Raw genomic sequence first — 144,179 nt, 5'->3', positions numbered from 1 at the left:
AAAAACAGAGATAACTCTGATTTTTTTTGCAAATTGCTTAGAACTTGAATAAGTTCTTGAAAAAGGCAATGCATAAAGCAAAGTAGAAATTTATTTCATCCATTTTCTGTACAATATAATGGTACAATATTAGTTATAAAAGAAGGGCATCCTAAAATCCTGGAATCCTAAAATCCAGGCTTCCCATTAGGGTTTTGTTAAGTTCAGAGTTGTTTTTGTGTTTCAAAGTCATTTGAATTGCAATTCTCAGTGCTTGGGAGCTACATGCATGCATTGGCTTTATGGATGTAATTCTATAAATCACTGCACAGTACCAATAAGGACACTTATGAAAGCATTGTGCTTTAATACTCTTTCACCGATAGATACTCCAATTAACATCCTGGTTGCATTGTTCATATCGTAGTCATACATTTCGCTAGAAATGACAAAAATTGCTAAAATGGTTATAGGTAAAAATTAAAATAAAGAGTACACATTTTTGCTTTTTCTGTGGTGATACGAGGATCTCCTTTCTCATTTGCAAAATTTTTGTTCAATGTAGGAAATTGCACTTGGAATAGTCAAATTTGCATGAAATTTACCACTCTAACCACTAAGGTGTTCTCTAGACCCATAAAAATCTGCACCTAAAGATATGCTGAGGAACAAACCTTGGAAAATTCAGCACAAGTAGCAGACATTAGTGCAATTGGTAACCTGCTCAAAATTTAAGGTTGAAGTTGTGCTTGTGTTCCAAAGTGAAGCTGTGGTTCAAGTTTCTGCTCAAAATCATTTGTAACTATGCAAAGAATTTTCCCCCCATCGGGGGTGGGGGGAAGTGCAGGAGCGGGCGTGTGCAGATGCGCCTCTGATCGGTGCCCATGACTGGGGGTACGCCACCGTTTTACAATTGCGGACCAATTAAGGCGCGGCCAACTTGACATCTGCTGGGAAGCACTATGAGCTCCCTGTGCAGGCAGGGGGGGATTCCCTCAGCCGAGAGTGCACGCTTTCGCGCATGCACGTAAAAGAGTGCACTCATCTCCCTGAGGCTAAGTGAGGCCTCAGGGAGATCGGCGCCAAATTTAAAAATGGTATATGTACAAAAACAATATTTCCCTGACATGTCCCCTCGTGTGACAGTATCACATGAGTTGGGACATGTCCATCAATTTAAATCAAACATTTATTACATTTTTAGAAACCCTCATGAAACCTTATCCTGCCCGTGGATGAGGTTTCATGCTTTTTCTGAAGCCCGCCAGGGCTCCCGGCCTGCCCGCCAACATTAAGGTTGGACGGGCAGGTCCATTAATGATGTTAATGAATTTGTCAATGGATTCAGTCGGCCGTTGACAAGTCGGCGGGTGCACAGCTGATTCAGCTGCGCCCCCACTGACATGAAAATTGAAATGAGGTGGGCTGATGTCGGGAGTTCTGCCTGACCTCATCCTGCGTCATTTTATGCCCCGCCCCCGCTCACCGACCTAAAGATCCTGGCCTATATCGGCGTTCCTTTACTGTCACTGGGTCAAAAATCTGGAACTCCCTCCCTAACAGTACTGTGGGCAGACTGACACCACATGGGCTTCAACAGTTCAAGAAGGCAGTTTAGCTCCACCTTCTCAGTGGCAATTATGGATGGACAACAAATGCTGGACTTGCCAATGATGCCCACATTGCATGAAAGAATAAAACGGAAGCATCACAAATGTAAAGTCTTCCACAAGCCCATGAAATCATGCCAAACAATATAGCATAATTGTTTATTTTGTTCTCCTTGCATTAAAAAATATTAACTGACATATTTAAAAGTGGCAACTTGTTGCAGCTTTATTAAAACAACTGAAATGGGGTTACCTTTTAAAATGTGCCTAGTAGTACCTTTGTGCCTAAGGACACAAACACCTCAATTTGAAGAGCCTCTCAAACAGTTGCAAATGAACACAATCAGCGGAAGTTCGCCATGCTTGTTACTTTGGTCTGGGGGTGTGACCAATTTTGTGGGCAGGGTCAGCTTCCAAAGTGCTGTTTCTTAAACCAGAGTTAAAGATCGTAGAAACTTGAGTCACAATTGACAAAACACGAGCTTACAATTCCTCAATTTTACACTGTGGTTTGGTCAATTTCAGGTGAATTGCATTGATAAAGCCAATGCAAAGCAGCAGGAAATCTAACTTACGGTTGAAACTGGCTAAAACCAGCCAATTGCATTTAAACTACTTGGTCCAACTATTGGAAAGCCTGGGCTTAAGCTTTTAGGATCTGGTAAATCTGAGTATCTTGTAAGGTTCGTTTTTCTATGTTTTTGCTGCTACAGAAAATCACATGAACTTCTATAAACTTTAGTCTTCCTCTCTCAAAGGGAAAACATTTCTCAGATAATATTTCATACTAAATGTTGGGTTTTTTTTAAAGAAAGTAATTTAAATGCTAATTGTAATGCATCTTGGCCTTAATTATTGATTTATGTTCATTAACAATTCATGAAAAGAACAGTTTTAAATCAAAGAATGTCCAGCATTTCAAGTAAACTCTTTTAAGATTAAAGCACCTCACTATACAGTGATAATAGATTATTGACCAGAATAGAGATCCAGCTGTGAGCAATGAGCTAGTGTTCAGTAAAATTCTCTGTAGTATGCATGAGTCACTAAGGGAGTTTGAAATCAATTGGTCAGGAGATGTATGTATTAAATGGTTTCCAAATCAATCCCGTTTTTTTGATTTCCGTCACCTTCCGACTCTGTTTCCATGGCTTACAGCATTCGAGGCTAGTTTTGTACTAATACGCCACACGTATAAAAACTTTAGTCCACAGTTTTAAAGAACAGCAATTTTTTCATTTGTTGCATTGCAAATATCAGGGCCTGAATTTTTCAGTCGGCAGGTAGGCTCAGCAGGAGCGGGCGGGGGATCGGCTCCACACTGCCATTTAACGCAGGTGGGCCAATTAAGGCCCCCCCAGCGTAAGGCACGAATCATAGTGCTCAGCGCTACCTATGCAGGCGGGAGGAGGGGGTAGAGTCGAGGCCAGGGCACTTTTGCACATGAATGCAAAAGAGCGCTTCAATCTCCCTGAGGCAGCTTGTGCCTCAGGGAGATTGAATTGCTATTGAAATAATTAAATAAATGGAAAAAAATATTTAATTAAACATGTCCCCTCTCATGTGACTGTGTCACATGGGATGGGACATGTTTTTATATTTCACAAAGCTTTCTTATTTGATTCATAAAAGCTTTAGGAAACCTCATCCTGCTCGTGGATGAGACTTCCTAAAAAACCTAAAAGCCGCTTGGCCTTTTCGCCTGCCCGCCAACCTTAAGGTTGGATGGGCAACGGCAACAATGACAGTAATTAATTTGTTAATGGACTTAATAGGCCTATCAGTTTTCGGCAGGCGCGCAGCCAACTCCAGCATGCACCCACTGAACAAAACAGCGCAACTGAAAACTTCAGGCCGAGGATTTAGAAATCATGGCCAGAATTCTTCCCGTGTCAGGCGGGCTCAATGGGAGCAGGCGGGAGCGGTCACAGTGCCAACCACCGCCCGTGATCGGCTCCGTGCCCCCATTTTACGTGACATTCTCTGGGTCAATGCCTTAACCAATCAGAGTCAACCTGTCCAGTTTGAATTTAAACAAAGATTGGCAGTTAACCGTCATTCATCAGTTAACTGGTGCATTCTCCATGGCAATGTCTCTACCAATCAGAGTTCACTTGCCAACCAATCAGCACTCTCTTTTCATGGAGTATAAATTGTTAATAAAAATGGAAAATGAGTTCTGAAGAAGAGTTATACAGACTCGAAATGTTAACTCTGTTTCTCTCTCCACAGATGCTGCCAGACCTGCTGAGCTTTTCCAGTGTTTTCTGTTTTTGTTTCAGATTTCCAGCATCTGCAGTATTTTGTTTTAATTTTAAGTATAAATTGTTGTTCCCTTTACATTTGTATTCTTGCGAATGTCCTGATGAGTGCAAAATGAAAAGCTTTGACGTGTCTTGTTTAAGTGATTAATAATGTATCATTAAAGTAAAACTGAAGTAACAGGAGACTAAGGAATTTGACATATTTTCTGAGATAATTTAAAAATGTTAACAATCAGAGTATGTGTCACAGACTTTAAGGGGAGAATTTTCTCCCTGTCGAGGGAATTGGGTGAGAGTGGGCGCCGCCATTTTATGTGGGCGGGCCTTAACAGCACGACGTGCACCCAGAAGTGCTAAGCGCTCCCTGTGCGGGCAAAGGGAGTAGGTTGAGTCGGGGCCTGCTCTCTTACGCACACGCGCACAAAAGAACATGGAGATCTCCCTGAGGCACAGCGCTGCCTCAGGGAGATTAGTTTGAGTTTCAAAAATTTTAATAATCAGAAAAAAAAATTCAGGACATGTCCCATCATGTGAATGAGTCACATGAACGATGAATTTTGATGAAAATCTTTACTTCACTTATAAGTCATTCATGAAACCTCACCCTGCCTGTGGATGAGGTTTCATGAAAAATACGAAGGCCGCCTGGGTTCTTCGCCTGCCTGCCAACCTTAAGGTTGGACAGGCAGCTATGTTACATTGTTTAATTCATTTTTAAATGGCCTTAATAGGCCTTTGACAGTTCGGCGGGCATGCAGCCGACTCTGGTACGCACCCGCCGAACTGAAAATCGAAATAAAACACGGTGATGTCGGATCGCACATCTGACATCACAGTGCGTCATTTTACGTGTGGGTAAATGGGCCCCGCCCCCGCTTGCCGGGCTGAAGATTCTAGCCTAAGGATAGAGGCAAAGCTGCTACAAGACATTACTGATACACCCTGGACCGCTATTAAAAACAGGGCATTGCCTTGAGAGCAGAAATTGAGATTTTTTATTTGTTCATGTGATGTGGGCGTCACTGGGTAGGCCAGCATTTACTGCCCATCCCTAATTGCCCTTGAGAAGGTGGTGGTGAGCCACCTTCTTGTACTGCTACAGTCCATATGGTGCAGGTACACACCCACAGTGCTGTTAGGGAGGGAGTTCCAGAATTTTGACCCAGTGACTATGGGCGGAATTTTCCATCCCCATGGGCGTTGGACGTCATGGCGGGCGTGAGGGAACAATATGACAGGAAGACTAAAAATAGTTTCACGATGTAGTGAAACCAGTTTGCGATCATACACTTTCCCCTTCAGTGGCTGCCTTTCCCGCCGCTGCACGTCAGGAATGTAATTTGAATACATCTGCATCTAATTATAAGCCCTGCTCGCCATAATCACTCCCCCACATTGGATCATCTGGACACGCTGACGTGTTTCACAACTGTACATAGGTGAAGCTGCACTTCACTCAGGACTTTGAGGTTTGTTTGCCTAGCTTGCTTCGGGCAGCACTCATGGTCATCAGCGCCAGGCTTCGCAGGCTGCACAACACCACTTTCAGGTCTCTATCTACCAGACCAGCCATAAGGCGAGGATGGCTTGTCAATGGCTGCAGGGCTAGGTCTTGCCTGGGCAAGCGGGAGAAGTGACGTCAGGCAAGGGAAGAGGCTACAGGGTGAGGGCTGTACTGGGGAAGGGGGGGGGGGGTATCCCAGGGCGTGTGGAGGCACATGTTGATCTGTGCAAGTGGCCTCAAGATGGTGAGGGCTGAGGAGGCAGTCTCCAGAGGAGATGAGGCCAGATGGAGATGTGAGGGTGTGTGTGAGAGAGTAAGTGGTGATGTCCCTTGAGCTGGCAGTGAGCGAGATGCCAGTGAATGTGAGTGTTGGAGTTTAGAGTGATAAGATGGTTGCCTTACCCTGGCAGCATGGATGAGATCATTCATCTGTTTTCTGTCCTGGATGGCCAACCTCTTGTGTGCAGCATTGGCACTGACCACCTCTGCCACTGCCCCTCAATCCAGAGTGGTGAGACTGATCAGCCTCCTGTGGCCACAACAGGGGTAGAGGACCTTGGGGTGGACCTCCACAACGTCCAGAAGATGTCCTAGGGATGTGTCACTGAATCGGGGGGTTGCACTCTTCTTGGCTTTAGAGGCCATGTCTTCACCAGTGTCCTCCTGGGCGACAAGCACTGAGAAGTATGCACACAGCTGCAGTTTAAATATGGTGCAATGCATGAGGAAGTAGTGAGGTAACAGCATGGCGGGCAAATCGGAGGCTGCCCACCAGCAAGATACTATGTTTCCTCTGGCTACATAATTAATGAGGCGGGAATGAGGCATTGTGGTGTGAAAACTCTCCATGGCAGCTGGCATAAAATGACATTTTTCCTGCACACCACCACATTTTATGCAAATCTGGTGCATTTCTGCCCAGTGAAAGAATCGCGATGTAGTTCCACATCAGAATGGTGTGTGACTTGGAGGGAAACTTGCAGGTGATGGTGTCCCCATCCATCTGCTGCCCTTGCCCTTCTAGATGGTACAGGTTTGGAAGATGCTGTCTAAGGAGTCATGGTGAATTGCTGCAGTGAATCTTGTAGATGGTACACACTGCCACCACTATGCATCGATGGTGAATGTTTATTGTGTTCGAAGGGGTGTCAATCAACTTTGTCCTGTATAGTGTAGAGGTTCTTGAGTGTTGGAGCTGCATTCATCCAGACAAGTGGAGCTTTGTGCCTTGTAGATGGTGGACAGGCTTTTGGGAGTCAGGAGGTGAGTTAGGCTCCACAGAATTCCCAACCTCTAACCTGCTTTTGTAGGCACAGTATTTATAAGGCCGGTCCAGATCATTTTCTGGTCAATGGTCACCCTCAGGATGTTGATAGTTAATTTTCATCCTCCCTCCCTGGCAACACATATCCAAAATAAACACAGAAAATGCTTGAAAAACTCAGCACTTCTGAAAGCATCTGCAGAGAGAGAAGCAGAGTTAACATTTCGAGTCCGTATGACACTTCTTCAGAGCTTCTTTTGTTTTTAACACATATCTAATACCCAGTTATACACAGATTTTCTGATCATTTTGTTAGGAACTAGAGTTAGTTTTAAGTAAGTTATACCTGTATTGGTGGGTGTTAGGAATAAGCTGTAGCTTTAAGTTTATTTTTTTTATTTGTGGCTGGTAAGGAAGGGGAAACCTGGATTTTTGTTTCTCTTTAGAATGATGCTTGCAAGTCTGTGGGGTTTTTGGTATACCTGCATTTTAATGAGGTTTTACGACCCTTGAAGTGGTTTAGGGAAGTTAAAATGAAGTAGGAAAAGCTGTGCCGTTGCCTAGAAACAAGGGTGCCTGCGGAGACAGAGAAAGTGGTTTGAGTTCAGTTGGTGATTATGCTCTAAGGTGAAGGGAGCAGTTTAAGTTTCTCTCTAGCTGGACATACTTGCAGATTGCTGAGGAAAATAAATCTAAGTATCTTAGGTGAATTGATCTAAAGTTAAAGTAACAGTGAATGTCGAGTGAGTTCTGGATCTCAAGGGATTTACCAAATTGTCAGCAGTTTACTAAGAGAGGGAACCGCAGGGAGCAGGTCTTGAAGGAAAAAGAGAATGGTCCCAAGAAAACTTTTAAGTTAAGGCAAAGGAAAAGGACAGGGATCTGGAACAAGGTGCTGTTCAGCGATACTGTAAGAAGCAGAGGAAAAGGCTCCGAATTAAAAAGAGAAAGGTGCAGGGAGTAGAATTAAGGTATAGTGGGCTTGAAAGAAGCCAAAAAGTCTGAGGGGATAACCAAACATTGGTGACTCCTTTCTACAGGCATGTGAAGCAGTGATGTTCTGTTGGCATGGCTGGTTATCTGAGCAAGAGTGCATATAAGACAAAGCTTGAATGCACATGGTGGTCCAGGGGAAAGGAACATCAAAAGGACAGGTTAAAACCCTGGAGGTGGATCCATGTGGAAGATGACCAAGTGGAAGCGTTGTTTGGGAGCAGATTCCAAAGCAAGTTGTTCAAACATTGGAAACCCTCTTGTGAAAGATGGAGTTCAGTGAGACTGGTTGGCTCACAGTGTGACAAGTGTCTGGGGGCAGTTGATGAAAGATCCATAGCATCTGCTTTGGGTGGCATCTGTCATTTGGTTTCAGAGTGTGATGTGTCTGACCACAGGTCACCTTTTGGTTTGCATAGACTGTATACTTAATGTGAATATTAGAGTATAAGATAGATTTTTTGTAACTTATGTTATTCTTACGAATTTGTATATATCTATAAAGGCATGGTTGTGGGTGAAGGAGTAGTGTAATATAGTTCATCTTTCTTGTTTAATAAATGTTTTGTTAAAAGTACATCAGCAGACTCTGTGACTCTGTTCAGTAGCTTTCTTCCATGTTTCTAAACAAAAAAATAAAAGTTAGGATCTGTCAAGCCAGGTTCCACCCTGGGACCTGACTTGTTCAGTAGTATCATCAGCTGGGCTCATAACATGTTTAAATGGCTGGAATACAATGTGCAGCATGGTTATTTTCAATGACCAGGATTTTGCAGTCACCGGTGAAGTATCAGTGCCTGCCCCTGACCTCAAGAAAAACTGTCCACAAAGATCTAGCAATCTCTGTAGCAGGGGCTTCATTTTTCCTGACATTAATTTGAATCTGCCACCAAGTCAAGGGCATCTCCAGTAACAGGGGCATCGCCAAGCAGGGTAAGCAGCCAATCACATTGGAGAATTCTCACAGGCCAGCAAACCAAGAAGTTAAACACATCGAGTATGCTCTTTTCTTTAATATGCTTTTACAGGTAACAAAATAAAGATTGGGACATACACGTGGGATTAAGCTAGAACCTGAAATATAATAAACAAACTTCTAAAACAAATGTTTGAATAAGTGGAATTTTTATCACAATGGATTTGAGGCCATGATCTTATTAAATGGTGGAACAGGGCCAAGGGGTCAGATGATCCACTCCTGCTCTTATTTCCTATGTTCTTATATAAAATCAACTTTGTACCACTTTCATGACTGGGCTGACTTGTTGAATGCAAAGACAATTACTGAATATAATTTAAATATACTATTCTCTTTCATCAGTGTTCATCAGTTAAATTTTACAACTGTATAGCATTCAATGATGCTGTACCAAATGTTGAATAATACATCAATTTCTTATTAACAAAGTATGAGCCTGCCTTAGTGGCTCTGATCAGAAGACTGTGGGTTCAATTATGTATCTATGCCTTGAGTGCGTAACTTGAACTGGTATCTCAGTGCAACACTGGTAGAACTGTCTGACAGACTTTCAAATGAGACCAAAATTCATTGCTTCATCTACTTGTTACAATGGTTCAGATGTAAGTTAAGGATCCTCTTTCACTAAATGAAAAAGAGTAAGCAGTTCTCATGATCTCTGGCAATGGTGTCCTTTGGTGTCTAAAAATAGTTCAATCTTCATGTATAATCGGATTGTGCTGATATCCATTAAGATAGAAAATAACACCAAAGAATGGTGCCCCTTTAAGAAACATGGTCCTTTGCTCTATCATTTTGGACAGGTGATTTTTTTTCATCCTTTCTATTATTTGTCAGAACCCATTATGAATTAAGCACGATTCAGAGTAGGCAGCTGATTCCTTGATTGACAAGGTGAGTAATATAATGCGTTTGACCTAATAGCATCAGATTAGAAACAGAATGAAACAGTGGATCGGGGACTTGGAAAAAAGATTGAACTTTTAGCAGGTAATTTGGCATTCTTTCTGATTCCAACAAACTCCATATACATTTAGGATTCTAGTGGTGCAAAAACAAAACATTTAAACTAATTTGGAACAAAACAATGCAAAGTATTCGGTGAAAGCATATATTTAGTGTTAAGATCACTCCTAATGATTGATCAGACCAAGAAAACAATGAGGTATTTCCCTGATATCCTGCCAATGAAGAGAGCGGTGCGACACATGGACAAGGCCTTGGTTCTGACTTTAAAGGGAGGGTTTTCCCCTCATCAGCTGGGCGGGCCCGGGAGCAGCCGCACAACAGTCCGTCGCCCGCAACTGGACCCCAACCGTGATTTCACACTGGCTGGCCAATTAATGGCCAGCCAGCATGAATCTCACGCTGAAACCCTCAGTGCTGCCTTTGGGGGGGTGAGGGGGGTTGGTGAAGAGTGCGGAGGTCAGCGCATGTGCACAGGTACGCTCAGAGAAAGCTCCCTGCAGGCACAGAGCTGCCTCAGGGAACTGAAGACTTTTCACATGAAAAGTAAAGCTTTTTTAAAAAAGAAAAACATATCCCCTGATCTGACTCTGACACATGAGCAGAGACATGTTGAAAATGAGTTCAAAAATTTTTTATTTTATTGTTAATTAACATAGGAAACCTCACCCGTCCATGGGCGACGGGTCCTCAATAACCCAAAGGTCAATTGGCCTATTCGCCCACCTCCAACGGGCTAGCAGGGAAAAATTCTATTTAAGTACTTGATTAATAGGCTTAACAGCCTTCTTAATTGTGGGCAGGCGCACTGCCAACTCCTGCGCATGCCTGCTGGCCGAAATCGCACACAAGTGTGCAATGACGTCAGGACGCTTGCCCGATATCATCATACATTATTTCACACTCATGCATGTTGGGTACGCACCTGCATGCTGAGCTGAAAGTCCAGCCCTAAGACTTTTGCTCAGACCACCTGCTCCCAGCCGTGGGTGCAATGGTTTCTATCCAACTTGGTCTGCATTATGTCAGGGAAAATGCGCAGGTGTTGTGAAAATCTGCATTGAGGTTGACTCTTAACTGCCTTCTGACATGACCTAGCAAACCATTCAGTTGTCAAGAATACAGCTCACCACATCTTCTCGAGGGCAATTAGGGATGGGATAGAAATGCTATCCTTGCCAGCAACATTCACATCTCATGAATGATTAAAAAACACAATTCTTTTCCATATTCTTTCGTGGGACATGAACATCGCTAGCAAGGCCAGCCATTGCTTGCTTATCTCTGATTGCATTTGGGAGCAAAAGTAGGCCCTCGAGTCTGCTCAGTATTCAAAAAGATCATGCCTGATCTTTGACTTCAACTCAATTTTCCCGTCATATCTCCAGAGCCCTTGATTGCAACAGTGTCCAAAAATCTATCGATCTCAGTCTTGAATATATTCAACAACTGAGCATCCACAGCTCCCTCTGCAGTAGAGAATTCCAAAAATATGGAGAACAGGATTAAGGTCCTAAGCTTGTGTTGAGGGTTCGATCCTCATTACAAGCAGCTCTTACTAATCTAAACACCACAAGATGTTTCTCACAGGTTTCCTGTTCACAGAAGAGATTGAAATGTAGTTCAATTTTAGACACTGATTAAGGATGTCAGATAAATCAAGCTTGTCAGGAAATCACAAATTAAGGAGTTCATGTATTATCTTAAAACCATAAAATTAATCTCTCCCAATTCTTTATTATTTTTCTTTATAGTGAAAAATGTGGCTAAATCTTTTACATACCAAACATTCCGAATAGTCTATTTAACTGAGGAAAGAAGTGCCAGGAGGCTTGCAGTGGGTATTGTACTAATAGAATATAATGGAGTGCTAATATGGTCTGTTGTTTTTGTTATTTCAAGTTCAGAGTAATAACTGTGCCATAAATGCAATACTTAGGGAGTTGCCAAAAGCCAAAATCAAATTTCTATTGTAAACAGAATTAAAGAAGCTCACTGGGAGTGACTATCCATATAAAGATATTGCAAGTCTGAACATTTTTTCCAAATGCTATTCTTTTCAAGCGCATTATGCTGCTTCTGGACTTTGAGCACAAAACTTGAAGACAGCACACAAAGGCAAAACTGTAAAATTGAGCTCTAAAACCTCAAGTTTTAAGATATTGATTTATATTGCGTAAGCTGGTGATTTCTCTGTCCAAGTGCAAGGGTTGCTGCCATTAAATCTAGAAATTTCTCTAGACTATAAATGAGTGATGTGCAATGATTGTAGATGCCAATGGTACAATAAACTCCTATTTGCTTTGGGAGTCAATTTTCTATGATGTGCAGAAAAGTGCTTTGTGCTAATGAAAATTAAAAACATTTTGCTGAAAAAAGGAACACCCCAAAACTTATATCCAATGATAGTTCTTAACACTTCAAGGTCACGCATGACAGCAGTGCTGAAGTCCCCTCACATAAAATGAACATTGCACCTCAGCCCTAGAGAAACTATGCCCCTCCTATGCAGGCTGAAGGACTAGATGCCAACTCAAGGCTGTTTTGATGTGAACTTGTACCTCACTAGGGATTATACTGCTGCAGCCGGAGGGGTAACTTGTTCTGGCTACACTTGTATCATACTAGAGTCACTATGCCCTTTAACAATACCTAAAGTAACCCATGACTTTCCAAGGTACTCGCAACACTGCAGCTTCACTTTTTTATCAGTACACCTTTGTTCTGATTATTATGCAAGGGGTTATTATAGAACTATCAAAAAATAAGATTTGTATCAGCCATTTGTCAATTCCTAATAACAATGTTTGCCATATTTTGCAGAGATACATTCTAATGTGCATCTGCCAGCACCCAGCCCTTCCTGATGCATCACTGCAAACACAGCTTTTAATGGTGATATTGCATGCTCTAATTTGTGATGCAAAAGTATCTTGCTCTACTTAATTATTTTTCATGTACTACAATATGAAAAATAAGTTTTAAAAATATTAGCTGCTATAGAAGTCCCTATCTTGTGAATTCTCTCAGAAGTTTGTATTGTCAGAGGCTCATAGGGTAAATAAAATCAAGGTTAAACTGTGTGTTTTTGAGTGTCTCTCAAAGGCTTGGAAACACTTTGTTTGTATCATTCAACAACAGAGGTGCCTCGGGCTAGGCAGACAAATATCACATCCTAGATTCTCCAGCCCTGTAAGCAGCACTTCTGATTGGGAGTCGAGATCTGTAAGTCAACTGTTTAGATCGGGTTTTAATTTATGGATAAATCTAGAATTTTTTTCAGCTAACCCTGAATAAATACTTGACAAGAGGGGTATGACTTTATCTGGAAATATTTCTTTAGTTTAAAAATATTTTCAGCTTAGACCACATATCAAACAAGTTAACGAACAACATCACCGACAAGACTATGCAATTTGCTAAAGCCCAAAAAGGCACTCCAGGATCCCAATGTGTGATTAACCAGCGCCTATTGCTTGCGAGGTCAGAAGCATGCAACCTTATTGCCTGCTCATTTATATGATTGCAGCTTGCAGCCAGAGCTAAGTGCCTGGATGCCTGAGCAGGGGGCCCAAAATTGTGTGAGATTAGTACCAATTAAAAACTAGCCTGCGCTTACGCCTGAAGAGGAGGTACATTTTGACTGCCACAGATGCTAGAAGTGGGTAGGGAAGAATGCCTCACCTACAAGACGATTGACTGTGTGCAGCAGGGAAGACAGCAGGCTCCAAGGTTCACCAACACAGCAGTGTAGGAGATGGACAAAAGGAGAGAGGTATCACTGGAAATGGACATTGCGAGGGCCTGGATACGGTGCTGCAAGAAGTTCACATGAGAAGTCAAGGTCATTGAAAGCATCTCCAAAATGCAAACTTCCACCAACAGCACCACTAGCCTCATTCTCCCATTACTCACCCACCAACTATTTCCATCAATCACAAATCATACCTCACAATCATAGTTTCACCTCACCCTCACACACTTAGCACTTCTGCAAGCCTTACGTCCTCATCTCACAGCTTGCACACACTGCCAACTATTCAATTATGACACCACATCGCCCAAACACATTGCACATTCACTGACACACTTGACCTCTCTTGCCAAACATGGTGGTGTATAACTGCAGGCAATGAGACCTTAACAGTGGGAGTCAGGCATGGCCACATGTCCTCACCCTGATGGAACAGACAGTGTTTGCTGGCATTAGTATGGCCACCATTGTGGCCAATGGCAAGGTTGAATCAAATATGATGGTATGCACTCACCTAATCCTCCTTCTCACATCCCACTACCCCTTCATTCTACAATCTCTGATATAAAATCTGTAGATAGTCTAAGAATGCACCACTTGGCTTCCCCTCTCTCCTCAACAAGACTCTACCCTTGTACCTTCCTCCTTTCAGATACGCAAGAACTGGAACCTGATCAGGCAAGGGTGGAAGATAAAGAAATGGAAGGGAGTGATGAAGATGTAATCCATCGCTCACTCTCACAGACACAAGCTAAGATACTGACACTGTGCATACTTTAGAGGGTAGCATAAAGGTGGGATCTACAGGTGCTGAGACACTGGCTGGCAACAAGTAGCCTTCAACCAGGGCAGTTCACCTGAGGATGAGGTTGCACACAAACTCTGCCACTGAAGGACTTTGATGAAGCAGCATACAGAAAAACTCTGATGGGTATGTCAACAGAAATGCTTGGTGCATTGACAAGACTGGACAAAAGCCTGCAGTCACACAGTCACTGTCAATGACCATAGAGGACTCCGGCAGCAACCTTGAACAAACAGGGCTTTGTATAGAACTTAGAACTCATCATATCCAGCATGAAAGTGGTGACCAACTCCATTAGCACATTTGTGGTCCCAACCATGACCAATGTCTTCTTCCATTGCAGAACAAGCTGAAGTCACACAACATTTGGGTGCTGCAGTTAAATCTCTGACTGAAATCATGCAATCTCAGCTTGTTGCCCTGAGTGTTCAGACTGCAGATACCTGTGCTTAAAAAGCCTAACAGTGGTCCAACAATCAGTCCTCCATCACATTGCTTGGAGTGCTGAGGCACACATTGGGAGAGTGTAAGTAGCACAATGGGGCACAAACCTGCTGTCCTCTGTCAAGATGACAGCATTCATGCTCCCGCCACTGCCAATTTGTCTGTGCTCCTGCTGTTGCCTATCAGCCAGCCAGCCCAGAATGTGCTGCCCATGCTGAGGTGATGCAGTTGAGAGCCAGACCTTCTAGGAGCAGACCGAGGAAGAACGTCCTGCAAGGCCACCTGCAGTTCTCTCCATTGAAAATCCATAGCCTGTACTATCTATACTGCAGCCACTGGGGTAACAGTTGGTATGAACACTAGCCGAGGCAAAAGCACATGGAAAACAGGCACCAAGAGAATGCACCAGGGTGATCAGTTGATTTTTGTACAGAATATTGGATGATTTGATTTATAAAGTTGTTCTGAAATATTTGTTTTGTGGTAGCTTCTACTTCAGCATTTTGGTCAGGAGAACAATTGAGTGGAAGTATCAGAGGGAAGGTCGGGTGAGGGACTGCTGGTGAGTAGGAAATTGAGTTTGTTTTCACAGGTACCACAGCAAGATGAGCTAATCATGGACAGCCCTGTGTAAGTTGTCTCCTCTCTCATCCTCCTCCTTTCCTCTTCCTTCTCTCTTTCTCCTCCTTTGGTCCTTTCCCCAGTCCTCCAGCTCCTTCTCTTCTTTTTCCTCCTATTTCTCCTCTTCCAGTTCCTTAGCTGCTCATAATTTCCCTGCTGACAGGGGCTGCTTTCTCACAATGACAAGATTGTGCAGGATGCAGCAAACCATGAAAAATGGTGACATGAACAATGGAGATCACTGCAGGATTCCTCCAGAGTAGTCCAATTTAAGTGCCCCTATAGCCTCCTCGATGAGATTTCTTGTGGCAGCATGGCTCTCATTGTATGCATGCTACTCACATGTGCATTGGTTGGGCACAAGAGTCTTGAGCCAGGTGGTGGGCAGATAGCCTTTGTTTTCCAATAACTACACATTGGTTTCAAATGCTACTGGTGCAGCAGGTTGGTGCTGAATTAAAGCACCTTGAAAACTGCCAGGATACCATTAGGCATTCACCTACATGATCTGCTAAAATGAACCCCTACCAGCTAGATCTTGAGGGACAGGAACCTTTTGAGGTTTGGATACATCACGGAATTTACATACAGTGTTTGCAAAGTGGCATGCATGCAGTGAATGGCATCCAGTACCTGCTTTCTTGATGAAGCCATGGGCTCGCTCTGCCTTCTTCTCTGTGGAAAGGGAGATTGAAATCTATTCCCCTCTTTTAGAATACAGTCTCAGTCACTTCCTTACATAACAATGAATGGCAAATCGTGACATATCGGAAATATTGACCACTGCAGTCTGAAAGGAGCCCAATAAAAGAAGTTCAAGGTCACAGTCGCTAATATATCAAATGGCAATGTTGTCCCTTCCTACTCTAAGGCTGCAGGTCTGCCTGTAACAAGTTACAAATTTCAGTAAGCACCATCTTACTGAAATCAAGATGTTACACACACTGTCACTGAGGATGAAATAGAAAAACTGCTCCTTGAAGACCGGGGTAGATACGACCTCCTTCTGAGAGCCCTTATCCCCACCTCTTCCTCCATAGAGCAGTTTGTCCTCCTCTGTGTTCCTGCTGCTCATTCACTCTGCCATGCTGCAGGCCAAGGGGCATATAGAAAGTACAACACTCATGGGGGAGGCGATGAAGTAGTGATATTGTTGCTGGATTAGTAATCGACAGACCCAGGGTAATGCTCTAGTGACCCGGGTTCGAATCCCGCCACACCAGATGGTGGAATTTGAATTCAATATAAATCTGGAATTAAAAGTCTGATGATGACCCATGGAACGATTGTTGTAAAAACCCATCTGGCTCACTGCTGCTTTTACCTACATGTGACTCCAACCCTCAGTTGTGACAAACCACTACAAAGCCATGAAAAAGGATGGACCACCTGACCATTGGAAATGGCATTGTCAGCGCTGCAACTTCCTCCTTACTAACATCTGGGGGGGTCAGTGCCAAAATTGGGAGAGCTGTCCCACAGACTAGTCAAGCAACAGCCTGACATAGTCATCCTCACAGAATCACACCGTACAGATAATGTCCCAGATACCACCACCACTATCACCATCCATGAGTATGTCCTGTCCCACCAGCAGAACAGGCCCAGTAGAGGTGGTGACACAGTGGGAAAGAGTCGGGAGGGAGTTGCCCTGGGAGTCCTCAACATCAACTCTGGACCCCATGAAGTCTCATGGCATCAGGTCACACATGGGCAAGAAAACCTTCTGCTGATTACTACGTACTGCCGATGAATCAGTGCTCCTCCATGTTGAACACCACTTGGAGGAAGCACTGAGGGTGGCAAGTGCACAGAATGTACTCTGGGTGGGGATCTTCAATGCTTCCTTAAAGCACCACTACTGACCGAGCTGGTCAAGTCCTAAATGACTAGCTGCTAGACTGGGTCTGCGGCAGGTGGTGAGGGAACCAACAAGAGGTAAAAGCATACCTGACCTCATCCTCACCAGCCTGCCTTCCACAGAATCATCTGTCCATGACAGTATCAGTAGGAGTGACCACTGTGCAGTCATTGTGGAGATAAAGTCCAGACTTCACATTGAGCATACCTTCTATTGTGTTGTGCCGCATTACCACCGTACTAAATGGGATAGATTTCGAATAGATCCATGAGGCACTGTGGGCCATCAGCAGCAGCAGAATTGTACTTAAACGCAATCTGTAACCTCACGGTCCAGCATATCTTGCACTTTACTATCACCAGGGATCAACCCTGTTTCAATGAAGAGTGCAGGAGAGCATGCCAGGAGCAGCACCAGACATACCTAAAAACAAGTGAGTGTCAACCTGGTGAAGCTATAATTTGTGTGCCAAAAAGCATAAGCAGCAAGTGATAGACAGAGCTAAGCGATCCCACAACCAACAGGTCAGATATAAGCTCTGCAGTCCTGCCACATCCAGCCATGAATAGTGGTGAACAATTAAACAACTCACTGGAGGAGGAGGCTCCACAAATATCCCCATCCTGGATGGAGGAGCCCAGCACATCAGTGCAAAAGATAAGACTGAAGCATTTGCTACAATCTTCAGCCAGAAGTGCCAAGTGGATGATCCATCTTGGCCTCCTCTGGAGGTCCCCAGCATCACAGTTGCCAGTCTTCAACCAATTTGATTCATTCCACGCGATATCGCAAAACAGCTGAAGGCACTGGATACTGCAAAGGCTATGAGTCCTGACAATATTCCAACAATATTGCTGAAGACTTTTGCTCCAGAACTTGCTGTGCCCCTAGCCAAGCTGTTCCAGCACAACTACAACACTGACATCTACTCAGCAATGTGGAAAATTGCTCAGGTATGCCCTGTACACAAAAAGCAGTCTTCAGCCACTTTGATTTGCTCCACATAATATCAAGAAACAGCTGAAGGTCTTAGATACTGCAAATGCTATGGGCCCTGACAATATTCCGGCTATATTACTGAAGACTTGTGCTCCAGAACTTGCCACACCCCTAGCCAAGCTGTTCCAGTACAGCTACAATACTGGCATCTACCAGGCAATGTGGAAAATTGTCCAGGTATGTCCTGCACACAAAAAACAGGACAAATCCAACCAAGCCAATTATCACCCCGTTAGTCTACTCGCCATCATCAGTAAAGTAATGGAAGGGGTCATTAATAGTGCTATCAAACGACACTTATTTAGCAATAACCTGGTCAATATAGCCTAGTTTAGGTTCTGCCAGGACCACTCAGCCCCTGACCTCATTAGAGCTTTAGTTCAAACATGGACAAAAGAGCTGAACTCCCAAGGTGAGGTGAGAGTGACTGCCCTTAACATCAAGACAGCATTTGACAGAGCATGGCATCATGAAGCCCTAGCAAAACTGGAATCAATGGGAATCAGGGGGGAAACTCTCCATTGTTTGGAGTCATACCTAGCATAAAGGAAGATTGTTGTGGTTATTGAAGGTCAGTCATCTCAGCTCCAAGTCATCACAGCAGGAGTTCCTCTGGGTAGTGTCCTCTGCCCAACCACCTTCAGTTTCTTTATCAATGACCTTCCTTCTATCATAAGGTCAGAAGTTGGGATGTTCGCTGATGATTGCACAATGTTCAGCACTATTCATGACTCCTCAGATGTTGAAGAGTCCATGTCCAAATGCAGCAAGAACTGAACAACACCCAGGCTTGGGCTGACAAGTGGCATGCAACATTCGCGCTACACAAGTGTCAGGCAATGACCATGTCCAAAAAGAGAGAATCCAACCATTGCCCCTTGATGTTCAATGGCATTACCATCACTGAATCCCCCACTATCAACATCTTGGGGGTTACCATTGACCATAAACTGAATTGGACTAGCCATATAAATACTGTGGCTACAAGAGCAGATTAGAGGCTAGAAATCGTGTGGCAAGTAACCCACCTGACTCCCCAAAGACTGTCTACCATCTACAAGGCACAAGCCAGGAGTGTGATGGAATGCTCCCCACTTGCCTGGATGAGTGCAGCTCCCACAATACTCGAGAAGCTTGACACTGTCCAGGACAAAGCAGCCCGCTTGATTGGCACTGCAACCACAAATATACACTCCCTTCACCACTGATGCACAGTGGCAGCAGTGTGTACCATCTACAAGATGCACTGCAGGGATTCACCCAGATTCCTTTGACAGCACTTTCCACACCCACAGCCACTACCATCTAGAAGGACAAGCACAGCAGACAGATGGGAACACCACCACCTGGAAGTCCCCCTCCAAGTCACTCACCACTCTGACTTGGAAATATTTCGCTGCTCCTTCACTGTTACTGGGTCAAAATCCTGGAACTCCCTTCCTAACAGCACTGTGGGTGTACCTACACCACATGGACTGCAGCAGTTCAAGAAGGCAGTTCACTACCACCTTGTCGAGGGCAATTAGGAATGGGCAACAAATGCTGGACCAGCCAGCAAAGCCCACATCCCATGAATGAATAAAAGAATGACTGGGAGCAAGTGGTATGATCAGGGTCCTTGAAGTCTGAACCAAGGCCGTCACCATGTGTCTCATCATTCCCTTCGCCAACTTTAAGTAGCAGTAGTACAACTGAAGTCTCCCATCCCGGGTATCATTTTCGTCCTTTGAACTGCTTCCAAGGCCTTGTCATTCTTTCAGAAACATCGTGCCCATATTTTTCCATGATACTCCAGCTGAGGCACCACCATTGACAAATTCAGCAAAATTCCTTGCCTTTTTACTCCATCTCTCTATTTATAAGGCTATTAAATGTATTGGCTTTTTAAAGTTTTATCAGCTTGGCCTGCTACTTTCAAAAATTTGTGCATGTGAACCCTTGGCTCTCTTAATTCTTGCACTCCCTTTAAGAATGTACCAGTAGTTTATATTGCCTCTCCTCATTTTCTCTCACCCATCAATAGATGGAAATACTATGCAGGAGTCTCTAAACCACTGGTCAGGTCACAAGGTAAAAAATAGGTCAAGTTAGGGAGTTCTGACCAGGAATGCTCTCAGCCCTTCTTTAAATTCCAGTATTCAAAATCCAGTACATATCTAAAAAGAAATGAGTAAATGTATGTCACATAGCAAGAGATGTAACCATCCAAATCCAGGTTGATGAGTCTGTGGATAACTTCTGGAGTGACTGAATGTCTTTTTAAGATATAAGGGGTTAAAGGGGTTAGTGTTCAAATGTCTAACCTCAGAAGACTCGGGCAGAAGATTCGATTGAATGGGAGTTCAAAAATCACCAGAAACAGAAGGCTAGATATCACATGCCCCCAATGGGCGTTTTTTCAGCGAGGCATTCGGGGGGGTGGGGGAGCACGTAAAATAGGGCGGGTGCTGAGCCCACCACCTTCTACCCACCCCCAAGCTGACCCTCATAACATGGTAGGTGGGCAAGCACCAAAAGTGGCAGCCCACCTGCCATGCTTAAAGAAATAATTAAGGGTCAATTGATCTTGTTAACAAGGGAATGGACCCTGATAATATGCTGCCCATGCCATAATACAGTTGGCATGGGCAGTTGGGCAGAAGTAGTCAAGCTGCTTTTGCAAAAACGTTTTTAAAAAGACAGGAAGGAAGGGGGGTACTATCTTCAGGAGTCCCCATTGCACATCAGGGGGACAGCTCCCCCCCATGATTGTCCCCCACTTTCTTCCTACCCGCCTGTTCTCCAAAAGCCACTACCCACTCCTTTCCCACCCCGCGACCCACCTCCCTAAGCTGGCCAAACACTCCCAGCCCAGTACCCCAGACTTACCTCACTCCAGGAGCCATTGGGCTTTTTCTTGTGACTGATTGAAGTCCCAGCAGTTCCCACTAACAAGCTCTTGGCTCTTTCAGGACACCTGGAGCTGCCAGCCAATCCAATTGGCTGGAAACTCCTGAGGGCAGTAATTCATCCCCAGTGAGGGACGGAAATCCCACTCTCCACCAATTTAGTCTACCTGCAGCATGTTACAAGTGCATGGTGACTGACATAGAAACATAGAAAATAGGACCAGGAGTAGGCAATTCGGCCCTTTGAGCCTGCTGCACCATCCATTATGATCATGGCTGATCATCCAACTCAATAGCCTGCTCCTGCTTTCTCCCCACATCCTTTGATCCCTTTCACCCCAAGAGCTATATCTAACTCCTTCTTGAAAACATACAATGTTTTGGACTCAACTAATTTCTGTGGTAGTGAATTCCACAGGCTCACCATTCTCTGGGTGAAGAAATTTCTCCTCATCTCAGTCCTAAATGGTCCACCCCATATCCTCAGACTGTGACCCCTGGTTCTGGACTCCCCCACCATCGGGAACATCCTTCCTGCATCCACTTTGTCTAATCCTGTTAGAATTTTATAGGTTTCTATGCGACCCCCAACCCCCCCCCCCCCACCACCCCTCATTCTTCTGAACTCCAGCAAATATAATCCTAATCGATTCAATCTCTCCTCATGTCAGTCCCGCCATCCCAGGAATCAGTCTGGTAAACCTTCGCTGCACTCCCTCTATAGCAAGAACATCCTTCCTCAGATAAGGAGATCAAAACTGCACACAATATTCCAGGTATGGTCTCACCAAGGACCTGTATAATTGCAGCAAGATATCCCTGCTCCTGTACTTGAATCCTTTCGCTATGAAGGCCAACATACCATATGCCTTCTTTACCCCCTGCTGCACCTGCATGCTTACCTTCAGCGACAAGTGTATGAGGACACCCAGGTCTCTTTGCACATTCCTCTCTCTCAATTTATAGCCATTTAGATAATAATCTGACTTCCTGTTTTTGCTACTAAAGTAGATAACGTCACATTTATCCACATTATACTACATCTGCCATGCATTTGCTCACTCACTCAACTTGTTCAAATCACACTGAAGCATCTCTGCATCCTCCTCACAGCTCACCCTCTCACCCAGCTTTGTGTCATCTGCAAACTTGGGGATATTACATTTGGTTCCCTCATCTAAATCATTAATGTATATTGTGAATAGCTGGGGTCCCAGCACCGATCTCTGTGGTACCCCAATAGTCACTGCCTGCCATTCAGAAAAAGACCCGTTTATTCCTACTCTTTGTTTCCTGTCTACCAACCTGTTTTCTATCCATCTCAATACACTACTCCCAATCCCATGCACTTTAATTTTACACGCCAATCTCTTATGCGGGACTTTGTCGAAAGCCTTCTGAAAGTCCAAATAAACCACATTCATTGGCTCCCCTTCGTCAACTCTACTAGTTACATTCTCACAAAATTCCAGTAGATTTGTTTCCACCGACTTTCCTTCTGGGGGGTGGGGGGGTGGGGTTTCTGGTGAGCTGTCCACCCACCCCACAAAATGCAGCTTTGGCTTCCAGTATTAGGAATCTTTTTGCTCCTTTTGTGCCTGTATGTTTTCCTTCCCTGCACCCACTGAGAGGGCTGAAGAGGAAGCAAATCAAGGTCTTCCACCTTTTTTGTCCAAGCTGAGACACCCATTTCCTTTGACCAGTGCTATTCTTTTGATTAAGACTTTTGTCTGGATCTGGGACTCCAGCTCACCCTGGAACACCAAAATGTTTGGAGGAACATTTGCCTTGGAGTGGCTTCTGGGGATACCTGGCTTAAACTTATCTTTTTAAAAAAGCAAGCTTTTGGACCCTTTGGGCTCAAAAGACAAATATGGCAATATTCTAGGAGATCCATCTTACTTTACTCCCACAACCACCCTCAAAGTAACCAATAGGTGTGTAACCGTAGTCTGTAGCCCTCAAGGAGGGAAACTGAGGTTATTGCAGTTCTATTTGGAAAGGGCTCCCCAGCTGGGACAGAGTACATTCATAATACACTTTATTCATCTACACAAAGTCATTATTCATTGTTAGACTTCTATTTAATATCCAAGACCCTGCTATCTCTTTTTGTTGCACTGGGACTTGATTTGATTAATGCTTCAAACTCTGCTGTTGAATGGCTAAATTTTTCTCTGGTGTTTTCACTAGAGGATGCAAAAGGAAACTAGGAAGTTTAACAAGTTACCACTAAAAATTCCACATATGTTTAAAAATTTAAAGTGCAACTTCACTCATCAATTTGAAATTCACAAAACCACAATAAGTTGAAGTGATTCATTTTAGTAGGAAGAAAATGGAGTGACAATATAAAATAAAAGGTACAATTCTAAAGGGGTTGCAGGAGCAGAGGGACCTAAGTGCATATATGCATAAGTCATTGAAGATGGCAGGACAGGTTGAGAGAGCAGTTAATAAAGCGTACAGTAGCCTCGGCTTTATTAATAAGGGCATTGAGTACAAGAGCAAGGAGATTATGTTGAACTTGTATAAGATACTAGTTCAGCCTCAGCTGGAGTATTGCATCCAGTTCTGGGTGCTGCACCTTAGGAAAAATGTGAAGACATTGGAGAAAGTGCAGAAAAGATTCACAAGAATGATTCCAGGGATGAGGAACTTCAGTTATGTAGATAGATTGGAGAAGTTGGGACTGTTTTCTTTGGAGAAGAGAAATCTGAAAGGAAATTTGATTAAGGTGTACAAAATCATGAGGGTAGATAGGGAAAAACTGCCCCCACTTGTGCAAGGATTGGGAATGAGAGGGCATGGATTTGAAATAATTGGTATAAGAAGCAAAAGACACATGAACTTCTTCATGCAGTGACTGGTTAAGGTCTGGAATGCACTACCTGAGATGTGGTGAAGGCAGGTTCAATCGAGGCCTTCAGAAGGAAATTAGACTGTTATAGGAAAAGGGGGAATGTGCAGGGTTATGAGGAGAAGACAGGGGTATGGAATTGGTTAGTTGCTCATTCAGCAAACTGATGCAGACATGATGGGCTGAATGGCCGTCTGCTGTGCTGTAACAATTCTGCGATTCTGTGAAGTGAACAGCATAATAAGTTGTTAAACAGCACATTATGCAAATCATAAAGATGAAATTCTAAGGATGGAATCATAGTTATGAATTTGGTTCTTGTGTTCAGTGGTGTCAGTTCTCCCTGTGTATGGCCTAATTGTCTTACTTTTATGGGAGTTGACTCATGCTGATTTGATTCTACTTGTATTATGGTGAGACCTAGAGTGTAACACAAAATCCCCTTTGGCCTCAACTGGTAAAATTTATGTACAAATAATGAACATTCAATACAGGTTACCTTTAGTCAGCCATCTTCCTGAATTTAAAGAAAATAACCTTTCCATATCCAGCTTGTGTGTTTGTAATCTTCACCTGAACTCACATTGCCCATTTTCTTTTGAATTCAGCACTTTCCTGCCCTCACTGAATCTCTACCTCCATGTCAACTCTCCAACCAAATTCATTGTCATCCTCTTGACCTTGCCATCCTATGTGGTTTCTCTACACCCATGCTCATGATAACTGACCACTGTCTCACGGCTTCCCTGTATCCCTCACCACCCAAGCCACCTACTTCCTTGCAACTCCCTCCCTATCACCTCCAGCCTCACAATCTCCCTCAGAACTCTTTCTCAGCTGTCTCTGACCTCTTCCGTATACCCTCATTACCCGCACCATTGGTGGCCATGTCTTCCTTAGCCTAGGCCCATGCTGTGACATTTCCTACCTAAACCTCTCCACTGTTCCTCCTTTAATACCTATCCTTCCTTAAAACCTATCACTTTGAAGAAACCTTGGGTCACCATCCTAATGGGTGGGATTTTTCAGCCCCGCCCACTGCCAAAAGTCTGAGCTGCTGAATCCCCTGCGGCGGGTCCTGCTTACGACGGGTCTGGAAAATCCTGGCTTATGTCTTCTTTTTTGGCTCAATTTCCATTTATTTTTCCTTATGCCTTTGTTGAATACCTTGAGAGGTTTTTCTGAACTTTATAATTACAAGTTATTGCTTTAATTCCTCAAGATTTTGTGACAAATAATCAACAAATCCTCAGATGTGACACGAATGTAAAGAAAGAAATAAAAACATGCAAAATAGCTTTGTGAGTTGCAATGAGTAAAAACAAAGAGATTTAAATTGCCTCATTACCAGTAACAGAAAATATGGAAAAGCTGAAGTGTCTATTATGATTGTGATGATAAGAGAATAATTAGCAGTAAGTTTAAGGAATGCAACTAGGCAGATAGCGACAGCCCCGGAAAACCTAATATGCAGTTCAAGGTGCTCTATAAATTCATGTGTCAATTTGTTAGGTCAACAAAAATGAACCTGAAAACTTTTCCAAGGGCAATAAACTGCAGAAAGTTTTGACTGAATACAAACAGTTAATAACAATAATCTACTCATAAGAAAAAGATCTTAACAGTCATCCAAATTCTGCATACCAAAATCACCAATGCACCCACCAATCCCACCAACAACCTCACCAATTCCAACTTAGGTCAACTGATTTAGTGGAAATTCTTGGATGACCTACTCAAAAAAGGCAAATGCAAGGTAGGAAAAATGAAAAAAAGTCACTTAAACCTTAGAAAATAGGAAACTGAATAAGACAGAAGAGCAAAGAAATCTAATAATCCAGTCTACAGGTGAACATATCATTAAAATCAGCATAACCGGTCGGCAAGACTATTAAAAGAACTAACAAAGCATTGGAATTTATTTCTAGAGGTATAAAATTCAAAAGCACTGAAGTGACATTAAACTTATGTAGGACCCTGTTCACCGTTCTAGTGGATGTGGAGAGGACGTTTCCGTTTGTGATAAAATCCAAGATGAGGAACCAGAAATATAAGAGTTACAATAAATCCAACAGGGAAATAAGGAGAAATTTCACTACTCAGAGAGTAGTTATAATGTGGAGCTCTCAACAGAAAATAGCTTGGATCAAGGAAACTAGATGAATACATAAGAGAACAGAGGATAGAAATATAATCTGAAAGGCTGAGATGAGATGAGGCAGATGAAATGGAAGGAAACTCGTGTGCAGTTTAAGCATCAATACAGATGAGTTGGACCAAATGGCCTGTTTCTGTGTTGAATATTTTATTTCATTCTACGTATTAACAAAGTACAATCAGATTGCCTGAGGTAGTCATATATCTAAAGACATGATAACTCATGCTGGCTCCAATTCTATCTCTCTCGCTTCATATTATTTACAAGTTTTAGCCAAAATTATTGTTTCATATAAACGTAGTTCCCCCTGCCTGATCCATCTTAAATCAGGTGGGTTACACCAGGGAGAGACAATGTATGCAGGTTTCTAAGTCCATATAGAAATAATATTCCAATAACTCTGGCATTATTAAACCAATTCTCTATCTGGTGTTCCTGGTAGAAAGGTCTGGCTGGTAAAAGTAGGGAAAATCCCAAGATATTCTATAAGTATATCAACGGGAAAAGGATAACCAGGGAAAGAGTAGGGCCCATTAGGGACCAAGGGGGAAACCTATGGATGGAGCCAGAGGACATCGCTAAAGGGTTGAATGAATACTTCACATCCGTCTTCACCCAAGAGAATGAGGATGAAGATATCGAACTCAGGGAGAGAGACTGCGAGGTTCTTGAGCAAATTGATATAAGGACTGACAAGTTATTGGAGGTTTTGGCAGGCTTAAAAGTGGACAAATCTCCTGGTCCGGATGATTTGGGTCCCAGACTGCTGAAGGGGGCAAGGGAAGAGATCGCAAGGCCTCTGACCCAAATTTTTAACTCCTCTCTGGCCACAGTGGAGGTGCCAGAGGACTGGAGAACAGCTAATGTGGTTCCACTATTTAAGAAGGGTTGTAGATATAAGCCAGGGAACTACAGGCCAGTGAATCTCAGGTCAGTGGTAGGGAAACTATTGGAGAAAACTCTGAAGGAGAGAATCTATCTCCACTTGGAGAGGCAAGGTTTGATCAGGGATAGTCAGCATGGCTTTATCAGAGGGCGGTCATGCCTAACAAATTTGATTGAATTTTTTGAGGAGGTGACCAGGTGTGTAGATGAGGGTAGTGCAGTTGATGTAGCTTATATGGATTTCAGCAAAGCCTTTGACAAGATCCCACATGGGAGACTTATAAAGAATGCAAATGCACATGGGATACAGGGTAATTTGATAAGGTGGAGTAGGAGACAGAGGGTGATGACAGAATGATGTTTTAGAGACTGGAAGCCAGTGTCCAGTGGCGTACCACAGGGATCTGTGCTGGTCCCCTATTATTTGTCATTTATATAAACGACATAGATGACTATGTGGGGGGTAGGATTAGTAAGTTTGCGGATGACACAAAGATTGGCTGGGTGGTTAACAATAAGGTTGAGTGTCTTGGGCAACAGGAAGACATAGACGGGATGGTCAAATGGGCAGATAAGCGGCAGATGGAATTTAACCCTGAAAAGTGGCAGGTGATACACTTTGGAAGGAGTAATTTGACAAGGAAGTATTCAATGGATGGCATGACACTAGGAAGTTCTGAGGAGCAAAGGGACCTTGGCATGTGTGTCCATAGATCTCTGAAGGTGGAGGGGCATGTTAGAGGGGTGGTGAAAAAGGCATATGGAACACTTGCCTTTATCAATCGAGGTATAGATTACTAAAGTAGGGAGGTCATGTTGGAGTTGTATAGAACCTCGATGACGCCACAGCTGGAGTACTGTGTGCAGTTCTGGTCGCCACATTATAGAAAGGATGTGATTGCACTGGAGGGGGTGCAGAGGAGATTCACCAGGATGTTGCCTGGGATCAAACATTTAAGTTATGAAGAGAGGTTGGATAGACTTGGGTTATTTTCATTGGAGCAGAGAAAACTGAGGGGTGACCTGATTGAGGTGTACAAGATTATGAGGGGCATGGACAGGGTGGATAGGGAGCAGCTGCTCCCCTTAGTTAAAGGATCAGTCACGAGGGGACACAAGTTCAAGGTGAAGAGCAGGAGGTTTGGGGGGGGATGTGAGGGAAAGCTTTTTTACCCAGAGGTGGTGACAGTGTGGAATGCGCTGCCTGGGAGGATGGTGGAGGTGGGTTGCCTCACATCCTTTAAAAAGTACCAGGATGAGCACTTGGCACATCAAGGCTATGGGCCAAGTGCTGGTAAATGGGATTAGATAGGTAGGTCAGGTGTCATGTGTCGGTGCAGACTCGATGAGCCGAAGGGCCTCTTCTGCACTGTGATTCTGTGATTCTGGTAAGGAGCAGTGCTTGATGGGTTGGAGATAGGGCTCAAACAATATACAGTCAATGAAGATTACAACAAACTCTCTGATAGTTTAGGCATATAAGTTATTGCTTAATTGGATTGTTACATTATAAAATGTCAATCCCTAAGGAAGCAATTAAAAATAGCACCAAAACATATAAATATTGCCAAGAAGGCCTAGAATTTGATAAAGCAATATATGTCGTAAAAATAGAAATGAACAATTTAGCCTATGCTGAAAAGAAAAGGAATATAGCAAAAGAGAAACTTAAATGAAAATGTAATTCTTCCTCATCCCCACCAGCAATGCCCCTGAACATCTGCTCGGCATCTACCCCGTGAAGCCTCCTCCAACTCCCAAATTTTTCAATGACTACCTTGAATTCTTCTAATGAGGGTTAGGGATTGCTCACTTCTGAGTCTAATGGATACAGATGGAAGCTGGTGGGTAGAGAGGGCAGATTACACGTTAATGTGTTGTTTTAGTGATTTCTAGAAGAATTGTCAGGAAATATCTTTGCTCTAGGAAGGCAGAAAGGAAGATTTCCCTCTGCAGCAGGGAAATCAGGCATCTGGTGTGAAACCACTTCCACTGGGATTCCACCCAGTTTACAGCAGCCCTTTAAACTCTGCTGGGGGCACTGTTGGCAGATCACTCATTCCTCCAGCCCCTAACAAAATCCAGTGCATCAAGCCCCAGAATACTGCTGCAGGAGTTCCTCGGTGTTGTGTCCAAGGCCCAGCCACCTTCAGCTGCTTCATCAATGACCTTCACTCCATCATAAGGTCAGCAGTGGATGTCAGTTAATCATTGCACTATGGTCAGCACCATTCACGACTTCTCAAGTAATAAAGTAGGTCATGCCTGCATGCAACAAGACCTGGATAATGTTCAGTATCATTAGTGCCACATAAGTGCCATGCAATGACCATTTTAAACAGTAGAAAATCTAAAGATCTTCTGTTGTCATTCAATAACGTTATCATCACTGAATTCCCCTATCATCAATACCCTGGTGGTTACCATTGAATAGAAACTTAACTGTATCAACGTATAAGTACTGTGGCTAAAAGAATAGGTCAGTTGCTGGGAATTCTGCAGTGAATACAAGCATATATATATTATACAAGCCACAAGTCAGGACCCCATGAAGTCTCATGGCATCAGGTCAAACACAGGCAAGGAAATGTCTTGCTGATTACCACATACTACCCTCCCTCAGCTGATGAATCAGTGTTCCTCCATGTTGAACACTACTTGGAGGAAACACTGAGGGTGGCAAAGGGCACAGAACCTACTCTGGGTGGGGGACGTCAATGTTCATATCAAGAGTGGTTCAGTAGCACCACTGCTAACCGAGCTGGCCGAGTCCTAAAGGACATAGCTGCTAGACTGTGTCTGCGGCAGGTGGTGAGGGAACCAACAAGAGGGAAAAACATACTTGACCTCACCCTCATCAAGCTGCCTGCTGCAGATGCATCTGTCCATGACAGTATCTTTAGGAGTGACCACTGCACAGTCATTGTGGAGACGAAGTCCCGCCTTCACATTGAGGATACCCTTCATTGTGTTATGGGGCACCACCACCGCGCTAAATGGGATAAATTTTAAACAGATCTAGCAACTCAAGACTGGGCATCCATGAGCGCTGTTGGCCCTCAGCAGCAGCAGGACTGTACTCAACCACAATCTGTAACCTCATAGCCCGGCATATCTCCCACTCTACCATTACCATCAAGCCAGGCGATCGACCCTGGTTCAAAGAACAATGCAGGACAGCATGCCAGGAGCAGCATCAGGCATACCTAAAACTGAGTTGTCATCCTGGTGAAGTTATAACACAGGACTATTTGTGTGCCAAACAGCATAAGTAGCAAGTGATAGACAGAGCTAAGCAATTCCACAACAAATGGATCAGATCGAAGCTCTGCAGTCCTGCCACATCCAGTCATAAATGATGGTGGACAACTGAACAACTCACTGGAGGAGGAGTCTCCACAAATATCCCCATTCTCAATGATGGAGGAGCCTAGCACATCAGTGCAGAAGGTAAGACTGAAGCATTTGCTACAATCTTCAGCCAGAAGTGCCAAGTGGACGATCCATCTTGGCCTCCTCTGGAGGTCCCCAGCATCACAGTTGCCAGTCTTCAACCAATTTGATTCATTCCACGCGATATCACAAAACAGCTGAAGGCACTGGATACTGCAAAGGCTATGAGCCCTGACAATATTCCAACAATAGTGTTGAAGACTTTTGCTCCAGAACTTGCTGTGCCCCTAGCCAAGCTGTTCCAGCATAACTACAACACTGACATCTACACAGCAATGTGGAAAATTGCTCAGGTATGCCCTGTACACAAAAAGCAGGACAAATCCAACCCGGCCAATTACTGCCCCATCAGTCTACTCTCGATCATCAGTAAAGAAATGGAAGGGGTCATCAACTGGACAAAGGGCACGACATTCATCACCTTCAACATTCACTCCCTCCAACACTGATGAACAGTGGCAGCAGTCTGTTCCTTCTACAGGATACACTGCAGCAACTTGTCAAGGCTCCTTCAACAGCACCTTCCAAACCTGCAATCTCTATCAGCTAGAAGAAAAATGCAACAAGTGCATGGGCACACCACTACCTGCAAATTCCCTTCCAAGCCACACAGCATAAATACATAAATAAATATATCATCATTTCCTTTCTGTTGCTAGATCAGAATCCTGGAACATTCTCTCTAAGAATATGGGTGGTGTACCTACACTACATGGATTGCAGCAGCTCAAAAGGTGGCTTAATATCACCTTTGCAAGGACACTAATGGATCTCACCATACCCACCCATATATCCTATGAACAAATTAGAAAAAAGTAAATGCATTGGGGGAAGTTCAATTGCTTCCCAGGAAATTTGTCTTGTATTTTTATTCTCTACTTGCTCCCACCCTGACCTTTCTATCCTTGGCCTATTATAGTGTTCCAACAAAGCTCAACGCAAGGTTGAGGAACAGCACTACATATTTTGACTGGGCATTTTACAACTTTCTGGACTCAACATTAAGTTCAACATTTATAGATGATAACCTCTGCCTGCAGTTTGTTTCATGCATTTTTGTTGGTTCAGTATTTCTTGCTTCTTTCTTAATTCCTATACTTTGCATTTGAACATCTGCTATCCTGCCACTCACACTTCATGTAGAAAGATCATTTGTTTCTTTCCTTGTCCTATTACCATTCCTTTTGGCCCTGTACCATGAAACTGTTTGTTTAATCCCTCCTGCCCTCTACCCTAACATAGGCCTTCCCTTTTGTTCTTCTTTTCACCCTCTCCCCTTTCACTTGCTCAAAATCTAAATTTTCCCAGTTCTGTTGCAAGATCACAGACCTAAATTATTAACTCTATTTCTCACTCCATAGGTGCTGCTTCACCTGCTGCGTATTTCCAACATTTTCAGTTTTTATTTCAGATTTTCTGCATCTGCAGTATTTTGTTTTCACATGCAGATGATAACCGGTTTGAGTCCTGTTGACATCTCTAAGCCTTTAGTAAGGAAGTAGAGACCCATTTGTTCCAATGAAAGAAAAAAATTCATAAACATTTTTACCTGCTGAGTCTTTGCCATGCTGCACTTCATTATCAGAGTGTGACATAGCATTGCTGAGGCATTCCTACTGACAGCTCAGGGAAGACATCACTGAATACTTGTTATAGGTTCATTGTGTGCACCCCAGCCATAGAAATAACTTTGCCCATTGGGCAATTTGGAATGGGATTTGGATCTTCAGGCATGGTTAGACGGGATACCCACTCCACTGCATTTGTGTCAGCAGATCAGACCCTTGGGAATTTTAGAGCCAAATTATTTACACAGAGGATAGGTAGAAAGTAGAAAGTTCTTCCACAAATTGTTGCTGAATCAGAGACCATAAATTATAAAATGTAATTATCTGAAAATGTTAAATTTAGTTGCAAAGCAAAACGGTATTGTTTGTAATAGCAGTTTTGATCTATTCACTAAAAATTTAACTACCCTCATCTGCTCGCAAACTACTAATATTTTACTCAAAGCAATTTAATAATTTGGCAGCTAACTAGCAAAAAATGTACAGTAACAAATACAGCAAAGTGTCCTTGTTTATTAAATTTTTTGGAACATTTGTCAATATGATTTGAGTACAGCTGTCTTGGGGAATACCAAATGATATTCTATTACTTTAGAATATTTCAAAAATAGTGTAATTTTAAAATAGCTTTGGATTTTCAAGTTGGATGCACAATGGGAATTTTTTGTACAGATAGCCACAAAATAATAGCTTCTAAAACAACAAGTCATGGTTATATTTTAATAATATTCAATATATTCAGTGAATTGTCTGTGTTGTGCTATCATGACATGTACCTTTAAGGTAGAGAAATAAGTTGTCAAGATGAGGTAGAGGGTCTGCAAAGTGACATGGACAGGTTAAATGAGTGCGCAAAAAATTGCCGGATGGAGTGTGTAATGGGAGAATGTGAACTTGCCCACTTTGGTAGGAAGAATAGAAAAGCAGCATACTATTTAAATGGAGGGATATTGCAGGAATTGATGGTACAGAAGGGTCTGGGTGTCCTGGTACATAATCACATAAAGTTGGTATGCAGGTACAGCAAGTGATTAGGAAGGTAAATGGTTGGTGTTTATTGCAAGGGGAATGGAATATAAAAGTAGGGAAGTTTCACTGCAGCTGTACAGGGCACTGGTGAAACCACATCTGGAGAACTGTAACAAAACAAAAACAGAATTACCTGGAAAAACTCAGCAGGTCTGGCAGCATCGGTGGAGAAGAAAAGAGTTGACGTTTCGAGTCCTCATGACCCTTCAACAGAACTGATTTTTCTTTACAAGGAGAGGGGTGAAATATAAGCTGGTTTAAGGTGGGGTGGGGGGGGAGAGAAGTGGAGGAGGTTTGGGTCATTCTTGTGGACAGACGGCAGGTGTTCTGCAAAGCAGTCGCCCAGTTTATGTTTGGTCTCTCCAATGTAGAGGAGACCGCATTGGGAGCAACGAATGCAGTAGACTAAGTTGGGAGAAATGCAAGTGAAATGCTGCTTCACTTGAAAGGAGTGTTTGGGCCCTTGGACGGTGAGGAGAGAGGAAGTGAAGGGTCAGGTGTTACATCTTTTGCGTGGGCATGGGGAGGTGCCATAGGTGGGGGTTGATGAGTAGAGGGTGATGGAGGAGTGGACGAGGGTGTCCCAGAGGGAACCAGGGATCCTCCCTGTCGCTTGCCGTTTTAACACTCCACCTTGCTCTCTTACCCACATGTCTGTCCTTGGCTTGCTGCATTGTTCCAGTGAAGCCCAACGCAAACTGGAGGAACAGCACCTCATCTTCCGACTAGGCAGTTTACAGCCTTCCGGATTGAATATTGAATTCAACAACTTTAGGTCTTGAGCTCCCTCCTCCATCCCCACCCCCTTTCTGTTTCTTCCCCCTTCCTTTTGTTTTTTCCAATAATTTATGTAGATTTTTCTTTTCCCACCTATTTCCATTATTTTTTAATCTTTTATGCCCCCCCCCACCCCCACTAGAGCTATACCCTGAGTGCCCTACCATCCATTCTTAATTAGCACATTCATTTAGATAATATCACCAACTTCAACACCTCTGTGTTCTTTTGTCTGTGACATCTTTTGATTATCTGCTCCTATCACTGCTTGCTTGTCCTTACAACCACACCCACCCCTCCACTTCTGCCCCCACCCCCCCCCCCCCACTGCCCCCCCCCACCCCACCATCCCACCTTAAACCAGCTTATATTTCACCCCTCTCCTTGTAAAGAAAAATCAGTTCTGTTGAAGGGTCATGAGGACTCGAAACGTCAACTCTTTTCTTCTCCACCAATGCTGCCAGACCTGCTGAGTTTTTCCAGGTAATTCTGTTTTTGTTTAGTTTTGGATTTTGAGCATCCGCAGTTTTTTGTTTTTATCTCTGTGTTTAGTTTGGTCTCCTTATTTGAAAAAAAGCTATAATTGCATTAGAAGCATTTCAGAAAAGGTTCACTCGACTCATTCCTGGGATGAAGTGCTCACCCTATGAAGAAACGTTGAACAGATGAGGTTTACACCCATTGAAATATAGATTAATGAGAGGTGATCTTATTGAAACATATAAGATCCTGAGAGGACTTGATAGGGTAGATAAAGGGAGGGTGTTTCCACTTGTGGGGGAGATTAGAACTAGATGACACAGTTTAAGAATAAGAGATCTCCCTTTAAGACAAAGATAAGGAGAATTTTTTTCTCTCAGAGGGTCATTAATCTGTGGAATTCTTTTCCTGAGCAAGCAGTGGAGGCTGGGTCATTGAATTTATTCAAGGTCAAGTTAGACAGATTTTTGAGAGGCAAGGAAGTCAAGGGTTATGGGAGGCAGACAGGCAAGTGGAATTGAGACCACCACCAGATCAGCCATGATCTTATTGAATGGCAGAGCAAACCTGAAGTGCCAAAAGGCTAACTCTTGCTCCTAAGTCCTATCTTCCTATACGGCATTTCTTAAACGACTGTCAATCATTACACACCTTGACAGAATGTAATGTATTAGCCCTATGACTCGTAGTTAATCTGCAAGCAGCAGTAGCCGAGATTAGATGTATGATACTTAGGGCAGAATTGCTTCAGATTTGCACACTGTGTGGTAGCAGCTGGGAAAAAAAGTTATTTTACCTGCCAGCCACAATGGCAGGTTCTCGCACCTTATCGTTCGATTCCTGACACACACCATCTGATTAATAATGCATTCACGGGAAACACTCTGGATTGCTGGTGGGCAGCCTTAGATTTGCCTGCCCCCCATCCCCCCACCATGACCCTCAGTGCTTCCTCATTCTGGGCACCATATTTAAAGTGCACCAGGGCGCAGTCTACTTCATGTCTACAGACCAGGACTGTGCCAGGTGACAGATGGTCCTGAAAGCAAAGGCAAAAAAAAGCAAAGCCCCCAAATTTAGTGATGCCTCCCTGGGGCACCTGCTGGACACAGTATAAGGCCACAATTACCTCTACCCACGCAACCCCCCTCCCCCCGCTTGGCTTCAGGACACCAATCTGGCCTAGGAAGCAGTGACAGCAGCGGTCAGCACCGCCAGAGCACAGAGCAGGCCAGCCATCCAGCACAGGAAGAGGATGGATGTTCTCATCCATTCCACCAGGGTAATTCAACCAGCTCATCACTCTCAAGTCAAACACTCAGAAATCCATCACATATCCACAGGGATCTCACACCTCAAGAGACAACACCACCAACTCTCACACACACCCTCACATCTCCATCAGGCTCATATCCTCTGAAGCTTGCATCATCATCCCACCTATGGTTCCGCTCACTACACAAACATTCCACGCAGTTCCATGCGTCCTTCTCACACTCTCTGCATCTGTTTTCATGCAGGAAAAGCTGGCTCACAACAGCAGGGAGAGGTCCCAGACTGGGGGAGGGATGGCCCACATTAAGCCCCTCACTCACTTTGAGGAACGTGCCATCATGCTGACTGGTGAGGACATGGCCCATGCCTGTAGCAACTGTGAGGTTGGCAATGAACTCCCTCATGCTGATCCTGCACCACATCATCCCTCTCTCAAAGCAACTGTGAGTGCTCTCCCTCCTGTTCTCGACTCTGCTACCATGCACTAATTATCTCTACTCTGGTTCACAGGGAGCTCAACCAAGTGACCACATCCTCAGCCAGCCAGTCCCTCAGCTCCATCCAGATCCAGCCAAGAGGACATCTCCTCCATTGAAGAGCTGGGAATAAGCAGCCTGGAAGACCCATCAAAGTGCTTACCCAAACCCTGCACCAGCGCAGAGGCACACGCTTCCTTCCCTCTGAACTCCTTCCCTACATCTTCCTCCTTTCTTACATCTACCTCCCCACTTGCTGCATTCTACCCTGTTACACCCTCCTTCCCCTGCACTCCCTCCTCCCCGTCCCAACCTCACCCCTCTCCGGCACCTTCATCCCACACCCCTCCCATTCTCACCCCTCAGTGCACCTTGCTCTTCCAGTCAAACCTAGACCTTGTCCTCCTGCCCCCTCCCCCACCCCCCACCCCCTCAACACCCTTGGTACACCTTCCTCTCCCACTCACCACTGGACCTACCTGCCCCCGCCCCCCCCACCCCCACCCCCGATCATCCATAGCAGTCCATGGCCAAAGTCATGATGTTCCGAAGCAGACCCAAGACATCAACAGTCAAGAAGATGAGAGCCCGTGGGAACAGGGGAATTTGGCAACTTGGATCCAAAATTGGCTTAGTGGCAGGAAGCAGAGGGCGATGGTTGAAGGTTGCTTTTGCGATTGGAAGCCTGAGGCGAGTGATGTACCACAGGCATCGGTGCTGGGACCCTTGCTGTTTGCAGTGTTCACTAATGATTTAGATGTGAAGATAGGAGGTATGATCAGTAAGTTCGCAGATGACACGAAAATTGGTCGTGTCGTAAATAGTTAGGAGGAAAGCCTTAGATTTCAGGGTGATATAGATGGGCAGGGCAATGGCAAATGGAATTTAATCCTGAGAAATGTGAGGTGATGCATTTTGGGAGGACTAACATGGCAAGGGAATACACAATGAATGGAAGTACAGAGGGACCTTGGTGTACATGTCCATAGATCCCTGAAGGAAGCAGCACAGGTAGATAAGGTGGTTAAGAAGGCATATGGGATACTTGCCCTTATTAGCCAAGGCATAGAATATAAGAGCAGGGAGATTATGTTGGAGCTGTATAAAATGCTAGTTAGTACACAACTGGAGGAGTGTTTGCAGTTCTGGTCACCACACTATAGGAGGGATGTGATTGCACTGGAGAGCGTGCAGAGGAGATTCACCAGGATGTTGCCTGGGCTGGAAAGTTTCAGCTATGAAGAGAGACTGGATGGTTTAGGGTTGTTTTCCTTAGAGCAGAGAAGGCTGAATGGAGACCTGATAGAGGTATACAAAATTATGAGAGGCATAGATAGGTTAGATAGGAAGAAACTTTTCCCCTTAGTGGAGGTGTCAATTACCAGTGGGCATAGATTTAAGATAAGCGGCAGGAGGTTTAGAGGAGATTTGAGGAAAGGTTTTTTCACCCAGAGGGTAGTTGGAATCTGGAACACACTGCCTTTGGGGGTAATAGAGGCAGGAACCCTCACAACATTTAAGAAGTAATTAGATGACCACTTGAAACGCCAAAGCTTAGAGGGCTACGGGCCAAGTGCTGGAAAATGGCATTAGAATAGATAGATGCTTGTTGGCCAGCACGGATACGATGGGCCGAAAGGCCTGTTTCTGTGCTATATAACTCTATGCCTTTGTGACTCTATGACCTTCCACCTTCTGAGGGCTGCTTCGTGGCAGAGTCATGTCCATGAGAATCCACCCAGCATGCCATGCACATGTTCCTCCAGGGTCCTTGATCTGAGCAAGGCCCTAATGGTAAGTCACAACTTTTGCATATCAGTTGTCCAGACGTGTTCTGGGCCAACATCTTTTCCCACTGGCATAACGGTAAATCTGGCATGGGGGGAATGATTCCATGAGTGGAATGCAAAGTGGGTTCACACCAGCCTATACAAACATACAAACATACAAACAAGAAGCATAAGTAGGCCATTCGGCCCTTCGAGCCTGCTCCACCATTCAATAAGATCATGGGTGATCTGATAGTAACATCAAATCCACATCCCGCCTACCCCAATAACCTATCACCCCTTTGCTTTCCAAGAATCTATCCACCTCTGCCTTAAATATATTCAAAGACTCTGTTTCCACTGTCTTTACAGGAAGAGAGTTCCAAAGACGCACAACCCTCTGAGAGAAAAAAATTCTCCTCATCTCCATTTAAAATGGGTAACCCCTTATTTTTAAACAGTGACCCCTAGTTCTAGATCCTCCCACAAGAGGAAACTTCATCTCCACACCCACCCTGTCATCTTATATGTTTCAATCAAGTCACCTCTTACTCTTCTAAACTCTAGCGGATTAAAGCCTAGACCAGGTTTTAGTCTGGTAAACCTTCTCTGAACTGCTTCCAACACATTTACATCCTTCCTTAAATAAGGTGACCAATACTATAAGCAGTACACCAGATGTGGTCTCACTAGTGCTCTGTATAACTGAAGCATGACCTCCCTACTTTAGTAGTGAATTCCCCTCACAATAAATGATAACATTCTATTAGCTTTCCTAATTACTTGCTGTACTTGCATACTAGCCTTTTGCGATTCATGCACCAAGACATCCAGATCCATGTGAATCTCAGAGCTCTGCAATCTCTCACCATTTAGATAATATGCTTTTCTTTTGTTCTTCTTGCTGAAATGGACAATTTCACATTTTCCCACATTATACTCCATCTGCCAGATCTTTTCCCACTCGCCTAATCTATCTTTACCTTTTTGTAGCCTCCTTATGTTCTCTTCACAGCTTACTTTCCTACCTATCTTTATGTCGTCAGCAAATTTGGCAACCATCCCAACCATCCCTTCATCCAAGTCATTTGTATAAATTGTAAATACTTTAGGTCCCAGCACTGATCCCTGTAGCACATCATTCGTTACATCTTGCCAACTTGAAAAAGACCCATTTATGCCTATTCTCTGCTTCCTGTTAGCCAGCCATTCTTCTATCCATTTCAATGTGTTATCCCCTATACCATGAGCTTTTATTTTCCACAATAACCTTTGATGTGGCACTTTATGAATTGCCTTCTGGAAATCAAAGTACAGTACATCCACCGCTTCCCCTTTATCCACAGCACATGTTACTTCCTCAAAGAACTCCAATAAGTTGATTAGACATGATTTCCCTTTCACAAAACCATGTTGACTCTGCCTGATTACCTTGAATTTATCCAAGTGCCCTGCTATAGCTTCTTTAACAATAGCTTCGAACGTTTTCCCTATGACCGATGTTAAGCTAACTGGCCTGTAGTTTACTTTCTGTCTCCCTCTTTTTTTGAATAATGGAATTACATTTGCTATCTTCCAACCTAATGGGACCTTCCCTGAATCTAGGAGGTTTCAGAAAATTAAAACCAATGTATCAACTATCTCACTGGCAACTTTTGTCAAGACCCTAGGATGAAGTCCATCAGGACCCGGGCACTTGTCAGCCTGCAGCCTGCAGCTCCAACAATTTACTCAGTACCTCTTCTCTGGTGATTGTAATTTTCCGGAGTTCCTCCCTCCCGTCCATTTCCTGATTTATAGTGGCTTCTGGGATGTTACTTGTATCCTCTGTAGTGAAGACTGATGCAAAATACCTGTTCAATTCATCTGCTATTTCCTTGGGCAGAATTTTGCTGTCGGTATGCAGGGGTGGGCCCGACACGCCCACGCATAAAATGAATCGCTATGTTGTCAGGCATGTGTCCCAATGTCAATGTGCACCATCTCAATATTTCAGACAGCAAGCGCACTATGACTTCTGAGACATGCCTGCCATTAATTAATGGGCCACTTAAGGCCCTTGAGGCAGTAATACACAGCGATTTTTCTCAGCCAGTGCAATTTGCAGTGTGTTGCACGGGCGCAACGGGCAGGCGGGTAGGCCACATTTTTAAAAACCTCATCCACAGGTGGGATAAGAGGGGTTAGTGTGCTCACGAAGGCGAGTTGTTAGTAATTTACTTTATAAACTTACTGCTACTTGCTTGTGTGAGCAAGAAAACTTCAAATCTCTCTCAGATCTGCTTTGCCAGGAATAACAGGCTTCAGGTCAGGACTCTGGAGGAAACATAATTCTTGGGGCCTTGCAGGTTTCAGGCAGCCTCCCCTTACCCTGGGAATGGGGATTGTGCTCTCCACTGGAGGCACCTCCTCAGAGGTGGAAGAGAGGGTCAGAAGGGGGAGGAGGCCAGGAGTCCATATTCAGCCTCCAGGGGAGCCACCTTTGGGAGGACAGGTGCAGGCACAAGGGGTGCAGGGCCAAAAGGAAGAACAAGGCAGAAGGTGCTGCAGAAGATGCCGCTATCCTGCTGCCAGGGTTTACAGGTGGCGAAGCAGCTAACTCAATATGTCTGAGGTTCAATGCCGAAGGAGGCTCCGTCTCTCAAGAGAGACAATGTCCTCCATCTGTCAGATGATAGGCCCTGAGATCAGCGCCAACTGTGTGGGTGGGCATCCCATGCCAGTGGCATTGAAGGTCATGGCTGCCCTCAACTTCTATGCCTTTGGCTCTTTCCAGGGTTCAGTGGGTGATCTTTGTGGAATCTCCCAATCAGCTGTCCACAATTGTGTCAAGTTAATGACAGATGCTCTGTTCAGGTGTGCATTGACCTTCATTCACTACACTCAGACGAGGACAACCAGGTAGAGTGATCCAAAGGCTTTGCAGTGACTGCTGGGGTACCCCACATCCAGGGTGCAATCGACTGCACACATGTGGCCATCAAAGTGCCAGCGGGTGAGCCGGGGGCCTTCATCAACACGAAGAGATTCCACTCCTTGAACGTGCAGTTAGTGTGTGACCATAGGATGCAGATTCTGCAAGTCTGTGCAAGGTACCCAGGCAGCTCCCATGACGCCTACATCCTCAGACACTCCCAGGTACTCCAGGTACACTACAGTGCTCCAGCCCTGCTGAATGGATGGCTGCTGGGTGACAAGGGCTATCTTTTCAGAAGGTGGCTCATGACGCCTCTCCATCATCCAAGGACAGAGGCCGAGCAGCGGTACAATAGGAGCCATGCCTCCACAAGGGCTGTGGTAGAGAGAACCATCGGTCTTCTCAAGATGCGCTTCCAATTCCTGGACCGTTCGGGGGCACACTCCAATGCCCCCCAGATCGTGTGTCACTGATGGTGGCTGCATGCTGCACATTCCAAAATCTGGCACTGTAAAGGGGGGACGCAGTGGAGGAAGAAGATTAGAAGCAGATGTTCTGGCTACAGATGATGAGTCCAGTAGTGAGTCTGAGGATGAGCACGCTCAGGAGAATGTTGAGGGGATAGACACTGACCTGGGCAACCTCCAGGGAGGCAGAGACACTCGGGAGGCTTTAATCCAAAGAACCTTCAGCTCGCCCACCACAGATGGACCTTCAACACACACCAGGACTTCAGGCCATACTCAATACCTGACAGCAACATCTGCCTGGTTAGGAACATTAACTATGTGCCTTGTCAATAAAGCTCAATGACAAACAAGACACTCATAACATCATGGGTTCCCCCACACCTGCAGAACTAATGAAGCACCCAGAGGCTTCTTGAGAATGAAAACATTTAATGATTACCTTGGAAACAGAAATGAAAGTGCATTAAAAGATGTTGAGCAGCACGCCAGATGAAAAACAACTGAAACAGGGGGCAAAAGAAAACCACCAGTGATAAGCCTGTGGTGTGCCTAAGGTGATTTATGTTTACATTTGCAGGTGCTATGTCTAAGTGCTCCCCCCTCATTGGCACTGGCATTGGAGACAGCCTGCTCACTCTGCTGTTCTGTTGGCCTTGATGACCTCAGCGGGCGTCCTCTGGCCCGTGGAGCCTGTGCTGGCCCCGACTGGGAGGGACCGGCCAGTGGTACAGCTGGCATTTCCCCAGTTGCCACAACCTCATCAGATGCCACAGTCACTGGCAGAGGACTGGAGGAGCTGCTGCCCTTATCTGGAGCGCCCTGATAGGAGCCCGCAGAGGTGACAGGCCGCTCGTGTGCCAACGTGAGGTCGCTTCGGACCTCCCTGCTCACCATTGATGGATGGGCACCTAGCTGGGATACTGGGTGGCCAATTCATCTCCCACACTGAGACTGACCACCTGAGAGGGTTTGTAGTCTGAGAGCATCCCCAGGAAGCCCTGATTGTTCTCCTGGAAGAGCCTCTCCATGAGAGTAACCACTCTCTCCATGGAGGAGGCATTGCGCTCGGCCATGAGGGTTATTGCATTGCTTGCGCTCTGCATGGACTCCTCCATCATGGAGATGATGGCATGCATTCCCTCATGTATCTCCGCCAAACCCTCCCGCACATCCTGCTGCACTTCTAGCATCTGCTGCCTCAGGGACTACTCCAAAGGCACATCATCAGCCACCGACTGAGCATGTTCCTGGTTCCCAGCAGTCCTCCGACTGCCTGCACCCTGGGCACTCTCTGCCTCTGCCTGCACCTCAAGCGAGTCTGAAGTGCCCTCACCGCTGTGCACTGAGACACGAGCCGATGATCTTATCCCCACTGAGGTGATGGTATCTGCACTGGTGCCTGCCTGGCTGAGAGGGTGTGACACTGGTGCGTTTATATCTTCTCGGCCCTCAGTGGTCAGTGGCGATCCCTCTGCCTCCTAAGTGTGAGCGTGCTCTGGAGAGGCTGAAAGGAAGAACAAGGACATTTCATTAGTTGAGCTCATTATACTGTTAGTGTGCATGCCTGGCACCTGGATCAGGATGCACTTCTCCTTCCATTATGAATGGGCAACCCATGTTGGAGGCTGAAATCAACATACAGTCAACAATGGAATGTTTGCATTGACAGACATTGTGACCTCAGTGCACTGCACTTTTACCTCCCAGTGGTACCCCAATCTCACTGCGGCCGGTTGACATGGGCGCATGGTGCCTCTCCAGCCCGAGAGCCTCCTACTCGTATCTGGTCAGTATGAGTAAATGGGCCTTCCTTCCGCCAGTCCACACCCATTCTGCATTATTGTGTGCGATCTTCGCCTGAAAAGGAGAGGAGCATCCGTTAGTCCACCCTGTACCTGCATTGCCATTGCATCCCTGCCTCTCCCACCTGAGTGAAACAATGCAGGGCTCATCCGATTCATGACACTGGAGCTGCCATACACTCACTCCAAGCAGCCAGAGCTGAGTCCCTTGCCCAGATGCTGCCTCCATCACATTTGCCACTCACACTCTAAGACCTTCCAAACCCACGAGCACTACCACCTAGAAGGACAAGGGCAGCAGATAGATGGCTACCCCACTACCTGGAAGTTCCCCCCCATGTCACTCATCATCCTGACTTTGAAATATTTCGGTGCTCCACCACCGTGCCTTAGTCCAGATCCTAGAGCTCGCCCCCACAACAGCACTGCGGATGTATCTGCACCACATGCAGCGGATACAAAAGGCAGCCCACCACTATCATCTCAGGGGCAATTAGGCATGGGCAATAAATGCTGGCCCACCCAGCGGAGATGTCATGCCGTGAATGAATGAATGCAAAAACAAAATTCCGAGTTGGGTGGGAGGGCCGGGGGTGGGGGGGGGGCAACCTAACTGCTGTGCTAAGTGATCCATGCCAACACGGTACTCACCCTTCCCAATCACAAGAGGTCATTGAACCACTTGTGGCACTGCACCCAGGTGCGCCTCACCACATCATGGGAACTGACCCTTTCTGCCACCTCCTCCCAGGCACGTTTCATCATGTGGGGGGGGGCTCCTCCTCCCGTCCCTTGGCACGATGATGTCGCGCCGTGCTGCCACCTCCTCGAGGAGGGCAGCAGGGCACTCAACCGAAAATCTTGGGGCACATTGCCCCACCAACCTGCCCTCCTGCCTGGCCTGCTCTCCAAGAGCGCTGTCGGACACCCTCCTGTGTGACATCGGTGGCAGCCTTTGGAAGGCTGCCTATGCCATTTTTAAATAGGCTGCCGGGTCACCATTGGACCCGGCGGTCATTGGACCTCTGCTGCTGCCTGCTCCTTCCTGCTGTGCTCGCAAGCCACGATTCACACAGGGTGGGCCTTAATTGGCCCACCCAGATGAGATGGCAGCAAGGAGCCGATCACGAGCGGCGATCGGCTCTGCGCCCGCCCACGCCTGCTCCCGAACAGCTGGCCTGCCATAGGAAAAATTCACCCCCTTGTTTTCCATTATCAATTCTCCAGACTCACTTTCTATAGGACCAACACTCAATTTGTTAAATTGTTTCTTTTTTAAATATTTATAGAAACTCTTACTATATGTTTTTATATTTCTGGCTAGCTTTCTCGCGTACTCTAATTTTTCCCTCCTTATTAATCTTTTGGTCATACTTTGCTGTTCCTTGTGGCACAATTAAATGCAATTTTTTAAAGTTTGATACGATCTTTAACTTTTCTAGTTAACCACAGACATTGTGTCCATCCCTTGGAATTTTTCTTACACCTTAGAATGTATCTATTTTGTGTATTTTGAAATGTCCCCTTAAATGTTTGCCACTGCATCTCCATTGACCTATCCCTTAACCTAATTGCCAATTCGCTTTAGCCAACTCTGCTTTCATGCCCTCATAATTGCCCTTATTTAAGTTTAAAAACATTGTCTTGGACCCCCTCCTCTCTCCCTCAGACTGAATGTAAAATTCAATTATAGTATGGTCGCTGCTGCTTAGAGGCTTTATTATGAGATCACTAAATACTCCCATCTCATTGCACAATACCAGATCTCATATAGCCTGCTCTCTGGTTGGCTCCAGAATGTGCTGTTCTAAGAAATTGTCCCGGAAATGTTCTGTGAACTTCTCAGCTAGGCTACCTTTGCCCATCTGATTTTTCCAGCCTACATGTGCATTAAAATCTCCCATGATTTTCATCAAGTCTTTCTGACAAGCTCCCATTATTTCTTCCTTTATGCTCCATCCTACAATATGGTTACTGTACATGACTCTCACAAGTGACTTCTTGCCTTTACCATTTCTCAGCTCTACCCATCTGGTTTCCTGAACTTAGGTCATCCCTCTCTGTTGTGCTAATACCATCATTAACTAACAGAATCACCCCAGCAGGATTGGCGTTCTGCCATGGCGGACACCACCAGATGATCTCACTGTGCTTTCACGCTGGTGTGAAATAGATTTTTGGCCTTCTCGCCATATTGGCCCCCCTCACCTGTCATGACGTCCGACACCAACAGAGCTGGAAAATTCTGCCTTATTTTCCCAGTTAACTTTATCTGTTCTTTACCAGTTCTGTCGAAGGGTCATGAGGACTCAAAACGTCAATTCTTTTCTTCTCCGCCAATGTTGCCAGACCTGCTGAGTTTTTCCAAGTAATTCTGTTTTTGTTTTGGATTTCCAGCATCCGCAGTTTTTTGTTTTTATAACTTTATCTGTATATAGTCTTATCTTCAAATAAAGAGCCTACATTATTGTTTCACCAATACTTGTGTATGATTGGTCTGTTTATGTCGAAAAGAAGAAGAATGTAATAGTCTTGTATTTGTGACAATTGTCCCAAGTATTGCTATATTCATTTCTGTGTAAAACAAAATTAGCTCAAGGTTACCTTAGTACTGACCACGTTATATTCTGAAAATTCCTGGATTCAGCAACTGTAGTTTTGAAGTATGTTTCATGTCAGGTAGTAGTAAAATGGTTACTATCAAAAATATGAAGATGGAAAATAAAGATGGGCAACCAAATGGAATTAAACTTTTTCTACCATATCAACCTAATATTAACTTTTTGAATGCAGCAAATATTCCACAAAGAAATGAGCAGGCTGCCATCCAATTTTTTCATGAGATTGGAACACCGCTGGCAAGGCCATTATTTGTTGCTCATCCCTAATTGCCATTGAGATAAATGAAATGGGAGAGATATGGTTCCGTTAAGACAGCTGTATCCGACCAGGGCCCTAGGTCTAAAACAGCCCCTTAACCCCAATAATTTGGTCCTTGAAGCCCAGGCGAATCAGTCCTAATTTATATTTCTTATTTTGTGGGCCTGAAGGGCTGGAAAATACTATGGCTGGAATTTTCCGCTCTAGTTGGTGGCGGGTCTTTTTGGTGGCATGAGCGGACAATATGGCAAGAAGGCCAAAAATCGGTTTTAAGCCGTTGTGAAACCAGTTTGCTGTCGTCGGCTCTGCGTGTCAATGGCAGGCTGTTGTTCCAATGACGGGAATTTAATATCAAAGCATTTACATCTCATCATTGTGCCTGCACACCTGAATCAACACCTCCCCACCCTGTCAAATTTAGTTCCCGCGTTGGAGTGATCTTGGAATGGCGTGATTTACAACTGCATTTAAAAGGCATGCACCTGGCAAACTGAACTGCAAGGGGCGTTCAGAGGTGTGTGCACACAAACTTGTGCAGCGCTCGTGAGTATCGCCTGTGGAACATCAAGGAAGAGGCACCACGCATTCAGGAGGGGGCACAGCTAAGTCATTTTTCCCTGGCTGGCTTTCAGTGCAGTGTGTAGTGCAGTGCAGTTCAGTCTCCAGTATGGGTGAGGCCAGTGGGGGAAGCCAAGGCAGTACAGACTGATAGAAGTAGACAAGCACATGCTGGGTAGGGGGAGGAGGGTGGTGAGAGGAGGGTTGGGGGGTGGTGATGGAAGCAGCCACAGACTTGGAAAAGCTTGTCAAAAGTGAGCATTCTTCTATATCTGAGACTGTTCAGCAGCAGCTCCATTGACAAGCTTGGAGTCGGGCCTCTGAAGCATTTCTGCCCACTTAAGCAACACAAAAGCATGAAAGTGCCACCAAATGCTCCAGAACTTTTCACCCCTCAGGCATAGACTGTAAATTAATGTGAGTTTTAGGGGGCTGTAGAACAATTGGATGCCTGGACAAGTTGTAGAATCCCCTTGCGAAAGGTGGCCATGGTGCAGTCATGGGTGGAGGAACCCCTTGCAATGTCTTTCTTAGGGTTTGGACCAGTATCTCTCATGGTTCAAGCAGCCTTGCAGCGCGGGTTAGGAGTTCCTGCAGCTGAGCTGAGAGCACACCACGCAGTACAGTGGCTGAAGCTGTCACCTATTGGTCAAATGGAGTGGGGCGGAGGTGGGTGGGGTTTCCTTCAGCCATGAAGCACATTACGCGCTGGACATCCAAGTGGTGGCCAGTACTTTCCTGCATGTATGAAGGGGCCTTGAGACTCAGCCGGAGCAGGAAACTTAACCAAGAGAGGTCCTTAGGACAAATATAAGCCTCCTGGCTTATAGAAAGCAGAAAAGAAGGAGATGAGTGCAACAGAGGCACCTGGCTTACCAATAGGAGGAGCATCACCTTCAAGATGAAGGTGCAGGAGGGCCTTTTGCGCACACAGCTGAAGATCCACAGCGAGCCATTGCTCGTAGGTGCCTAACTAGACCCAGTGTCTGTAGACAGCACTTGTCATACCTGCAGATAATTGAGGACCAATGTTACCGAAGACTGTGCATGTCTAGGGAACTGGTCGGTCACATGTGCCACCTTCTGTGGGAACTGGCGCCACGGGACATGGAGGGCATCCAATGCTGGTGGCCATATAAGTGACTGCAGCACTCAGTTTTAACACCAGTGGCTCCTTCCAGGGGCGGAATCATCCTAGATTTGCACTGTGTAGTAGCGGGCGGGTAAAAACGATGTTTTACCCTCCGACCACGATGGGGGTTTACAGCAATTTTGTCCCAAGCCCAGCACATTATTTATGCACTTCTGGGAAACATGCCGTTTCCATGGAGAGTGGGCTGTCATTCACCCCCCCCCACCATCACTCCCTGCTGCATCACACCCGGCACCATATTGAAAGTCCAGCCACAAACACACATCTCAGTGCTTCCAGACCGCCACTGCTATATGGAAGACATGGCCCTGAAACTGAAGAAGACTGCAGCCCTCAGCTTCAGCGACGCGTCCCTTGAGTGCCTTTTGGATGCCGTGGAGGGCCTGCCAGGATGTTCTCTACACCCATTCTGGCCACAGAATGGGCAGCAACAGCACCAACCCAGCTTGGGAGACGGTGGCAGTGGTGGTCAGTGCCAACGCCCTTCAAAAGAGGACAGCCAACCAGAGCAGCAAAGGGATGAATGATTTCCTCCATTCTGTTAGGGTAAGTCTCTTCATTCTCAAGTCTCACACTCACAAACCCATCACACATCCACAGGGCCCTCACTCACTGCCAGTTCAAGGGACATCACCATTCACTCTTTCACACACACCTTCATTATCCTCATCCTATCCATGGGACCACTAACACAGGCCAGGCATACTTGTAATCTAAATTACCTGGAAAAACTCAGCAGGTCTGGCAGCATCAGCGGAGAAGAAAAGAGTTGACGTTTCGAGTCCTCATGACCCTTCAGCAGAACTTGGTGAATCCAATGAGAGGCATGAACTATAAGCTGGTTTAAGGTGGGGAGGGGGAGATTAGGTGAGGGGAGAGAAGTGGAGGGGGTTTGGTGTGGTTGTAGGGACAGGCAAGCAGTGATAGGAGCAGATAATCAAAAGATGTCACAGACAAAAGAACAAAAGAACACAGAGGTATTGAAGTTGGTGATATCATCTAAACGGATGTGCTAATTAAGAATGGATGGTAGGGCACTCAAGGTATAGCTCTAGTGGGGGTGGAGGGAGCATAAAGATTTAAAAATAATGGGAATAGGTAGGAAAAGAAAAATCTATATAAATTATTGGAAAAAACAACAGGAAGGGGAAAGAAACAGAAAGGGGGTGGGGATGGAGGAGGGAGCTCAAGATCTAAAGTTGTTGAATTCAATATTCAGTCCGGAAGGCTGTAAAGTGCCTAGTCGGAAGATGAGGTGTTGTTCCTCCAGTTTGCGTTGGGCTTCACTGGAACAATGCAGCAAGCCAAGGACAGACATGTGGGCAAGAGAGCAGGGTGGAGTGTTGAAATGGCAAGCGACAGGGAGGTTTGGGTCATTCTTGCGGACAGAACGCAGGTGTTCTGCAAAGCGGTCGCCCAGTTTACGTTTGGTCTCGCCAATGTAGAGGAGACCGCATTGGGAGCAACGAATGCAGTAGAATAAGTTGGGGGAAATGCAAATGAAATGCTGCTTCACTTAAAAGGAGTGTTTGGGCCCTTGGACAGTGAGGAGAGAGGAAGTGAAGGGGCAGGTGTTGCATCTTTTGCGTGGGCATGGGGAAGTGCCATAGGTGGGGGTTGAGGAGTAGGGGGTGATGGAGGAGTGGACCAGGGTGTCCCGGAGGGAACAATCCCTATGGAATGCCGCCAGGGGTGGTAAAGGGAAGATGTGTTTGGTAGTGGCATCATGCTGGAGTTGGCGGAGGATGATCCTTTGAATGCGGAGGCTGGTGGGGTGATAAGTGAAGACAAGGGGGACTCTATCATGTTTCTGGGAGGGAGCAGAAGGCGTGAGGGCAGATGCGCGGGAGATGGGCCGGACATGGTTGAGGGCCCTGTCAATGACCGTGGGTGGAAAACCTCGGTTAAGGAAGAAGGAGGACATGTCAGAGGAACTGTTTTTGAAGGTAGCATCATCAGAACAGATGCTACGGAGGCGAAGGAACTGAGAGAATGGGATGGAATATCCATCACAAGCCTACTGATTCCCACAGCTACCTCAACTACACCTCCTCACACCCCACTTCCTGTAAGGACTCCAGCCCATTCTCTCAGTTCCTTCGCCTCTGTCGCATCTGTTCTGATGATGCTACCTTCAAAAACAGTTCCTCTGACATGTCCTCCTTCTTCCTTAACCAAGGTTTTCCACCCATGGTCGTTGACAAGGCCCTCAAACGTGTCCGGCCCATCTCCCGTGCATCCGCCCTCACGCCTTCTCCTCCCTCCCAGAAACATGATAGAGTCCCCCTTGTCCTCACTTCTCACCCCACCAGCCTCCGCATTCAAAGGATCATCCTCCGCCATTTCCGCCAACTCCAGCATGATGCCACTACCAAACACATCTTCCCTTTACCACCCCTGGCGGCATTCCATAGGGATTGTTCCCTCCAGGACACCCTGGTCCACTCCTCCATCACCCCCTACTCCTCAACCTCCACCTATGGCATCTCCCCATGCCCACGCAAAAGATGCAACACCTGCCCCTTCACTTCCTCCCACCTCACCATCCAAGGGCCCAAACACTCCTTTCAAGTGAAGCAGCATTTCACTTGCATTTCCCCTAACTTATTCTACTGCATTCTTTGCTCCCGATGCGGTCTCCTCTACATTGTAGAGAACAAACGTAAACTGGGCGACCGCTTTGCAGAACACCTGTGGTCTGTCTGCAAGAATAACCCAAACCTCCCTGTCGCTTGCCATTTCAACACTCCACCCTGCTCTCTTGCCCACATGTCTGTCCTCGGCTAGCTGCATTGTTCCAGTGAAGCCCAGCGCACACTGGAGGAACAACACCTCATCTTCCGACTAGGCATTTTACAGCCTTCCGGACTGAATATTGAATTCAACAACTTTAGGTCTTGAGCTCCCTCCTCCATCCCCACCCCCCTTCTGTTTCTTCCCCCTTCCTTTTGTTTATTCCAATAATTTATATAGATTTTTCTTTTCCCACCTATTTCCATTATTTTTAAATCTTTTATGCACCCCCCACCCCCACTAGAGCTACACCTTGAGTGCCCTACCATCCATTCTTAATTAGCACATTCGTTTAGATAATATCACCAACTTCAATACCTTTGTGTTCTTTTGTCTGTGACATCTTTTGATTAGCTGCTTCTATCACTGCTTGTTTGTCCCTACAACCACACCACCCCCCTCCACTTCTCTGCACCAACCCAACACCCCCCCCCACCAACCCCCACCACTTAAACCAGCTTATAGTTCATGCCTCTCCTTGGATTCACCCAGTTCTGCTGAAGGGTCATGAGGACTCGAAACATCAACTCTTTTCTTCTCCGCCGATGCTGCCAGACCTGCTGAGTTTTTCCAGATAATTCTGTTTTTGTTTTGGATTTCCAGCATCCGCAGTTTTTTGTTTTTATACTTATAATCTGGCCTGGCAGCCGTCCTGCTTACACTCTCTCCATCTCTATTCATGTAGAACAAGCTGGCACACAACAAGAGCAGTGGCGAATGACCGAAATCAAGGTCCTCATGGACTTTGAAAACAGAGTCATCCAGTTGGCCGGCGAGGATCTGGGCCCGTCCTGTGCTAACAATGAGAGTGCTCTACCAAGTGAGGATCCAGCAGTGCAACATCCATCAGACAACAATGCTATGAGAGATGTGTCCTGTTTCACAGGTCACTACCGTGCACTAATTATCTCTCCTTGCTTCCGCAGGCATATCTGCCAAACAGCCGATGGAGTCTATGACCTAGGACCTCCAAACAAGCACCAAAGAATCCTCTAAAGAGAAATCTGGAGGCAACCTCCCTGAAGATCCATCACAGTGCTCACCCACACCCTCCACCAGTGCAGAGACACACACCTCAGCAGGACCTAGCATTAGAATAACCACGGGGATCTCAATCTGGTGAGCATATCGCACCGTCCCATCCACAGCAGGCAGCAGCAGGGGCTTCCCGGGTGTCCGGCACTCGGAGGACTGCTGGAGGCTGAGTCTGAGTCAGATGATGAGCCTCTGGCTCTGGACTCAGTCATGTCACAGTTGCTGGAGCTGCAATGGCAAGCTAGGGAACAACAGGAAAGGATGTCCGCTGCACTCCTCAGCTTGCAAGGCACGATGGAGGTGTCCATCCACCTTCACTCTAAGATGATAGAGCCAGCATGCCAACACACTGAGGTCAACACTGGTAGGATGGCGGCCGCCATGGAGGCCTTGGTCCAGGACTTCACTCCTACAATGCTGTGCAGGCTCAACTCCATCGCTGATGCCATAGTTGGCCTCCAACAGTGTGTACGCAAGAGAAGTGCTGGTCAGCTGGATCTCATTCCAGCTACCCCTGCTCCTCAAGGAGTCAGCCTGGGTCCCCTGGCACCCATCGGGAGGAGGAACAGCAGCTGCACACTTCGGGCCCATCCATCCAGGTGACTCCAAGAGTGTCCAACCCATCCAACTCCCCTCTTCCTCAGCAGCTCCAGCTCCACAGGCAGAGGAGGATACCACTGCCACACAGCAGGACCCTAAAAGTAGGCCAAGGCCCTCCAAGCCTCGGCCCTCCAGAGGACGTCCACCAAGCTCATCACATACAGGGCAATTCAGTCAGCAGGCTGTCTCCACCTCTACAGTGGATATCCAAAGAGCAACAAGACGTAGTGACAGGGCTAGAAAAGTTAAGGAGAATTAGCTGCACAGCCCAGGCACTGGTGTTAATCACTTGTACACAGTGTTCACTATTGTCAATAAACTCCCAAGAATGTCTCTCTGCCTATGGCTCCTTGTTCTGATGAGCAGTGTTCATATCCATCAGTTGTGAAACCTTTCTGCACAAGATAAAAGCAGCTGTCTCAGTCCAGGGCCTCTTCCCTGTGCTCTGTGCAACCTTCAGAACAAAGTGATGGTCCGGCCTCACACTCCCTGGAAATATTACTGATGCCTGCTACTCAATGGGGCTTGTCATTGCTGCCAGAATGTAGTGTGTAGGTGTCACAGAGTTCCGTCATTCTCTCTGTGTGCTCTCAGCACCTTTAAGAATGGACTGGCCCCCATTTCACCAGCATCAGTAGCCACTGATGCTGTGCTCCTGAAGGGCTTAGGTGCTGAAACCAGACAAAGGATCAGATGCTTTTAAAGTTCTATGGCTGCATCCCTATGATATGATCCTGATCACAGAACACAAGCAATTTGCCCTCTGCCAGACAGGAGTCAGACATTCTCAGACTATGTGAAGATCTATGCCGTGTCCTCACTGCATGTCGACATCATTCCCCTGCTAACGAGTGACTATTAGGGCTTCCACTGCATCTCCATGGCAGGAACATTCTTCTCACAGAGGGCATTCACCCTGCCAAAAGCCAGACTGGAGTCAAACGTTCATGAAAGGGATGTGAGGATCTATGCTGTCTCCTCACTGCATGTTGTCATCATCCTCCACAAATCTAGCAGTTATGCAGGCCGCCCAAGCATGCCTGCCTCATCTAGCCAGTGCGAGGGCCTCATCCACATCATTGTCACCTCTGAGGACCTCGTCACCCTCATCCCATAGGTGTCCTCCTCATCGGAGGAGATGTGCAGATCCTCCATCTCCTCCTTAGCCAGTACATCTCCCCGTTGGAGCACCAGGTTGTAAAGGACGCAGCAGATGACCACGATGTGTGACACCCTTTGCGGACTGGATTGCAGGGCTCCACCAGACCGGTCCAGGCACTGGGACGTCATCTTCAGCATCCCGATGGTCTGCTCCTTCAAGTTGCGAGTTGCAACATGAGCCTCATTATACTGTCACTCTGCTGCAGTCTGAGGCCGCCGCACGGATTTCATCAGCCACGGCCTCTGCAGATAGCCCTTGTCCCCAAGGAGCTATCCTGCAGTTTCTGTGAACCCTCCAAGACCCCAGGGTTCTGTGACCGACTGAGGATTTAGGCATCGTGCGAACTCCCTGGAAACCCTGCACCTGTGGGAAACTTGAGATCTGGGCAAATCCAATTGCTTTTGCATCCAGGCTCTCCTGGACCCGGGCAAAATGTGCAAAGTTGTGTGCCCTCGCAAAGGTGGCATCCATGACCTCATGGATGCATTTGTGGGTGGAGGCTTGTGAGATCCCACAGACGTCACATGTGGAGCTCTGAAAGGAGCCACAAGTGTAGAAATTGAGCACTATGGTCACTTTCATGGCCACTGGCAGTGGATGCCCTCCATGTCCCCTCAGCGCCAAATCCTACAGTAACTGGCAGATGTGACCGACCAGTTCCCTCGACATGCGCAGTCTTCAGCGACACTGGTTCTCAGTCATCTGCAAGAGTGACAGGCGTTGTCTATAGACCATGGGTGTCGCTTGGGACCGGCCTGCAACAGTTCTCTGTGGCTCTTGGGCAGCATGTGCAAGAGCCTCAGCTGCCCCTTCTCCCTGAGGTTGCTTCTCCTGCCTCTGCGCAGCCAGGAGCCTCAGTTGCTCTCTCCTCCATCATCTTCATTCTCTGTAGACCATCAGCTAGGTCACCAGCCTCCATGATCCCGATGTACTCCTCCTGCAGGGTGAAAGAGAGAGACACGTGGTTAGCATGGGCGTACTAAGAACCTGTCCTGGTTAAGCCCCTTAATGCTTCCTGGAGAGTGCTGGCCCCCAATTGGATGGCCAGAAATTAGTGCACTGAATGGCTGTCCTGTTCGCTTGAACCATGGGGGAGACTGGTCCAAACCAGGATGCTGACATTGCAAGGGGCTGTGAGCACCTCCAGCAGTGACTGCTCCATGGCCAGCTTCAGCAAGGAGATTGTACAACAAGTGCAGTCATCCAACTGTTCTGTCATCCACTAAAATGCTCATGAATTTGCAGTCTGTTTCGGGGCTGGAGGGGAGGGGGATGGGGCAGGGCAGGGGAAAGCTCTGGCACACTTGGTGGCACTTTGATGCCTCTGCATTGCTTGAATGGGCAGGTAATCTAGGAGCCCAACCCCAATCATATCAATGTGGCTGTGTCTGAACTGTCTCAGTTACAGAGGAATGGTTACTTTATATAGGTTTCCCTAATGGGTGGCCACTTCTCTCGCCTGCCCTAGCCCCCACCCCAAATGCTTGTGCGCTATATTCAATGGAAGGGCTGCCCTTGCCAGCTCCCCCCCCCCGACCCAATCGCCTCAACGGCAGGGCTGCCCTTAACCCCAACCACCCAACACCCCTGAAGCTTGAAGTCCAACAGGCGACCCTGGTGAGTGCTGCACAAGGTTCCTGTGTACTCACCTCCAAGATCCCCTCAAAGTGCAGGCCGCCAAGTGCACACCTTTTATGTGTTATTATGAAACATGTCGGCGTGCATTCCCGCCGATGTGGACGGACAATCCAGTGCGAGGGAATGATTCCAGTGGGCTGGCCTGACGTGATATGCTGTTGTATTACAATGAGGTTCCTGATGTCCAATGGCGGGAAACACAGCCCGCCATCAGTGGGCTAACAAGACGATTGCAAACTGGTTTCCCGGCATCATAAAACCGATGGCGCCATATTGTCCACTCAAGCCACCGAATACGTCGGGCGCTGGTGGGCATGGAAAATTCTGCCCCAAGGCTCCACAGGTAACCTATGCTGGAGCTCACAAGCCTCCACCCACAAGTGCATTCAGGAGGTCATGGACGCCATCCCCGCAAAGGCAGAGAACTTTGTGCATTTTGACTGAGATGAAGCAAGCCAAGAAGCAAGTGCGCTGGGATTTGCAGCGGTATCTGGTTTTTCAGAGGTGCAGGGTGCCATCGACTACACTCAAATGGTACTTAGATCTCCGTGGCAACAGTCAAGTATGTCAACCGCAAGGACATCTACTCGCTGAATATTCAGCTGGTCTGAAACCACCACAAATGCATTCTACAGGTTTGCGCACAATGCCAGGGAGTGTCCATGACTCCCACATCCTCAGCAGATCTCAGATCCCTGACATCTCCCAGTGTCCACAGAGGCTGCAGGGTTTGCCCCTCAAGTACAAGGGCTACCCTTGAGGATGTGGCAAAGGGAGGAAGACCTGGCTGAGGAGATGATGGAAGAGCTGCACCTCTCCGCCGATGAGGAGGACATCAAAGGGGATGAAGGTGATGAGGTTCTCAAAAGCGAGGATGGTGGCGGTGAAGCCATTGCACCAGCCAGATGAGGCAGGCATACTTGTGAGGCCCTAATAGCTGCAAGATTCATGCAGGATGTTGACAAGCTGCAGTGAGGACAGTCCTGACATCCTCCCCTTGCATCTGTGAGCGTTTGACGCCTGTGTGGCCAGTGACATACTTTCAGTGCTCAGGCTCATTTCATGGAGACACAGTGGAGGCCCTAATAGTCGCAAGATTCCAGGAGGTGACCATTGCAGCCGGTGAGTAAAACAACTTTTTTCCTGCCCACTACCACACTTAGTGCAAATCTGGGACAATTCTGCCCTATGGGTTGAAATTTTGTTTTGGGGGCTGGAAACAGAAGCCGGATTGTTTCTGGGTCCTGAACTTGTCCCTGGGGGGAGAAACAGTCAATGACCTAAAGCACCCCTTAATTGACATGGAGACAGATTCCCTGTCCAATAAAAGGTGCCAGGCAGACTCTCAAAGCTGGAGGATAAATCAGAGGCCTTACAGCCTGAGAGGAACAACAGGCTGCAGTAAAGAGTAAGTCACTGAGCTGGTGCTTCAAAATGAAAATGCTCTTTCAGCAACTTTTCTTTAAAAATTAAATCATAGGCAGAAAAAGCAGCCATTTTCCACCACTGTAGTTGGGAGTAGGGGAGGGAACAGGATTCCTTTTTGCTGCACATTCACCTAGGTAAGCAAGGAAGGTGTACAGGCCTGACTGGAAAACAGGCATCCCAGGCTGTCTCTGGACTCCCGTTTCCAGGCAGTTGAACTGCATCTGTCATGTCAGGAAACTGCAGGTTGACTGAAAAATCCAAGTTGGCCTCTCGACAGTGTCCTTAAAAAGGTCCTTAATGAGCCTATTTGGTTGCCTGACTCATTGGGCCCCTTCCACCTCTGCTCCTGACTTCAGCATGGTCTGAAAATCTTCTGCTAAGTAGCAGGCATAGCAGCTAACATTAATCTTTCATTGACAGTTAAATTCATGACTATTTCTTCCAAAAGAATCCATCATTCATTAGTTAATTAAACTACTAAAACATCACTTTATAAGCTGAGAAATATATGCAACAAACTTGCATCAGCAACCCTTAAATGGACAATTAATTTTTATTTTTTTTGCAGAGTATAAAATCAATCTAATTTTCATCACAATTTTTTCTTAGTTACTAAAATTTTTAATGTTCAAAATACATTTTTTTAAAATTGAATTTTAGAAAAATACATATTTCAATATAACATGATTAGTTTTATCCATGAATTGTTCTTTAAAGCCTTTGTTATAGTTTTTGCTTGAAAGCAACAGTCTCTTTCCAAAATCTGGGTGTGGGCTTGAATTTTTGCCCAGAAGCTGTGGCATTGTGAACTGAAATTGGATTCTGCATGTGTAGGTTATAATTTCCCAGTCACCTGTACTATTTTTTCTTTGGGTGCTAATAGTTCCTGCTCAATTTGCTTTTCAGAATATCTGACCGAAAGCAAAATGAAAACAAATTTCAAAAGCTTTATTCAAGGAAGTTTATTTTGCTTTTTTATTAATTGTACATTTATGCTTGGAGTATGAGACAAGATAACAGCGTACAGATTATATGCCTGTTGTAGTTTTTATTTTGTCTGATAAACATCAGAAACTGCACTTTTTTGCATACTAATATTGATTCAATTTTCAAAAGAAAGAATTTTCAAAAGAAGACCTTTCTCTGATGACAATCCGAGGCCCAAGTCCTTCCGATCGAGGCTTTAAAAAAATACGTTATTCAAGAAGGGAGGAAGAGATAAAACAGGGAACTACAGGCCAGTCAGTCTAACCTCAGTGGTGGGGAAACTATTGGAAGCAATTCTGAGGGACATAATTAATCTACTCTTGGAGAGGCAGGGATTAATCAAGGACAGTCAGCATGGTTTTGTTAAGGGGAGGTCATGTCTGACCAATTTGATTGAATTTTTCAAAGAGCTGACCAAGTGTATAGATGAGGGCAATGCATTTGACGTACTCTACTTGGGCTTCAGCAAGGCTTTTGATAAGGTCCCGCATGGGAGACTAATAACAAAGGTAAGAGCCCATGGGATCCAAGGCAATTTGGCAAATTGGATCCAGAATTGGCTGAGTGGCAGGAAGCAGGGGGTGATGGTCGAGGGGTGTTTTTGTGACTGGATGCCTGTGTGCAGTGAGGTTCCACAGGGATCGGTGTTGGGTCCCTTGCTGTTTTTGGTATTTATAAACGATTTAGGCTCGAATGTAGATGGGTTGATCAGTAAGTTCGCGGATTCAGGAGAATTGGTGGGGTGGTAAATAGTGAGGAGGATAGCCCTAGATTACAGGAGGATATAGACGGGCTAGTCAGATGGGCTGATCAGTGGCAAATGGAATTTAATCTGGATAAGTGTGAGGTGATGCACTTGGGCAGGACAAACAAGGCATGGGAATACATGATGAATGGTAGGACCCTGGGAAGTACTGAGGATCAGAGGGACCTTGGTGTGCATGTCCACCGGTCACTTAAGTTAGCGGGACAGGTAGATAAGGTGGTTAAGAAGGCAAATGTGATACTTGCCTTTATTAGCCGGGGCATAGAATATAAGAGCAGGGAGGTTATGCTGGAACTATATAAAATGCTGGTTAGGCCATAGCTAGAGTATTGCATGCAGTTCTGGAATCTGCATTATAGGAAGGATGTGATTGCTCTAGAGAGAGTGCAGAGGAGATTTACCAGGGTGTTGCCTGGGCTGCAGAGTTTTATTTATGAGGAGAGATTAGATACACTGGGGTTATTTTCCCTGAAGCAGAGGAGATTGAGGGTGGACTTGATTGAGGTGATTAAAATTATGAGGGGCATAGATAGGGTAGACAGGAATGAACTTTTCCCCTTGGTGGAGAGATCAATAACCAGGGTTATAGATTTAAGGTAAGGGGCAGGAGATTTAGAGGGGATGTGAGGAAGAATTATTTCACCCAGAGGTGGGTGGGAATCTGGAACTCACTGCCTGAAAGATTGGTAGAGGCAGAAACCCTCATAACATTTAAGAAGTATTTGGATGTGCACTTGCGATGCCATGACACACAAGGCTATGGGCCTAGTGCTGGAAAATGAGATTAGAATAGTTAGGTACTTGTTTGACCGGCACAGGCTCAATGGGCCGAAAGGCCTTTTTCTGTGCTGTAGACCCCAATGACTCTATGACTATGACTCTAAAAAACCACTTGAATTTTGAAGCAAAGTTATTATCTCAACTATATTTTATTGAATTAGGAAAGATAAGTGTCCTAATGGTTTACATCTGTAAGGTAGAGGTTTCAATTTGCAACACATATGTGTGACAGAAAGAGACAAATGGGCAGAGTATCTTTCCTTATAATTGAATTTTGAAATCAAACAGCCTCTTTGAGGGAAAGGGATAGGAAAAGAGGGTTTGGAAGGACGAATGTGGAGAAGGGAAATGAGTTGAGAGTGAGATAGCTTCTGGCTTCTCACCATCTTACTCTTGGTGAAAACAAGCGGGAATGGGGAAGCCATGGATGGAGGGTTAAGAATAAGTTGTATCATGTCAGAATGAGAGGGAAGGGTTTTACCCTTCCAGTGCAAATACGTTATCACAGCTGTAATTTTATGAGGAGCCGGTTTCCTTCTCTCTTGATCCCTTCCCCAACTGAGTGCAATATTATTAAATAAGATGATAGGTTTGGAATATATTCCACTATCTCTTCAATAGCTGGAACTCATGTTGGGATGTCTGATATTACAACTTTTTCTGCTTGCAATATCAAACTTGTTGGGTTGGTGGCACAGAAACACAAAAAAATGATATAAAATAGCATGAGAATACCCACTGCAGAAGCTTGTTCCACAAATAGGACAAAGCCACCATGAGGTTCGACTGGAAATTCTGCAGTTAGTGGGCATAGAGAATTTGAAGAGCAATGACAATTGCACAAATAATTTATTAGCCGCTACAAGAATTAGTTTGAACAAACTATTCATGAAAATTGGAAAATAATTAAATATAGCTATGAATTAGAATCATAGAATTGTATACAATGGTCAGAGCACAGAAAGAGGCCATTAAACCTATCGTGTTCATGCCAGTTCTCTGCAAGAAAAAGACAGCTAGTCCTACTTCCCTGCCTTTTTCCTGTAGCCCTGGAAATATTTTCTCTCCAGTAAATTATCCACTTTCTTTTTGAAAGCCACAGCTGAATCCACGTCCACCACACTCGCAGATTGTGCATTCTAGATCCTAGCAGTAGGCTGCATAAAAATGTTTTTCCTCATATCTTCTTGTGTACTTTTGCCATTCACCTTAAATCGATCTACCTTGGGTTCTTGACCCTTCTGCCATTGGGAACGGTTTTTCCATTTCTACTTTTGTTGAGATCAATGAAAGCAGTGGTCCTAATACCGATCCCTAGTGAACCCTTTCCAGTCAATTGGATATATACCTTCCTCCAGTCCAATGAACAACTGTTCAGCACTACTCTCTGTTTCCTGTCAAGTGGCCATCTTAAGTTCCATGCTGCCGCTATCCCTTTTATTTCATGGCATTCAACTTTGTTGACAAGTTGATGAATGTAACTTTTTTTAATGAGAAGGATGTACTTTCATAATATCAAAAATGGTGGCATTGCTAAATTAAAGCATAGCTTTAATATGCTATGTAAACATGGTTCCTGGCCGTTTATAGAACCCTGACGTTTTTCAAGTACCAAAGGGTGGAGTGCGCACTAGACATAGATTGGCTTAATTCACATTACTCAAAGAAGGCAACAAAACAGCAGTGCCACCACTTTTTGTGGGACCAAGAGGAGTAAGAATGCTTTCCACTCACTGCCAGCTGCTCAATGATCTTATAACACCTCACCCTGCCCCTTAGAGGAATACTCTTGGAGCCATGAAAGAGCCATCAGAGTTCCCTCCCCCAAACCACTAGCACCCACCCCTAATGTAGATGTCTTGCTGAAATTATGCCGATGAGGCCCAAACTTGGGGCAGAAATTTGCACTGAGCTGGTGCGCATGCGCCTGACCTGCTCGAGCATAAAATGACACGTGATAAAGTTGGGCGAGGGTCCCAGTATCACCGTGCGCTCTCGCCGACAATTAAGAGGCCTATTGAAGCCCTTAAGTAATTAATTAAGTAGCATTTTTTGCTGCGCGCTCAACCATTTGGTTGGCAGGCCGGCAAATAGGCCAGGCGGCCTTCACGTTTTTAACAAAACCTCATGCATGGGCAGGATGAGGTTCCCAATGGTTACTAAAAAAGTGAATAAAAAATTTTTAACATCTTTTTTTACATGTATCTCTTCATGTGACTGAGTCACACATGGGGACATGTTTATGTAATACGTAAACTGTTTATTTTTCATTTTACAATCCTTCAGTTCCCTGAGGCAGCTTTGTGCCTTCAGGGATCTGTCAGTACAAAATCCCCCGCGCATGTGCAGACTTCAGTGCTCGCACTCCTCCTGCCCCCACCCCAGCAGCGCTGAGGCTCTTAGTGCACTTTTCACGCTGGTTGGCTGTTAACTGGCCAGCCAACATGAAATTGCGTTTGGAATCCGATTGCGGGCAGAGGTCGGTCTCGTGGCCATTCCTGGGCCCGCCCACCATGCCTGCCCAACGAGGGGAAAATCCTGCCCTTGGAAATGTTTCGGGCACCCTGCTCATGTCAGTGGTGGGTGGCACAACCTCTGGGCTGGTGTGCATCCAACCCAATAATCAGTCTCATGGACATTTAGAAATTGCACAATGTGGCACCAAGACAGAATATTATGTAAATTTCTTTGGATAAATATTTCAAAATTGCTAAGAAACAGGTTTATTTCTCTGGTTTGGTGCAATATGTGGATTTACATGGCTTGTTTTTGATTTTAGCATCTAGTTCTTTCATTCAAATTTTCTTTCAACAAAGGCGCTGATACTATCAGAAAATGAAACATACAGACAGGAATTTGCAACTTATATTAGTGTCTGTCAGGATCTGTCATAAATTAAGAGACTGACACTATTCAGTTTTAAGTATGGTGAATTGTATACATGTAGTAAGAAAGTAAAAGCATGTTTTGACTTTCGATGCTTCAACAGTGTTTACTTAGCATTTTTCTATATGGTGAGCCAAACATTTTTTTTTGTTTGAGAATAGTCTATGATTGTATTGTCAGAAACTTATTTTCCCCACCTGAAATAACTTCTGATTGACAATAAATGAATTTGGTGTGGTGTTTTATTATGTATATTTTATGTACCCATGTGTTTGAACATGTTTAGTCTTCCATTCGCACTCGTACTTTATTGCATTAATTTGGAACTACTTGAAATCTATTACAAATGTTAGCTTTTTTGGGGAAAAAATACTTTATGTGAATTAGTAAACAGAAATCAGTTCAGCTTGCTTGCTGCACAATGCAGTTTTCAACAAACACACTGAAATAAAAGTCATCTTTTCATCCTTACGAAGAATTTTCTAAACATCAGGTGGTTGGAAAAGATTTGTGTAAGTATTAACTGTACCAATGACTAAACAAAACTTGTTATAGCAAAAAAAATATGGCAGCTGCCATTCAACCTGCCTCTATCTCACCTCAAACCCTCTTGCTTCAAATCCGACTATGAGCAGTGCAGCTTTTGGATTATCTCCCAGTGCTATGGTTCTTAAGAACATAAGAATTAGGAGCAGAAGTAGGCAATTCAGCCCCTTGAGCCTGCCCCGCCATTCATTACGATCATGGCTGATCTCATTTCGGCCACAACTCCAATTTCCCGCCCTCTCCCTATAACCTTTCAACCCATTACAAATTAAAAATCTGTCTATCTCCTCCTTTAATTTATTCAGCATCCCGTCATCCACTGCACTCTGAGGTAGTGAATTCCACAAATTCACGACTCTTTGAGAAAAGTAATTCCTCCTCAACTCTGATTTAAATCTGTCACCCCTTAGCCTAAAACTATGTCCTCTCATTCTAGAATGACCCACAAGGGGAAACATCCGCTCCACGTCTACTTTGTCTATCCCCTTTAGCATCTTATATACCTCAATTAGATCTCCTCTCATCCTTCTAAACTGCTCAATTTCTCCTCATAAGACAAGCCCAGCATCTCCGGAATCAATCTAGTGAACCTCCTCTGAACCACCTCCAGTGCAACTACATTCTTCCTCAAGTAAGGTGACCAAAACTGTGCACAGTACTCCAGGTATCTCTTCTATATTTCTGTGCAAAACTGGCTATGTTTTAGCCAGCAGGCACTGTGCTAGGGCAACATTTGGCATGTTATAGTCTTCTAAGAACTTTAACAATGCATATTTTGCTTGGCCATCTTTTATCATATTCGAAAATCAACTGGAAATCTGCAGGAAAATCTGATCAGTATTTTAAACCAGATAGATTGTGCAAAAATAAAAGCAGAAAATCCTAGAAACACTCAGCAAGTCTGGCAGCATATACAGGGAGGGAAACAGAGTTAATTAATGTTTCAGTTCAATGACCTTTCATCAGAATTCATTGACTAGGAACTAACTCTGGGCTGAATTTTATGACCGAGGCTGAAGAGCCAATGGGGCTGAAAGCTGAAGCGAGCCTGCTTTGGCCACTGGTGAGTCTTGAGACTATATTTTACTGGTCACTAGATGGACTCCCCACTGTGCAGCGAACCCCTGCTGCTGGCAAAATGCCTGCAGAGGCAGGAAGAGGCCTTTATTTGAACACTTAAATGACTCAATTGGGCTCCGTGTGGACAGCACATCTGCCAGCTTTTCCACCGCTGCACCATTTTGCCAGCCACCCTCTCTCTCAGCCCGTCGCCAAGGGGCTGGTAAAATTCAGGCTGCTGTTACTCTCACCACAGATGCTAGCGCCTGATTTCTTGAGTATTTCCAGCATTTTCTGCTTTTATTCCAGATCTCCAGCATCATCAGTATTTTGATTTTGTGTCTGTAGAGTAATGTACACAGCCGGACAATTAAGAAGCTTGAATTATCAATTTTTTAAAAGAGTAAGTGTATCATAGCAAATGGTGACTAGTCCAACAACTGCCTGAGAATACAAATGATTTCATAGACAGCTCTTTGGAATGGAAAATAAGAAAGACATGTTCAAACTAGTTTCCAAAGCATTCTTTTTTAAGTTTGAATGACTTTGGAAAACAAACGTATTCAGTTGGAACACATCCTGACATTTCAAAAAAAATTGCATGTCATTGTTCCAGGATTTCCTATCACAAAAGGTCATTTATATTGGTTGGCTGAGTTCTGACTGTTCAAAACTGGCTGCTAATATTGTGTTATGAGGAGGGCAAGGGAGGAAAAGGCAATCTAGGGGGAAAACTGACTGACCTTATTAAGTACATCTAACTTATGCAGAACCACTGAAAAGAGGAATAAGAAAGTCAACAGCATAGTAAATTCTGCCTTCTTGCCAAAAGTGTCCAAAAAAGTGCCAATACCATCAAAAACTGAAATAACCAACAGAAATCGGGGGGAGTTAGTGGGAAACTGGTAACAATGGCAATTTGACCACAGAATTGGGAGTGGAGAAAAGACAAAGAAAGAACAGGAAAACTGACAGAAAGCAAACAACAGAAGAAGAGAAAATAACAGCAGAGTGAAAAACAACTATTAATAGCATCTACACACATCTCTTTGTAAGTCTGGTAGACTATTTTTGCAATAGCATTTTTGGGTGCTTTTACTTTTGTATCAACTTGGTCTCTTTCGCTGTATCAAAGAATCCCAAATGAGGTGCAATCTGCAGCCCAATTAGGGGAGGTCACATGGTGCACTTTGGCTGCAATGAAGATGAAGGCTTCTTAAAGTGGAGGTGCTCAAACTTTTGCCTATGTGGTCACGTGGTACATGGAGCTTCAAGGCCACATATGATTTGAATTCATGTTCCCATTAATTTGCATATATCTTGGCAGAGGCAGTGGCATAGTTGCATTGTCACTGGGTGAAGTGACAATACCACTATGCCACTGCTTCCCCATCAAGTTTGATGTCAATCTTCTTGAGTGTTTTGGAGCTGCACTCATCCAGGCAAGTTGAGAGTATTCCATCACACCCCTAACTTCTGCCTTGTAGATGGTGGACAGGCTTTGGGGAGGCAGGAGGTGAGTTACTTGCCACAGGATTCCTAGCCTCTGTCCTGCATAGTACTTTATGGCTAGTCCAGTTCAGTTTCTGGTCAATGGTGACCCTCAGGATGTTGATAGTGGGGGATTCAACGATGGTAGTGCCATGAAATGTGAAACAGTGATAGATTTGCTCTTGTTGGAGATAGTCATTGTCTGGCACTTCTTGGCACCAATGTTACTTGCCACAGTCAGCTCAAGTCTGGATATTGTCCAAGTTTTGCTGCATTTGGACATGGACTGCTTCAGTATCTGTGGAGTTGTGAATAGTGCTGAACATCAGAATCAGAAGTGAACATTCCTACCTCTGACTTTATGATGGAGAGAAGGTCATTGATGAAGCAGTTGAAGATGGTTGAGCCTAGGGCACTACCCTGAGGAACTCCTGCAGTGATGGCCTGGAACTGAGATGATTGACCTCCAACAACAGACACACAGTAGCAGCAGTGTGTATCATCTACAAAATGCACTGCAGGAGCTCACAAAGGGTCCTAAGACAGGACATTGCAAACCTGCAACCTCTACCATTGAGAAAGACAAGGGCAGCAGGTAGTTGGGAAAACCACCACCTGAAAGTTCCCCTCCAAGCCACTCGCCATGCTGACTTGGAAATATTTCGCCGTTCCTTCACTGTTGCTGGCTCAAAATCCTGGAACTCCCTAACAACACTGTGGGTGTACCTACACCACATGGACTGCAGTGGTTCAAGAAGGCAGCTGGCCACCACCATCTCAAGGGCGATTAGGAATGGGCAATAAATACTGGCCTAGCCAGCATTGCCCACATCCCATGAAGGAATAAAAAATCAAATTACCAACACCTAGTCCCCTGGCTCCATCCAGCCCTTGGGCCATTTTCCCAGAGGTGAGATGGTGGGGTCTGCAGCTGACCCTTGGAAGGAGCCAGAGGCGAAGACATTCAAGGCCGCAGGGACTTTGGTAGTTACTGGCAGGGCATAGTGAGCAGTTGCACTCTCCAGCAACACTAGTTCTCAGTTATTTCAAGGTAGTTTCATCTTCAGCAGTGGATCATATATTCTGAGGGTATGATCTCAAATTGCCTTTCTGCTCTTCATCCATATCTACTGCCCTCCTGATGAGGCACAGCCATTTCTGCTCATCTCCACTAGACTCAAAATCTGAGAGTTGGTATCCCATTGCCAGCTGCAGCCTTCCTTGTGTTCAGGTGGCCTCCCAATTGTGTTTGGAAGCTTTGCCTGTTCCACTAATATTACAGGAGGGTGACGGTCCCTGCACAGCCCAAATGCTTACTGACCACTCTCCCCGTAATCTCTGCTGATCCTATGGCACTTGTGTGCCAATGGCTCAGTCCCCTGTATGTATTCTCCCTTTCATGGGCCCTAACTTGTCCATGACTGGCTTCCCGTTGTGCGTACACCTCCATACACCTAGTCTGCCTTAGACAATGGGTACAGCCCATGCGCTGGCACCCAAATCTGATCATGACCCTCAATGAGCTGTCAATGAGCTCTTTAACTAGCTTAAATACCATTATTGCTGGATGGGCAGGTTCTTGGGTTATTCTGGCCCCTACCTCAGTGAAAGTTTCCAGCACCAGGAATGGTGATGGGAAAGTGGCATGCTAGCCAGCACTGCCATTTTCAACTCTAGCCCATCTGTGTTCCCACCTGCAACAGGGTCTCCAGAGTCTGCCCATTGTCTGTTTGCTGCTTCTCTTCCAGAGCAATTAAAAGTATCCCAATGCTACAGTCCCTCCCTATAGTTATTTATCTTCCTCTTCTATGTTAAAGTTGCTATATAAATGCAAGTAGCTGTTGTCAATGCTCAAAATACTTTTCCAATTTTCACTTAAAAGATGCAGTGGTCTCAGCATCCATTCTGGTGAAGCATTGACCTCTGGGTACACCACCTTGACTTTTTCCCCAACATTTAGTTCCTGTACTCTTTCATTTCCTGTCTGCCAACCACCTCTGTGTTGAAGCTGTTACATTTCATACGTTGCATTCAATATGCCTGATTTTTTCTAATGAGACTTTTTTTTAAAATTTGTTCTTGGGATGTGGGCAATGGTGGAAAAGGCAGCATTAATTTCCCACCCTTAATTGTCCTGAGAAGGTGGTGATGAGCACCACCTTGAAATGCCATAGTCCATTAAGTGTAGGTACGCTCACAATGCCCTTAGGGAGGGTGTTCCAGGATTTTGACCCAGCGACAGTAAAAGAATGACAATATATTTCCAAGTCAGGATGGTGCATGACTTGAAGGGCAAATTGGAGGTAGTGGTGTTCCCATGTATCTGCTACCGTTATCCTTCTAGGTAGTGGAGGTTTTGAGCTTGGAAGGTGCTGTTGAAGGAGTCTTGGTGAATTGCTGCCAAGCATCTGATAGATAATACACACTGCTGCCACTGTGTGCCAGTAAAAGAGGAAGTGAATGTTTACGCTGGCGTATGGGGTATCAATTAATCGGGCTGCCTTGTCCTGGATGGTGTTGAGTTTCTTGAGTTGTTGGAGGTGCTCTTGTCTAGGCAAGTGGAACATATTCCATCACACACCTGGCTTACACATTGTAGATGGTGCATAGGATTTGGGGAATCAGGAGGTGAATTACTCTTTGCAGGATTCCCAGTCTCTGATCTGCTTTTGTAGCCACAGTATTTATATATCTTTTTATCCATTCACGGGACGTGGACATCACTGTCTAGGTCAGCATTTTTATTGCCCATCCCTAATTGCCCCTGAGAAGAAGGTGGTGAGCTGCCATCTTGAAGTGCTGCAGTCCATGTGGTGTAGGTCCACCATTTATATGGCTAGTCCAGTTAAGTTTCTGATCAATGGTAACCCTAAAATTTTGATGGTGGGGGGTGTAGCAGTGATAATATTGTTGAATGTCAAGGGGAGATGGTTAGATTCTCTCTTGCTGGAGGTGGCCATTGCCTGGCACTTGTGTGGCGCGAATATTACTTGCCATTTATCGATGGATGTCCAGATGTTTTCCAGGTCTTGTTGCATGCTAGCTTGAACTTCTTCATTATCTGAGGAGTTATGATTGGAACTGAACAGTGTGCAATCTTCAGCTAACATCCCCACTTCTAACCTTACAATGGAGAGACTTAAAATTAACAATCAATTGCCGTTTGTGGAAAAGAGTTCTGACATTTTATTACTCTGTGTGTAGTAGGGTTTCTAAACTTCACTTCTGAAAGATCTGGCTTCAACCTTTAGACTCAACCAGCAGAAATAGGATAAAGAGAGAGAAAGTATCTATTCACCTTAGTATCTTGAAAATTTTGATCAAATCTTCTCTCAAACTTCTAAATTCAAGAGAATACTAACATAATTTGCAAAAGTTCTCCTTGTAAATTAACACAAAGTCAACATATCTTTCTACATTGCGCTCTAATCCAAGGCCAATGTATCCTTTCTAGGAAGTGGTGACTAGAACGCCTCACCCTCCTGCAGGTGTGGTGTAAACAGGGTTATGTACAGTTGTAGCATGACCTCTAATTCCTTGTCTTCTACTTCTCTAGATATAAAGGCCAACATTCTTTTAGCCTTTTTGATTATTTTCCATACCTGTCCATGATCTTTGTACCTGGACCTCCAAGTCTCTTTGGACCTGTTTCTAGCTGTTTATCATTTGGTAAATACTCTGCTCTGTCCTTTCTAGGTCCAAAGTGGATGACCTCACATTGCCTACATTGAAATCCATTTACCACAATTTAATTACTCTTTATTTTCTGCCTTCCCCTTTTATCTTTTGGTGATACAGGCCCACCTAAGTCCCCTTACTGATTCATCAACCAGCAGGAACAATATTTAATGTTTCATAACCAAATCTCTATCGGTTCCTCTGCTCATAGAATCATTGAATGGTTACAGCACAGAAGGAGGCTGCCCTGCTAATTATTTTCTTTTCAGAAAATTATACAATTCTCTTTTGAGGGCTTCTTTTCAATCCGCCTTCACCACACTCTCAGGCAGTGCATTCCAGATCCTAACCACTTTTGCTCTGTTAAAAAAAAAATTTTTCCTCATGTCTCCTCTGGTTCTTGATCTTTCAAACAATGAGAACAGCTTGTCCCTCTCTAATCTGTCCAGATCATTCATGACTTTGAACACCTCTATCAAATCTCCTCTTAATATTCTCGTCAAGGAAGAAAAACCCAGTTTCTCCTATCTATCTATGTAACCAAGATTTCTCATCCCTGCAACCATTCTTACATACCTTTTCTGCATTCACTAGTGCCTTCACATCCTTCCTAAAGTTCCAAAGAAAGAAATGCCTATTTTCCAATCTTTTTATTACCTTCCAATCTCATTTATTACTCCAGTGAACTTTCTCTGTAGTCTTTCCTTGGCTTTAATATCCTTTCTATAATGAGGTGTTAGAAACAGCACAAAACGTTTGGAATTTAATTGCCTCCTCCCCCCAGGAGGGGGCAAGGAGGTGGCTGAGGGCAACTGTGGGAAGGCACAGGCAGAGAGTCTGTCAACTTCCTAACTAACCCAATTAAGTCAGGTTCATTGTAGGAGCAATTTGCCATTCCAGGTGCCACTCCCTGACCTTCTCCCTGTAGCTCTGCACATTCTTCCCTTTCGGACATTAATCTAATTCTCTCTTAAATGCTTCAATTGAAACTGCATCCACCACAATCTCAGGCAGTACATTCCAGTTCCCAACTACTCACTGTGTGTAAAAAGTTCTTCCTCATATCTCCTTTGCTTCTTTTGCCAATTATCTTAAATCTGTACCCTCTGATTCTCGATCCTTCCCCTAAAGGGAACAGTCTTTCCTTATCTACTCTGTCCAGACCTCTCATGATTTTGTATACCTCTATCAAATCTCAACAACATCCCAGCTGTAGTGCTTATGATTTGTGTTCCAGAACTAGCCAGGTCCATAGCCAAGCTGTTCCAATGACATCTACTCAACAATGTGCAACATTGCCCAGGTATGTCCTGTCTACAAAAAGCAGGACAAATCCAATCAGGCCAATTACTGCCCCACCAGTCTAAACTTGATCATCAGCATAGTGATGGACAATGTTGTTGACAGTGCTATCAAATAGCACTTACTCACCAATAAGCTACTCACTGATGTTCAGCTTGGGTTCCACCAGCACAACTCAGCTCCAGACCTCATTACAACCTTGGTCCAAACATGGACAAGAGCTGAATTCAAGTGGTGAAGTGAAAGTTTGACATCAAGACAGTATTTGCCTGAGTATGACATCATGGAGCCCTAGCAAAACTGAAGTCAATGGGAACCAGGTGGAAAACTCTCCACTGGCTGGAGTCATACTGAGCAAGAAGGAAAATCTTTGTGGTTATTTGAAGCCAATCATTTTAGCCCCAGGGCACCCCTGCAAAAGTTCCTCAGGGTAATGCCCTAGGCCCAACCATCCTCAGCTGCTTTGTCAATACTTTCTCTCTCTTTATGCTATTTCTGCTGGTTGAATCTAAAGGTTGAAGCCAGATCTTTCAGAAGTGAAGTTTAGAAGCTCTTCTACACACAGAGTAATAAAACTTCAGAACTCTCTTCCACAAATGGCAATTGATTGTTAATTTTAAGTCTCAGATTGACAGGTTTTTGTAAACCAAAGATATTAAGAATTAAGAAGCAAAGGTGGGCATATGGAGTTAGATTGCAGATCAGACACACTCTCATTGAATGGCAGAACAGTGTTGAATGGCTGAAAGGCCAAGACCTGTTCCTATGGTCCTAATATTAGCTTTTGAGTCAGACACCATAACTTAATTTAAAATGGAATTAGGTAAGTATTTAGAAAAAGATAAATATAAAAGAATAAAAGAAGACAGCAAGGATGGGTAATTAGGTTAGGTAGCAACAACTGAACAACTAATACTAGTATGGGCATGAAATGGGAATGCTAGCCTTCACTGTTGTAATTTCTACAATTCTATAAGGTGGCCTTTCTATGAAAATAAAACAATTATTCTAATTGTTCTATTTGTCATACCTAGGTTATACACTTCCATCTCAAATGGCAATCATAGGGACAGAAATTTTAAATTTGAGTTGTACGCAACATTTTAAGTTCTTACACGATAATTCAAATGTTTTTATCTACCTCAACTGGAAGCAATTGTATGCTATTCAAATTCTGGGATGTATATTCGGGGTCCTGATGCTAATAAAACATTCTTTTATACAGAAAACAATAGAATTTGAGACCAGAGTTTTTAGTTTCAAGCTCTTGGATTTTTCTTGAATACAGCAAAAAAACCAGCAAACATGCAAAAGGAAACTTCTTCAAACCTCAACTACAAAAATGTTTAAGATGCTATAGTAGCAGTGGCCAAACTTACTGAGCCAAACAGCCACATAGGATAATCTTCAGATATTCGAAAGCTGCAAGATGCGAACAAACTTTACACAGGTTAATTACTGCTAGTAGAGGTCTTGTGGATCTCCATCCTAACCGTAAGTCTTTGAAAATCTGACTGATATGTTGTCAAGGCTGTACGAAGGAGCTCCATCAGGTGTTGATTTGTAAGGACTGCTTTCGACTTTACAAACTTCATTATGGAATACAGTGATTCGCAGCAGTATATTGTGTCAAATATTGAAATGAGTCACACACTAGTTTTCTTCAGTTAAGGATATTTTGTTTCTGGTACTTGCTTTAGAACTTGATTGTAGATTGCAATTTATGCTTTATCTTTAGACACTGGTCCTCTTGGAAATCCAATAGTTCCATTTCTATAGCAGATGTTTCCTTAAGCATTGTTGACCACATCAACCATGAATGGGTTTACGAGAAAGGCAAAGCAGGATTTCAACTTCTGCAAGTCATCAAGCCTGGCTCGAAAATTATCAAGCAGTCCTTGTAATTTGTCTCCATTTCCTTGGTGTTTATGATCTTTTATTTCAATATCAGGGAATGTGTTTACTGGCCTTTTGAGGTGGGAAAAGTGGTTAACTTTCTTGACAATATGTCTCTTTGCAAAAGCCTTACTTTATTCTGAAAGCTGAAAGCTGTTTAAGGTCAGAAATAATCTTATCCTTCCCCTGGAGTGCCAAATTGAGAGTCTGTAGATGTTTTATAATATCAGTAAGAAACATCAGATCCTGCATCCATTCTCATCTGCCAGCTGTTGATAGGATCTTTTCTTTTGTTCAACAAAAGCAATGACAGGCTCCGACAGTCCCACAGACCTATTCAAGTCATTGCTGGCTGACAACCACCTCACAATGAAGTGGAAAGAGACATCGTCAAACTTGTCTTCAGGATCCAACTCTTCAATAAAATTTTTGAACTGTCGGTGAGCCTTCCCATTTGATCAGATGAAATTGACAATTTCAAGGACCGTTTTCATAAAATTTTCATTCTTGAAGTATCTGGCTACTAGATGTTCACAATGAATAATGAAAAGAATAGGGAGAAACTTCGGAAATTTGGGCTCACTTTTCTAAATTGCAATTATGCCTACATTTTCCCCCATCATCACAGGTGCTCCATCCGTTGCAACACTGATGAGTTTATCCAGTGGCACATGAGCATTTGTCAATGCTCCATCAGGCATTTTTTATGTCAAGACCACAAGTTGTTTCTTTTAGCACCACTAAGTCCAACATTTCTTCTTTCACAATTACATACATCCGAGGAAACATAATAAACAAATATCTCCAGTTATGGATTGTCTTGTATGTTTGTGACTTCATCAAGAGCTAAGCTGAATGCTGGAGAATTCTTCCAATTGTTCATCTTACTTTCAATCTCAGCACTGATCTGGTAGATACACATCTGTGGTGTGAAATTGGAATTTGTGTTATTCGTCACTGCAGTTTTGTGTTATTTGGATCTAAAATTGCAACAACTTCAGCAATGATCTTCTTAACAAATTCTGCATCAGAGTATGGATGTTTAGCATGAGCAATATTCCATGACATAACAAAACTAGCTTCAGTCGTTGTGTCAGCTTCCTTACTGAACATTAAAAATAGCATCGGCTGGCTACTTAGGGATGAATTTAACACAGTGAACTTGTTTTCCCATAATTCTGAATTAGGAGGATACTTAGATAAAAAGTTATTGCGATTTGTTTTGTAGTGGCATTTCAAGTTACTGGCTTTGTAGTGAGTGAGTAATGCATTGCAGCTAAGGCACATAGGTTTCCCACATTTAATGGCCAATGCAAAATCTTCCTCCCATTCTGGCTTTAAGTTTCTGATTTCGTTTTCATACTTTTGCTTCTTACAATTTGATGGATTCATTTTCATTCACGAAGTTTACACAGGATTAAAATCTTCAGTTTTCTCCTCTCTAACCTTCCAGGCTTCCTTGGCACAGCTTTTTCCTCTCTAATCTTCCAGCTTTCCATCACACACTATGCAGTTGTGGCAAAAATAAATCTGCTTCACTGACACATATCAGAGTTAGCATGTGCTCACTGCTTAACTGACTTTGGCGGCTTGCTCTTTCAATGTGGAAAATCAGTCAAGAGGTTATAAAAGGATTGATTTTACTTGAAAAAAAGCTGTAACCACCTACTAAACTATAAATTTGAATCAATATCCCAATAGAGTAAATTCTTACAATCCTGTTCTGTATTAAACTGTTTTCTCCCTTTCCAACAGAAGCAGCAAGTTGGAGGGTCAGCAGCACAAGAGGGGGGTTAAGGAGCCAGAGAAAATGGCACAAAGGGTCCTACTGTCCTACATAGGACAAGTATGAAACTATAAAAGAAATCTCGCGACAGTGCTGGAACAAATTGTTCGTCTTAACATTCCTCCCTCTTTTATGTCTTGGGTAAATGAGTTCATTGGCCAACCAAACTCTAACTGCAAGCCTTCCTATGTTCTCATCAATTACTGCTTGCAATCAATAATGGGGAGAGACTGATGTAAGAATAAACAGTGATGGTTGTTGTGGGATAGGGCAGTGCAGCAGATCATACACGTTCACTCAGAAACCTCTAGAACTAGATTTATGGTTCCCAGTTGCGCTGTGCAGTGATTCATCAGTGCTGTCACATGATCAGTACATTTGCATTCTCTTAAAGGGACTTACCACATCCCTTCCCCTTTACTTAAACGTACAGCTAACAAACTTGAAACACATTAACTATTTACACAATAACTATTTACAGGTCAAGTCTCTCAGGAGGCCTTCTTTGACACGTTGAGTGTCATAGCCCAACAACCTCAGCTGGTGTTTCCGAGACCTCCTTTTCAGGGGCAGCTGCCCACTGTGTCCCACAGTGGGTGATTTCCCCATCTTCTGGGTGCTGCCCCCATCCAAGCTGAAACAGATAAAGGGCAACAAGCACAAAGCAATACAGCGATGAGCTACATGATATGTGAGGAGGAAGAGGAAAAGGAAAAATAAAGTCTTTTTGTTTTTCTTTCTGAGGACTGTCAATAATTTCTCTTTTTCTTCCTGCGTGTCCTTTTCTTTGGAGCACTCATCCGTATCTCTGTCATCTCTTTAATTTCACTGGACCAAATTAGTTGGACTAGACTCAGGCGCGAGCTGAACATCAATCAGCTTAGTAGTTGGGTTTTTTGACAGCTCTTCTGAGAATTCAGGGCATTCTAGCTATAAAACTTCAGGGTTTTTATGCAGCTGCTACTTCAGCTCTTCCAATTCTTTCCTATTCTCATTAATAGTTTTCTGGAGAATCGCATATCATTGCCCCTTCTCAGCTAATTTATTTCTTAACTCGGCCAGAGGCAGGCTTAACTCTTCCTTTCCTTCTTCATATTTTTCTCATGGCACAAATTGGGAGCTGATCAAATTTTGTAGCTTACAAAAGTCCTTTAATAAATTTTCCATTTCCTTTTGAAGGATGCTGACTTCAGCTTGAACTCTGTCCTGGTGTAACATTTCTACGGGCTTCTCCTGTTGAGTCTTTGCGTACTCCATCCTGACTTGGAAATCTATCGTCGTTCCTTCACTGTCACTGGATTAAAATCCTGGAACTCCCTTCCTATCAGCACTGTGGATGTACCTTTACCACATGGACTGTAGCGGTTCAAGAATGCAGCTCACCACCACCTTCTCAAGGGCAATTAGGGATGGGCAATAAATGCTGGCCCAGCCAGCGAAGCCAACATCCCATGAATGAATAAAGAAACTCATTTTTCTTGCTGCAACACTTCTGGATTCGAATTGGGAACTTAACGGGCCCTCAAGATTTATCTCTCCCAGCCCATTCCTTCCGAGGAGAGTTAGTCCCCTGCCTGCCATTACAAATAAGGATAATTTTGCAGACTGTTCCTCATACTGCACCTTGACTTGACATACCCCTTTCACATTTATTTCTTCGCCCATATATATGCTCAGCTTTGTGTCCAAAACTTCTAACTTCAAAGGATGGGTTCCTTTACTCAGATATCTCAATGTATGCTCTGTAATGATGGACATTGACGCTCCCGTATCAACTTCCATCTTAATGGGTTGTCCGTTAACTGTAACGACACTTGGATTGGCTCGGTTCTACCCACTTTGAGGTTATATAACGAATGGATGATTGATTCTATTTCTTCTGGCTCTTCCATGAGGCATATTTCATGATTTTTCCTTCTGCCTTTATAGGGTTGTTTTAGCTTTTCTCTGCAGTGCCGCCTTATGTGGTCATAGCGGTGGCAGAAAAAGCATTCGACTTGTCTGAGTTGTCATTCGTTCACTGGAGGCCTGGATGTATTTCTCTCATTCATTTTGTGGGTTTCCATTGCAGTACCGTGGTTTTTCAATGGTCTGGAGCTAGAGAGCATTTCAGTCTTTCCGTGGGGTCTGACATTTTTGTGCCTTTTGCTGCCGGATTGTCCTGCTTGAACAGATGGATGGAGCCATTTTGTGTATCTTTTATAACTTCAGAATTTCTAACAGCACTCTCCATCACGGCAGCTAATTTTAATGCTTTATTTAGGCCTAGACTGGGTTCGGTTAGCAAACGTCTTTGGATAATATCATCTCCAATCCTGTACATCAGTCGGTCTCTCAACATATCACTAATGGACGTTCCAAATTCGCAATGCTCAGTTAATGTCTTCAAAATGGCCACATAGTCAGTTATTGCCTCCTCTGGAAGCCTGTTCCCTGAATTGAACTTGAAGCAAGCATCGTAACTGAGGGCTTTGGTCTCAGGTGGCCCTGTACAATTTTTATTAACTCGTTGAAAGTCTTCAAGTCTGGGGAGCTAGATGACATAAAGCTGCGGATCAGCCCTTAAGTTCTGCTCCCGCATAAGGACAAAAGAATCGCCCTCTTCTCCTCCCCCGTGATGTCGTTAGTGGTAAAAAAGAAAGCTAGGCATTCGACATACTGAGACTAGTCATCTGAAATGGGGTCGAATGGATCGACATGAACTGCAGCATCATGAAGACTGCAAGGGGACTGCACTTCCGATAGGCCTTCCAGGTAATGACGAATTTAGGTGTTTGGCTTATCGCGGAGTTGCCCTCTCTCTGGGGTTTCTTATAATTTTCTGTCCACAGCCATTTTTCATGTATTTACCCTTTTAAATGCATTGCTGCTTTAAGAGCAATCACCTTTTTTTAAGTCTGTCTCTGCAACTGGTTTTTCTCTGCTGGGTTTCGTGCTCTTTTTGAGTTTTGGCGGGATCCCAATTGCAATTCTGCAGGGTTCTTTTCTGTTAATTTTAAATGGCTTTCTGCTCTGATTGCCAGCTGTCACCTATTTTATAAGATAAGTACAGATGCTCTTTCTAATGCTTTGCTCACCAGTATTGAAATTTATTTTCTTTTGTTCTTTATCCTTATTGTCACTTTTATGCCTTGGATAAATAAGTTTGGTGACCAACCAAACTCTAACTGCACACCTTTCTATGTTCTCATCAATTGCTGCCTGCAATCAATAATGGGGAGAGAATGATGTAAGAATAAGCAGTGATGGTTTATTAAGACATGGGGCAGAGCACCAGATCATACGTGTTCACTCAGAAACCTCCAAGACTAGACTTACAGTTCCCAGTTGCCCACACTATACAGTAATTAGTCAGTGCTGACACATGATCAGTACACTTGCATTCTCTTAAAGGGACAGGGTACCTCACTTTACCACACCCTCCCTCCTTCCAGTAAAGTGCTTGCTCGCCAGTTTTCTCCTTTGTGAAGCTGAGGCAATTTACTTTCCTCTAACGCATGATTTAACTGGTTTCACAGCACAAGGAATGAGCCACATTCTGTGTGTCAGAGAGCTGCATGCTATTCGCAAGTTATGGTTTTGCCAACCCTGTGTTATAGCCACAACCAACTGCCATTTGGGGTTATTAAAATGAGCTTCTTGCGTGGATCCCGGTGCCAATCCATTATGAAAAGAAACATCAGCCTGCAGAATAACAAGTTTGCAAAGCATGAATGTTCTTGCAATGGTAATCAAAGCGGAAAAAATACTTTTTTTTTTAATGACTGCAAATTGGAATTTTATTTTATAAGAAAACACTGATTTATTTCGACAGCAAATTATTGCCCAAGCGGCAACTGCTGCTAGTTAAATTTTCATGTTCATAGTTTGTAAATTCTTTCTGTGGCAAGTTGCTGAAAAGCTGATAACATTGCCGTGAGGCAAACTGGGCATCTGCGACCTGATTGAAAATAGCAAGTAACTATGGGAAAAATTTTCCCCCCGTTGGGGGGGAAGTGCGGGAGCGGGCACGGGCAGGTGTGCCTCCGATTGGCACCACTAATTGGGGACGCACTGCCAGTTTACTTGGGCGGGCCAATTAAGGCCTGCCCAATGTGACGTCCCCCAGGGAGCGCTATGCACTCCCTGTGCGGGTGGGGGGATTCCCTCAACCAAGAGTGCGCTTTTTCGCGCATGTGCACGAAAGAGTGCACTGATCTTCTTGAGGCTAAGTGCTGCCTCAAGGAGATCGGCTCCAAATTAAAAATTGTTAAACAACTGAGAGAAAGATTTCCCTGACATGTCCCCTCATGTGACACTGTCCGTAACTTCTATTGAAACGTTTATTAGATATTTAAATACCTTCATGAAACATCATCCCACCCGTGGATGAGGTTTCATGCTTTTTCTGAAGCCTGCCAGGGCTCCTGGCCTGCCTGCCAACCCTAAAGTTGGACTGGCAGATCCATTAATGATGTTAATTACTTTTTCAATGGCCTCAATAGGCTGTTGACAGGTCGGCAGGCACGCAGGTGATTTGGCTGCACCACCGCCGACCTGAAAATGGAAATAAGACAGGGTGGCGTTGGGAGTTCCACCCAGTGTCATCCCGTGTCGGTAAGCAGGCCCCGCCCCACTCCCTGACTTGAAGATCCTATGTATCTTCCTGTCCAATCATATTGGGCAGTTTGGTAATGCTGTGCATAGGAGTCTCACTGAGCTGTCCACAAAGAGCTGGGACAGAAGTTCATGCCTGCAAATTTTCACATATTATTGATTTCAATTGTTGTGTCAAAAGGAAGGATGGAGAGGAGATGAGGTGAAAATGAAATTGATGAACCAGTGTAATTGTTGAGAGATGGTGGAAAAAATATCCCTGACTTGAGTTTCCTTGTCTCTTAGTGAATATAGGCTGTATTCTGAAGAATCTGAAGATTCCCATATGTCCACAAAATAAAACTAGGCCTGCAATTTGGATTAAGGTATTAGAATAACCGAGCCTTTTGTTTCTCAATAACACTGTATATTGTTCTTTTTGCGATGGTGCATATGAGGTGATAAGCCAGGTTTACAAACAGGAAAAAGACTAGCTTGTTCTTGATACACAAATCCGCAAACCAAATATTTGACTCATCAGTGAAAGGCTAGGCCATTCAATTCAAAGAAAATTATAAGAATTATTTTGTGATTACAATGTTATCCATTTTGTGGGGTTTCTTTGTTTGATTGACAGCCATTTTCAATTTAAGACACTCCTGTTTAAATTTGTCTTGTCCTGGATTATCTTTATGGAAAATATTGGGATAATTTTAACCTAAAAAAGAGGTGGACTTGGGTTCCCATGGTGGGAGCTGGGGTGGGGGTGTTGGTTGTTCGCTGTTAAAGATTTAAAATTCAAATTCCTGATTCAAACTTACCTCTAATCACTCACTTCTGGCTTTAATGGAGGTCATAATGTGAGTGATAGACAACCTCATACAAGGAGATACATTGGTACTTGAAATATAATAATGAGGCTGCAAGCCTCAATGTCATTCAACTTTTCAACTTCAATTCCGGTCAGCCCAGAACTTCAGGGACCCTGGCAGTCACATCCAGGCACGGACAAGGTACATTCAAGACACAAGTGTGTTTACAGCTACCTCCTACATCCAGCATGCCTGACTGAGGGACTCGCATTATTGGGTATCTACCCACCTAACCTTCTCCATGTGGCCACTGATCCCACCCTTTCCTCAGGATCAGCAGGCTACCTGACCCACCCTCACTCCCCACCCATCCTAACCCTCCCCAATTCCCGGGATCACCAGGTAATCCTGTCCTACTGTGTCATCTGAGATCATGTTGTTTCTGTTCTTTTTGTAAATCACCTTAAGTCTATGCCTTCTGGGTCTCGATTTTTCCACCAATTGGAACAGCTTCTTCCTATTACTCTGTCCAGACCCCTCATGATTTTGAACACATCTATCAAACCTACTCTTAACCTTCACTTCTCTGAAGAGAATAGCCCCAGCTTTGCCAATCTATCCATTTAACAGGAGTCTGAAGTCTCATCAATAGAACTGTTATTGTAATATTTTTTGCATCCTCTCCAATGTCTTCACAACCTTCCTAAAGTATGGTGTCCAGAACTGGACACAATACTCCAGCTGAGGTCAGACCAGTGTATTATAAGGGTTCATCATAACTCCCTTGAGATTGTACTCTATCCCTCTATTTTATAAAGCCCAGGATCCCCTCTGTCTTTTTAACTGCTTCTCAACTTGTCCTGCCACCTTCAACAATTTGAACACACCCCAAGGTTCTTCTGCTCCTGTACCCCCTTTAGGATTATATCCTTTAATTTATATTGCATTTCCTCATTCTTCCCAACAAAATGTATCACTTCACAACGCTATGCATTAACGTTCACCTGTCCACCAATTCCACCAAGCTATGTCCTTTTAAATCTATCAGTATCCTTCTCACAAGTTCACAATACTTCCATGTTTTGTGTCATCTGTAAATTTTGAAATTGTTCCCTCAGATTCACACGCTAATCAAGAAAAGCAATGGTCCTAATATCAACCTCTGGGAAACCTACTATTTTTTTTTATTCATTCATGGGATGTGGGGGTCGCTTGCTAGGCCAGCATTTATTGCTCATTCCCAATTGCCCTTGAGAAGATGTTGGTGAGCTGCCTTATTGAACTGCTGCAGTCCATATGGTGTAGGTACATCCACAGTACTATGAGAGAGGGAGTTGCATGATTTTGACCTGGCGACTGTGAGGGAGCAGCAATATGTTTCCAAGTCAGGATGGTGAGTAGCTTGGAGGGGAAATTCCAGGTGGTGGTGGTGTTCCCATGTGTCTGCTGCCCTTGTCCTTTTAGATGATAGCGGTCATGGATTTGGGAGGTGCTGTCTTAGGAGATTTGGTGAGTTCCTGCAGTGCATCTTATAAATGGCACAGACTACTGCCACTGTGCGTCGGTGGTGGAGGGAGTGAGTGTTTGTGGATATGGTGCCAATCAAACAGGCTGCTTTGTCCTGGATGGTGTCGAGCTGTTGACTGTTACTGGAGTTGCAATCATCATACTATGCATCACGTAGTATGTTTAACTTATGTAAATCAATAAATGTCTTATGTAGTTTGATATAAAACCTCTTGAGAACTGGTGGTCTTATTTCTCAATTTAGAGCTGCAACTCAAAACATATCACTTAAAAATATAGGTTATGACAGTTGTTTAAATTTTCCCTCTGGGAGTTTTTAAATAACTTTGCTTTATCAACTGCATCAGTGCAATTCTCCATTGCAAGTGGAGAGTATTCCATCACACTCCTGACTTGTGCCTTGTAGATGGTGGACAGGCTTTGGGGAGTCAGGAGGTGGGTTACCTGCTGCACGATTCCTAGCCTCTGACCTGCTCTTATGGCAACAGTATTTATATGGCTAATCCAATTCAGTTTCTGGTCAATGGTAACCCACCCCCCCACCCCCCCCCCCACACCAGGATATTGACAGTGGGGGATTCAGTGATAGTAATGCCATTGAATGCCGAGGGATGATGGTTAGATTCTCTATATCTTCGTCCTGTCTGAGAAACAGCCATTCACCACTCATCTGTTTCTTATCAGTCAGCCAACCAACTTCACAGCTATGCTGCTACTATCATTTTGATTCCATGGACTTCAATTTTGCTGAGCAGCCTATTACATGGCACTTTATCAACATCTTTTGGAATTCTCTGTTTGACCACATTAACCGCATTACCATCATAACCCTCTGAGTTTTTTTGATACAAAATCAGATAAGTTAAACACATTTTGCCCCGAACAAATATATGCAGGCTTTCCTTAATCAATCCACAATTGTTCAAATGGCTGTTAATTTTGCCCAGGATTATCATTTCTAAAAGCTTCCCACCACTGAGGTTAAACTGATTGACTTTTAGTTGCTTTGTTTATCTTTACTCTTTTTTTTTGAACAAGGGTGTAACATTGCAATTTTCCAGTATTATGGCACCTGCTGCTAAGGAGGATTGGAAGATTATGGCCAGTGCCTCTGCAATTCCCACCGTTACTTCCCTCAGTATCCTTTGTTACCAAGTGAGCAGGGGTCAAATGGCGCCTGTCTTTGCCCTCTCTTGACTGATCTGAAAAGGATATACTTGCCAATTCAGTGAATACATTGCTGTTTACGTGCTGTGGTCATAAAAGAACCAGTAGGACAGCTTTTCTTAAGTTTATCAAAGAAAGAGGTTAACTTAATCATACTTAAATCAATCTAAGTAAAACAATAAAATATGCACTGACTTTCACACACACACTTGAAGTTCATGCACACATAAATATACATTAGAGTCAGGTTGTCCAAATCAGAGTCCATATAAAAAGTAAAAGTGTATACAGTCTACAATCTAGTGACTCGACTAGCTTCAGACTGAATTTGGTGGTCTTGATGCTTCTAATTTAAAGATATAAATGACAGAGTTGATTGCTCTTCAGGAGACAGTCGTACTCGGTTGGATTTGTTAAGAAGTCTTTGTCTGCAGCAAGGCTTCCCTGGATGATCACAGTCAGCAAACAGGACTTGAAGTTTACAAGGGGTGTTAGAGAAAGAAAGGGGACAGGAGGGACCCCACTTATCCTCAGTTCTGTTGAGAAAACATGCTTAAAACATACAAAGGGCTGGCTTGTCACATGGCTTTCCTTCTCCAGCTGCCAGGGGAATTCAAATTGTCTGTGTATTATAAAGGTGACTTGGTTAGCTTATGACTGGAAGTTAAATTAGCCAGGGTCCCATTGTCCAAACAATTAGTCTTAACGGCTCATCTCCAACAACTGAATACCTCAGTTGATTGCCACAGATGCCTTGCAAATGAGACAGGAATGCGAGTCCTTCACACTCCCCTGAAGCATTGCCTTTGATGGGTTTTGCAGACAGACTGACTCTAATGAATTGAAATGTGGAACATATAGTAATGCAAATTGGCTTTAGCCATCTTTGACTGAGTTCAAATCACTTTCATGTGCTTTTCAAAAGTCTGTTTTTAAAAGTTCAATTCAGATTTCCAGCCGGTGGATTAAAAATCATTATTTGGCACAAAGCAACTCTTCATGACATTTTGGTAGATTTTAATCATGTCTTGGTGGTGTATAATTTTAACGATAGATTGCCAATCTAATATCTCTTTCTTTATCACCTTTTAGCCATCCAGTGTCTCAACTACCTCATTTCATTACTTTGGCAGCATTTTGTTCCTTGGTAAAGACTGATGTCAAGTGGTCATTTAGTATCTCAATCATGTTAATTGTATCAATTGAGGTTAAGTATATACAGTTGAAGAGCATTGATTGGGTGATTACTTGAGCACACAAAGAGACACTTAACATTGAAGGTTCCTTGAAATGCTAAGTTGTCCATGGATCACCACCTATTTGTCTACATTCTCAGATAAGTTCCACATAAAAAAAGTAAAGAGACACTTACTGACACAAGAGATGAGGGGATATATACCTGTAATGTTCCACTGTGAATAAACTTATTCCAAGTAAAGACTGGCTTTGGTTTTTCCTTCACCAAATCATCATAAGGAATATAACAAGCTATGCTCTGTGTCTCCAAATGCAAATCACCTTTTTGATCCTTAATCAACACTACTTTTCCTTTTACTATTTATATGGCTATAGAAGACTTTTGGATTCCCTTTATGCTGACAGTCTCTTCACTGCTCTAATGTACTTTTTCACTTCTCTGAACTTTTTATATTCAGCCTGGTTCTCATTTGTATTATCAACTGACCTCGGTCATACACACCTTTTCTGCTTCAGTTTACCCTCTATCTCTTTCATTATCCAGTGAGCTCTGACTTTATCCTGCCTTTGCTCCTCTTGGAAATGTACCTCAGCTGTACCCATGCTATCTCCTCTTTAAAAGTAGCCCACTATTCAATTACAATTTTGCCTGCCAATGTTTGAACCCAATTTACATGCACCAGGTCTGTTCTCACCCCATTGATATCAGCCCTCCCTAATTATTTTACTCTGGATTTCTCTTTTCAATATCTGACCTAAACATTATGATACAACGATCACTGTACCCTAAACACTCCCCTGCTGACTTTTAATCCACTTGTCCGAGCTCATTGCCGAGAACCAGGATATTGGTCCCAACTCTATTTAGGTGTGACCCATCTAGCCTGTACTGGTCCTATCTGCTCTAGAACTAGTCCCAATGTTCCAGGAGTCTAAAGCCTTTCCTCATACACATGCACCTGTTCTGTCTTCCTATTTCTATACTCACTAGTGAATGACACCAGGAGCAATTTGGAGGCTACTACCTTTGGGATCCTGCTTGCTAGTTTTTTTTCCTAGCTCCCTAAAATCTGCCTGCAGGACTGTAGACCTGTCTCTGCATATGTCATTGGTATTGAAATGGATCACAACCGCTGGTGGAGAGAGGTGGGGTGGAGGGAGGGTGAATGGCAGATTGCTCCGCAGCCACTCAGTGACATGTTTGACCCTGGCACCAGGGAGGGAAGATACCATCCTGGATTCATGTCTGTGATCACAGAAACACCTGTCTGTTCACCTAACTATAAAATCCCCCATCACTATTGCTTTCCCAATCTTTCTCCTGCCCCCACTGTACAGATGGCCAGCTGTGGTGCCGTGAACCATGAATTTCACTAATATTCAAAACTAAATACTGGATGGAAGTAAGATGTACTCCAGGACTCCTGCACTACATGCCTGGTCCTCCTTGACTGCTGGCAGTCATCCATTCCTCTCTGCCTCCACACCCTTAAACTGTGGGGCAACCACACCCAGAAACATGCCATCTTCGAAACTCTGTCATGTAGATATGCCACAGCAATGGCAGCTGCCACTCAAGCTCCAAATCCCAGAGTCAGACCTGATCCAGCTGATGACACTTCCTGGACATGTGGTTATCCAGGTTACAAGAAGCTTTCTGGAGTTCCCACATGGAATGAGATATGCATTCCACAGGCTGAGATGCCCTACCATGCCTTCATTTACTAGATTATTAACTGACTTAACAGAAATAAACTTAAGACTTAACCAAAGACTCACCAACCACTCACCAATCAGCTGCTTCCCTTATGCTGACATAACTTCTCATAAAATAAAGTTAACTTAAATGTTTCACTTAACTCTTATTATCTACATACTTCAAATTATAATTTACTGAAAAATTTAGAACTCTTTTAGTGTTACTATCCCTTGTTGTTTAAACTTTATACCAAGATTTGGTTAATTAATTGAACACATTGTAATTATTTGATATTATCAAATTGACATTAGCTTTTGTACTAATTAATTGATCAAATCTTATTTTAATCTAAACAAATCAACTTTAAAGTAAAGGCTTACCAGTAAAGTTCCCCCATGTGACTCCTTGACATGTGGCCCCACTGTGATTTTTTTTTTCCTCCTGTACAACTCAGACTCAGTGCTATTCTGCTCTTGGTCTTCTCTTTTGTCTCTTATTTAACGATTATTTGTGGTTATGCTAGTTTAACTAGTTAAGCTATAAATTTAATTCAGCACTTAATAATTTCCTGGTACCAATTTGAACCGCTGCCCTAGTTTAGAAAAAATCCCTTAATACACACCTATCTGCTCTTATGACATTAGTCTTTGATTTTTTTTTCTGGAAACCTACTGTGAAAGATACACCACTAATGTCGGTGCATCCGATCAGGTCCCACTGTTCCCCCACTCTCTTATTCTCTGCTGCTGCTGGCACATCCAATCAGGTCTGCGCTATTCCCCCGCTTTCTCATTTTTATGCTCTGCCACCATTGATAGTGCCTCCAATCAAGACTGTGTTGCTCCCCTGCCCTCTTTTATGCCACTACTGGTACCTCTGACCAGGTCTGCACTGCTCCCCATTCAGTTTCTCATGCTTCGCTGCCACTGTTGGTGCCTTCATTCAGGTCATTATGTCAAGCAACGTCCAAGTGAATCTTTATTTACCTTAACATCCTTCCTATAGTGTAGAAGCCCAAATTGCACAATATACTCCTAGATAAAGAAATATGAGGTAAAACGTTTGAAGTGTACCTTGAGTTTGGCAGACAGAATCTGTCTCCAGTTTTTGGAGCTGAAGCAGTTTGAAAGCTATTTATGGACATTTGTCTGCCCATTTGAACAAAGTTGTTAATTATGGAGGTCTGGAAATGTGTGCATTATGATCTTAATTGACATCATCTGAAATAAGCAGAGAAACTGGGTTATGGGTGTCCATATTTTTTGTACTTGCTCTACAATAATTTGGCTCAGTGCTAGTACTCTTCGCCTAAAGAAAATAGGTCATGGGTTAAAGTCCACTCTTGAAATTCAACACTTAACAAAAGCTGGTATTTCAGTGCAGCATTGAAGGAGTGTTGTTCTCCGCCTTGTCACGTGGATGGAAAAGATCACTTGCACGATTTGAAGAACAGGGGAATTTGGAATGTCCTGTCCAACGCCACTAAAAGCATAAAATGCTAGAAACACTCAGCAAGTCTAGCAGCATTTGTGGAGAGAGGGACAGTGTCTGCATTTTTGCTTTTGTTCCACTAGAAACAGATTATCTGGTCATTTACAGCACTATCGTGTGCAAATTGGCTTCCACATTTACTCACATTGCAAATATTGATTACACTTCAAAAGTACTTGATTAGCTGTGAAGCACTTTGGGATATCCTGAAGCTATGAAAACTGTTTATTATATATTGTTAGAATCCCTGGAGAGACTGATAACTATTTTAAAAGATATTAATTCCCAGCAACTAATGGAAAGAATCACCCAAGATTTCATGTCAAGACTTTTACTGTAACAAACTAAAATCACATTGACTAAACATTATTTAGTAGGAAACTCATACAATACTACAGAAAGGATACTTTTCCCATTAACTAATTAACATAGCTGAAAACTCCACGCCACATTTATACATCATACCACACTCAGCAGAAATGTAGCCTTGTGGATAAATTCCCAAACTCCTCTCAGCTATTTAACAGGTTCTCTTCTCCCGGCCAAACCACAGCAAGTCTTCCAGCATCCCTTTAAAAGTCCCTTTACTCGATCTCCTGAATATCGTCAAAACAATTTCCAGCAGAATGGCACCCTTTGGTAACTCCTTGGTCTTTTAAATCTCTGTGCCCCAGCTCTTCAAACAGGGAACCCATTCTCACCAGCATTTTGCTAGTTGGTTAACAGAAAAACACAGTCTTTCCCTTGCTTGGAGCAGTTTTCAGACTTCATCTCTGGGTGTCTCTACATCTGAGTCCAAGATTCTACATCCAGTAGGACAGCTGCCTCTTTTTTGTATCAAGGTGTGAAAACTGGCACTTGAGTTTCTATGGGTTTTGGGCCTGGGCCTCTGTCCCCATGACAACCAAATCATATGGGCCTGTCTCCAGGAAGAGTTCAATATGATTTCACCATTCCCCTCATTCTAAGACATTGTTTTACCCTAAATTAAAATGAGAGTTGAAAACATAACCATCTTACAAAGTCTTGCATTTGTAATAACATACAAGTTTTTTCCTAATGTTGTCAACTCTTTTAGTTCAGGTATCAAGTAGTCTCAAAAACTTGGGCCATGACTAGGTAGTTTTACCACAAACCATCTGACAAGTTCCAACCATTCTCAGTATGTAGTTGGGGCAGAATTTCTCAACATGTAAGCACTATTCTGAGAATGCTGGCTATCTTGGCTCTTTGTTTCACTTTTCCTGCAGTTTGCAATTTACTGGTTAATGGAATATTGATACACTATCTGGAAACTTCCAAATTGTAACTCAGTATTTATCATCATGTAATGTAAATTGTTCTGTTCCCAAGAACAATTCACTACTCATCATTCACATGGAAACACTGAGGGAAAAATTTATTTCTCCCATAGCTCTCAACTCCTTACATGCTACAGGTTTTGTAACATGTAGCCCCCTGGTGTTACATTTATTCAACACAATACACTGGGAATCTTTAGTATTTCTAATCTCACTTCGTATTTGTATTAAATAGTAACTGGTCATCCATCCTGAAATTAGAGCCTAAAGTATCAATGATCTCTGTTCAACTCACATTCAAGGGAAAAGCGACATTTATCACAAAATAATAAAAATCACTGCTTGTAATCTAAAAGAAATCCATTTAAATATTTAATTAAAAATGTTTGCAGTGTAATTAGATGTTGTTTAGAATAAGAGCTTCAGTAGTGAAATCAATAAACATTAGACATTAGTTGCATCTCGCAGTGGCAAGAACTGAAGAAAGCAAAAATGTGGGGGTAACTAAAGTTAAAGTTCTTTGACAATTTACACAAGCAGGAGGGGGTTTAATGTAAAACAGGCCTGATTTCTCCTCTCACCACCTATCTGTAAACAGAAAGGTGTTCTTGATTTTTGATTTCTCCCTTTAAGTAGTGGCGTAGTTTCCCCAGCCCTTCCGTTTTTGATGTGATCCAATCTTCTAATAATAATCCTATAGCAAACTTGAGATAGGGTAAAATCAAAGGGTTAGTTTATTTTACATACACACAAAAACGTGGGAGGGGGGTTTGCAACATAGCACCCAGTACATTCACACAATAAAGGAATAAGGGAAAGAAAAGGAGTACAGGGCAAAGACCACAGACAATATAATTATTGTTTCACTGAGTCCAGAATCAAAAGTCCAATGATGTATTCCTTCAAGGAGGTTAGCTGGCAGAAACTGATGTGGTATTATCCACTTTTCCACCAGCACTGACTTCTATGATGGGAGAAGCACATAGAGATGAATCAGGCAGTGGTACTGAAGTTCAGATGTTCTAGTAGAAAACAGTGTGGATGAGGGCCAGGCAATTTAACCTGGACAGACCTCTGTATCTGCTGCTGCTTTATTGATGGAAGATGGCAGACTGCCTGGATGCAGCTCCAGAAGGCAATAGGGCAGGTTCTTGCAGCTTGGATGGGGGAGGGTGGTCATGTGACATAACTCCCACTTCTTCCCTTGGCTTGGACAAAGGATGTACATTCCTGGTCTGAATTCTTGCAATGGTTAATATTTCATCCATTTATAAGCTTCAGTGGTTTCAGGGCCCCTTTGCCTTGCAGGTGTGTCATCACCGTTGGCTAAAGCTCTGCATTAGAAGTGTAAAGGGTCTTTGTGCATTGCCCTGGAATTTGATTTCTGCAGTCACAGGGGGCATTGGCAGCTTTTTATGATAACAAAACCCTTACTGTTTTCTGAAGGCTAGAAATTCCTTTTTTATGAGCCATAGCTAGTCAGGCTTCAGCATAAAGCCTTTGTCCATGACACAATGCAAACTAAAAAGTCCCATTTGCAAATATAGCATAAATATGTTCTCATATTTATTCCTAAAATACACTTTAAACAATAGTAAAATAGGTAATAATTCAATGTTATTAATGCAAAGTTACATGATTTCACCTGGTGAAATTATCAGGCATCTTTCTTTATTCCATAAACAAATAGTGAAGTTCACAAGTTGGTGTAAAGCAAGGATATTAAAGAGGAAAATATTCAAAGTGGACATCCTTTGAGCCTTTGGGTAAACTCACAGGAAAACGCAACCAGCAAAGTGAGTTGTACTGGTGAAATGGTGAACTACTCTTTTCTACAGAAATAGCTGTCCTGAACTAGAATGAAATCAGAGGTGAGGAAATAATCTAGGTAGATGAACATAATGGTGAAAATAAATGGACAGAAATTAATGAAAATACAGAAAGAGATTGTATCTGTGAAATATATCATTAAGCACTGGTTTGTTGAATATGTCACGGCATTTGGGCTGTGGTGAGAAGAGGGGTTTAAAGGGGGAAGAAGGGGGTCAGAGGGGAAAGAGGGCTACTGAGGGACTTTTGAGATTTGCACAATACCTACACATCTGGGAATCAATTGTTCCAGTAATGGCATGTGAAAAACTATGAACACCAAGCACAACCCAATACTGCAAAGTTTACATTAAGAGGTTATATTTTATAAGTTAATTGAAGGACAAAGCAAGTCTCTTATGGAAATATATTCATAAATCACATTCAGCACTACGCAATTAATTGTCAATAGATCAGCTAAAATTTCATGGTATTTGAATAAATAGGTTCTGAGCTAGAATGATGACAAGCTTGATTAAACACACTTACTACTGAGAGCACCTTTAGAATGTGGGATTATCAAAAAAAGAATTCTATCAATTCTCCAATCATATGCTGGGCGTTGTGATTTTGATATTTTACATATACAACTTAATTTTAAGCTGATGAAAAATGTTATGCAGCTGCTTCATAAATTATGTACAAATATATTTCATACTTCAGGATTTATGTACCTGACTTGGAGTTAAGAGTACACAATTCCAAAGCTTCCTTTTCCATTCTTCTTAAAATGATTACTCACAATGGATAGAAACATTTCTTGTGACATTATGTCATCAGTCACAACAGTGTCTACTGTCTCATTTATTCTACTTCTGGACTGTTCCCTTTTTGTTGCAGAAGTAGAAATCAGTTCATTTGTTACAGCTTCGTCACATTCAGCAGCATTTGAAGGATCCAATACTACAGCTTGTTCACATTTGTTAGAACTACATTCAGTTAATAAATATGGTATAGTTTGTGTTTCACAATAGCCAGGATTTATCTCCAAATTGTTTTCATTGAAATCGCTCTGTGGATTCTGATTTTGGTCTGCACCACCTAAAGGATAGAAAGCCAGGAAGATAAATCATTCAGATCTTCGTTTATTGTACAATTTCCTGATTTCAGATAAAGAATGCCAAAGTATGTTATCAGTTTAATTCTTTTTTGTGTTGCCTTTCATAATAGTCAGTAGGGCTGCCTGTTTAGTATTTCAACAAGATAACACAACAGGCATTTTCCAGACATATTCAATTTCTGCAAAATTCAACTTCATATTGGGAAGAGTGGGAAAAAAAAGCTCACTAAATCATAACCAAAGCAAGTTTGGAACTCAAATATATTGCAAATATTGTAGTATTGTAGGGGAATAATGTGATTGGATAGTAATTCGGTAAACCCTGTATTTAGACAGATTAATTAAATATATATATATATATATATATATTTGTTTTTAGCTGGGCAACAATGGCAAGGCAATCCATAGTTGCCTTGAAAAGGTAGCGGAGTGTCAACTTGAACTTTTGCAGTTGTTGTGGTGTTACCAGAATAGTGTTAGGTATGCCCCATTTTCTGAAATTGCATATCACAAATGTCACCTTGATAATACAAGGGAGAATCAGACTGAATACATAAAGTAGAAAGGTGAAAAAAGTAAGTGGGGACAGAGACAACACAAGAATGGATTGGCTGCCAACACAAAAGGGAATCCAAAGGTCTTCTAGGCATATTAACAGTAAAAGGGAATGAGTAGGGATTAAAATGGAGATCTATTGGTGGAGGTAGAAGCCACTAAATGAGTTCTTTGTATCAGTGTTCAGCAAGGAGCATGGTTTTACCAAAGCTATGGTACACAGAACAATGGTTGAGATCAAAATTGACAAAGAGAATATCCTAGAAAGGCTGACAGTATTTAAGGTGGATAAATCACCCAGTCTGGATGCATCCTAGATTACTGAGGGAAGCAAGTGTAGTATTAGGGTTTGTAAGGGTTAGTGTGTGGGATTGTGTCAATAGCACCTCCCTTAATAATAGAGAACACATGACTAGGAGAGAAGGGGGAGAATGTTCATGGCTTCAGTAGTGTGACGCATAGTCTTGGACAACTGTACATAGTTCAATTATATAAAATAAACCAGTTGTTGCTTGAACATACCAACATCTCAGTAATAATTCCAAAGTTAGACTAACCAACATACAATATTAAAGCAGCAGTGAAGGATCCCAAAATGCTGAAAATCCAAATTTAAAGATGATTAAATGTCAGTGTGCTAAAAATTACTTTGACAACCAATTTAAGATTGTCAGTCAGGCTCACAGTGTGGTGCACTTGCATGTACTGGAAGAGAGTATCAGGTTGGTGAAATAGGCGGACACATGATAGATGAAATTCAATGCAGAAAAGTTATACATTTTGGTAAGAGACTTACTACATTCTAATGGTACCATTTTAAAGGGTGTGCAAAGAGACATCTGAGGGTGTTAGTGCACTACTTAAGGTGGCAGGATAGGTTAACAAAATGGATGGGATGTGATCTGTTTAAACAGAGGCACATAGTGCAAAAGCCGGGATGTTACCTTTTTTATTCATTCAAGGGATGTGGGCTTTGCTGGCTAGGCCAGCATTTATTGCCCATCCCTAATTGCCCTTAAGGTAGCGGTGGTGAACTGCCTTCTTAAACCGCTACAGTCCATGTGAAATAAGTACACCCTCATAACCTATATAAAAACATAAGTTTGGCCCCAGCTGGAGTAATGTGCTTGGACACTGGAACTAACAGCCCCAACTCAGCAATGGTGGTACCATTGAAGGTGATGTGGAGATGGCTGAGCTTGCTCATTCAAGCTTGTCACTACCTGGAATTTATGTGGCATGAATGTTACCTAACCTTTATCTGCCCTGGTCTGGACATTATCCTAGTGCTGCTGCATGAAGCATAAGTTTGTTTCATAATCAGAATGTGAATGAAATTGAACAGTGCAACCAATAGCCCCTTTCCTGACCATATGTTGGAGGAAGTTCTCTAACATTTCCATATTTCCTGCTTTTTGAAAACTATATGTAAGTATTGCACTGCTAGCCTATTCAAAATATTCAAAGATAATTCATTGTAAAGTTTTGATTTAATATTACTTAGCATTAACAGTTCAGAAACAGGTCATTCGGCCAGAGGTCTAGGTCAGTGATTGTTAGCCTGCACCCAACATTTAATTCCATCAGCACGCACATCATTCTATCCCATTCTTCCTGATTCAGATTACATAAGTAACAAAGTTAATCAATTTACAAGAATTCTTCACTTACTTGTGGGTTGTGTTACATTTGCAAAAGAAGTTTTCTTTTTCGGAAAGGGTATTGAAAACTTGGCCATTGTGATACCATAGTCTTCGTGGTTATGAATCAGATTGTTCATCATTGTTATTTTTGGCACATCATACAGTTCCTCCATGAAATTCTGCAACAAATGTCAAGTACAAATGACATGGCATTCCTATCATTTATGGCACATTTACAGGCTACAACTGGTTGCAGGACACTTTCGTACACATCCTAAAATACCATTATCAAGCACAGTATGGATAAGTAGGCATCTCTCCCTCCTCCACCAGATTGGGGATGAGGAATTCTATAAGGCCCACTCAGCAGGTACAGGGATTGCAACGTGATTGCCCCACACCACAATGAAAGTAATGCCGACAGCATGCAAAACTTCACGCTGCATACCTGTTCATCTCCATGATTGTGGCATCTACCCAGCACTAAACATGTTGAGTGGCTGCATGCTCAGCAGGAATGTCTACTTCATACGAGGCTTGTCCCAATTAAAGCTAGGTTACACTTCTTAAAGCCAACCTCCACCTCTTAAAAGGGGAGGTACCTTCAGCAGGTGCTGAGAAAGATACCCTGACCAGGAAGAAACATAGCAACAGGACAGAGTGGGCTCTCAAGAACTCAGCCACATAACTGGAGGCCTTAATGCCAGTGGTGGAAAGGAGATGGTCATCTTTCCAGAGGGGATCAGGAGACCTTCCAGGCATACACTGCGAAGGCAGTGGGACCAGAGAGCTACAGAGATCAATACCAAAGGTCTGGTCAGTGCTAGATAAAAGTTCAATGACCTCACACAAGCAGTCAAGGTCAATGAATGCATCTTGAAATGGCATCTCCTATCAACCTCTCCTACTCCTCAATGTGCCATATCTCCATCACTCCCCCATCAGCAACCTTGAACAATCAGGAGTCATGCCTAATAGTCACATGCTCCACCTTACCCTTACACACTTACCACTGCTGCAAGCTTCATACCCACATCTCTCAGCTATTCAGCTATAACAGGCATATCACGCAAATGCACTACAACATATTAATATACTTCCTCTTCTCTTGCAAGAAGTGGTGACACAGAACAGGAGGCAACAGCAACAAATCAGTAGTGCGAAATGCATGGCTGCATGTCCTCAACCCTTGGAGGATATGGCGCTCAACATTATTGGCACAACAGTCACTGAGGCCATGAAAATCAATGACTGAAACCATCCAGGATGACTATGTCCCTGCCTTATGCACCATCTCAAATCACACTTCACCCTCATCATGCAATCTGGTATGATGCACAAGCTGCAGATAGTGTAAACATGCATCACTTGATTTCCCCCCTAACGACCTCCTTCCTTCACCCAAGCCTCCCCTTGTGCAATTATGCTTTCAGATACCCACAAGCTGTCACCTGGCCAGCTAATGGTGCCTGAAAATGAAGGCCCATAGGAAAAGCAGATCTCTGAGGAAGAAGCATTGTTACTTGATCTGACAGGATATCAGCGCACAGCCATCACCGCAGACATTGGTTGCGTGTGCCTTAGAGGTAGTATAGAGATGGGCTCTGAATGTGATGCATTCCGGGCACGTGAGTTTCAGCCAGGCCAGGGGTTAAAAAGATAGTTTGTGTGCCAGCAGGCGCGAGGACAATGTTGTTGGCAATTTCTCTGTAGACAGCTCAGTTGAGGATTCCAATGGAGCAGCATACACGAAAAGGCTGATGGACATGCACATCAAAATGCTTGGTATGTGGGGCAGCCTCCCACAGAGCCTGTTGTCACTGTCAAGGAGCATGGAGGAGTCCAGCTACAGCTTGGTACAGGACTGCATGCAGATCTTTGTGTCCATCTTTTCCAGCATGGAAATGGTAGCCAATTCCGCAACAACTGCGGATCCAGTCATGATGTGGAATCTGATCACTGGGTTGTTTCCCATGTAGGATAGGTTGAAGTCATCCAATATCTGAGTGCTTGCAGTGAAAGCTCAGACTGCCAACGCTCCAGTACGACTGGAGTACTGCATGCAGTTCTGGTCACTACATTATAGGAAGGATGTGATTGCACTGGAGAGGGTGCAGAGGAGATTTACCAGGATGCTGCCTGGGCTGGAGGGTCTGAGCTATGAGGAAAGATTGGAGATGTTGGGGTTGTTTTCCTTGGAGCAGCGAATGTTGAGAGGGAACCTGATAGAGGTGTATAAGATTTTGAGGGGCATAGATGGGGTGGATAGGAAAGCATTTTTTCCATTAGTAGAGAGGTCAATAACCAAGGGGCATAGATTTAAGGTAAGAGGTAGAAGGCTAAGAGGAGAGTTGAGAAATGTTTTTACCCAGAGAATTTTGGGAGTCTAGAACTCACTGCTTGAAAGGGTGGTTGAGTCAGAAATTCGTAACATTTAAGAAGTATTTAGATATTCACTTGCATTCTCACAACCTCCAGGGCTATGGGGCAAGCACTGGAAAATGGGATTAGTGTAGTCAGATCTTTGTTGACTAGCACAGACAGGGTGGGCTGAATGGCCTCCTTCTGTGCTGTAAACATCTATGAGTCCAGGAGAGCTCTGCTTGTTGCCATATATGCCCTGCTTGGTGCCATGCAGGCTCAGGCCACTGCCACCGTGGTTGTGCATGCCAGTTCTCAAAAGGAGCTTGCAGGTTCTCAAAGCAGACCATTAATCTGTGAACTACGGAGTTACTAGGATTGCTGAGGTGTCATCCCAAGGGAGTGGCAATGGCATCCTGCTGCTTAGGATGAGATTTGTGCTCCCACCACTGCCTATCAACCTTTCAGCCAGCCAGCCCAGATTGCTGCCACCCAGCTGAAGTGGTACAGTCTGAAACTGGTCTTTCAAACCCAGAGCACATTGAGACATTCTGCAAGGCCAACTACAGTCTCTCACATTGAAGGTCAGCAGACTCCCACCACTGGGATAATAAAGCATAGAAGCATTAAGCCAGGCAAAGGCATCCACAAGACAGTGACTAAGGTTGATTAGTTGAGTATTGTATGGAGTATTGGATGCACTGTTGGATAAAGTTCATATGGAATGATTGGATGATAGTGTATTTTATTTCAGGATTTTGGTCAAGTGGACACTGTGTTGGTCCATAACAGAAGAATGGTAAAATGGGAAATGTACAGCAACAGTGATCTGGGGACTTTTCCAGGGGAGCTGGAATCTGATGAGATATTCACAGACAGCTCATCCAGAGTGACCCTCCTTCCCTGATCACCAAAGCTCTGGTGGCGAGGGCTGCACCTTCATGATAACCAGGTTGCTGAGGATGCAGCAGACCATCACAAATTGGGAGACACCCTCCTATGATTACTAGAGGGCTCCCCCACAGGTTGTGCAATCAGTAAAACCATTGCGTCAGGATTACACTACACAATGTTCCTAACTACAGCATGGCTATCATTGTGGAAGCATCACCACATGTGATCAAATGGCAAAGAGGAGGGGAACTGCTGACTTGAACAGAATGAAAGTATTGTGACAATGCTATGATAGCAGGCGTTCACCAGCATAATTGTTTGGGCATGGTCACACACCAGCTGGTAGTGGAATCCTTGTTGTAGTGGTCCCCTGATCTTGACGCCTGCAGATCCATGTACATGCAGTCAATGTCTCCTTGCACCATGGGAATGCTCGCTATCTTGGCAAAACCATATGCCCACTCAACCTACTTCTCTCTGCTTACATGGCCTCAGTAACCTCCCAGATGCATTGATGGACGGCAAACATATACATTAGGGTGATGCTGCCAGCTCCAACCTGGAAGGATTTACTAGTCTAGAAATCAAGGTCCACTGTGACCCTGACAGCCACTGGCAGCAGCATTCTCATCCTGTGGCTGCAGTTCTGTGACCACCTCATTGCTAAAAGGTAGCTACCACAGACACTACTCCTGAATGGGGTTCAGGTTGAAGGTAGGATCTGAAGACCTTAGATGATGGGCCACCTGCTAAGAGTCCTCCTCTTCCTACTGCAAACAATTTCTCCTCTCTGCTGCCTCTGTTCCATCTCCCTATGATACTGCAGGCCATGGGGAACTGTAACTATAGCCTCAATGACTGTGAGCAAGTAGTGTCTGAGCCCTTTCAAAACTACACCACTCCTTTCAAAAGGGCAAGCACCACTCCCTTCTGTCAACTCCTACAAAACCACAGGAGTTTCACTAAATCTGCAACAGCAAAAAGATAGTCAAATGTATCCCACCTTAAAGATGGATGGTGATGCCTTTAAATAGCACTGGGGGTTTGGGGGAAATCCTCTTACATGTTCGCCTGCATGTGTTTGCGAGAGATCCAAAGTGGCAGGTTGGGTGCCAAATCAGCGTTAAGCCAAATTACCGATTGGCATTATAATGTGCCCACTCTGCATGCTCCGACACACATACACACGCAGGAAACCTGTGCCATGGACCTTCAAAACACAGCAATCAGCATGAGCTGTGCCAGAATCCATTGGGAGCTGACCCCGTTACTCAATCTGGTAGCACTGAAACCAATGGCTCAGCAAAGTCAAATTTTATGGCTTAAATAAGTTTCTGCCTTAGAGCCAAAGTAAAGTTACTAATTTTCATAAATAGAAGAAATTTCTTTAGCAGCTGGTTCAAATATTTGAATGCATTATTTCAAATAATATGGGGGTATATTTTTAACTTTCCACTAGGACTTAAAGCTGGATGCAGATCAGCCACTTGTTATAGAAACCACTTGATTGAAAAATATATGAAAATTAGGTTATAAAGCTGCAAAAAAAAATGTCCAAGTGGTAAGTTGAAAATTTACCCCAAATATTTAACTTTTACTTAGCAAAAATGTAAACTTTTCATCAGTAATAGAAATTATTTGAACATCTAACCACATGCCTTAAAAGCATGAACTGAGGTATGCCATGAAGATTTGAAAAAAAAATCGATATCCTCTAAATATACAACCAACCTATCCTATGTTAACTATAGCATAATTTAGTCTTGCTGCATGATCTCTTACCATAATTACTCTGCATCATTTCAATAGTGCCCCCCCACCTTATATTTTTATTCTCCATGTTCAGACACCAAGCCTTTATATCTCCTCAAGATTGGAAATGCTTCTCCACACCCTTGTGCCATCTCCAATCATCTACTCCAGACCTACCTTTTTGATCAAACTTTTGGTTACTTTTGCTGGGTTGGCTTGTATTTTCTCACCTATTTGTAATATGTGAAGTGTAGTAGAATTTACTTTTATACATAAGGCACTATATCAATGCAGGTTGCTACTGTTGTCCTAAATATTTTGGGCTTACCTTAATGCGTATTCCTTCCTTGCAGTGATGTATATCATTGCCAAATAGCTCACAGGTGCTGCTAGGATAAATTTCAAGTCCTGCGCCCTGTTGAATACAACATTTTAATCCTTTTCCTGTTAAATCTTCTACGTAGATCAAAGGTTTTTCCCTTCAATCCTCTCCCAAGAAACACACTTCCAAAACAATAACAAATTTCCCACATTAGCTGCAACAGATTTTTAATTCTCACACTTTCTTTCCAAATTTCTATGACCAAGTAAGCACTAAGTCATTACATTTACTTTCAGTTATATACCTAAATACATTAGCCTCAACGAATATTGCCCAGCTAAGACGTTCTTTTTTTCTATTTTCATTTACATCATCCAGTTACTTCGGTCGATTTTGGAGGGAAAAATATTTCTATAACCTTTTATATCCTTTTGCTTTTCATAATCCAGTTCTTACTTTAACCACCGAAATTAAATTGTGTACCAGATAGTTTACGGTCTGTAATGTTAAAATCGGAGGATGGTGGCAGGAGCACAGGGGAGAATTTCTCTAATTTTTGAAATTTCTCTCATGCCTGCCCAGTTCAAAAAAAAACTGAAGAAAACAAGAGGCAATTAGGTACCATTAAAAAGAACAATTGTTCACAAAGACCTTTGATGATAATTTCAAATAAACCCATCCTCTTCCAAATTATCACCTTTTTAAAAAAAATGGACAAAATGTGAGCACCTTTTATTGGCAAAAATAATGATGCCAGGAGCCAAAGTAATTTTGAGTCAATTATGTGGAAGGGTTACATACTGAATTCTTAAAAGATCTACAAGATAAAAGTGATTTTATTTAATTGAAAGATATAATTCACTGTTCAATGAATCAAGATGAAGGCTTTGCAGCTAGATAAAGCAATATATTTTCTCTGAGATCATAATTCCCTTAATTATAGTACCTCTGAAAATAGGTACTAAATAGGTGCACCTGCAATTTAAGGATAAAATTAAACCCTTCTTCGGGAATTTGTTGTATGATATCGCTCACTAATGCTAGGTGAAGTATTCAGTTTCATCATGTCAAACAAATTCTTGTGATTTCTTGAAAATAAAATTTTTGAGTGAATTATTGCCACCCATTAATGTGAAAACTACATAGGCATTAGTCAATTATGAAAGTCTGTTGGAAAATATACTTCAGAAATTTTGTACAGCTTGCAAATATCAAGCTGAAGTGCAACATTAGAACAACCAATTTAAGGTTTTTCACAGGAAATGCACCAAACTTCAGAAATTAGAATTTTTAAATGTTTGTCCTGGAAAAAAATGCCAAAACATGTGCGATGTAATACAACAAATTTCCAAAGGAGGGTTTAATTTTATCCTTAAATTGCAAGTACATCTATTTAGTACCTATTTTCAGAGGTACTATAATTGAGAGAATTATGATCTCAGAGAAAATATATTGTTTTATCCAGCTACAAAGCCTTCATCTTGATCCAGTGAACATTTGCATGTAACAAATCTCAACAGTGAGAGGTAAGTTGCTAGCTAGTTTTGGTTATGTTGGATTGCCAGAGGAATTTCCTCAGTTATCCTGAACTAATTTTTTTTGCCTCTCCCAGGAGGAAGCACAATTAAGAGTGTATTGCGCATGTAATTGTGCTAAGTGTGGATGTGGCAGGCTCGATAGGCCTGATGATCAATTGGTTTAGCTTTAGAAACACAGCAGCACAATGCTGTAAAAAAAAAGGCATTTAATGAGTTTAGCTCAAAAGTATAATTTTGCATTGCCTCAAAAGACTCAATTAAAATTGTTAATACTATTTTAATTATATATGAATATTCTGCTGCTTCACTAATTGAAAATGACATTTTAAATCACATTTCTTTAAAGTTATCAACTTTAAAGCAAAGATCACTGCATTCAGCATAACATATACACTGCAGTTATAAAACTGTTTTCTTCAAAGTTCAATTTTTGCTAAAGAAAATAAAACCATGTGTTTAAAAAGAGGTACTAGTCTCTAGCTGAGGAATGTTTCCTGATGTGCTCCAATCTTTAAATTATGCAGTTAAATCAATTATACAATGTTAGTTTTAACTATCTTCAGGAAAACTATTTCAATTTCTGTTCGCATTTAAAACAAGCCATGTCTTGAATAAACATTTTGCTGTTCATTCTACAGTTTAATCAAGCCAAGTACAATCTTCGTGGAAGATTTGAGAAGATTTGTAGAATCTAGGGGCAGCTGGAGAAGAAATACGTGAAAAGTCATTTTAGTATGGACGCATTCGAGCTAAATCTGCAAAGAGGTATTGCTCAGCAATTCAGACAGAAAAAGCCACAGAGCAGATCATGTTCTGCTAAATTTTTGATGGAGATGATTGGGTGGAAACCATTGGTTAAGTTTGATCCAAATAAAATGTGTTTGGTAAAATTGCAATCATAAATACAGTACAGATATTTATGTTCACCTAAACTTTAGTCTTCCTATGTGGTATTGTAGCACATTAGGCATAGAAATGAAGACAAGCATATTTAGTCCCACATAAAGTATTAAAACAAAATTGAAATATAAAGAAAATAAACACAATGGGCAGAATTTAGCCCTCGATGGGCAAGCTGGCCCCACAGGCTCGGCGGCGGGCGGGCAGCCGACCTCCGCTGCCGAAACGGGGCCTGCTGCCATTTTGAGTGGGCGGGCCAATTAAGGTCCACCCAGTGGCCTGCCCGACAGGAAGCATATAGGGGAGGAGAAGGGAATCCCCAACTGTCAAAGTGCGCTCTTTCGGCATGCTCCCTAGGGCAAAGTGCTGTTTCAGGGAGTTTACTGACAGGTAAGAAAAGTCAAAAAATAAAGAAATATTAAAATTATTAACATGTCCCCCTCATGTGACAATGTCACACGAGATGGGACATGTTAACAAGAAACACAAAGTTTTTTTAAAAAACAGACACGAAACTTCATCCCGCCAGTGGATGAAATTTCATGAATAATCTGGAGCCTGCTGGGGCTCCTGGCCTGCCTGCCAGCCTTAAGCTTGGACGGGCAGGGTCTTTAACAAGGTTAATTAGCCTTTCAGTGGCCTTAATTGGCCAGTGACAGGTCAGTGGGCGGACAGCTGATTTCGCTGTCTGCCCGCCTTCCTGAAGGTTTAAATGGACTGGGATGATGTCGGGGGTTCCTCCTGACGTCATCCCATGTCATCTTCCCCTCGGCGAGCAGGCCCTGCCCCCAAATCGCCGAGGGGAAAATCCTTCAGAATGTAAATTCATTACATCATACAAGGTGAAATTCTGACAAATAATAGCATTGATAATCAATGTTCAAATGTATTTTTAATAGATAACATCCTTAAGAAAATAACTTGAACAGCAACAAAAACAAAATTTCAATCATTGCTCTCTCCACCTCAAAAAGCCTATAATAACCCAAGATTCATCTTCTATATCAATTAATAATTATTCATACTTGTATTTCCTCCAGCTTAAAACTACAGTTAAAAAGGCAATTAAATTTCATAGCTGTTTTCAAGAAGTAAACTCCAGTTGCTTCTTGGTTTGCTTGTTATAAAAAAAATATACTTTTTGACTTCAAATTTTTGATAAAAATGGACACAAGGGGTCACAGTCTCAGGATATGGGTAGACCATTTAGGACTGAGATAAGGAGAAACTTCTTCATTCAGAGGGTGGTGAACCTACGGAATTCTCTACCATGGAAGGCTGTGGAGGCCAAGTCACTGAGTATACTTAAGAAGGAAACAGACAGATTTATGGACTCTAAATGGTCAAGGGGTATGGGGAGAGCGTGGGAGTGTGGCATTGAGATAGACCATCAGCCATGGTCATATTGAATGGCAGAGCAGGCTTGAAGGGCCGTATGACCTACTCCTGCTCCTATTTTTTATGTTTCCATGTTACAAGAGAAGTAATTACCATATTCAGGTTTCCCCACATATTTCTAATACCAAAAGAGCAGGCAACATTATTCCTCAGTATTTACCAACTCTGCTGAAACCAGCCACTGGCAACTTCACAATTATATTCTCTGATGGCGTAACCAAGAGGAAAAGAAGAAAATCCATGATGATCCATCTAAAAGATCCTACTAGCCACATCAAGTCCATCACACCCCTAATGTATCACGTCCAGTTTGCTGCCATAAACGGGTGTGCAATCAGCATAATTAGATGTGCTAAAAGTGAAAAGCAGTCAATTCTTGAAAAGCACGGTAAAGTGTATTTCCTGACCAATTATGTAAATTAAAGACAAGATATTTGTATAGGATTTAAACCTCCTGTTTGTTATGGAAACAAATATACAACTGCTGCATTTAGATCAAATTCAGGGCAGAGTTGTGTGCTTTCATCATGCTGAAACATGATATTCTAGCCTGTATAAGAAAGGCAAAAAAAGAAAATCAAGGGATTATCGATTAATTTAAATTAAAAATATGCTCAAGTATTTTTATAGATTAGTATTGTATTTGTAATTCTGAAGATTTGTCATTAGACTATACCTTTGCTCCATATAGGTCACAATTTTTCATATGCAGTTTTGCTGAAGTTCTCAATACGACTCCTGTAGTGTCACATTGGAGTACACAATTCTCCAAAATAGCCTGGCCCTTACGAACACCTAAATAATTAAAACACAGAAGAATCTTAGGTTTTTTTCCACTTTATTCAGTAGTCTAAATTAAATAACAGATTTTGCATAATTCACTGATTATAAAGAGTAGTCAGTGTCTTAAGTGTAGTTTGCTTATGAAACAAATCAGACTAATTAAGAAATTACATCAAATGTCAGCACAAAAATTGTTGAGATTTTTAGCATATAAAGATTTCACTAAAAAACTGATGGTCTTCCAGTATTCAATTATCAAAGCTTTTAACTTTGTAGCAATGATCTTCAACCTAGCTGTGCAAATGCTTATTGGTTTCACCTTTAACAGTCGCTGGACACCCATGTAAATGTTAGTCTTTGATTTATATGTTGGTTCGAAAAAGTCACCGTGTAGAATCGGGGCCGTAACTTCCGTGGAGAGGAAATCACAGTCGGATTGCCATTCTGCTCCAAGTTACTTACCCTGAAGGGCAGACCTTCTGACTCGGGCCGGGTAAGAAAGGTGCAATGCAATGGATTACCAAGGTTTTGTGTCGAGAGCAGCTGAGTCAGGAGAAAGGAAGGCATGCCCCCTTTTTTTTTACGGTACTAGCTGCCATAAAGCAGGTGGATTTAAAGGCTCATCCACTTTGAGAAGCCAGGGAGAGAGTGGGTAGGACTGGGGGAGTTGGATGGTCAGTGGACTGGGGTGTGGGGGCGAGGGGCAGGGTCAGTTGTTGGTCAGTGGGTTGGGGACGGTCAGGTGATAGGGGAAAGATCAGTGGAGGCAGTGGGGAGGATGGACAGGAGTCCCCTTGGAGGATCAGAGGCTGGGGGGAGTGCCATGGGGTCAGAGGGTTATCGGGGGCTCCCATGGAGGGTCAGTATTGTAATTACCCAAAATTCAGAAGTGGTTTTAATTCTTCTAACTTTTTCTGAGTAACGATTGCTGTAAGACAGTTGGAACCATCCAAAATTTGTGATTTAAATCAGAGTCTCGGATGGTTTCCATTGCAGGGCAATTGCCCAGTGGAAGTTGGAACTTCCCGGGCAATTGCCGTGCATTTCTTACATGGGAATATCTGGGGGTAGGGGCCCCAGCATATCCTTGGGGTACCCCACGGATACAACACCCCGGAGCTCAGAAGTTGTGGGCCAATGAAGCTTACAGCACAGAAAGAGGATATTTGGCCCATCATGCCTATCCTAGTTTTTTCTTTTAAAGTTGTCCATTTCAGTCCCACATCCCATCATTTTTGCCATAACCTTGCAAATTATTCTTGTTCAGCTAATGTGTTGTTGCTTGTAAATTGGGCAACTCAGATGGAAATAGTAAACACTCAAACCCCAAAAATCTGTACAATTAATATTTATAATTAAAAATAAATATTTTACATCCTGAAAAACACCACTGAGCAAAAGCTGGAAGTCAATATTTCAGAACAAAGCAATGAATTATCACAACTTTGTGTGCATCTTATATACAGGTTGTTGATATTTCAAATTAATCACTTAGAAGGAACCGGAAGAATTTAGGGACCAAAAAAGCTTATGATACATTATTGCTTGCGCTGTCTACTAATTCACTACTCAGTTTATTTTCTACAAGCCAATAACTAATGCAGCAATTTATTGGAATAATTATACAAATACTGAAAGCAATTAATATCAGACGTAATTCAATATTCCTCTATAAAAAGCAACTGAAAAATACAATTTGTTCATGTACTGGTAGTTGATACAGCTTTGGTTCTCAAGTGTTACAATCGCTCTGAGAATGAGGTCTCCAAGGATACTTTATCAATAGACAAGTACAAAGTTGAAGTTTCACTAACATCCTCAGTCATGCAGTATACTAATCTATGCCTAAATTTGAGAGTAGAATTCAAAACTTTGCAACATTAATTGTTGTCAGGGTATTGCTCTACATTTGGGTAAATAAAAATTAGAAAGGAAACTGTTAACGCTGTGAATAGACAGCAATTTAATGGTGAGCACTTTCTGATCTGTTTATATACAAACCATTGAGATTTAAGTTTGAATTATTTGTAGTGGAGGCATAATGTAATATTCCTTCAATACCTGTAATAGAAACTGGAATTTTATTTACTCACACCCATTAATCATATAAATTCAAACTGTGGTAATTTCTCTGAAAATGGCGGGAATATCCAAAAAGAGAGGCATTTAGCAGTTTAAAAACAGTAAAGAAATATATAAAAGAATGCCAGCATGCCAGATTAAAGAAAACAGACATTTTAATTACATGTCAGCAATAAGAACCCATAAAGCCAATGAGAAAAAAGCTTCTACTTTGATTGTATTTGCTGTAAAGTCTGAATACTTAGAAATGTCTAACAATCAAGTCAACTTTCAGGTATGGGTGGGAACTTGATCAGGAAGTGTTGTTTAAAATTAACCCTGAACTGTCAATGGATTTGACTTCCTTAGCTGGGGTCTTAATTCTCAAAATGTCTTAGCCAAAACATACATTCAGCAGTGCAGCACGTCATCAGGAAGCAAGCTTAAAGCATTGGAAACCCTGAAATCTATGCAACAGTAAATTAAGTTGATTCGAATGAATTTTGACAAGTTGATTTCAATTGCTAACCATCAAAAGACATTACACAATATAAAGTAAGTATCTAATCATCAACCCTTCTGCCAAAGAAAGCAGATTTCAAAATTAAAACAAAATGGCATTCAGAACAATGGCGGAATTTTCTATTAATGAGACTAAGTGCAGTGGCGGGCAGTTTCAGCAGCACCCACCCCCCTGGCCAGAACTCATGCCCGATTCTGTGCTTGGAGGGTCATTAATTATGCAAAAGTGCCTATTGGTCCGAATCAACTGGTGAGGTGATTCGTCTGCCCACCTTCAGGTTCGACGGTCTGGGCACCTCATTTAAACGCCAATCCAACACAACCTTTCTCTCTCTCTCTCCAGCCCACCAGAGACGTCTTGCAGCCAAAAGGTGGCGGCCGAGAGCCTCAAGAAGGCGGCAGCACCCTGCTTCACCAACCAGGCCATCCAGCCTTGATCAGAGGGGTGCAGGCGCACAGGCAAGTGCTCTATCCCAAAGATGGCTGCAGGAAGCACAGCAGCCTCACCTCTCCGGCCTGGGAGACCATTGCGAAGCGTGGCTGGCAACTGCACCCAAAATTCCATCCAGTGCAGGAACAGGATGAACGATCTCATCCATTCTGCCAGGATAAGTCATCCTTCAACTCCCTCCAACGTCAAGCTTTCATCATGGCATCATGCACTCAAATGGCTACTCTCTTCAGGGAGCTCATGCAACCAATAGGGGGACATGTATCAAGTCACCGGGATTTTCACATCACCACCATCCCATCTGTCATATTGCTCACACTCCATCCTCTGGCCCTTCTGGTAAAGGCTCACCACACACACAAAGGACATGCATCTCACCCAAACTCTTCTCCATCCCATCTCCATCATATGCCTTTCTTTCTTCTTCACGCAGGCCAAGCCAGCGCACAACAGGTACAAGAGAGCGCAGATCAACGGAAGGACGGCTGACATCAATGCCCTCATTGAGTTTGAGGAGGCTGCAGCCGAGCTGGCTGGGGAGGACAGGAATCCTGTGGGGAAGGAGAGATTGGCCTCTCCCACCAACCTAAAACGGATCACAGCTCCATCACTTCATCAAATCCTGACTTTCACAGTGGGTCACATGCAGTCTTATCTAGCTGATGCTCATTAGCTGAAACTCTATTTTCTACGCACTGGCAGATTGAAGTCCCCAAGCCAGTCCTGCACCACCAGTGAGAGTCCCCAGACATCATCCAAGGAAACCTGACATAATGATGGGCCTTCCTGTAAAGGGCACCTGTGACCTCCTTTAGTGTGCAACACATTGCTGCATGAGATGCTGCTGCACAGGTCCCTGTTAATCCTTGGAAAGAACAAGAAGCAAAGAAATTGAGTGCTGCCGTCACTGGCAGGGGATACCCTCCCACTCCATGTGGCATCAGGTCTTCATGAAGAATGCGGCATATGTGATGTACCAGAGCTCGGGACAAGCACAGATATTTATGGCATTGCCTCTCACTCATTTGTAAACAGGAGACTCTTCTGCAATAAACCCTAGGTCTGACAAGTCACCCAACCCCACCCCCCCATTGTCTGGGTCTCTCCTCCAGACCCTCCTGTTTATGCTCGGCTCTGCTTGAGCATGTCCCTCCTGCTGGAGCTGCACACAGAATCGCCTCTCCTCCTTTGCCTGCTCCATTGCATTAGGACCCTGACAAAGGCAGCATTGAGCCCTGGATCCATATGTGATTTTACCTTTGCTCTGAAAGGAAACATTGAAGACATTAATGATTCAAGGGGCAAGAAAGTGAAGCTCAGAAGATTACACGTTTGGAAACTGTAAGGGTCCATTGTTTTTCCTGACCTACTTGCATGGTGGCTGATTCTGTCTTGTCCCTGAGACACTTGCACAGACATTGAGGTGACCAAAATGGAATCTCAGATAGGTAACATCTTGAGCCCTGCGTGGGATACTAAAGTTTAACTGGGATGAGTGACCCAACCTAACTCTGTGCTCCGATATCTGATGTGGCATATTAATGACCAGTTGCTCATGGGCAATGAGTGGATACCTTTTGGCCCGTTAGGATTGTCAAATCTGGTGAACATGTGACAGGCCTTCACTGATGGTACGCCATATGTGATACAGTTGTGCCTCCTTTATTATTGCCTGCATTCCCAAATTCTACATTCCTATGTGTTACTCCTGAGATGCAGCGACTGTGATGTGAAGCCACAGAGTTTCCTGTAGTCCTTTAAGTGTTAATGAAGCACTAGCTTTCAGTGGCTTTCGTTGCAAGGATGTCTTCCTCCTTTCTTTCTAAGCAGACTTCTGTTCACTCCTGCAGCAACAAGAGGTGAGGGGGCGACCCCAGAAAGGCCCCCTCATGTTCGCCCTTCCCCCGCCTGCCATTCCACAGCCATCCCTCCCCATTGCCCCTTTCGTGTTTCATCAACCCCACCCTTGCCTCATGGCCCACCCCCAGTTGAAGTGTTTGTAAAAGTGGAGGCCTGCAACACCACAGCACAGTGGTAGTCTTCAGAACAATGTAAGCAAGGAACAGGAGTGAACCAACCCTACAGCCCCAACAGTGTCATGTTCATTGCAACAAGACCAGCGCAGCACAATGGCTTGTAGGCTGTGCATGTTCCACTCGCCTCGAAGTTACCAGCAAACTGAGGTCCAACTCGTGTATGCAACCACTTTTCAAACGGGTCTGAGGCAGATGTAATTTCCTGCTCACGTGACACAAGATTGGAAAGCTTGACAAGGTTCCGGCGAGCAGCTGTTTTAATGAGCATTCATGACATGTTAATGAATGCAAATGACATTCATGCCACTAGTCGGCAGGATAACCGACCCACCATAAATCCACCACTGAGTGAATTGCAAGCTGTTTTTACGCCGGCAAATTTCCAACTTTTTGCCTGCCGTTGGATTCTCCATCCTGCCCGCCATGGGCAGGCTGGGAAAATTCCATGCACGGGAAGACTTAAACAGTTAATTTGAAGATAACAAGTCCTGTATGTGAAAGGCACATAAATGGTCATTTTCCTAAAACATCATGAACAATCTGTAAAGCAGCCAGTGATTAGCCCAAGAGCATATAGGAAAATTCTGATAGTAAACTTTTAATGATTCAACTGCAGAACCTAAAATGCATTAAATCCTGTATACGGAATTCCTGATCTTTAAGCTCAGTCCCAATTTAAGCACATTGCCCAGATTAAATCACTTAACATGTATAATCACAAATTGGTCATTTTTTCATCATAGCACACTTAATATCAGTATATTGTCTAATTTGTGTTCAACAGGTCAATGTGATGCATCTCATGTGTGGTGAAGAGAGTTAGCCTGCTTCCCGATGTTTTGTGCAAGTTTGTTTCTCATTTTAAGCCAACACTGCTGGCTAGCGTTGCGAAAAAGAGCGCCAATTGTGCAAGTCTCTCCCTCTCAGTACACAGCCTCTCCATCAACAAGTTTTCACCCGTGCCTCGTGGCGACACATGGAAACTAGATTCCATGCGGCTCTAGGTTAAAGATTCAGAGGAACTCTGAGGAGGTTTGGCCCTTAAACATGTAGTTTGCAGATCCATCGACATGTGGCCACACCTTGGCACTCATGAACCAAACCCCAGCCATGAATGAATATTTCCACGGCCTTGTGGATATCTCGGGAAAGCTGAAGGCTAAAGGAGCAAACCCTGACAAAAAAATCAGGAGTGGAACCCAAAGGCAGACTAATGTCTACATATGTCGGCTTCCGGCAACTCAGACAACCAAACCGGTGCCAAACGTAGTGCTTTACATTCCTTAAGATTCAATCGGGGAGGTCAGGAAGGGGACCCTGATGTTTGGGTAGCCCAGGGTGGCCATAAATTTTGCCTAGGCTTGCGTCCTGGACAGAACACCGACTACAGAGTATTAAAAAAACCACAGGAGGCATCAGTTATGAATGATAAGCCCAACACAACTGGCGTAGAGACTGGTGCTACAGGCCACCTCTGCGGTGGGAGAAGCCATCTTGTCCTACTGGTCAGTCACCATCCACCGAAAGTCAGGCTGCCCCTGACTAGCAAAGTGCTGACCTGCCACCCCTGCCTCTGCCCATCTGCTTCAATGGGTGCTTGGAGTTTAGAGTCTCTACTCAACTAGTGGATGGAGTCCACTGCAAATTAAACCAACAAAAAGAAAGAAGATGCTAACTCTTCGAATGCGAAGCTAAAGCATCAGGACCATGTGCAAAGGATTGATAGATGGCTTGCAGTTGGTTGATAATTCGCACAAGACAGCTGAGATTGACATGGAATTCAATAGGCTAAACATTAGCATAGCTTCCCGACAAGAGACAAAGACTTGCCAAGAGTGGATCACAAAGAAAAACAATATATGTCCATCTGACAGGTGAAGAGTTCAGAGGAAACGTGAAACCAAGGGATAGGCTTCGCTGTGAAGAGCTTGCTACTCTCGATGATAGAACCTCCCACAATAGCTCACAATGTGTTTTCTCTATCGGCCTCTCAAATCAAACAGGGTCAGTTAACCTCATGAGTATCTATGTTCCGACGATGCATTCCACCACAGAGGCAAAAGACTAGTTCTAAGAGGAGCTTGACACTGCCATCAGCAGAATCCCCAAGTCAGAACATCTTTACTTACAACACAAGAGTGGACGTGGACCATGAGGCATGGCCCTCCTTCCTTGAGCATCATGGCCTGGGAAAGATAAATGAGAAAGGACAGACACAACTTGAGCTGTGCTGCCAACACAAGCTTTGTGCAACTAATACCTTCTTTCAGGACAAACCATGCCACAAGGTATCCTGGAAACATACAGGATCAGGGCATTGACATCAGCTCAATCAGATCATCACCAGACATGACTCTCTGAACATTCTCAACACACAAGGCATTTCCCTGTTGAGTATCGTGAGAAACATATTTGCCCATGTTGTCCTTGTCATACTGCAGATCCTGGCTGAACGCACCTGCCCTGACTCCCAATGTGGTTTCAGAACTGGAAGGTCTGCAATCGACATGATCCTCTCTATCCAGCAGCTGTAAGAAAAATTCTGTGAACAACGGATCCACGATATATTGCTTTCAATGATTTCATCAAGGCATTCGACCATGTGAACAGAGGCAGTCTATTTAAGCCGCTGTAGAAAATTGGCTGCCCTCCAAAGCTGCTCCATGTGAGTTCATCCATCATGTTGTCATGGAAAAGGTCAGCTATGACAGGGCAACATCGGACCCTTTGAGATCCGCAGTGGGGTCAAACAGAGTTGTGTTCTGGCACTGACTCTCTTTGGCATGTTCTCTTTGCTGCTAAGTTTAAACACCTTTTAAACATCTTTTAACACCCTTCACATGATCCAGAGGGTGTCTGCTTACATACCAGAGCTGAGGGAAAGCTGTTCAGCCTTACTCGCTTGACATCCAAGACAAACCTGGCCAAGTTCTCAAAGAGTTTCCCTATGCTGATGCCGCACCAGCTTTCCATTCCAAGGAACACCTTTAGCAGCAAATGCACAGACTTGCTCGAGAGATTTTGGTAAAGGGTTTGGTTTGAACATCAGCATCAGGAAGACAAATGTCATGGTCTAGCATGTTACCATACCACCATCTATCAGCATTGACAATGAGACTCTGGAGGTTGTTGATAGCTTCACATATCCACAATCACCACCAATCTGTCATTGATGCTGGAATCCCAACACGCATCACAAAAGCTGCAGCTGTTACATCCCAGCTGAGAAGCGCATGTGGAAAAACAGCAAACTAACTGAGAACATCAAGCTGAGTTTATCAAGTCAGCATCCTTGGCACACTCCTCTTACAGTGGCGAGACCTGGACAACATAAGTTAGACAGAGAGAAAAGGCTGAACAGTTCTCCATCTTTGTTGTCTCAGATGTATTCTTGGCAGGACCAATTCAGGGGACCTGGAGCATGCTAAATCTATAAGCATACACTCATTGCTAAGTCAATAATGGCTATGGTGGATCAGCCACTTCATCGGATAGATGACGGCTATATATCCAAAGACCTTCTGTTCATTGAACTGGCCACTGTGTCACAATCTACTGGGCATTCATACTTCTGCTGAAAAGATGTCTGCCAGCGAGATGTGAAGATGGCAAAAACTGGCAATGCCAACTGGGAGTAGCTGACAGCTGTGACCTCTGGAAGCAGACTGTTTGGAAGGGCATTGGAGGAGGCAAGCAGAAACAAAACTCTTGACTAGCCTCAAGGAGGGCCCAGAGAAAATAGGCCAGCAAACTGTACACCTTCTCAGTGCACTGCCTTCTTATGCAGCAAATGTGCCAGAGACTGCCATACCAGAGTGAGGTTCCTGAGCCACACCAGGTAATGCTTAACACAGAGTTGGAAGCCTGCTGTGTCTAATTTTATACTCAAGTCAGTACTCTAACTTTTCACATAATTAACACTTTTTTTATAATTGACATGTTTTGTGCTGTATCAATTTATGTGACAGCACTGTCACTGGTTTCAGAAGTTTTTGGGTTCAAACCTCAGTCTAGGATTTGAACATACAATCTCAGCTACACTTCAGTGCAGTACTGAGGGAGAACTTTTGAACAAGATGTCTGCCCTCTCAGGTAGCTTTAAGGTATTACTCTAAGAGAAGGTGAATTCTCCCAGTGCTCTGGCCAATATTTATCCCTCCACCATCACAAAAACAGATTATCTGGCCATTTATTTCCTTGCTATTTGTTGTGTTCAAATTGGCTGCCATGCTCTGCTATATAATTTATTAGATAGTTCTAGAAATGGCAGTTGCTGGGGTGAAGTGCTTCACCTGTAGGATGTGGGCAATCTGTGTTGCTTCAGGTGTCCCGGACAACTACATCTGCAGGAAGTGCACCCAATTGTAGCTCCTCACAGACCACTTGGATCGGTTGGAGCACAGTTGGATGCACTTAGGAGCATTCAGGTGGCGGAAAGCGTCATTGACAGGAGTTTTACAGACATGGTCACACCCAAGGTACAGACAGATAGATGCATGACCACTAGAAGGGGCAGGCTGTCAGTGCAGAAATCCCCTGTGGCTGTCCTCCTCTTTAACAGGTATACTATTTTTGATACTGTTGGGGGGTTGGCCTATCAGGGGAAAACAACAGCAGTAGCCAGAGCAGTGGCACCACGGCTGTCTCTGTTGTTCAGCAGGGGGGGGGGGGCGTCAAAGCACAGAAGAGCAATTGTCATAGGGGATTCTATAGTCAGGGGCTCAGACAGGCGCTTCTGTGGTCGTGAAAGAGACACCAGGATGGTATGTTGCCTTCCTGGTGCCAGGGTCCAGGATGTCTCTGATCAGGTACGGGACATTCTGAAGGGGGAGGGAGAACAGCCAGAGGTCGTGGTACACATTGGTACGAACGACATAGGCAGGAAGAATGACGAGTTCCTGCAGCGGGAGTTCAGGGAGTTAGGCAGAAAGTTAAAAAACAGGACCTCTAGGGTTGTAATCTCAGGATTACTCCCTGTGCCACATGCCAGTGAGGCTAGAAATAGGAAGATAGTGCAGCTGAACATGTGGCTGAACAGATGATGTAGGAGGGAGGGTTTCCGATATCTGAATCATTGGGATCTCTTCCAGGGCAGGTGGGACCTGTACAAGAAGGACGGGTTGCTTCTAAACTGGAGGGGCACCAATATCCTGGCTGCGAGGTTTGCTAGTGTCACTCGGGAGGATTTAAACTAGTATGGCAGGGGGGTGGGAACCAGAGCAATAGGTTAGCAGGTGAAATAAAGGACTGGGAACCAGTGAATATGGCAAGTAGGACTAAGAGGAAGGGCAGGCAGGGAGAAATTACTGAACACCTTGGGACTGGGGGGGTCTGAAATGCATTTGTTTCAATGTGAGAAGTATAACAGGCAAGGCAGATAAGCTTAGAGCTTGGATTAGTACTTAGGACTATGATGTTATTGCTATTACAGAGACTTGGTTGAAGGATGGACAGGATTGGGAGATAAACGTTCCAAGATTTAGATGTTTCAGGAAGGATAGAGAGGGATGTAGAAGAGGTGGGGGAGTTGCACTGCTGGTTATGGGGAATATCACAGCTGTATGACAGGACACCTCGTTGGGCTCATGCAGTGAGGCAATATGGTTAGAGCTCCGGAATAGGAAGGGTGCAGTCACAGTGTTGGGGGTTTACTATAGGCCTCCCAATTGCCGGTGGGAGATCGAGGAACAGTTATGTAGGCAGATTTTGGAAAGATGTATGAGCAATAGGGCTGTTGTGGCGGGTGATTTTAACTTTCCCTATATTGACTGGGAATCATTTAGTGCTAGAGGTTTGGATGGTGCGGAATTTGTAAGGTGCATCCAGGAGGGCTTCCTGAGACAATATGTAGATAGCCCAACTAGGGAAGGGGCAATACTGGACCTGGTATTAGGGTATGAACCCAGCCAGGTGGTCGAAGTTTCAGTAGAAGATCATTTCAGGAAAAGTGACCATAATTCAGTAAGTTTCAAGGTACTGATGGATAAGGAAAACAGGAGTCCTCAGGTTAAAGTGCTTAATTGGGGGAAGGCTAATTATAACAATATTAGGCGGGAACAAAGGAATCTAGACTGGAGGCAAATGTTTGAGGGCAAATCAACAACTGACATGTGCGGGGCTTTCAAATGTCAGCTGATAAGAATTCAGGACTGGCATGTTCCTGCTAGGATGAAGGATAAGCATGGCAAGTTTCAGGAACCATGGATAACGAAGGATATTGCGAGATTAGTCAAAAAGAAAAGGGAAGCACTTTTAAGGGCTAGAAGGCTGGGAACTGAAGAAGCCCGTGGAGAATACAAAGAAAGTAGGAAGAAACTTCAGCAAGGAGTCAGGAGGGCTAAAAGGGGTCATGAAAAGTCACTGGCAACCAGGATTAAGGAAAATCCCAAGGCCTTTTATACATATGTAAAGGGCAAGAGGGTAGCCAGGGAAAGGGTGGGCCCACTCAGGGACAGAGGTTGGAATCTGTGTATGGAGCCAGAAGAAATGGGAGAGATACTGAATGAATACTTCTCATCAGTATTCACCAAAGAGAAGTACTTAGTGGTCGATTTGTCTAGGGAAGAGTATGTAGATAGCTTGGATCATGTTGAGATCAAAAAAGAGGTGTTAGGCGTCTTTAAGAATATTAAGGTGGATAAGTCCCCAGGACCAGATGGGATCTACTCCAGAGTACTGAGGGAGACAAGGGAGGAGATTGCTGGGGCCTTGACAGAAATCTTTGTATCCTCACTGGCTACGGGTGAGGTCCCAGAGGACTGGAGAATGGCCAATGTTGTTCCATTGTTTAAGAAGAATGGCAGAGATAATCCAGGAAATTACAGGCCAGTGAGCCTTATGTCAGTGGTAGGGAAATTATTAGAGAAGATTCTTCGTGACAGGATTTATTACCATTTGGAAGCAAATGGGCGTATTAGTGAGAGGCAGCATGGTTTTGTGAAGGGGAGGTCGTGTCTCACTAACTTGATCGAGTTTTTCAAGGAAGTGACAAGATGATCGACGATAGAAGGGCAGTGGATGTTATCCACATGGATTTCCGTAAGGCCTTTGACAAGGTCCCTCATGGCAGACTGGTACAGAAGGTAAAGTCACACAGGATCAGAGGTGAGCTGGCAGGATGGATACAGAATTGGCTTGGTCATAGAAGACAGAGGGTAGCTGTGGAAGGGTGCTTTTCTGAATGGAGAGCTGTGACTAGTGGAGTTCCACAGGGATCAGTGCTGGGACCTTTGCTGTTTGTGTTATACATAAATGATTTGGAGGAAAATGTAACTGGGCTAATTAGTAAGTTTGCAGAAGGCACCAAGGTTGAAAGAGTTGCAGATAGTGAAGAGGATTGTCAAAGGATACAACGGGATATAGATCGGTTGGAGACTTGGGCAGAGAAATGGCAGATGGAGTTTAATCCGGACAAATGCGAGGTAATGCATTTTGGAAGGTCTAACACAGGCAGGAATTACACAGTAAATGGCAGAACCCTTAAGTGCATCGACGGGCAGAAGGATCAGGGTGTACAGGTCTACAGGTCACTGAAAGTGGCAACGCAAGTGGATGAGGTAGTCAGGAAGGCATATGGCATGCTTGCCTTCATTGGCAGGGGTAATTGAGTATAAAAGCTGGGAAGTCATGCTGCAGCTGTATAGAACCTTGGTTAGGCCACACTTGGAATATTGCATGTAATTCTGGTCACCACATTAACAGAAGGATATGGAGGCGTTGGAGAGGGTGCAGAGGAGGTTTACCAGGATGGAGGTTATTAGCTATGAGGAGAGGTTGGAGAAACTCGGATTGTTCTCACTAGAGTGACAGAGATTGACGGGCGACTTGATAGAAGTTTACAAAATTATGAGTGGCATGGACAGAGTCAGAAGCTTTTTCCCAGGGTGAAAGAATCAATTACTAGGGAACATAGATTTAAGTTGAGAGGAGAAAACTATAAAGGTGATGTGTAGGGCAAGTTTTTTTAGGCAGAGGGTAGTGAGTGTCTGAAATTAGTTGCAAGAGGAAGTGGTGGAAGCAGTTACGACAGTGGTGTTTAAGAGGCAGCTTGACAAATACATGAATAGGATGGGAATAGAGGGATATGGACCCCGGAAGTGCACAATGTTTTAGTTGACGGGCAATATAATCAGCACAGGCTTGGAGTGCCGCAGGACCTGTTCCTGTACTGTACTTTTCTTTGTTCTTTGTATATCACAGCAGTGACTAAATTTAAATTACTAATTGACTGTGAAACGTTGAGGTCATGCAAGCTGCTATACAAATCAAGTTATTTCTCAATTATAGATTTAATTACCTGAGTTCACAATTTATATCTAGGTTTCATAATTTAATATGGTATTTCAACAATACCAGTAGATGCCTTTTAAGAAATAGGAACGTAGGACTCAGGAGCAGGAAGCGGCAAGTCAGCCCTTTGAGCCTGCTCCACCGTGGTCTCAGCTCTACTTTCCTGTCTAACCCCATAACTCTAAACTTCCTTGTCTAACAAAAATCTATTTAACTCAGCCTTGAATAAATTTAAAGACCCAGCCTCCACTACCTTCTGGGGAAGAGAATTCCACACTCTAATGACCCTTAGAAAAAATTTCTCCTCATCTCTGTTTAAAAGGGAACCTCTTATTCTTGAACTACGTCAATGAGCTCTAGTTTCCTCCACAAGGGGAAACATCCTCTTGGTATTCACCCTATCCAGTCCCCTCAAGATCTTAAATGTTTCATTAAGATCATCTCTCATTCTTCTAAACACCAATGGGTATAGGCTTAACCTGTCCAATCTTTTTTCATAAGATAAGCCCTTCATCCCAGGAATGCGTCAAGTGAACCTTCTCTGAACTGTTTCTAAAGAAAGTATATCTTTTTTAAAATGAGAACAAAACTGTACGCAGAACCCCAGATGTGGTCTGACCATTTAAATAGTATACTGCTTTTCTATTCTTCCTGCCAAAATGGACAAGTTCATATTTACTCATGTTATATTCCATCTGCCAAATTTTTGCCTACTCGCTTAACCTGTCTGCATCCCTTTGAGACTCTCTACCTCTTCTCAACAACTTACTTTCCTACCCATCTTGGTGTTGTCAACAAATTTAATACATTCGGTCCCTTCAAGTGCCCCATACCCTCACTCAAGCTGGAGTTGCCTAATGGTTGTTTATAACAATGTAATACAAAAGCTAAAATCAATCTATCATATTATCCATTTTTGCAAAACTAAGACCATTTCATGTCCACCACAGACTAGGCAGTCAGGGCAAAGACAGGTTGTGTACAGAAATGCTGAGGAAACCAAAGTCCTAACCCATGATGATCAACTGTTCAAAGTTCAAGAAACAGAAAAACAAAAGGTGAGTAACAGCCGTAAGTTTCTCAAAAAGCACACTTGCAACTACTCTCACTGTAACTACAAGCAAACCATGGAAGTCTAAAACTTAGCCAAATCTAGCTTTTGATGTGCTGTTACTTGCCACTTATTTAAATCTGGATCGAGTTTTCTCATGCCCACCTCTATTCTTCATGGTTCCTTGTCTAATAAACCCTCTCTGATCCCATCTTTCTTACTCCTGTTTCTCTTTCCCCCAATCTGCCCCAGTTATAATATCTGATTGTCTTTTCCCCCCCTCATTTCCTCCCCAAGATATACTTTGTTACTCTGACTTATTTCAGTATGCAGCTGTCCTGGCTAAGTCCTATCTGCCAACACCTCCAAGAATCTGCATTCTAGTCCTGAGATCAAGGTACACTGTTGCTAAACAAAAACAGAAAATGCTAGCAATTTTCATCAGGTGCAGTAGCATCCGTGGAGAGAGAAACAAGAGTCAACATCCCAAGTTGATTACCCTCTGTCAAAACTGTTCTCAAGTAGTTCTGATAGGTCACTGAATTGGGGCACTGACTGCATCTCTCTCCACAGGTGTTACTGGACCTGTTGAGTGTTTCCAGCAATTTGTTTTTGTTCTGGAGCTTCAGCATTGCAGCACTTTACTTTTGTACATTTTTGCTCTTCCTGGAACAGCAGCAGGCAGACTGATTTGTTAATTGCTTTTAGCTACCGGACTTGCCCTTTACATTCTTAGGTTTTATTTTTCTTGATCGAATATCACTTTTTCAAGTCTTTATATTAAGTTTAAACTCATTAAACAAATTTATTTAAACTGCAAACAAACAAATTTGTAACAGTTTATTTCTTCTTTTCTCAGACTGCTCAAAACTAAACTACTTCTTGGTGGTTACAAACTAACTTGCTCATTTTCTCCAAGATCTTTTCAGCCCAATACATCTCATCCCAGTATTGCTGTGAATCTCTGGATTATGCATAGCAAGTCGCTCAAATAAAAGAAGCAGTTGTATACAAACCCCATCACATAAAATTCTTCTTTCCAACTGTAACAGAAAATTTGGAACATTGGCTTTGTAACTCTTTCGAGTACAAACCCGTTTCCATCTGTTATTTCTGATGAAGTTACATTGTTTCATAGTTTGCCATTGTGAGATTTGAACTCTTGATCTTGGGGTTACAAACCCAGTACCATAACCACTTGGCTATTTCGGCCAAGCATAACATTGGCTTTGTATTGGCTTAGTATAAGAGTTTTACTTAATTGGCCATTAAATTCTTTGCGTAGAATTCCCTCTTCCCTTAACATGATGCTCAAAACTTAGCTCTTTGAATATGGATTTAATGCTTGAACCAATACGTGCCTTGGTGCAAAGCTTTGAAGCAACTTGGGATGTTTTATTCCATTAACTGCTGCATAAATACAAGTTATTGTTGGAGGAACCTTCATTCCTCTTCACCATCCTTTGACTGACCCCCGCATCCATCACCTTAAAAGTTCACTCCTTCCACCACTGTTGTCATTGTGTGCCCATCACTAATTGCCCTTGAGAAAGGGTGGTGAGCTGCTGCCTTGAATCACTGCAGTCCATGTGTTTTAGGTACACCCACAATGCTGTTAGGAAGGGAATTCCATGTTTTTGACCCAGCAGCAACAAAGGAACAGAGATATAGATGCAAGTGAGGATGGTGTGTAGTTTGGATGGGAATTTGCAGGAGGTCACGTTCCTGCTGCCATTGTCCTTCTAGGCGAAAGAGATCATGAACTTGGAAGCTGCTGTCGAGGGGGCTTGGCGAGTTGCTGCAGTGTACCTCATTTTTATTTTATTAAAATGTTTTGTGCTGCATCAATTTATGTGATGCACTGTCACTGGAGTTAGCAGTTGTGGGTTCAAGCCCCAGTCCAGGATTTGAGCTTTCAATCTTGGTTAACAATTCAGTGCAGTACCGAGGGACAGCTGCACTGTTGAAGATCCTATCTTTCAGTTGAGATGTCTGCCCTCTCAGGTCAATGCTCAGGCCTTGCCAGTGACACTCATATCCCATGTATGAATTTTTAAAAACTGTATTAATGACTTTGATGAACAGAGTAATGCATCTAAGTTTGCGGACAATATAAAGTTAGATGGGCTTCTAAGCTGTGAGGTGGACACTAAGAGGCTGCTTAGAGATATAAACAAGTTAAGTGAGCGGACACAAAGGGCAACAAGATGACTATAATGTAGAGATTTAAGAGGTTATTCACTTTTGGCAATAATGGAAAAGTAGAATATTTTTAGAAGGCACAGAACTTTTAAATCTGTATGCTCAAAGTGACTCAGGTGTACTCATGCAAGGAACACAGTTAGCATGCTGGCACAGCAATTAGATAGGCAATGGCTTGTTGGATTTTATTGCTGGAGTACAATAGTAAGGAGTCTTGCTACAATTATATAGGGCTTTGATGAGTGTTGGATTTCAGGAAGCCTGTTGGTGAAGGATTATAGTGGAGCCAATCTTTACTCAGTCTTATCTTTACTTAGAGTGAAATGTCACATGCATAGATCTACTAAGTCATCCACAAAGTTTCAGTAGTGTACTTTCATATGGGCTCAAGTAAAACCCCAAATAATGCTCTTTACCTGCATATAACTAAACACAATTGATATGCAATTAACAATGAAACAAAACCTGGAATATTATGTGCAATTTTGGTTTCCATATCTAAGGAAAGATGTACTTGCCTTGGAGACAATACAGTAAGATTCACTAGATTGATTCCTGGGATGAGTGAGTTGTCCTATGAGAGACTGTGTAAATTGTGTCTATGCTCTCTGGAGTTAAGAAGAATGAGAGGTGATCGTATTGAAACATGCAAAATTCTGAAGGGGTTCGGCAGACTAGACAATGGTTGACACTGGCTAGGAAGTCTAGAACATGGGGACATAGTCTCAAAATAAGCCGACAATCATTTAGGACTGAGATGAGAAGTCTCTTCACTCAGTTATGAATCTTTGGAATTGTCTACCCCCGAAGATTATGGATATCCCATCATTGAAAATATCCAAGGCTGAAATAAAGAGATTTTGATCAAGGGATGTGGGGATCAAGCAGGAAAGTAGAGTTGAGGTAGATCATGAGTCATGATTGTATTAAATGGCAGAGCAGGTTTTGATGGGCCATATGGTCCACTTCTGCTCCCATTTCTTATGTGATTAATTGAGTTGAAAAGCTAACAGTCAAATAATCATCTGTTCTCACGGAACTTGAGTATTGCTGAAAAAAAAAAGAGACATGTTGGAGCTTTTTGCCTTGCATTCATTCAGGACACTCCTCAAGAATACCAATATAACTGGAAAACAACAATTTATACTGTATGTGAAGAGAGTGCTGATTGGTAGAGGCGCTGCCATGCACTCCTGACATTAGGAAAGATTGGCTGTAAGTTCCGAGCTCCGCAGCATCATACGTTTGGAGGGGGGGGGGGTACCCCAAAGATGTGCTGGGGAATCTCCTTCAGAAGTTCTCAGGTAAGGTAGGCACAGCAATTGCCCACAAGTGCAAGCTTCCCCTGGGCAACTGCCCTGCACTGGGAATTATCCAAAAATGCTGTTAAATCTTAAACCTCGGATTGTTTCAACTGGGTTACCCAGAAAGTTAGGACTTCTAGCTTCTGGGTAACTATCGTACAGACCCAGGCCGACCCCTCAGGGGACTGTCCCCAACCCCCCAAAGGGGTTCCTCCAAACTCCTGACCCCCCCGCCCCACCCCAGGGATCTTCCCTCCATCCCCCAACTACCCCACCCATGGGACTACCCCACTTCCCACTCCCACCTCCACAGGGGTTTCCCCCCCTCCACATTCCTCCCAACTACACCCCCTACCGGATTCCCCCCACCTGATGGGCCTGATTCTCACCCGCCACTCTTACCCAGGACTGGCCCAGCCTGACCCGAGGCCTGACAAACCCCACAGGCCCAACCCGACCCTGAGGCCACCCCAGAGACCTGACATCCTCCCCTTCTAACCCTCCCAACCCCTGGGCCCGACCCAACTTGATATCCAACCCCCAACAACCCCCAGACCGAGCCAAGGCCTGAAACACCCCCCCGAAACCTCCAACCACACCCCCAAATCCTATCCACATTCTTAAGGCACTTATCTTCTCCCTGGCCTGTCAAGGGCCTTTACATTTCAATGGACCTTTAAGCTGACCTGCTTTACGGCAGCTAGTGGTGCAAAAATTGCACTTCGACCTAGGCACCGGGAACGCGCTGCACTGCCTGGATCTTTCCCGCCCTGAATCGGGTGAGATAGAATCCAAAAAAAATTAAGGTAAGAAACTGGACATGGAGTGGCAATCCCACCTGATTGCCACTCCAAGGAAGTTCACATCCAATATGTGGACAGGGAAGATCAACAATGGTGACCCCTAATAACACTGTCTGTCCACCCCAAAACTATACAAATGAGTGCTAATGTATAACGAAATCACATTTAGATGAGTTTGTGCTTAAAAGAAAGACATGTCCTCTGACATGTGTGTGTCCAGGTATTAAAGACATGAGTAACTGATGCATCTATACTAAAGCTCAAATACAAGTACTAGTAATAAGGGGAGCATAACTGAGCAGAATTGAGGTATGGAAGGGGTTTTTAATAATAATTCATTTGAATTTAAAAATATAAGAATTAGAAATGTATTTTAAAGCATTTCATTCTTCCAGGTTCCTCTACCCTTTACAGTTGACAATTATACTGTACTTACATAGAATACCCTCTGTAGCATCATGCTGAATAAATTTCAGGTTGGATATTTTTACACAACTGGCTGTGCAAACAACAAATGCATCTCCTTTACCTTCCTTTTCCAGCACAACATCATCAAGAGGCCCATAACCTAGGCATAAAGAAAGAACATTTTTCATGATTTTGTGGAAAACAAGCCACAACAGATTTGTAGAATATTAACAGTTCCTAAAATGCTAAAAAAACACCAGAAAATGTATGTAGCAACACGTTGTTGGAAGCACAAAATGTCTCCAGGTCACACTATTTCTCAAAGACTCTTTTCTCTGATCCAAACTATCTTCTTAAGACCCCCTCCTGTCTCCAAAATCCTCATCTCCTATACCAAATGCTGGAATCCATAGACTTCTTTGTCACTAAGACTGAGACCAGCTGCCTCTGCCACTTCACTCCAATTTCCTAGTTAACTGTTTAAGGATCTATCCTTGGTCCATTCATATTTCTCATTTACATACTGCCTCTCAGCAACATAATCCGAAAGCACAATCAGTTTCCACATGCACACTGACAACAGACAACTCAACCCCACCGTTATCTTTCTGAACCCCTTCTCTTTCTCTAAATCGAACAGAAATGTTCCTCCAGTTAAATAATGGGAAGACAGGAATCATTGTCTTTGGTACCCATCACAAACTTTGTTCGCAATCACCACTTTGAACTTATGGTGCCTAGCTCTGGTCTTCTCTGGCAGTGGAAGCATCTCTACATCTACCTTATCAATCCTCTTATAACTTAAGAGACTTCTATCAGCTCACCCATTAATTTTTATTTTTCTAGAGACAAGAGCCCCAAGTCTGTTCAGCCTTTCCTGATAAGCTCTGGTATCAACCTTGGTAATCTTATTTGCAGCTTCTCCAGTGCCTCTAGATATTTTTTAATAATAGAGACCAGAGCTGATCACAGTACTCCCTGTGTACTCCAATCAATGTTCTATCCAAGTTTAAAATAACTTCCCCATATTTATGTTTGAGACTAAAATTCTTTAAAAATATATGAATGTCCTCTATTAAATATCAATGATCAATCCTTAATAAGTTTGATAAGAATGTGGCTGCATGTGAAGCAGAATGAATATTAAGTATCAGAGTAGGGCCTCCTGCAGATCTGTCATGAAGCTATTAATGTATGTATTATTGGAAACTATTTTTCTTTTAAAATAGAGGTTTAGTCTGTGGGTGTGTCTTAATTGGATTAAAGCCAGCCAGTCTGGGTGCTTTGATGTATACTAGCTTTGATATGTAAGAGAGATAGCATGCATTTGCATTTTTTGAATAGAGCATTCAAGAAGTGGGGTGAAAACGGACACCTATCTAGCAGACACCAAGAAACATATTACTAAAAAAATTGGTACTATGAAAGGGGTTTTATTGTTAGAAGAGGGTGGTGATACAATGAGAATTTACATTCAATGAGAGGTGGTAGGTATAACTTGAGCAGTTTTCGGCTGTACAGGGCAGAGGCAATGTGAGTTCAAAAGGCAGCTGTAAGCCTCCAGCTGTCTCCACAGGAACCAAAGTGAAAAGAACCTCATTTTGAATTCATAAGGTGAAAATGCTCTGCCTGGTGTTTGGTTAAGTCTATGGGTTGCTGTTGCCTTAATGGAGATTAGTTTGGGAATTTGTTAAAAGTTATGATAGTAGTAATTTGAAACCATGTGTATATATATTTTAACCTGTGTAAATTAATAAAATGTTTAATTTAGTTTAATGTAAAACCTCGAAAACTGGTGGCCTGATTCCTGAATTTATCTCAAACATAACACTTAAAATTATAGGTTATGACAATTGTTTAAAGTTTCCCTCTGGGATTTTTAACTAACTCAGCTTTACCAACTACATCGACCATAACAAGATCCCTAAACTTCTTAATATATCAATATCAGAACTGTCTTTAACTCTCTCTCTTCAGTTGTCCCACCCGCAACATTCCTATTTGTTAGTTCAAGCGCTGTCACAACTGAAATTAGACAGAAACCCATCTTTTCTCTTCCCAAAGTTTTGTTCTTTGCTCCAAAAGGATTTATGCTTCACCTTTTCCTTGTGGCTTGATAATGTTAAATAAAACAATCACAACTGAACAAGTTATGCAATCACATGCATGTTGGCTACCACTTGGATCCAAGCACTTTGATCGCCCTGTCCATTGCTGTTTCTTCCAGCTTTTGTCACTACCTTAATCTCTAACCCCCACCCCCTCAATATTACTCATATTTGACTGTGGTTGTTGAATGAAACCAGCTAAAAAATGTCTTAGTAATTCATTTGGATCGCTTTGAGAAGGCTGCCAAAAGATTTGATAATGCACTATTAAAAATGCAAATCTTCAGACCGCTAGTCTATTGTGACCTGAATTTGTATTAGACAAGCAAGAAAGACATAATTTATGAAGTTGATTATAAATAGGTACCATTAAATTAAAACTAAAATACATTAAAAAGATCTATGCCCAATATTAAAAAAATCGGAGTACAACTTTTATAAGAGTTGGTAAATGGTGCTTGCGTTGACATATCACCCTTCCCCAGTTACAGAAAAGAAAACCTGTGTAAAGATGCGACATGTACACATCATTCTTCCAGCCCTTACCTTCTACTTGAATGGAATCAGCAATGCTGAAGTAGCCATTCACAAAATAATGGCCAGGACAGATAACAACAACATCTCCTTCAAAGCAGGCATTTATTGCTAAAAGTGGATCACTGTGAAACTAAGACAAAAGGTAGTTACAATAAAATATTTACTCAGTCTTTCAAGAAATACATTTCATTCACTTGTAAAGCAATTTCCTGTACAGGTAATTTTTAGACTCAGCAGTAAGGGAGAACCATGATTGTGTAGTTCTTCATTCTGTTTAATATTAGTTATATTAGCGTTGTAATTTACACGTCCCCTAAATTTCACAACTCTGTTTAATGAACAGAAAAGCCAACATGAAGAGCTTGCTTAATATTGCATACAAAGAGCCATTTGTGTTTTTCTTGTAAAAGAATTGCCAGACTTTCTCAAGTTTAAAAACTATGTTGATTGACACAACGGTTTCCTAAATCTTAAACTAACAGGATTATGATGCAACATCAACAAATTTCACATCACAAAAGCTAAATGAAAACCTGAGAAAAGCCAGGACAAATCTCAATCAGATTAGATCCTTTGCTAGCACTACCAAATTTGGATCAGAAGGTTATAAGTTTAAGTCATATACATGGCACTCCAGTGCAGTACTGCATTGTCAGGCATTATTCTTTTGGGCATGTTAAACCAAGATCCAATCAACTTGTTCCAGTGGTTCAGTTGCACATGAAAGATCCCAAGGCTTTACTGAAAGAAGGGGAGGAGAATCCCCTTGCCCTGGCCAAAGTTACTCCCTCACTACCACCAAAATGACTAACAGGCTATGTGTCTCATTTCTGTATGTAATGCTGCTGGCATTGAATAATTGCAACAAGTTACTGCAGGTAAAAAATAATTAATTGCTAATAAAATATTACAAATAGCTGATTTTTATTGTAATGCCAAAATGTTTATTAAAAAGGTTACAAATTTGTCCACTCTGCAATCTCTCAGGATTATATTTTTGATTGTGTTAATAACGGAAAGCAATGGTTTTATTCAACTAATACTTCATTAATTGATGGTCAGTGAAAATCATTACCTCCAGCACACGTTCCTGAGTCACATGCTCCGGGTTTAGTTTCTCCCTCAGCAGAGATTGCAGCAGAGTAACAGTCATGGAGTTTGAAACTACATGAATAACATTTTCACCTGAGGGACGAATTCCTTTAGCCTGCTTTGTTGGCAATCCATAGCCATCCTGACATAGCACATACCTAAAAATGTTTTTTTTAAAAGTTATTGGTGTTGTTAGTTAGGAACAGAGTTTCAGCTTTATCCAAACTTCTCCCAATTGTTACCACTCATTTCAGTCCCAGAACATTGCTGCAAGAGTTCCTCAGGACAGTATCCTAGGTCCAACAATCTTCAGCTGCTTCAATGACCTTTCCCCTCTATCATAAGGTCACAAATGAAAATATTCATCGATAATTACAGTGTTCGGTCTATTGACAGCTCCTCACATAATGAAGCAGCTTGAGCCCCCATGCAACATGACCTGGACAAAATTCTGCCTTGGGCTGATAAGTGGCAAGTAATATTTGTGCCACACAAGCGCCAGCCAATGACCATCTTTAACAAGGAGTCTAACCATCTCCCCTTGATTACCATCACCGAACCCCCACCATCAAGATCTGGGGGTCACCATTTAATTTAAATTTTCACAAAATAAATGATTGCATTTAGAAGCTAAATATAATATAAACTTTAAACAAAACTAATAAAAATACATGAATTTTTAAAATCATAATGGAAAAATTTGACATTCCAATATAAAATTAGCTTTTCAGTGGTTGTGAGGGTGTTGAGCAGTAATTGTTAGTTTATTTATGTGAAATAAATTTATTTAGGTTTTTAACGAAAATTTAAATTAAGTGATGAACCTCAGATGTTGATGGTGGGGACCAGAAACTTAACCAGATCAGCCACAAATACTATACCGGCAAGAGGTTCAGAGGCTGGGTATTCTGAGATGTAACTCACCTCCTGACTCCCCAGAATCTTTCCACCATCTGCAAGATACAAATGTGATGGAATACACTCCTCTTGTCTGGATGAGTGCAGCTCCAACACTAGAGAAGCTTGACACTATCCAGGACAAAATTACCCCGCTTAAATTACCTCAAAACATTCACTCCCTTCACCCCTAGCACAACATGGCTGCATATACCACCTACAAGATGCACTGCAACAATTCAACAAGGCTTCCTTGACAGCTCCCTAACCTGCAATCTCTGTTATCTAGAAGAGCAACTGCAGCAGCCATCTGGGATCACCATCACTTCAAAGTCACATGCCATCCTGATTTGGTAGTATATCACCATTCCTTTATTGTCACTGGATCAAAATTCTGAAATAATAGTGAAACTGTCATTGTCGCCACCATTATTTCACCAAAACTGACAGTAACTTCAGGAATCAACACCAAACACACAGAAATCCAGAACTTTTAAAATTTGTTCATGAATATGGATGCCACTGTCTCTAATTGCCCTTGAAATGGTGGCAGTGATCTGCCTTCTTGAACTGCTGCTGTCCACATGGTGTAAACACACTCAGTGCTGTTAGGGAGGGAGTTGCAGGAGTTTGAATCAGTGACAGTGAAGTAATAGCAATATTTTTCCAAGTCAGAATGTGAGCGACTTTGAGGGAAATTTGCAGATGGTGGTGGTCCCATGCACCTGCTGTCCTTTTTCTAGATGGCAGAGGTCACAGATTTGAAAGGTGCCATCGAAGAAGCCTTCGGGAACTGTTGCAGTGCATCTTGTAGATGATACACCCTGCTGCCACAGTGTGCCAAATGTTAGAGTTAATTTTTAAGGTGGTGGGCAAGGTGTCAATAAAGTGGGCTGCTTTGTGGCTTCTTGTGTTATTGTAGCAGCATTCATTCAAGAAAGTGGAGAGTATTCCATCACTGTCAGTGATTCTACACTTCTTTCAAAGGTGCGCTTTGGAGATCCCTCACAGACTGCAATCCCTAAGCAATCAGTACGAAAACCTCCACTTTCACACTGTCAGTCTCATTATAAAAAAGCTTTAAAAACTTAAACCTTGTTGAATGAGTTAACTGGGTTTTTAAGCTGTGTACTAACTTCAAAATTACTGCTCAATACCCTCACTGCCCCTGAAAAGCTAATTTTACATTGGTGGAATGTCAAATTTCTTCATTGCGATTAAAATTTCCATGTAATTTTATAAGTTTCTCTTAAAGTTTATATTGATATTTTAGCTTCCAAATCAATTATCTATTTTATGTGCCAACTTAAATTATGGAAAGGTTGAAGTGCTTTTAGCTTCCAGATTTACTGTCTGAGAATACATCGATGTGATTGGCTGCTTATGCTGCTTACTGCAAGCCTGGAACTTCCCTTGATGTGGCATCAAATTTAAACCTTCATCAGGAAAGAAGAGCACTGCAACAGAGATCACTAGAGCTTTATGGGCAGCTTTCATAGAGGTCAGTGGTGAGCCCTGCTGCTTCACTGCTGACTGCAAAATCTAGCTCATTATTGCATTTTAAATCACAGTTGAAGATTTTTGTGAGTAAATACATTATTTAGAAAAAATGTAAACTTCTGTTAATTTTAATATCTAACAGGAAAGATTCAAGGTAAACAATATCAATGGAGTGAAACAAAGTACCATTTACCTATAAAATGGAGTCTCCATTATTTGAAGTTTATATTTCAGCTTCTCCAATTGTTCACAAAGTTGAACTCCTTCAACCATGGAAATGTTATTCAATTCAGATTCTGATGCTGGATCATTAATAGAAATGTTCTCTCTCAATTTTACAAATTCCTTATATGTTTCCTCACACTTGGACAATAGCCGATTATATTCAGCAACAAGGTCAGCAGGAACACGATCTTCAAGGATATCATAGTACCTGAATTTAAAAACAAAAGTGGATATTTTCTCCAGCAGAGGTGCACCTTTAATTTTGTGACCAACGCAGATCACACTCCCCCTTATTTAATCTATAAGCTTCTGTTGAATTCATATTTACAATCCATTTATTAGAATTATAGTTGAAATGGGTATAATGGAAACATTTCAGGACACAGATGCATTCAGTCCCAATTCTGGTGAAAGTAGTTTCCAAAGATTCCAAGTAAAAATGGCAAAAGTTTGGTTTCAGCTCTTCTGTATTTTGATGAAGGGTTCTTATTTGGTTGATCAAAAACAAAACTCAGATGCCAACTGCTACAGTAGTTTTAAAGTAAAGACAATGCTGTGTGATCCACTAAAAGGCCGAACCACAGAAATCAAAACAAAAATTCAATCCTCAGTCCCTTCAGAGTTAGTCAACTTTTATTAGGGCAGCTAGGGGAGCACAACAAAAACAAAAACAGAATTACCTGGAAAAACTCAGCAGGTCTGGCAGCATCGGCGGAGAAGAAAAGAGTTGACGTTTCGAGTCCTCATGGCCCTTCGACAGAACTTGAGTTCGAGTCCAAGAAAGAGTTGAAATATAAGCTGGTTTAAGGTGTGTGAACATGAGGACTCGAAACGTCAACTCTTTTCTTCTCCGCCGATGCTGCCAGACCTGCTGAGTTTTTCCAGCTAATTCTGTTTTTGTTTTGGATTTCCAGCATCCGCAGTTTTTTTGTTTTTAACAGCTAGGGGAGCACTATGCTTAGCCTCAGAACTGCATTGGGAAGGGGAAAGTGGTCATAGCTCCTGCACCTGACTGCTAACCAACAACTACTCTTCAATGCTGGCTGAATACAGGATCAAACTTTTGCATGATGCCCTGAGTGTGAAATAGCCTGCCAAAATATCAAAGCTTAAAGATGAATAAAGACATTTGGGCAAAGCACCAAAAGTACACTGCCATCCCAACAAGGAGCAAGGCTTTCAACAGAGGAAGAAAATTAGTGGGAATGAAAAAATCCTATGCATTCCAGTAACATTACTGTAATTCAATCATTGATAAATCCTCCAGTTCAATTAATACTAAAACCAATTTTAATCACATAGCTTTAATGATAATATTTTTGTCAAGCACAGATAAAATTTCAGTTTGCTTAGAGCACCATCTGGTGTCAGGAATCAACAAGTACTTCAATGAGAAGTCCCAATATTAGCAGTGAAACTGAATAAGGGGGTGAAATAAAGGATTATGGTTGGCCTTGGGTGGCTTGAGATTTAACTAAAAGTTGTGGAGGAGCTCATATTACAGTGATAATGTAGCCATGAATGAATCATGAAGATTATATAATCAAAATTCATTGGACCATCCAATTCCACTGACAGTTGCACTTTTAAGTAAAATTAGTTAAAATTAAAAATTAAGCAATGACTGCAGCCAAGGGCTATCAGTAAGAAGTAAAAAATACAAAAACAAAATATTGCGAATACCGGAAATCAGAAACAAAAAGAAAACACTGGAAATACTCAGGTCAGTAGCATCTGTAAAAGAGAAAACAAGTTAACATTTCAAGTAGATTTGATTATTAAGCATTTTATGTTTTTATTTTAAATTGGTTTTTAGCTTTTACTACTTAAAATAACTAATTTGCCAAGTTAGGGCCTGAACTTCCTTGGAGTGGCAATCAGCGTCGGATTGCCACTCCATGCCCAATTACTTACGTCAAATTATTTTGATCCTATTTCATTGACCTTCTGATCAAGGCCGGGTGAAATCCAGGCAGTGCCACAGTCCTCGAGGCCCACCGTTGAAATGCAGGACAGTCGAAGTGAAGAAGCCCGCACCCACTTTTTGACGGCACTAGCTGCCATAAACCAAATAAGTTTAAACGTCAACTGAAATTTAAAGGTCTTCGACTGGCCAGCGAGAAGGTAAGTGGATAGAATGGGAGGGGTGGGAGAGGATCAGCTGTCGGTGGAATCGGCTGCCGGGTGGGGGCGTCAGGAGGGTATCCAGCCTCAGGTCAGGCCTGTAGGGTGGTGGTGGTGGTGGTGTGGGGGGTTGTGGAGAGGTCCAGTGCAGATGAAGGGAATCCTGTGTGGGGGGTGGGTAATGGGAGACTCCTGGGAGGCCCCGAGGAGAGGGGGAGTCCCATGGGTGGGATAGTTGGGGGGAGACCCTTGGTGGTCAGGTGGGGTTGTCCCATGGGGTTTAGTCTGGGCCTGAACAATTGTTACACAGCAGTTAGAAGTGGTCTTAATTCTTCTAACTTTCTCTGGGGAACTATTGGTGTAACCCAATTGGAACCATATAAAGTTTGCAATTTAAATCACATTTTCAGATGGTTCCCAGTTCAGGGCAATTGCTCAGGGGAAGTTTGCACTCCTCGGCAATTGCCATGTAAACTTTACCTGTGAACTTCTGAAGCGGATTCCTCAGTGCGTCTTTGGGGTACCCTCACCCCAATCTGACGCTCATTACGGCCCTTTGTGTCAATTGCATCTTTAATACTATTTCACTGCATGGTTTTAACTGTACACTACAGGTAGGGTTTTTAAGGTTGGAAAGGCTAGTTTTTCACAGCTTGATTAATTAATTTTTGACCTGTTGAAAGTGCAACAGGGATGTTATCATGCATTATGGAGATTACATATTTAAACACAGCAAGTTTGTGATTTCTATTAAACCAGTGGCAAAACTTAGAGAAAGGTCTCTGCCTTTCTAGAAAACACTGTTCCAAATTCATTACCTCCGAGTAATCGAAAATTACATTAACTCTAGAAATGCTGAATGAATTCTCAATATTCTGACAACTGCAACGTTTGGCCAAGGCAAACTTTGGCAAAATATACTAACAGCTTTAATCTCGGTTCACAACATTTGACAAAATAATCAAAATCATCTTCGTCATCTTCATCCCAGTTTCTCCAGATGCGTAGGAAGAAAAATCTACAAAACATAATATGTCAGGCAATTTATACTAATTGTAACCAATTGCAACAAATGTTAAAATACATAAATGAATTCATTTCAGACAGGTACCAAAAACATCTAATTAACCATTCATTAGAGACTCAGATTATTAGGCAAATAAAGTTAGGAAAAGCTCCAGGAGAAAATTTTCTGAACAAGTTTTGTTCAGTCTTGAGACTCCTGCTTTGAATAAGCGCTAACATCAAAGATACTGCGCCCCCTTTGGGTCTACTGATGATTTTTAGCATTGCCGAAAACTAAATAAAATCCATTGTGAAACAAAAGTTATAAATTTATAATCTAAATAAATGCAGCCTTTAAAATATTGGTGAAAATTTGTCACATGGCTGGAAAATATCATAGGAAGCATCAATTACCTAGACTAGTTGCATTTTTATAAAATAAATGGCAGAATCAATAACCTCCCACATCTTTAAATTAGCACTTATGTAACGTGGGACTGAATAGATCCTTGAAATTCTGTATTTGTTTAAAAGGCCATTGACAACATATGAGGTAAATTACCTGTTCTATGCCTTGGCCAAAAGAGTAGCTTAAAACAGTAGCCTGGATTTTGCAGTGATAACGCAACAAAACTGTCAAGGTGTTCTGTCACTACTCCACTAAAACTGACAGTAACATATGGAATTGGCATGTGCTGAATAATGAGGAAATCCAGAAGTTGTTGTCTGCAATTCTACACTACTCCAGAGAGGGCACTATTGAGGTACTCCCCACCACGCTCTCCCACTTCCCCCAACAGAATGCAACCAATGGAAATCAATTGAACTGAGAACTTCTACTATTATGCTGTAAAGAAAATCACTTTGAAAAGCCTTGAATGAGGTGTAACTGGATTTTTAATAGCATGCTAACTTCATAATTATGACTAAGCACCTCATCAGCCTTGGAAGACTAATTTTATGTTTGTGGATTGCAAAGTTTCTCCATAATAAATTCCACTTTTAAAAAAGAAATTAAAGTTTCTTTACTTGAACATCTAGCTTAATGCAAACATTTATTGCACTGAAATTTTTAATTAAAAAAGTGAACGGGTATTTAATGCTTTTAACTTCCCGATTTAACGTGTGTAAATACTTCAATTTGATTTGCTGCTTACTAAATGTCACTGCTGCTGCATGCCAAAACACGCCTTTGATTTAGAACACCACTGGGAAAGGATAAAACCACACCACAGGGATCATTAGGTGTGGGCAAATTCCAGCCAATATATATTTAATCAGTGACACTGATTCTGAACAAACTACACTTGGATTCCTTCCCACCCGAGACCAGAAATCAAGACTGCCTTCCTCTTTAGCGCTATTAGTTTTAGCATCAATGACAGGTACTACAAATTGTTTCCAAATGTAGTTAGAAATTCACTAAAAATGGATAAGCACATGTATTTTTTTATACAATATATTAGTCTCGAAACATTCCCAGCACAGAGATTCATGTAATACGATTTGAGAATAAATGCATGCGCCCAGTTCACAGCCTACATGTTCCTCCCATCTATTAGTTCTAACAAACAGAAAATCATGAGGGTTCAATAAATCAGGCACATGCTCACATTCTTATTATGTACTCCTTTCTTATGAATCTTTGCTGGAAGTGTTGTATTACCTGCGATTTAGGATTGAGGCATGATTTGATCAAAGTTTAAGATATTTAGGGGAGTGATAGGGTAGATAGAGAGAAACAGGTTGGAGAATAGGGGCTGAACAATAATAAGGGAGAGGGCCCCCCCCCCCCCCCCCCCCCCCCCCCCCCCCCCCCCCCCCCCAGAAGCAAATGAGCTGTGGAGCCAACATGCTCCACGCCGACACGCCCCACAGCCATAAAGTGCTGCGGGTGGGCCAAACAAGGGCCAAGTGGGGCTTCTGCCTGTTGCTGGGGAGGAAGTCCCACCCTGTGGAGCTGGCAGCCAATTGGATTAGCCAGCAGCTCCATCAGTTCTGGAGAAGCCAAGAGCGCGTCAGTTGTTGCTACCAGGATCTTGGGCAGGGGTGGTTTGGACAGGTCAGGGAGCAGGGTGGGTGGTGGGGGTTAAATTTAAGGCTTCAGGTTGGTAGGGAGGGGGTTCAATCCCAGGAGGGCCGCTTTGCAGATGGCAAAGGGCAGCCCCGGAAGATAGATCCCCTCTTCCTTCCCACCCTTCGAAGAACTTTTTTTTAAAAAACGGACTGCCATGCCAAACATCTTATGGCATGGGCAGCATAGTATCAGGGTCAAGTGGCTTGATGAAAAGCCTAAGCAGCCCTTCATTACCTATTTGAATATGGTGGGTGGGCTTCCGACTGAGCTCGGGTGTGGGCTAGATGGTGGTGGGTTGGGCACCTGCCCTATTTTACTGGTGCCTTCTCGTCCTCCCCCACAACACACCTGACAGGGACACGTGAAATACGGCCCTAGGACTTGTGGACATTTCCTAAACCTTAGAGCCAGGCCTGTTAGGAGTGAAGTTAGGAAATATTTCTACACACAGTTGATGCTGGGTCAGTTGTCAAATTTAACTCAAATTGATAGATTTCTGTTAACCAAAGGTATTAAGGGACAAGGGCCAAAGGCAGGTACATGGAGTTGGGTCACAGATTAACCATGAGCTCAATGAAAGACAAAATAGGCTTATGGGACTAAAAGACCCAGTTCTGTTCCTATGTTCTGGAAAAAAACATTCATCCATCTAAAATTTCTGTTTCAGATTTCTGCTTCTGAAGTTCATTTTATTTCATGTTATCCGATTCTTTTTCTTCACGTTGAAGATAAACCCACACACAAAATGGATAAAATATGTTCCATTTCTTTGTGTTGCCAGAATTCTCACTTACAGCCCAGGAAACATGCAAAAGGAGATCATTTGCATCAAACTGTACCTGTATAACATCTTCCAGCACATTACCCATGTGTGTCATCTGCTGCTCCCTCTCCAGGCATCTCACTATCATATGACAAATCTCAATCACTTGCTGCCCAAACCTCACACTGATATGCCTCATGTGTTCAGTTTCTCAGTTCCAACCTTGTCTCTCCTGGCACTTCAAGCTGCTGCTTGGTTTTTGACTTCTTTTGCCCACAAGTAAAGAACCCATAACTGAACAGATGCTCATCATACATGTTAAAAACTTGCCTAACTTACTGGTCAACAAGCTTTATTCATAGCTCTCACTCCTAATAGTTTGGCAATAACAACACAAAACAAGAGAGATACTGATCAAATATATTCAACAATCTGAACGCTTACACAGTTTTTTTTAAAAAAAAGCCAAACTCAAATTTTTCAATAAATCTATTACCGGAGATGTTCGATAGCGAGGGCTGTTTGGTCAAACTCTCCTGACTCATCACACACCACATATAGTTCTTGCAATGGCACCAGGTGCTTTTTTGCCTCAAGGAAACTTTCCATTGCTTCTGCATCAAGAGGATAGGTTTCAGACTCATAAAGGAATGGCTCTGGTAACTTTACCACTGCCCTGTGGTTCGAAGTCTCCACATCAATCACCTGAAATTGTGAGAAAGTGCCTTTTTAAAAAACGGAACAAGCTCTGTATTATTTTCCAGTTTTTCAAATCAGTAAGATTTAAAATGCAGACCCTCATGAACTACTGTTTTTGAAACATGCTTACTGTAAAACACAAGTGTCTTGAGGAACTTTGATCATAACGAATGCTACCAGAACAAAATGACAGATAGTACTGGTCTGGGAGTGGCGGATGGGAAGTTACACGAGTACAATAGGGGGCTATTCTTTTAAGGTTAGGCACACTGAGGTAAAATAGTGAATCTAATCCAGGAGAACATAGTAATATAATAATTTGTTTTCATAGGTTTAAAATAGATTGGCTAAATAAACATTAAAGATGCAACCAGCTTTGCATGAAATAGATATGAGACAGCTAGTTGGACATATTTAGTTTTTGTCAACTTAATTAATGTGAATGTCAGTCCAAATGTATTTTTACACATAACCTAGCTGATTCTTTGTTCACATGGACCGCATCTACTCCCCTCTTACAGGAGTATCTTTATGTGAAATTATCTTGGTTATGTTTAAACTTGTAATTTACTGAATTCACTGTTATCAGGCAAAGACCCAGTGTAGCTGGAGGATGTGATCACCAGCAAGACGAGACAGAAGCATATGCTTTCCACTGGCACAGTCCTGCTGCAGAACTTTGCCTGCTGTGATTAAAGTGAATGGACAGAAAATTGTGCACTGCATGTACATAATTTTCCAATGTGTTCCTAGTTGATGAGGCTCTGTTAAGCTGATAAGCGCTCAAGTGGTAAATTTACTCTATAATTTCAGATAATTTCATGTTCAGTCAAGTAATACTGGGGAGTCTGCTTAACTCAACCTTATTGCCTGGGAATTTGATATGGTCCTCAGTGCACAATTCACCAAGCTGAGGGACAATATTAACATTTATCATCTACATTGACGAGTGACTGCAGTTTCAATAGGATGAAAATTAGGCAGTTTCCACAGCAGACGCACACAATTTCTTTTACCAGGTTATTGTCCTGACAAAGTTTAAAATTACCCCCTGTATTTCGAAGAACTTTGGTTGAAGGTTGCAAAAACTACAGATGACTTTCTTTTTAAGAGGGCATCATCAGTTTTTTATTTTAAATAAAACCAGAACATGCTGGAACTATTCAGTGGTTCTGGCAGCATCTGTGGGGAGAGAAACTGAATTAACATTTTGGGTCTGGGTGACCTTTGGTCAGCACTTCTGCACGTGCAAAAAGGGGGTGATAATGGGACAAGTACAGGGAACAAAAGATGAGTTGAGGTAATGTAAATGGGTAATGCAGAATCAATACCTATCACCTGAAAAGAAATAGGGGCAGAAGCTATTATCTGAAATTACTGAATAGTCCTCCAGACTTAACATTGCAAAGTACCTAATGGAAATGAGATGCTGTTCCTCTTGCTTATGGCGAGGTTCAATGAAATGGTGTGAGAGTGGGACAGAGAATTAAATGACAAGTAACTGGAAACTGTGTCACGCTCGTGGACTGAACTGAGGTATTCTGCAAAGTGCTCACCCTGTGTTTGGCCTCCACAATATTAAGGAGGCTGCACGATGAATACAGTATAATAAATTGAAGGAAGTACAAGGAAATTGCTGTTTCACCTGGAAACAGTGTTTATGGCCCAGGTGGGAAAGGAGTGGGTAAAAGGTAAGTATTGCATCACCTGCGCTGGTATGGAAAGGTGTTGTAGGAAGGGGAGGGGTTGTTGGTGGTGATTGAAGAGTGGACCAGAATGTCAAAGAGAGAACAGTGTCAACAGAATCCTAAAAGGGGTGGGGAGGGCGCTACAAGTTCAGAAAGAGATAGGTAAGAGTGAGTAAGGGGAGCAGAAAAATTGAGATGGCTAATATAACACCAGCAGTTCTGTGAAAAGATTGAGAAAGATTAAGAGGCCAGAGCAAAGATCCTAAGTAGGATGAGAATTCCAAGGATGGGAGAAGGGCTCTGCTCTTTGGCAGCAGAGAAAGCCTGCTGGCCAGTGTGCACAGAGGCAAAACAAGAGCTCACTGTCATGCTGAGCCTGAAATTCATTGGGGTTTGGGCATAAAGAAACAAAGCTGAGGCCTTTGCTGAGAATTGATCATTTGGGATCAGACAGCAGGAGGTAAAAAGGGATAGTGTAAATATGGCAAGGGGCGAGAGTGGAAGGCAGCCATGGGGTCAGAAGAAAATGGATGGGGTGAAGGACACAGCAGGGCATTGGTATACAAGAGTTGTTGAAGTGTGTGATCCTTGATGACCGAGAAGAAGAAAAAAATGTTTTAGTAAAGCACAAGATGAGATGTAGGGTGAAATAGAACTGCAGACCAGGATAGCTTTGAGATAGAATGAGTCAGTGCTGAAGAGAAGTCAACAGCATGCATATGTTGGTACATGGGGTTGAATGTGAATCTCAGGTGATGGCCAGATTCAAGAAGCACTGAATATCTTCGAAATATTTGTAATCATGATGGATCAGAAACACAAATGATGGAATTTAAGATGGAATCCACATGGAATAGGTTAGAGTCAGGGGCAGTTGTTAAGGAAAGAGATCTGGCTGTGAAAATGAGTTTCGATAGATAACTGATAAAACATGAGAAGGGAAACAGAAAGCAATGAAGAGACTAACTGAAATCCATGAAACTTTCTTAAAATAAAGAGGTTTGGCTATGGCAATTGAATACAAGGTGAGTTCAAAGAAGCTCTTCAAAGCTGGAAGAAAAAAGATTTGTGTTATCTTGCAAGTTCAGAGCCTCTTTCCAGGCCAGGACCAGGAGGCCGGACCTTCAATTCAGTGTCAGGAACTTGACATACAGATAATTCCAGGGTCCTGACCCGCCATGCGTCAGCGACACTATTTTCAAATGTAAAATACATAACTGGCCTAAGGATGAGTTTGGCACCCAAGAAGCACCAGGACTGAACTGAAGACGGGGCATAGAAACCGAGGGCCCTTTGAAAAGGCGAGCAGCAGCCATTGCTGGGCTTGCCGTTCATTGAGGACACATCACAAGAGGCCCAGTGCTGACAAGGGCAGGCATCCAAGGGTGAAGCCAAGGTTTTCCGATGTCTTGAGACGCATTGACGGAGGTCATTATGGACCAAAGCACAAACGTCCAAGACCATCTGATGGAAAACTTCAGACTCATATGGCATGAGCGCTCAGTCAGTTGCTGGTAGCTGACTCTTGGACGGTACACCCTAAGTCCTGGATGACATCTTCTTCCCCTTGTAACCACTCTGTGCTCCTCTGGCCTCACCCCAACCAGGAGGATGCCTCTGCTGAAGCTCCTCTTCTGTACTCTATCTAAAATTAGAGTAGTTTGTTCCCATTTCCACTCTATCAACTAGCATTCATTCCACCAGTGCTTCCTCTGCCAATCTCTGCTGCCCAAGTGGTACCAAAGGCTTGAAACCCTCTGAGGACTCCTACAATTGTTGACATTGTCTCAGTACTAGCAATGGCAACTTGTGGCACCAGCTGGGATTTATTCTCCCACTTTTAAATGAGTTCCCAGTATATTTATTAGCCCTCATGAGTCCCCACTGTTCATGGCCACCAAACCCTGATCTGTCCCAGATACTACATGTTCCCCGTACCTGCAAAATGAAAACTGAAATCTGCTCCTGCGGCCTGTTAATGAGCTCAATGAGCACTTCATTGGAGGCCTGTGGATTTTAGAAAACACTCAGCCCTTTAAAAATTGCATTGTGATCCAGAGGTGGCAAGATCCAGTGTCACCCTCTGGGAACACAATTTTCAAGTCATTCCTGCACACATACCCACCCCCACCCCCACTGGCATTAGAACATCCAGCCCATGGAGTCTCAGGAGAGAAAATGGTGCTGCAGTGAAACATAACGCAGTCCTCAGTCAATCGAAATTGGACAAGTTTCTTCAGTGCTGGAAGGATGATTGAATGATAAATAACATGCAGAAGTATTAAGGGCTGAAAATTAAAATTGATAATTGCTCAACATAGATTTGAATTAGGCTAATTTGAGAAAGGAGTAAATAATATTCACACTTCTCTCGCAGCACACTTAAAACATCTCACCTCATTGGTATAACCAAAGGATTGAAGCCCATAAGATCTTGGAGAACACACATACTATAATGTGTTGTGTTTGTAGAGCACTGCAAGCAGAAGTACCAAAATGCAGTAGTTAGCATTACCTTTTGCATTTATTTAAAATAGACATTTACCTCAACAAGCACCTCAAACATATCATTGGACCAGAGTGCTTGCCATCCGTATGGTTCTAGGACCTTCTCCAAATATTCTGCAATGAAATCTTTCACTTCCGATGGTTTAGCATCACCTGTTTGTTAAAATCGTGAACAGTGAATCCTCAATGGCTTTAAAATATTCTAATCAAGAATTTTAGATGATAGTCTGCATCATAGCTTAATACAAAAATAATGAATGAGAAAAGATGATAAACATCATTGTGAATTCTTTCCATGGATATTGTATAATTTACTCTATAACAGATATCATCCAACTTAAATTTCTGAAGGGAATAATCAAGCAAAAAAATAAACCTTTGCAAAATTCCTTCTTGGTCGCCAAGAAAACATTGCCAAACTCCAAAATATCAATTCTAGATTAGAATCTATCCTCTGCAGCCTGCACAGATGCATTCTATTAGAACAGGTGTCTTTGAGTTCTACAAAATATTTGATCTGTTATAAGAAAGAAGTTGCAGATTTTGCATGAAGAGCTGGAAAAACATTTGGTTAAATGTCAAAACATTAAGGGCTGAATTTTGCAGATAGGCCACAGGGCCAAGCATCAGGGCTGGAAGCAGGTACCCCTTCTGTTTGGACAGGTATCAACCATCTGCACACAATCTTCTGGCAGCTTGTCATGAGGCTGACCAGAGGCGGGATGTGAGTGGCAGAGGCAGCGTCAAGTTTTGCTGCAGCAGCTGCTGGTGCCACATTTAAAGGGCTGCCAGCACCGCTTTCCATGGGGACTGTCTGTCTACCTGAAAAGAATGGTTTTGTCAGGAATCCAGCAGCCAGAATGGCAGAAGGAAGACCCTGGGTGGCTCCATGGTTCAGCAATGCCTCCTTGCAGGTCCTCCTACAGCAGTCCTCCTCCTCGGGGATGGGGAAGAGGCCTGTCCACCTGACCAAGCAAGCCGGGACAGAGTTCGCAGAGCTGGACAGCTGCTGTAAATCATCCCCCAAACCTGGATGCACTGCCACAAGCATGTCAATGACCTTACTGGGTCTGCCCAGGTGAGTACTCCATACCTCTTTTCCCTTTGGGGCTTAGATGTGGCGATACAAGAAGGGTGTGTTTGGTAGAGAAAGGTGACCACCCAGTCAGTGGCAAAGCGGTCAGGCAGCAGCACATTCTGTCAATATCATGGCTGCATCAGGCAGCCACCAAAATCATCCCAAGTCACAGGCAGCAACATGCTTCTAAATCAGCTGCAAGCACAAGGGGTTCACCACATAGGGCTATACATAAGAGATTTAAGAGCAGTACCTGGCTGCAATTGGGGTTCACATGTGAATAAAGTAGTTAGACCCCACCTCTGTTATACTACTTAATAAAGATTTAATGTATTTTGCACTATATCTTTCAATTCTTGCTGCACTTTGGGACTCAGTGACACTGTAGCTCCCCCAAGGGGCTGGATGTGACTGATAACGTCATATGGGTTCAACACCTCTTCACCCTTGCTGAAGTGCAATGTGCACCTGGGCACTGTAATGGAAAGTGAAGGTGCAGCGCTGAAGAAAGGTAAAGCTTTATTGGTATGAGCTCAACAGATTGTAAGGCTCAAATGAACTGTATTAGTGCTTCCCAAAGCTTCACGTATCTCGTTTCCACCTTGCCTATAGTCCCTGGAGCCCCTCATCTTGCATCGCCTGGTCAGGAGCCTTCACCATATCCTCATTGGAGGCACCGCAATCCACAAGGTTCCAATTGTGCAATGTCACCCCTCGCTGCAGCACCAGGTTGTGCAGTGCAAAGCAGGCCACTACAAGATGTGAGACCTTCAACGGACATTCTGAAGGGCTTCATCAGTCAGTCAAGGCACCTGAAACACACCTTCAGAAACCTGATGGCCTGCTTGATGGTCATTTGGGGGCTGCCCCATGGCAGGTGTTATACCTTTCCTCTGCATGAGTATCTCCACACAGGGGTAAGCAGCCATATCCCAGTATTCATTCTTGAAAACATTTGGGCCTTAAAAGTTGTGGCACCTGGAACTGCTGAAGTATATAGGTACGCTGGCTGCTTCCTGGGAAACATACACACACCTGTAGGATCCTTTTGCGGTGATCATATTCCAGTTGTGCAGAGGGTGGAAGCCTTTCCTGTTGAAGGAGGCCACAGGCTAGTCTGAGAGGCTCAAGGGCCATTTTATTTTTTTAAAATTAATTCACGGGACGTGGCCTTTGCTGCCTGGGCCAACATTTATCGCCCATTCCTAGATGCCCTTGAGAAGGTGGTGGTGAGCTGCCTTCTTGAACCGCTGCAGTCCATGTGGTGTGGGTATACCCACAGTCCTGTTAGGGAAGGAGTTCCAGGATTTTGACCCAGAGACAGTGAAGGAACAGTGGTGTATTTCCAAGTCAGGATGGTGTGTGGCTTGGAGGGGAACTTCGAGGTGGTGGTGTTTCCATGTGTTTGCTGCCCTTGTACTTCTAGATGGTAGTGATCATGGGTTTGGAAGGTGCTAAGAAGCCTTGCTGAATTCTTGCAGTGCATCTTGTAGATGGTACACGCTGCTGCTATGGTGCATTGGTGGTGGTGGAGGGAGTGAATGTTTGTGGATGTGGTGCCAATCAAATGGGCTGCTTGATCGCACTCTGCACTTGCCATGTGCACTTGCACTCTGCACCTGGAGGTATCTAGCAATGGCCCAAAGACCAATGGGTCTCTCAGCTTGGCTGTCTGGATTAGTGCAGAAGTGCATATACTCGCTGGCCCTCCATTAAGAGGACACTGGTGATCACCTTGATGTATCAATGCACCTGCAAGACCTCATACTAGCACCAGTGGATCCCTGGAATGGTCCAGTGGCGTAGAGGTTCAACATGATGGTCGCGAACTCCCATCTCCTGCACCTCAGCACACAGTGCCTGCCTCTTTGGAGAGGTGCAGTCTTCAGGTGCACTGCCACTCCAACATCTGCAGGTAGTTGAGTCTCGGACAGTAGACCCTCTCTGGAGGGTGGCCTCTTTTGTGCACAGGACGTTGTTCACATGCCCCTCTGCACCCTTCTCCTGGGTCCCCACCCAAAGACAGGTCCTGCTATTGGTCCTGAGATTGATGTCCCGGTGTCTGTGCCTGAACCTCCCTCCCTCACTGCTGCTCAACAGGGGCCCCAAAGCCCGAGATAGGGTCAATGGTAGGTGGCCTCTCAGTGTACAAGGCCTTTTATACAAACGGCCCCCTTCCCCCTGCCCGTTCCTTCTGCACAAGTGCCACCGCCCTGATGGCATGCCGTCCCTCTCCTGGCTTTGTATGCTGCTACATCCTCCCTGGCATACCATTCTGGTTCTCTCAATGGCTGCCAGATGAATCCAGCACTGAACTCCTGCTTGCTTGCTGCTTCCTTTTACCAGGCAAGTCTCTGAAGCCCTGTAGTTTCTGTGCAGCATTAGTAAAATTCACTGTAAAATTGCTCTCAACTGGACAATTACTTCCCTATCATTACAGGATGTGCAAAGTCCTCCTGCCATTTCAACCACCATCAAGAAAAGGCAGAAACAATGTAAAAGACAACCCCCCCCGGAGCCCATTCCCAAGGGGCCCTGAAACTTCTGGCTTAAGTATTTCTCCATATTAATTATTCTGTAGCAAAAATATTCTTCTATCTCTAATCTCACTTGTACGTCCATCCTCTTTTAGCTGCTATTGGCAAAGTTAAATATTTCTTGTATTTGTATTATCTATAGTTTTCATTTTAAAGATCTGGATTTATATTACCATAGTATTTTCTGTCTATACTACATATAAAAATTTTTTCGTTAAGGAACACTAATAGAAATAACAAACCCAAGATGTAGTCCTGGTAGGCCCTGTATCGCTCATAATAGGTGAGTTGGGTTGTCTCGATAACTTCTGGAAACTTGGGCGTTCCTTGATGCAAAGGACTTTTCTCCTTGGGACTGTCACAATTGTCTCTATTTTCCACTTGATCTTGAAAGAGATCTGGATTTAAAATAGAAAATAAATAACATCTGTTCCCAAGCATAGCTCCTTAGACAAATGGAAATAAATGTACTGGTTGTAACTAATGTACAATAAATGTCCATTAGTTTTAGATACAGTATTGATGTACTAATGATATTTACCCACAGAACCTGCAAAGAATCAGACGGGGAATAATAATTGCTCCTGAAGGATAACTGATATTGAACCCTACAAGATCAACTGACAGGATACCACAGCCCATAATCCACGAGATGCCACACTGTTTGGATACTTACAAGTAGATACATGGCCATTAGGGTTATCAACTTCACCACTGTCCACTGCAGGAAATTGTAAAGAGATTCAGTTAGTGAGAGCTTTGTCCAGAACAGAAGACTGCATTTGAAAAACAAAATACATCAAAGCACCTAATGCTTCATTGTTTATACATATATATATATAGTACCCGTATAGCTATTATTGCAGTTTCCTAGTGCTTGTAGTAATGTTCCAACCACCTAGCTGTTGAGAGTTCAACTCCTACCAGGTAGGTTGTGAAATTGAATTCAATAAATCCGGCTGACACCATAAATTGACAATAGAATCTACTGGAGCCTTTCTAAACATCCAACTGGTTCATCGCTGTCTTCAGGTAAGGGAACCTGAACCCGACCCAGCCCACCATTGCTGTCCCAATGATTCTTACTAATTACGGGGAATAAAATACGGACATGTCAACGTCACCAAAAAGAACAAATCTAAAATAATACAGCACGATTTGATGACTGTGGCACTCATCCCAGAATTGCCATCTTAAACAGAGATAACACTGGAGACATTCATGAGCTTTCCTGTAAATTCAAGGCTTATGCATTTTGGGACTTTTTGAAAACCTCTTCGGATGTTAGATTACATCCCGGGAGAAGCAGGCCGGGCATTTGGCGGTTGTCAGTCGCTGCCTGGAGCTGCAGCTAGACTCCCCTCCCCTCTCTCTCCTCCCCTCTCTCTCCTTCTCCTTCCCCTTTCCCTCACTCACCTCCTGCACTCACTGGCAGCTCCGGCTCCATCGCGTCCGCCAGTCCTTCAGCCGCCAGCACAGGCACCGCTGCTACCTCAGCCATCCCGTGTGTCCGGGCAGGCTTCCTGATCCGGATGCTGAACCTCCCCCGGATCCCGAGTCTCTCTCCCGCTGTCTCCGTCCCCGGCGGTTACACCAGGCTCCGGATTCAAATTCTGCCGCTTGTTCCCCCTGATTGGTTGAACGAGCGCCTGAACAAGGTGACAGGGAGCGGCAACACAGCGCCCCCCCACCCCGGCGGAGTCACAGCGCCCGCCCCAGGGCCAGGCGGAGTTACAGCGTCCCCACCTCGGCCAAGCGGAGTCACAGCGCCCCCCTCGGCCAGGCGGAGTCACAGCGCCCCCTCGCCCAGGCGGAGTCACAGCGCCCGCCCCAGGGCCAGGCGGAGTTACAGCGCCCCCCGCCTCGGCCAGGCGGAGTCACAGCGGCCCCCCTCGCTCAGGCGGAGTCACAGCGCCCTCCTCGGCCAGGAGGAGTTCAGAACACCCCCGGTCAGTGCAAAGGTCGCACAGCCCCAGCGTATAATTTGAAGGGTTGTTTCATTAAGAGAGAGTAAGAAATAACTTGATTTTCATTAATAATAATTGAAAAGCAAAATACTGCGGATGCTGGAAATCTGCAATACAAACAGGACATGG

General features: G+C 43.3%; 1 protein-coding gene across 3 annotated transcripts; it reads right to left on the bottom strand.

Moving 5' to 3' along the window:
• Positions 1–88,589: 88,589 nt before the first annotated feature.
• Positions 88,590–143,828, bottom strand: shcbp1 (SHC SH2-domain binding protein 1). Of its 3 annotated transcripts, none has more exons than XM_041192758.1 (14): positions 143,500–143,828; positions 142,760–142,804; positions 142,326–142,481; positions 138,506–138,621; positions 134,070–134,278; positions 130,654–130,746; positions 127,573–127,812; positions 124,966–125,140; positions 123,900–124,020; positions 121,274–121,405; positions 102,012–102,130; positions 97,506–97,592; positions 92,199–92,349; positions 88,590–89,953 (listed from the first exon to the last, which is right to left on the bottom strand). In XM_041192758.1, the coding sequence occupies exons 1-14, from the start codon at positions 143,582–143,584 to the stop codon at positions 89,598–89,600; spliced, it is 2,085 nt and encodes a 694-aa protein (XP_041048692.1). In that variant the 5' UTR covers positions 143,585–143,828; the 3' UTR covers positions 88,590–89,597. The 3 variants fall into 3 exon arrangements, with proteins under 3 accessions (XP_041048692.1, XP_041048694.1, XP_041048693.1); XM_041192760.1 differs by having other exon boundaries at positions 142,625–142,804; positions 143,500–143,566; XM_041192759.1 differs by lacking the exon at positions 142,760–142,804.
• Between the last annotated feature and the right edge of the window lie 351 nt (positions 143,829–144,179).

Source organism: Carcharodon carcharias, chromosome 7, assembly GCF_017639515.1.
Source record: "Carcharodon carcharias isolate sCarCar2 chromosome 7, sCarCar2.pri, whole genome shotgun sequence".
In the NCBI taxonomy this organism is placed as follows: domain Eukaryota; kingdom Metazoa; phylum Chordata; class Chondrichthyes; order Lamniformes; family Lamnidae; genus Carcharodon; species Carcharodon carcharias.
The sequence above is the reverse complement of the archived record's forward strand: the minus strand, read 5'-3'. Positions and strand labels throughout refer to the sequence as shown.

What these genes read in the sequence shown, in the direction of transcription:
- shcbp1 (XM_041192758.1), bottom strand. Translation starts at nt 143,584, where the DNA reads ATGGCTGAGGTAGCAGCGGTGCCTGTGCTGGCGGCTGAAGGACTGGCG. An exon ending in TAATGGCCATGTATCTACTT is followed by an intron (nt 142,482 to 142,759) that starts GTAAGTATCCAA and finishes TTTTAAATCCAG; the next exon opens with ATCTCTTTCAAGATCAAGTG. An exon ending in AAATGTAACACAACCCACAA is followed by an intron (nt 89,954 to 92,198) that starts GTAAGTGAAGAA and finishes TCTATCCTTTAG; the next exon opens with GTGGTGCAGACCAAAATCAG.